We start from the raw sequence: 140,417 nt of genomic DNA, 5'->3' as shown, positions 1-140,417 counted from the left end.
AGCTGTGAAAATAGATAGCTCGCCAGCACAAGCCTATCTCGGACATTTTCGTACCAGATGTCCTCTTTTTGCGTGGGTAGCATGGCCGAGCGGTCTAAGGCGCTGGATTAAGGCTCCAGTCTCTTCGGAGGCGTGGGTTCAAATCCCACTGCTGCCATTGTCTTGTGATTTTAAAAACCTCCTGAGATGTATTTCGCTGACTTTGCTTTTCCATTAGAGAGCATGCCCTTAAAACCTTTCCTACCCATCACATGAATATATTTGTGTAGTCTACTATCCAAGCGGAGCTTTGCTGAAGCAAAGACAGTCCTCACAGTCACTACTTTGTCCCGTTGCTTCCTGATAGGAGCGTTTTCCCGTAGGAGGCGTTGTCGGTGTGGTCACATGTGTATCCCGTTCTCCAAGGAAGCAGGCACAAAGAGCTATCAAGCGGTAGCATGGCCGAGCGGTCTAAGGCGCTGGATTTAGGCTCCAGTTTCTTTGGAGGCGTGGGTTCGAATCCCACTGCTGCCAGATTTTAGAGCCTCGAAATGTTCTTTCCCGATATCATTTGTAGCGTCAGCAGAACTTTCTTGCGACGATTCTCTCCAACAGTCAGACGCAAAAGCGCTTCAGAAAGGGAAAAATTCTGCCTCTTCACACATTCCGCTTTGAAAATAGATAGCTTGCCAGCACAAGCCTATCTCGGACATTTTCGTACCAGATGTCCTCTTTTTGCGTGGGTAGCATGGCCGAGCGGTCTAAGGTGCTGGATTAAGGCTCCAGTCTCTTCGGAGGCGTGGGTTCGATTCTCCTTGCTGCCATTGTCTTGTGATTTTGAAAACCTCCTGAGATGTATTTCGCTGACTTTGCTTTTCCATTAGAGAGCATGCCCTTAAAACCTTTCCTACCCATCACATGAATATATTTGTGTAGTCTACTATCCAAGCGGAGCTTTGCTGAAGCAAAGACAGTCCTCACAGTCACTACTTTGTCCCGTTGCTTCCTGATAGGAGTGTTTTCCCGTAGGAGGCGTTGTCGGTGTGGTCACATGTGTATCCCGTTCCCCAAGAAAGCAGGCACAAAGAGCTATGGAGCGGTCTAAGGCGCTGGATTTAGGCTCCAGTCTCTTTGGAGGCGTGGGTTCGAATCCCACTGCTGCCAGATTTTAGAGTCTCGAAATGTTCTTTCCCGATATCATTTGTAGCGTCAGCAGAACTTTCTTGCGACGATTCTCTCCAACAGTCAGACGCAAAGGCGCTTCAGAAAGGGAAAAATTCTGCTTCTTCACAAATTCAGCTGTGAAAATAGATAGCTCGCCAGCACAAGCCTATCTCGGACATTTTCGTACCAGATGTCCTCTTTTTGCGTGGGTAGCATGGCCGAGCGGTCTAAGGCGCTGGATTAAGGCTCCAGTCTTTTCGGAGGCGTGGGTTCAAATCCCACTGCTGCCATTGTCTTGTGATTTTAAAAACCTCCTGAGATGTATTTCGCTGACTTTGCTTTTCCATTAGAGAGCATGCCCTTAAAACCTTTCCTACCCATCACATGAATATATTTGTGTAGTCTACTATCCAAGCGGAGCTTTGCTGAAGCAAAGACAGTTCTCACAGTCACTACTTTGTCCCGTTGCTTCCTGATAGGAGCGTTTTCCCATAGGAGGCGTTGTCGGTGTGGTCACATGTGTATCCCGTTCTCCAAGGAAGCAGGCACAAAGAGCTATCAAGCGGTAGCATGGCCGAGCGGTCTAAGGCGCTGGATTTAGGCTCCAGTCTCTTTGGAGGCGTGGGTTCGAATCCCACTGCTGCCAGATCTTAGAGTCTCGAAATGTTCTTTCCCGATATCATTTGTAGCGTCAGCAGAACTTTCTTGCGACGATTCTCTCCAACAGTCAGACGCAAAGGCGATTCAGAAAGTGAAAAATTCTGCCTCTTCACACATTCCGCTTTGAAAATAGATAGCTTGCCAGCACAAGCCTATCTCAGACATTTTCGTACCAGATGTCCTCTTTTTGCGTGGGTAGCATGGCCGAGCGGTCTAAGGTGCTGGATTAAGGCTCCAGTCTTTTCGGAGGCGTGGGTTCGATTCTCCCTGCTGCCATTGTCTTGTGATTTTGAAAACCTCCTGAGATGTATTTCGCTGACTTTGCTTTTCCATTAGAGAGCATGCCCTTAAAACCTTTCCTACCCATCACATGAATATATTTGTGTAGTCTACTATCCAAGCGGAGCTTTGCTGAAGCAAAGACAGTCCTCACAGTCACTACTTTGTCCCGTTGCTTCCTGATAGGAGTGTTTTCCCGTAGGAGGCGTTGTCGGTGTGGTCACATGTGTATCCCGTTCTCCAAGAAAGCAGGCACAAAGAGCTATCGAGCGGTCTAAGGCGCTGGATTTAGGCTCCAGTCTCTTTGGAGGCGTGGGTTCGAATCCCACTGCTGCCAGATTTTAGAGTCTCGAAATGTTCTTTCCCGATATCATTTGTAGCGTCAGCAGAACTTTCTTGCGACGATTCTCTCCAACAGTCAGACGCAAAGGCGCTTCAGAAAGGGAAAAATTCTGCTTCTTCACAAATTCAGCTGTGAAAATAGATAGCTCGCCAGCACAAGCCTATCTCGGACATTTTCGTACCAGATGTCCTCTTTTTGCGTGGGTAGCATGGCCGAGCGGCCTAAGGCGCTGGATTAAGGCTCCAGTCTCTTCGGAGGCGTGGGTTCAAATCCCACTGCTGCCATTGTCTTGTGATTTTAAAAACCTCCTGAGATGTATTTCGCTGACTTTGCTTTTCCATTAGAGAGCATGCCCTTAAAACCTTTCCTACCCATCACATGAATATATTTGTGTAGTCTACTATCCAAGCGGAGCTTTGCTGAAGCAAAGACAGTTCTCACAGTCACTACTTTGTCCCGTTGCTTCCTGATAGGAGCGTTTTCCCGTAGGAGGCGTTGTCGGTGTGGTCACATGTGTATCCCGTTCTCCAAGGAAGCAGGCACAAAGAGCTATCAAGCGGTAGCATGGCCGAGCGGTCTAAGGCGCTGGATTTAGGCTCCAGTTTCTTTGGAGGCGTGGGTTCGAATCCCACTGCTGCCAGATTTTAGAGCCTCGAAATGTTCTTTCCCGATATCATTTGTAGCGTCAGCAGAACTTTCTTGCGACGATTCTCTCCAACAGTCAGACGCAAAAGCGCTTCAGAAAGGGAAAAATTCTGCCTCTTCACACATTCCGCTTTGAAAATAGATAGCTTGCCAGCACAAGCCTATCTCGGACATTTTCGTACCAGATGTCCTCTTTTTGCGTGGGTAGCATGGCCGAGCGGTCTAAGGTGCTGGATTAAGGCTCCAGTCTCTTCGGAGGCGTGGGTTCGATTCTCCTTGCTGCCATTGTCTTGTGATTTTGAAAACCTCCTGAGATGTATTTCGCTGACTTTGCTTTTCCATTAGAGAGCATGCCCTTAAAACCTTTCCTACCCATCACATGAATATATTTGTGTAGTCTACTATCCAAGCGGAGCTTTGCTGAAGCAAAGACAGTCCTCACAGTCACTACTTTGTCCCGTTGCTTCCTGATAGGAGTGTTTTCCCGTAGGAGGCGTTGTCGGTGTGGTCACATGTGTATCCCGTTCCCCAAGAAAGCAGGCACAAAGAGCTATGGAGCGGTCTAAGGCGCTGGATTTAGGCTCCAGTCTCTTTGGAGGCGTGGGTTCGAATCCCACTGCTGCCAGATTTTAGAGTCTCGAAATGTTCTTTCCCGATATCATTTGTAGCGTCAGCAGAACTTTCTTGCGACGATTCTCTCCAACAGTCAGACGCAAAGGCGCTTCAGAAAGGGAAAAATTCTGCTTCTTCACAAATTCAGCTGTGAAAATAGATAGCTCGCCAGCACAAGCCTATCTCGGACATTTTCGTACCAGATGTCCTCTTTTTGCGTGGGTAGCATGGCCGAGCGGTCTAAGGCGCTGGATTAAGGCTCCAGTCTTTTCGGAGGCGTGGGTTCAAATCCCACTGCTGCCATTGTCTTGTGATTTTAAAAACCTCCTGAGATGTATTTCGCTGACTTTGCTTTTCCATTAGAGAGCATGCCCTTAAAACCTTTCCTACCCATCACATGAATATATTTGTGTAGTCTACTATCCAAGCGGAGCTTTGCTGAAGCAAAGACAGTTCTCACAGTCACTACTTTGTCCCGTTGCTTCCTGATAGGAGCGTTTTCCCATAGGAGGCGTTGTCGGTGTGGTCACATGTGTATCCCGTTCTCCAAGGAAGCAGGCACAAAGAGCTATCAAGCGGTAGCATGGCCGAGCGGTCTAAGGCGCTGGATTTAGGCTCCAGTCTCTTTGGAGGCGTGGGTTCGAATCCCACTGCTGCCAGATCTTAGAGTCTCGAAATGTTCTTTCCCGATATCATTTGTAGCGTCAGCAGAACTTTCTTGCGACGATTCTCTCCAACAGTCAGACGCAAAGGCGATTCAGAAAGTGAAAAATTCTGCCTCTTCACACATTCCGCTTTGAAAATAGATAGCTTGCCAGCACAAGCCTATCTCAGACATTTTCGTACCAGATGTCCTCTTTTTGCGTGGGTAGCATGGCCGAGCGGTCTAAGGTGCTGGATTAAGGCTCCAGTCTTTTCGGAGGCGTGGGTTCGATTCTCCCTGCTGCCATTGTCTTGTGATTTTGAAAACCTCCTGAGATGTATTTCGCTGACTTTGCTTTTCCATTAGAGAGCATGCCCTTAAAACCTTTCCTACCCATCACATGAATATATTTGTGTAGTCTACTATCCAAGCGGAGCTTTGCTGAAGCAAAGACAGTCCTCACAGTCACTACTTTGTCCCGTTGCTTCCTGATAGGAGTGTTTTCCCGTAGGAGGCGTTGTCGGTGTGGTCACATGTGTATCCCGTTCTCCAAGAAAGCAGGCACAAAGAGCTATCGAGCGGTCTAAGGCGCTGGATTTAGGCTCCAGTCTCTTTGGAGGCGTGGGTTCGAATCCCACTGCTGCCAGATTTTAGAGTCTCGAAATGTTCTTTCCCGATATCATTTGTAGCGTCAGCAGAACTTTCTTGCGACGATTCTCTCCAACAGTCAGACGCAAAGGCGCTTCAGAAAGGGAAAAATTCTGCTTCTTCACAAATTCAGCTGTGAAAATAGATAGCTCGCCAGCACAAGCCTATCTCGGACATTTTCGTACCAGATGTCCTCTTTTTGCGTGGGTAGCATGGCCGAGCGGCCTAAGGCGCTGGATTAAGGCTCCAGTCTCTTCGGAGGCGTGGGTTCAAATCCCACTGCTGCCATTGTCTTGTGATTTTAAAAACCTCCTGAGATGTATTTCGCTGACTTTGCTTTTCCATTAGAGAGCATGCCCTTAAAACCTTTCCTACCCATCACATGAATATATTTGTGTAGTCTACTATCCAAGCGGAGCTTTGCTGAAGCAAAGACAGTTCTCACAGTCACTACTTTGTCCCGTTGCTTCCTGATAGGAGCGTTTTCCCGTAGGAGGCGTTGTCGGTGTGGTCACATGTGTATCCCGTTCTCCAAGGAAGCAGGCACAAAGAGCTATCAAGCGGTAGCATGGTCGAGCGGTCTAAGGCGCTGGATTTAGGCTCCAGTCTCTTTGGAGGCGTGGGTTAGAATCCCACTGCTGCCAGATTTTAGAGTCTCGAAATGTTCTTTCCCGATATCATTTGTAGCGTCAGCAGAACTTTCTTGCGACGATTCTCTCCAACAGTCAGACGCAAAGGCGCTTCAGAAAGGGAAAAATTCTGCTTCTTCACAAATTCAGCTGTGAAAATAGATAGCTCGCCAGCACAAGCCTATCTCGGACATTTTCGTACCAGATGTCCTCTTTTTGCGTGGGTAGCATGGCCGAGCGGTCTAAGGCGCTGGATTAAGGCTCCAGTCTCTTCGGAGGCGTGGGTTCGAATCCCACTGCTGCCATTGTCTTGTGATTTTGAAAACCTCCTGAGATGTATTTCGCTGACTTTGCTTTTCCATTAGAGAGCATGCCCTTAAAACCTTTCCTACCCATCACATGAATATATTTGTGTAGTCTACTATCCAAGCGGAGCTTTGCTGAAGCAAAGACAGTCCTCACAGTCACTACTTTGTCCCGTTGCTTCCTGATAGGAGTGTTTTCCCGTAGGAGGCGTTGTCGGTGTGGTCACATGTGTATCCCGTTCCCCAAGAAAGCAGGCACAAAGAGCTATGGAGCGGTCTAAGGCGCTGGATTTAGGCTCCAGTCTCTTTGGAGGCGTGGGTTCGAATCCCACTGCTGCCAGATTTTAGAGTCTCGAAATGTTCTTTCCCGATATCATTTGTAGCGTCAGCAGAACTTTCTTGCGACGATTCTCTCCAACAGTCAGACGCAAAGGCGCTTCAGAAAGGGAAAAATTCTGCTTCTTCACAAATTCAGCTGTGAAAATAGATAGCTCGCCAGCACAAGCCTATCTCGGACATTTTCGTACCAGATGTCCTCTTTTTGCGTGGGTAGCATGGCCGAGCGGTCTAAGGCGCTGGATTAAGGCTCCAGTCTCTTCGGAGGCGTGGGTTCAAATCCCACTGCTGCCATTGTCTTGTGATTTTAAAAACCTCCTGAGATGTATTTCGCTGACTTTGCTTTTCCATTAGAGAGCATGCCCTTAAAACCTTTCCTACCCATCACATGAATATATTTGTGTAGTCTACTATCCAAGCGGAGCTTTGCTGAAGCAAAGACAGTTCTCACAGTCACTACTTTGTCCCGTTGCTTCCTGATAGGAGCGTTTTCCCATAGGAGGCGTTGTCGGTGTGGTCACATGTGTATCCCGTTCTCCAAGGAAGCAGGCACAAAGAGCTATCAAGCGGTAGCATGGCCGAGCGGTCTAAGGCGCTGGATTTAGGCTCCAGTCTCTTTGGAGGCGTGGGTTCGAATCCCACTGCTGCCAGATCTTAGAGTCTCGAAATGTTCTTTCCCGATATCATTTGTAGCGTCAGCAGAACTTTCTTGCAACGATTCTCTCCAACAGTCAGACGCAAAGGCGATTCAGAAAGTGAAAAATTCTGCCTCTTCACACATTCCGCTTTGAAAATAGATAGCTTGCCAGCACAAGCCTATCTCAGACATTTTCGTACCAGATGTCCTCTTTTTGCGTGGGTAGCATGGCCGAGCGGTCTAAGGTGCTGGATTAAGGCTCCAGTCTTTTCGGAGGCGTGGGTTCGATTCTCCCTGCTGCCATTGTCTTGTGATTTTGAAAACCTCCTGAGATGTATTTCGCTGACTTTGCTTTTCCATTAGAGAGCATGCCCTTAAAACCTTTCCTACCCATCACATGAATATATTTGTGTAGTCTACTATCCAAGCGGAGCTTTGCTGAAGCAAAGACAGTCCTCACAGTCACTACTTTGTCCCGTTGCTTCCTGATAGGAGTGTTTTCCCGTAGGAGGCGTTGTCGGTGTGGTCACATGTGTATCCCGTTCTCCAAGAAAGCAGGCACAAAGAGCTATCGAGCGGTCTAAGGCGCTGGATTTAGGCTCCAGTCTCTTTGGAGGCGTGGGTTCGAATCCCACTGCTGCCAGATTTTAGAGTCTCGAAATGTTCTTTCCCGATATCATTTGTAGCGTCAGCAGAACTTTCTTGCGACGATTCTCTCCAACAGTCAGACGCAAAGGCGCTTCAGAAAGGGAAAAATTCTGCTTCTTCACAAATTCAGCTGTGAAAATAGATAGCTCGCCAGCACAAGCCTATCTCGGACATTTTCGTACCAGATGTCCTCTTTTTGCGTGGGTAGCATGGCCGAGCGGCCTAAGGCGCTGGATTAAGGCTCCAGTCTCTTCGGAGGCGTGGGTTCAAATCCCACTGCTGCCATTGTCTTGTGATTTTAAAAACCTCCTGAGATGTATTTCGCTGACTTTGCTTTTCCATTAGAGAGCATGCCCTTAAAACCTTTCCTACCCATCACATGAATATATTTGTGTAGTCTACTATCCAAGCGGAGCTTTGCTGAAGCAAAGACAGTTCTCACAGTCACTACTTTGTCCCGTTGCTTCCTGATAGGAGCGTTTTCCCGTAGGAGGCGTTGTCGGTGTGGTCACATGTGTATCCCGTTCTCCAAGGAAGCAGGCACAAAGAGCTATCAAGCGGTAGCATGGTCGAGCGGTCTAAGGCGCTGGATTTAGGCTCCAGTCTCTTTGGAGGCGTGGGTTAGAATCCCACTGCTGCCAGATTTTAGAGTCTCGAAATGTTCTTTCCCGATATCATTTGTAGCGTCAGCAGAACTTTCTTGCGACGATTCTCTCCAACAGTCAGACGCAAAGGCGCTTCAGAAAGGGAAAAATTCTGCTTCTTCACAAATTCAGCTGTGAAAATAGATAGCTCGCCAGCACAAGCCTATCTCGGACATTTTCGTACCAGATGTCCTCTTTTTGCGTGGGTAGCATGGCCGAGCGGTCTAAGGCGCTGGATTAAGGCTCCAGTCTCTTCGGAGGCGTGGGTTCGAATCCCACTGCTGCCATTGTCTTGTGATTTTGAAAACCTCCTGAGATGTATTTCGCTGACTTTGCTTTTCCATTAGAGAGCATGCCCTTAAAACCTTTCCTACCCATCACATGAATATATTTGTGTAGTCTACTATCCAAGCGGAGCTTTGCTGAAGCAAAGACAGTCCTCACAGTCACTACTTTGTCCCGTTGCTTCATGATAGGAGCGTTTTCCGTAGGAGGCATTGTAGCGTCACATGTGTATCCCGTTCTCCAAGGAAGCAGGCACAAAGAGCTGTCAAGCGGTAGCATGGCCGAGTGGTCTAAGGCGCTGGATTTAGGCTACAGTCTCCTTGGAGGTGTGGGCTCGAATCCCACCGCCGCCAGATCCCAGAGCCCCAAAATGCCCTTTCCAGATATCATTTGTAGCGTCAGCAGAACTTTCTTGCGACGATTCTCTCCAACAGTCAGACGCAAAGGCGCTTCAGAAAGGGAAAAATTCTGCCTCTTCACACATTCCGCTTTGAAAATAGATAGCTCGCCAGCACAAGCCTATCTCGGACATTTTCGTACCAGATGTCCTTTTTTTGCGTGGGTAGCATGGCCGAGCGGTCTAAGGCGCTGGATTAAGGCTCCAGTCTCTTCGGAGGCTTGGGTTCGAATCCCACTGCTGCCATTGTCTTGTGATTTTGAAAACCTCCTGAGATGTATTTCGCTGACTTTGCTTTTCCATTAGAGAGCATGCCCTTAAAACCTTTCCTACCCATCACATGAATATATTTGTGTAGTCTACTATCCAAGCGGAGCTTTGCTGAAGCAAAGACAGTCCTCACAGTCACTACTTTGTCCCGTTGCTTCCTGATAGGAGCGTTTTCCCGTAGGAGGCGTTGTCGGTGTGGTCACATGTGTATCCCGTTCTCCAAGGAAGCAGGCACAAAGAGCTATCAAGCGGTAGCATGGCCGAGCGGTCTAAGGCGCTGGATTTAGGCTCCAGTCTCCTTGGAGGCGTGGGTTCGAATCCCACTGCTGCCAGACTTTAGAGTCTCGAAATGTTCTTTCCCGATATCATTTGTAGCGTCAGCAGAACTTTCTTGCGACAATTCTCTCCAACAGTCAGACGCAAAGGCGCTTCAGAAAGGGAAAAATTCTGCCTCTTCACACATTCCGCTTTGAATATAGATAGCTTGCCAGCACAAGCCTATCTCGGACATTTTCGTACCAGATGTCCTCTTTTTGCGTGGGTAGCATGGCCGAGCGGTCTAAGGCGCTGGATTAAGGCTCCAGTCTCTTCGGAGGCGTGGGTTCGAATCCCACTGCTGCCATTGTCTTGTGATTTTGAAAACCTCCTGAGATGTATTTCGCTGACTTTGCTTTTCCATTAGAGAGCATGCCCTTAAAACCTTTCCTACCCATCACATGAATATATTTGTGTAGTCTACTATCCAAGCGGAGCTTTGCTGAAGCAAAGACAGTCCTCACAGCCACTACTTTGTCCCGTTGCTTCCTGATAGGAGCGTTTTCCCGTAGGAGGCGTTGTCGGTGTGGTCACATGTGTATCCCGTTCTCCAAGGAAGCAGGCACAAAGAGCTATCGAGCGGTCTAAGGCGCTGGATTTAGGCTCCAGTCTCTTTGGAGGCGTGGGTTCGAATCCCACTGCTGCCAGATTGTAGAGTCTCGAAATGTTCTTTCCCGATATCATTTGTAGCGTCAGCAGAACTTTCTTGCGACGATTCTCTCCAACAGTCAGACGCAAAGGCGCTTCAGAAAGGGAAAAATTCTGCCTCTTCACACATTCCGCTTTGAAAATAGATAGCTTGCCAGCACAAGCCTATCTCGGACATTTTCGTACCAGATGTCCTCTTTTTGCGTGGGTAGCATGGCCGAGCGGTCTAAGGTGCTGGATTAAGGCTCCAGTCTCTTCGGAGGCGTGGGTTCGAATCCCACTGCTGCCATTGTCGTGTGATTTTGAAAACCTCCTGAGATGTATTTCGCTGACTTTGCTTTTCCATTAGAGAGCATGCCCTTAAAACCTTTCCTACCCATCACATGAATATATTTGTGTAGTCTACTATCCAAGCGGAGCTTTGCTGAAGCAAAGACAGTCCTCACAGTCACTACTTTGTCCCGTTGCTTCCTGATAGGAGCGTTTTCCCGTAGGAGGCGTTGTCGGTGTATCATCCCCCTCCCCCTCCCCCTCTTCCCCCTCCTCCCCCTCCCTCCCATCTCCCCCCCTCCTCCCCCTCCCCCCCTCCCCCCCTCCCCCCCCTCCTCCCCCTCCCCCTTCAAAATGGGGTCACTTCACTCCTTTGGCGAATCCCCTTTTCTGGTACCTTACAAACATGACATGGCATCCAGATACCAAACATTTGAATCTGTATTCCAAAAGCCGCATAGCGCTCCTTCCCTTCTGCACTCTGCTGTGTGCCCAAACTGCAGTTTATGGCACATGTATGACACTGGTGTACCCAGGATAACGGACGTAATGTCATATGTGAGTATTAACTGATATTAGGGCACAGCCGGACACAGAAGGGAAGAAAGGCTATTGGGTTTTTGGAGCACAGATGGTTTGGTTTTTGGATGCCATGACACTTTTGCAGAGCTGAAATGCCAGTAAAGTGGAATCCCCTAATATGAGAAGTTATTTTGGAAAGTACACCCCTAAAGGATTTATCCAGGGGTACAGAGAGCATTTTTAACCCCCAAGTGTGGCTATAACTTATTGTCCATAAATGAATACGAAGCTGATTGTGAGAGGTCAAAATGACCATTTTTCCAGGAATACGTAATTTCAGTGCTTAAAATGTTGTGCCAGCCTTGTATGAGATGAACGCTCTAAAAGCTGTTGTGCCCGGGATACCTGCTTAACAGTTTTTGGAGTGTCTCTGCGGGTACAACATATCGGGCACTCCATTTGTTTCCATTGTTTGGGTACTCTAAGGGCACTGCAAATGAGACTTCCCCCTACGCCCAACAGCAGCACAACTGGGTAATCCTGCCCCTATGAGCTGTTAGGACAGGTGGAATATTTAATTACCTAACAGCAATCAACCCCTATAAGAGGTCAGAGGACCAACTCCCCTTTGTGTTTTTTTCTGTCCTGTGGGACAGGACAGGTGGATGGGGGAGAGGTGCTCTGGCCTCTTACAGGGGCCCCCTCTCCCCCCCCCCTAAGTTTTTTACCTTGCTGCGTGGTCCGGATGAGTCTCTCCCCCTGCTCCGGTCCGGGTCCCCGCTGGAGCGTGTGCGGCGGCATCTCGGACGTCGGATACTGCAGGTGCCGGCAGGTAGGAACTTTCGTCTGCCGGCAGGGCCTGGGAACTAGTTTTTTGGTTCCCGGGTTCCGCCCGAGCCAGGGACCATTTCCGGGGAAACCACGCATGCGCAGACCGTGCGGCCAGAGTTACATGCCGAGGCTGTCGGATGACAGTGAAGATCAGCAGGTAAGCCACTGCTGGTGAGGTAGCCCCCCCCCCCCCTAGTGCTCAGGGAGGGGGGGTGAATAACTTTAAGGCTAATAGGAGGAAGTAGCTCGGATCCAGGTGGCGGGGGCGTGGCTCCGCCCCCTGTCCCTCCCCCAGCCGGCCTATTTAAACCCCCCTCCACCACAAGCTAGTACCTGTCGCTCCGGTTACAGGTACTTCTGAAGCATTGCTGCCTCAGGATTCAAAAGCTCAAGAGCTGGAACTGCTAGTTCGTGCTATCAAGGTTGGTGGAGGGGAGAGTGGGCTGGGGCTGTAACTGTGGTCCGAATTTTTTATATAGTGCTCCTTGGGTTCTTGTCTCTTTCCTTCCTCCCTTTAGTATGTCCTCCTCATCATCCTCTACCCTCCCTCGGAGGAAGACCACGGCGAAGAGGAGACATTTGTCTTGTGCCCAATGTAAAATTCCCCTCCCTGATGCCTGTGAATACAGGTACTGCCAGGGATGCAGAGCGCCTCCCTCTGAGGCTACCCCGATCAGAGAGATGGTCTCCTGGGTTAAGGACTTCGTGTCCCAGTCCATGAGAAAGGTGGACGAGACCATTTCCCACCTCGCCAAGAGGCCCCGGCTGGAGGCTTCGGAGCCCTCCCTCCCGCCTCTTGAGAGGCTTTACATCGGGGAGGTTGAGTCCTCTGAGGAGGACCCTGTGGAGGTGGAGAAGGAGGTGTTTCCCCTCGACAAGATGGGCAGACTTTTCAGAGTCCTCAGATCATGTGATCGGGAGGCAGGGGAAGGGCCAAGCAGGAGGGCTAAGTCCTTTAAGGCTAATACTGACCTGGTCCAGGTAATGGAGGGCGAGTGGAAGCGACCCGAGAAAGCATTTACACCTTCCGCTAGATTCAGGGCACTCTTCCCTATGTCAGAGTCCCAGCAGGGTGTCTGGGGACCACCGCCTAAAGTTGACGTGGCAGTGGCCAAACTATCCCGCCGGACAGTCCTGCCAGCCGAGGACAGCTCAAGCCTGCAGGACCCATTGGACCGCCGCGTAGAGGGGTCCCTGAGGCGGGCATACTCTGTCGCCTCGTCACAGGCCTCCGTGGCCATATCGGCTAATGAGGTGGTCTCTGCCCTACAGGCCGAACTATCTTCCCTTGCTAGGGACATAGACACGGGGGTCCACCGGGACGACCTCCTATCGGCTATGACCGATATTAATTTACTGGTGGACCACTTGGCTGAATCCTCCAGGTCCCAACTAAAACTCGCCTCCAAATCTATGGCCCTCACCACTGTGGCCAGGCGACCGTTGTGGGTTAAACCATGGAGGGTGGACAACGCCTCCAGACTAGGGCTTTGTACCCTGCCCTTTGAGCCAGGTAGGCTTTTTGGTAAAGCCCTGGACAAAATCATGGAGGATCTGGCGGACACTAAAACCAAAAATTTGCCGCAGCCGCCTGAAAGGAGAAGAACTGCCTTTCGGGGCCGAGGATCCTCCACCAGAGGCTTCAGGGGGCGTGGACGCTCTGCTCCCCAGGGCAGGGGTAGAGGACGCGGCACTTTCCGCGATCGTAAGAAGGATCCCTGACCCATCAGTGGTCTGCCATCCTGGGAGAAATCGGGCCCGTCCATCTAGAGCCCCGACGCAAAGGTCCCAGGGTCATTTGCTACATCAAGGCTCCACCGGCCGAGAGAACATCTTGCCCTTTTTAGGGCCCCAAACAACTTCATCTTTGAATACCCGTCCAGAAGGATCTCTCTCTAGGCTTCTTGGTTTCCAGAATCCTGGGCGACGGACTCAGGTTCATCTTCGACCTAGACCGCTTCCGCCACGGGATGCGGTTTCCTTAAAGGACCTTCAGGCCAGGTATACTCGCAGGTTCTCTCATAGCTCGGCCCAGGACCTTAGATCAAAGGGACGAACACCCAGATGGAAAACCTTGTCCTCAAATTTCCACCCTCCCAGACGGCAGAACTTCAGCCCCCCCTATTTCCAGGGGAGTAGTATCCACGGGTCTTCCCCCAGCCCCCTAGTAAGGCTGGGGAGCCCTTTAATGGGACAGAGGGCTTCTCTAAGCCAGGATCAAGGAAGACCCGTTAGGATTTTTTACGATTCCATCAAATCTAATCCAGTTCCGGGGATTCACCAGGGACTCTCCTACCTGGAGGCACCTTCTTTATGTCAAGAAGCTGCGAGTCCGGAATCGCTGTCCCTAGGGACTAAAAAAGCCTATCCAGTGAACCATCAGTGCCTGGCCATGATTGGCCCGGCAGACCCATCTTCGCGATGGCAGGTCCTCGGTCAGGTTTACCTAGACCCTGTTGACCACAGATGCCTCCCTGTCCAGGGGAGCTCATCTGGGGGAGACCCTGGTACAGAGCACCTGGCGTTACCTGAAGAGAACGCGCTTACCCAGCTGGCCAGAGATTACCAGAGCTCAAGTGAATCTTCTGACGTGGACTCTACAGTTTCAGGAGTAAAGGACCAGGACGGACAGCCTGATCATAGCCAATTACTGTCATTCCAGACGGAGGATGAGAGCCCTCTCCACGTTACCAGACGCCAGGATCCTCATCTATTCGGATCTATGAATCTCCCAGCGGCCAGCGGTTCAGATTCCAGGTTACAGTCTGCGGGACTGACTCACCAGAATGTGGATGACCTTAGTCAGGTCATCCCCCGACCAGGGTGCTCTCCACTTTCCTACCAAAAGATGAGGTCTCCCCGAGGTGGATCTGATGGCCACCTCAAACGGCGCCGCAGTAGAGGAACGTTGCTCCCCAGTTCGGGAAGACAATCCTCCGGCGCTGTATGCCCTGTCAATACCCGGGAGGTTCAGACGGAAGTGCGTCTACCCTCATCAACTGAGGATTCGGAAGGTATTGACAAAACGCAGGCAGAACCAGAGCTTGGCAAGGAGCTCGCCATTCTGGTTAGAAAGGGCATGGTTCACCGTCTTCACTCTCATGAGACGGAGGAACACCTGGAGGCTTCCACCAGTGTAAACTCTGGTAATCCGGAACAGTTGGCCCTATCAAGGCCTGAACAGATGCAACCTCACTGCCTGGAGGGTAGCCAGCCTTTAGCTGGTGAAAGAGGATTATCCCAGGGAGTGCTAAGAACTTTGGCGCACTCAAGAGCGGAGTCAACTAACCAGAGCTACCGGAGGGTCGCCTGAATCTTTCAGAACTGGTGTTCGAGTAACCAACGCGACCCTGATAGGAATGCAGTCTTGGAGTTCCTACAAGACGGCCTGGAGAAGGGGCTAGCACCTGCTACCTTGAAAGTCCAAGTCTCAGCTCTGTCCGCTCTCCTCGAGACCCGGCTAGCACTAGATCCTCTGATTAAACAATTTCTAAGAGGGGCTAGTAGACTTCGTCCTCAGGTGCAGTCTCCGGTCCCGAGCTGGGACCTGGCCGCAGTTCTGCAGGGGCTCTGTGCGCCCCCCTTCGAGCCCCTATCTGAAGTGGATTTGAAGTACCTAGCATACAAGATAACTTTCCTGTTGGCAATAACCTCCGCCAAGAGGGTCGGTGAGCTACAAGCCCTAGCGGCTTCTGAGCCATATATAACGAGTGATTATGAAGATAATCTTGTTTCCCTTAGTCCTAACAGCGGCACAATGTGGGGTATTTCTGCCCCTGTGTGCTGGTAGGACAGGCGGATATTTAATTAGCCAATCAAATGCGTGGCAGGCCCTATAAGAGGGCACAAGAACCTCCCCTCTGCGTGTAAATACAAAAGTACCTCCATTACATTTATATACAGTTTTATACATAAGATATGATTCCCAGGGTGGGAAATCTTGTGCCGCTGTTAGGACTAAGGGAAACAAGATTATCTTCATAATCACTCGTTCCCTGTCGTCCTCAACAGCGGCACAATGTGGGGATATAGCAAGCAGGTCCCCAAGATGGGTGGGACAAACCCATGACCGAACTTAAACTGGTCTGGGCAAAGGCAGTGGAATCTGCCACTTAGTCCTTCAGGCGGTAATGCCGAATGAAGGTGGATTCAGATGCCCAAGAGGCAGCTGCATATATTTGGTCCACAGACAAAGCACTTCTTCCTGCCTGTGAAGTGGACATTGCCCTGGTTGAATGGGCATGAAGGAAAGATGGAGCCGACAGCCCCTGGGCGGTATAGGCGACTCTAATAGTCTCGGTAACCCACCGGGATATTGTAGCTTTGGCGGTTTTGGCGCCCCTGTTTTTCCCCGTGTAGCTGACCAACAAGTTTTCAGTCCACCTAAAGGGGCGAGTGCGCTGCAAGTAGATCTGCAGGCATCTGACCACATCCAGCTTGTGCCATCTTTCTTCTTCAGCAGAAGAAGGGAACGGAAAAAATACTGGAAGGGAAATCAGTTGGTTCCTGTTTACAGCAGATGGCACCTTGGGACGAAACCCAGGGAGGAACCTAAGCTGTACATGGTCAGAGAAAAAGGTGGTATATGGCTCCTCAGCGGACAAAGCTTGTAGTTCACTAACGCGTTTGGCAGGTGTGACTGCCAATAGCAGCGCCACTTTGCCGGTTAGCGACTTGAGGGAGACCTCTTCCAGAGGTTCAAATGGCTGGCCACATAGGGCGTTCAGGACCGGAATAAGGTCCCATTGGTGGACAGGGGTGTTTACCACCGGTCTCAGCCTAGTTGCCCCTTTAATAAAGGTGCTCACTAAAGGATCCTGAGACAAACGCCTCCCCAGATAGGCGGACAGGGCCGCTACGTGTACCTTGAGTGTGGCCGCAGCAAGACCTCTGTCTAGTCCGTCTTGAAGGAAGTCCCGGATCGCCTCCGTAGGGGGATCGGTGGAGTCCACTTGATGCTGCAGACACCAGGCATTAAAGCTGTTACCTATTCGACGGTAGTTCCTGTTAGTCGAATCTGCTCTGGCGCTGGATAGGGTCTTCAAGACGGCTTGTGACAGTCCTCTATTTCTCAATAGGGACTGGTCAACCTCCAGGCTGTCAGGTTGAGTCTCCTCAGATCCTGGCATCTCAGCTCTCCTTGGGTTACCAGGTCTGGGAGTGGGGGAAGCCTCCAATATATGCCCTGACTCATTTGTATGAGCTGAGCAAACCAAGCCCTTTTGGCCAGAACGGGATTATGGCTATTCCCGAGGCTTGGTCCTGTCTTATTTTTATCAATACCTTCGGTATGATTGGAACTGGAGGGAATATGTAAAACAGCCTGAACCTCCATGGGATGGACAGGGCATCCACCGCCAAGGGATTGTCCTCCTGGTACAGAGAGCAGAAGGTCCCCACCTTGGCGTTGAGTCGGGTAGCCATAAGATCGACCTCCGGGAGACCCCATCTCTGGACGATCTGTTGAAATACGTCTGGATTGAGAGACCATTCTCCTGATACGGTAATACCCTGACTCAGCTGATCCGCTACTATGTTCAGGGAGCCCTTTATGTGAACAGCGGATAACTGGACCAGATTCTTCTCCGCCTAGGCAAATATGAGATTCGTCTCTCTCAGCAAGGTTGGTGACCTGGTGCCCCCTTGTTTGTTTATATAGACTACCACCGTCATATTGTCTGACCGGTTTTTGACAGACTTGCCTTTCAATTCTGGGGCAAAGTGTACTAGGGCCAGGTACACTGCTCTGAGTTCCTTGAGATTGGATGACCCCAGCTCCGGACATCTCCATCGTCCTTGTACAGTTTTGTCTTGACAATGGGCTCCCCATCCCAATGGGATGCATCTGTTGTCAACAGGGTCCACACTGTCGGGACCGTGGACCTTCCGTCTTTCAGGTGTATCCACCATCTGAGGGCAAGACGGGTAGCGGGAGAAAGGCAGATCTTCTTGTGCAATCCCCGTGGAGACCTGTTCCAGGTTCTCAACACTTCCATCTGCAGGGGACGCAAATGCCATAAAGCCCAAGGCACCGCCCTGGCCGAGGATGACATCAGGCCCAGGACTCTCATGGCGGTCCGGATGGTACCTGCCGAGTGCGCAATAGGAATCGTGCACTGGCTTGGATTCTTTCCTTCCTTGGACCGGAGAGGAAGATCTGCATCGCTTCTGAATCCACTATAAATCCGAGGAATTTTCTTCGGGTGGATGGAACGATTTCGGACTTCTCCCAATTGATAATCCTAACTCCTGTAGGAAGTTGATGGCAAGGTTGAGCTGCTGGAGGAGGGCAGCAGGAGACTGAGCTTTCAGTAGCCAGTCGTCTAGATAAGGGACGATGAAAAGACCCTGAATTCTGAGGGCCGCAGCGACCGGAGAAATCACCTTGGTGAATACCAGTGGGGCGGATGTGATGCCGAATGGCAGAGCTGTGAATTGATAGTGCTCCCTGTGGCCGGCCATAGCGACGGCAATCCTGAGGAACTTCCTGTGGAAATGAGCAATGGGGACATGTAGATAGGCGTCCTTCAAATCGAGGGTAACCATCACCTCTCCTGGCTGAAGAAACACAGCCACGGAATCCACGGTTTCCATTCGAAATGACCTCTTCCTGATAAACCGATTGAGGTACCTCAGGTCTATTATCATCCTCCAGCCCCCGGTGAACTTGGGGACCAGAAAGACGGGGGAGTAGACTCCCAGACCGAGGTCTGAGGCTGGTACCTTCTCCAGGGCGCCCTTGGTAACCTATTCGGCAACCAAGGCTTCTAGACTGGCCTGCTGAGAAGGTGGAAGAGTTTGGGTGGAAACGAACCGATCTGGAGGTGGAAGATGAAAGTCGATGTGATACCCGTGTTGTATGATCTTCAACACCCATGGGTCTTGGATATGGGTGAACCATGCTCTGGAAAAGGAGGAAAGACGTCCTCCCACAGGAAGGGGGGCCACAGGGAGCTGCCCCACGTCAAAACTCAGGCTTCCTCTTGGTGTCCTCCTTGGAAGCGCCATGACCAGCTCCCCTAGGGCGATATCTAAAACGCCGTTGTTGGGAAGGGCGTCTATAATTAGAGGAAGAACCTCTGCCTCTAGAGGGAGCACGTCTGCCCCTGGATGCATGAGGTAGGGACCTTCCCCTACCTTCAGCTAATCCCTCCATAATGGCGACTAAGCTTTGGCCAGACACCCTTCCCGGCTCAAAGGGGAGAGCACAGAGAGCTGCTTTAGACGCAAAATCTGCCCGCCAAGGCTTTAGCCAAAGGGGTCTACGGGCCGCAGTAGACAACGCCATAGATTTGGCGGAGATTTTTAATTGATGGCAGGAGGATTCCGCCAAATAATCTGCAGCCCTATGAACTCTTTTCATAGAGGCCAGAATCTCATCTCTGTCTACGCCCAAGTCTATATCCCGCTCCAAGGCGGCTAAGCGGTTGCGCAAAAAGTCACCAACCATAGAGGAGGCTATGGCCACAGAGGCTTGCGCGGAGGAAGCTGAGTAGACCTTCTTCAGAACGGAGTCTGCCCTACGATCCAGAGGGTCCTGAAGATTTGAACCATCTTCCAAGGGCACCAGGGTTCTGCGGGACAGCTTTGCTACGGCCAAATCCACCTTCGGGGGAGGCCCCCAGGAATCCCACTGCTTTTTTTTTTTTTAAAGAGGCTCAGCAAAGCAAGTTTCCAAGTGGGAAACGTCAGACAGAATCGACGAGGATGGGATTCGAACTCATGCATGCAGAGCACAATGGATTAGCAGTCCATCGCCTTAACCACTCGCCCACCTCGTCCTGGCTGTTAACAGGAAACAAACTCTTGAAGATCCTGGAAGCGAATGTCCTTTCTCTGGCTGTTTCCACTGCTGCGCCATAAGGTCGGTCAGCGTGGCGTCCGCATGGAAGGCAATATGTCCCCCAGAGGCAGACGTGGAGGCTTCCCCGTCAACATCTCGGCCCACTGTAGACCGGATGGACTTCAGCAGCCTGCCCGTTTGTTCATAATGGAACGCAGTTCTGCTGGAATGACTGAGTCGTCCTCGGAGGAATCATCCTCTGCCCCCCGCAGGTGTTACAAGGGGGGGGGGGGAGAGACGAGGAACGGAGCTCAGAGCATGGTCTCCTGGTGAGCTGAGACAAGGTGCAATGGATCCCTTTGAGGGAATCATCCTGCAAAACAAAAAGGAGAGTACAAGCAAGGAAAAAACTATTTACCCAAGCGATGCCCAAACTCACCATCTCCTTGACCCATGCTTTCATATCTCTGGGAGAGGGCTCCACAGGTGGAGGACCTCTGCACCCGCGACAACGGGCCCACTCATAGCCTGAAAATAGGCAAGTTATAGGACCAGTAGTACCCGGCAGGGCACAACCTTTCAAGCCGCTGCCTACCATCAGGGAGCGGTGTGTCGCAATCGAAGCAGGAAAGATGTTTCCTCTTGGAGGAGGTTTTCCTCCTACCATCCCCAGGAGGGGTAGTAGAGGATGACATATCCTACAGAGAGAGATAATAGACCATGCAGCACTGTCACCCGGATTTAACCTGGGAGAACATACAAACTCCTTGCAGATGGTCCTTTGCCCTTGGCAGGATTTGAACACCAGGACTCCAGTGCTGCAGGGCTGCAGTGCTAACCACTGAGCCACCGTGTGGCCCCTTTCCCAATAAAGTTTGTAAACTGGAAAAGAGTTCAAGATCAATGAACACCACAATCGCACGCCTTCAGCAGATACTGCAGGAAGGTCTCTGACACCAGGCCAGCCAGCCTCTTAATTCTGGCCGGCTGGAAGTGGGCGGAGCCACAATCAAAGCAGGTGAGGCAACCTGCCCAGACAACTAACCCTGTAATCAGGGGTCTGCAAAGATATACATTCCCCCCCACCAAGAGGCCCTTAACCCGGGCACTTACCCCCACATCTCCCCGTCTTTTCCGGCCTTTAATAAGGCCTGAATCTTCCCTGAGTGAGCGGCCGCCAGCGCCAGGCCGTTGCCAAGGCGCTATGATACTTCCGGCGAAACCGGAAGTGCGCGCTTACAGCGGCCGGCGGGGAACAGGATACACAACAGTGTGGTTCCACCCGACGGCAGTCCGCACGGCCACCAGAGGCGGCATGCGGAGTCCCCGGACTCTTACCAAAATGTCAGGTAGGTCACAAGGAGCAGGGGAAGCGGAGGAGAGGGGGGGAGGGGGGATAGAGGGGGGTAGCATGGCTAACAAGCACCTTCTCCCCGCAGGGCACAGAAGGTGACAAGAAGAAAACAACCGCTCAGGAGGTGAGTGATCCTGCTGAGCTTCTCTAAGAGGACACAAGTCCTCCCACCTGTCCTCTGTCCACACAGGACAGAAAAAAACACGCAGAGGGGAGGTTCTTGTGCCCTCTTATAGGGCCTGCCACGCATTTGATTGGCTAATTAAATATCCGCCTGTCCTACCAGCACACAGGGGCAGAAATACCCCACATTGTGCCGCTGTTGAGGACGACAGGGAACCTTCTTTCCAGACAGAGTGCAACTAAGGTTCGTCCCAGGATTCTTGCCAAAGGTACCCACACCTCAGAACATTAACCAGGCAATCGTCTTACCAGCGTTTTTCCCCTCTCCCACCTCTGAGTGGGAAGAAAGGATGCACAAGTTGGACTTGGTGAGAGCGTTGCAGATTTATCTTGAGCGGACTGCGTCCTTTCGGAAGTCAGAGAATTTGCTGATCAATGTGTTTGGCCACACCAAGGGGACCAAAGCATCCAAACCAACTCTATCAAGATGGATTAGAGAAGCCATTATCTGCTCCCTACGTGCTCAGGACCTCCCGGTACCAGACCTTATCCGTGCCCATGCCACCCGAGCAGTGGCGACATCATGGGCCGAGAGACGTTTTCTTTCCTTGGAACAGATATGTGCAGCGGCTTCTTGGAGTTCTCAGCTAACTTTCGCCAAACATTATAGACTTGAGTGGCGAACAAGGGAGTCCACAGCATTTGGACATTCAGTATTGGCATCAGCTTGCCAGGATCACCCGCCCTAGGGTAAAGCGATACTTGCTAAATCCCCAGTTGTGCTGCTGTTGGGCGTAGGGGGAACGAAAGATTGTGAATGACAATCTGTTTTCCCTTAGCCCAAACAGCAGCACAAGGCTCCCTCCCTATGCTGTATTTGTACTATTTTTTGTACTATGTCATATTACTCCTGTTAAATAGATGTCTAAAACCTTTTACTTGCTACTAACACAAAGGGGAGTTGGTCCTCTGACCTCTTATAGGGGTTGATTGCTGTTAGGTAATTAAATATTCCACCTGTCCTAACAGCTCATAGGGGCATGATTACCCAGTTGTGCTGCTGTTTGGGCTAAGGGAAAACAGATTGTCATTCACAATCTTTCGATGTTGCCTGAAAATTATTCCAGCAAAATCTGCTCTTTAAATGCCAAGTGTTGCTCCTTCTCTTCCATGCGCTCCTGAGTGCCCAAAATCAGTTTACACCCACATGTGGGGTATTTCTGTGCACGGAAGAAATTGAATAACAAAATGTGAGATGCATTTTCTCGTTTAACCCTTTGTGAATGTGTTTATTTTAGGTCTAAATGAATGTATTAGTGAAAAAAAATGAAATGTCTAAATTTCACCTCCATATTATTTTTATTCTTATAAAATTCTTAAAGGGTTAACAAACATCCCAAATGCTGTTTTGAATTATTTGAAGGGTGTAGTTTTGAAAATGGGGTGATTTATGGGAGTTTCTATTATATAGGCCTGTATAATTCCTTACAGAAATGAAGGGGTCCCTAAAAAATTGGTTTGGGGAATTCTTTTTTGTAAGGGTCCATTCACACGGAGTAACACGAGGCGTTTTTTGTGCTTATTTTTACGGCCATAAAAAGACGTTTCCATTGAGTTCTATAGTAAGATACGCCCGTAATTTTACGTCCGTTATTTTACGGACGTAAAAATACAGGCGTATTTTACTATAGCACTCAATGGAAAAGTCTTTTTACAGCCGTAAAAATAAGCACAGAATAAGCACAAAAAAATGCCTCGTGTTACTCCGTGTGAATGGACCCTAAATCTAGAAAATCGCTGTTACACTTGTAAGCCTTGTAACGTCCAAAATAAATTAAAAGACAATCAAAAGATGATGCCGATATAAAGCAGAGATATGGAGATAATATTTATTCATGTATTTGGGTGGTATGACTATCTGCCTGAAAAGCAGAGAATTTCACATTTTGAAAATTGCTACTTTTTCCAAATTTCCTAGTTTTCTTTTATAAATAAATACAAAAATATTGATTAGTGTTTACCACTAACATGAAGTATTATGTGTTACGAAAAAGTTATTGCCATTTAAAGTGACACGTCAGTTTTGAAAAAAAAACATACTTTTGGGCCCGGTCCTTAAGGGGTTAAAGGACACATCCCATGAGAATGCCTTTATGATTAAGTTTTTGCTCAACTTCCTGTGTTTTTACCGCCTAATGACCAATGAGGTACATGTATATCATTGGCCATGAGGCTGATCCTTCTCCATACAAGAGAGATGCCCGTTGTCACCCAGGAGCTATAGGCAGTGTGTAGCAGAAATCAATGGTTTTTACAACACACTTCATTTGTATTGCAGTGTATTGTATGGGTGATCAGTTTTCCAACCCTCTCTAATAATGGGATGTGAGCATATCAGCAGTTGGGATCACCTTCAGGTTTTTATAGTAGGAACAGAAATGGTGTGTTAGAATCATATCTTCTATCTCGTATTTGTCATCCATTTTTCTCTAGCAAAGATATGTAGTCTTGTCTCAAAAGGAAGTAGTTAGACTAATTAACATGGAGATGCTATGGGGATCAAAGAAGGAAAACCCTTTTCTTCTCTAGGTAATAAGGAAATGGAATGCTAATGAATCCTCATGAATCTGATCAGTTTTAGGGCTGCACCTCTGTCTTGTCAATATAGAGTGTGTAACACAGGATGCCTATAGAAACACTGGAAGTTAGATCCAAGAAGTGACACAAAAGTCTTTGATGTGTAATTATCTTCTGAGCCTTGAGATACACATACTGTATACAGTGACTGTAGGGGGTTAGCTTCCTGGTGGAATGTAATGCTTTAGCCAATGGATAGAGGCTACCATTCCACATCCAATCCTGGTATGTTATGTCATAAGTCCAACCTGCTTTTGTTTGTATAAATATTGACTCTCTGTAACAATAAATCAGAACTCACTTGTTACACTATCAGCTGCGTGTGTGTGTGTGTGGTTCTCCAGGCCCAATGGGTGGTAGCCCATCTAGGCCTGTTAATTAATTATTTAATTTGGAACCCTGCAACATACTCTTACGAGGACAATTTAATGTCCCCAACAGGTGCTACAGATGAGATTCCTGCAAGGATTAACCACTACTCTCCTTCCAAAAACTGGAAACCATGAGAGCACAGTTCTACTTTTTTTGTTGTCTTTTTTTGTTTGCCAGGTCATCAATAAGATCAATGGGGGTCTGACACTTAGGTCCCTTACTGATCAGCCATTCTATGACCTAATCACAGCCTCGTCCCATAGAAGTGGATGGGACGAGAATGTAAGTACATTGCACAGCCGCAAGTAGGATATGAAGAGGGTATGATGATTGTAAGAGTGCCATGGTCCCTGCATACAGCTGATCAACAGGCGTCTTGGGTGGCAGCCCACCACTAATCTCTTACAGACGATCTCTAACAATATACAGGTGTAATCCAAAGGAATCTTGTACACTGCAGCTAACACGTCTCCATGTAGACATGCCTTATGTCACGGGATGGTTAGAGTCTATACTATAGGCCATGTGTAATATATATTTGGTGTGGAATGTATTCTCTAACCTGTTGTATACATCAATGTGTAGTTGGCTGATTAGGGTCTAGTGTGTTAGCACATTGTATGCAAATACCTCTAACTAGTGAGGACCATGGGTGGAGATAATCTGATTGGTGTCTCCAAGAAGATGTTGGACGGTGCATTGTCCAAAGGAGACAGGGAGTCTGCTCTCCTTGGTATAGGTGAGGGGGGAAGGATCTGTGACTCAGCCCTCCCCACCCACAGATATAGGATGCAACAGTCTTAGTATATAGTATGTAGCTAGCAGTTAGTATGGGTCAGCCGGCCTGTGCACAGCTCTGCAGAGAGCCAGGATTAAGTTACAGGACCAAGGAACCAAAGCTATCATTGGATTGTGACTTCCGTGGACTTGTTATTACGGTTGATGTGACCGCCGCCGGCTACTAACTTTGTGGATTACAATAAATTGCTGTTGTTTCCCGACCTCTTGCGTCCCTGTTGATTCAAGATATCCTCCGGAGGAAGGACGTATACCTTTGCTCCGTGACACCTTACATCAAGGGTCATAAACCTCCGCATCTGTGCTGAGGTCAGCACTTCAAGCATAATTACTCAACACAGGGCTCTCTCTAATGTTTAAGACGCTGCTGATCCAGGTAATCCATCTCTTTCCTGTACCATGTAAAGACAGTCAGAGGGAAGGAATCACTAAGTGGGTAAGCATGAGGTATGGCATCCTAGTAGTCGGGCTGTGAGCTAGCCTCGTCAGAGGGCAGCAACTGCTTGTGCAATTTCTCTTTGTATCTTGAAGTGCAAAAGTAAAGTATGATAAGGCTCCTCAATATGCTAAAGTAGGCAATTGTTCATTACAAAGCTGGAGAAATTTATATGGGTTTGTACATAAAAAAAAAAACAAACCCAGTTATGTGAGGAACATACTCTACTTCCTCGCAGGTGGTTTACTGCAGATCACTCTAGGGTCAGCCAAAAGTCTTATCCACCGGAAAATTATCTTCTGACTTTTTTTTTTTTTTTTTAAATATCGGTGCACAATACAAAAAAGGTTGCTGACCCTTGCCTCAGATACTAGAGGCAGCTGAGCCATTCCTCCTCCCTGCATAGTGATTATCATAGTTCACATCTGCGTTCGGGCTATTCCGTTCCCTTATCCGCATGAAATATGCAGAAAGAAAAGTCCTAGAAGCAGCACTTTTCTCTCTGCATTTTTCATGCAGAAACCAAGCGGAAACCACACGGACCCCATTATAGTCTATGGTGTTCGTGGGTTTCCTTAGGTAACCGTTTTTTTTATGCAGCTAGGTTTCCGTTTGGGGTTCCCCAAGCGGACTCCCCGAACAGAAACCCGAAAGCAGATGTGAACCGGGCCTCAGACAGAACATGCACATAGCAATCCTTAATAGGTGACACTTCTCAGGCTCATGTATTCAGGTGTTTGCTGTAGATTATGCAATAATCAGAAAATAAAACAGACAGAACAAACAGTTTATTGGTGAGAAAATTTTAAATGAAAAGAGAAAAAAAAAAAAAGGTCACGATGCTGTGTAGATAATTTTTTTAAATTTGTGTTTGATGGATATATTAATTCTGCCAGCATCGCAACTTGTTCCATCTGAAAAATGCCAACAGTAAAAATAAGAATATTGGGTATCCAATTCACCCTAAAGAAATAAACTATACAATAATGAGTTAAACGTTCGAGCTGTCATGCGGATGTAAAGATTCCAAACCAAACAAAGGTCAACCGATTCAAACAAAGGAGATCTGAAACCGCCCTTGGTGCCTACTGGCTAGCGCCCATCCAGTGCTTTATCTCGGGCAATGACAGATTCATCAAATTTAATCATGAGAGTGGTTCCTTTGTGCCAATGGGCAGTCACTTTTGCTGGAAATCCACTGCAGGTTAACAGGGACTCGACAATGCCAGCTGTGAAGGATGCGCAGTTCAGGGTGCTGTTCTCCTTTGGAACAGAAATGTACGAGTTGATAAGGGGATCCTTTTCGATAATGTAGTAAGTTTTGTCATCATCGTTGGCTTGCTCTAGCTTGTCTGCTTCTTTACCGAATAGCGCTTTCCAAGCAACGACTTTTATGAAAAGGAGTGCACTGATAACTTTGGTCTCACGTTTTCCGTTCTTCTCTCTCATTACTAGTGGATCGAGGATGCGACATCCAACTTGTTGTCCGAGCTCAGATAGTTTAGCTTGGAGCTCGGAGACAGAATAAACGCGATTTTGGCAGTACTGGACTATTTCAGAAAAAAGAAGTGCAAATGCACTAAGGCTCACCTCTGTTTTTGGTCTAGCAAGTGAACGTTCTAAAATAGTAGACTTTCCACGGCTAAAGCGGGAGTCCATGACCTGAGGAAAGAAATAAGAGAGTGAAGGAGACCCAGCAGAAGCTTAGTTAAAAGAAATAAATAGTAACATACTCTTAATAGAGATGAGCGATTACTATTCGACACGGCAGTTTCGAATAGCACGCTCCCATAGGAACGAATGGTCGCAGCCGGCGCCCGACCGCTTAACCCCCTGCTCGCCGGCAGTTCCCATTCAGTCCTATGGGAGCGTGCTATTCGAAACTGCCGTGTCGAATAGTATTCGCTCATCTCTAACTCTTAACTAATGAAAAATGTGTTTAAACCCCCCCACTCCTGTCACCCCCAAAATACCAGCGATATACTGTGTAAAACTCAACTCAATCACAGTAGAATGGTAGTAGCTCATATAAAGCAGTTATCTGTTTTGGCTCCATTGGGAAAGAAAGGGGTGCATACAGACGGAGGAGTTACTTACCCAGCATAGCCATTTTGATCATTTTTATTCAATTGTCTTTGGGAGGAAAAAACGAAAAGAAAAAAAAAGTGGTATGACCATTTGTTCAACTATGGCGTTCGCCATGTTGGAAAATGATTGTTATTATATGTTTGTAGCTCGGGCAGTTTTGGGCATGTGGATGCCTAACGTGTTTATGTTTATTTTAATTTGTGATCTAGTGAAAGGGGGGTAATTTGAATTTTTAAAATATTTTTAAATACTTTTATTTAGGCCTGGTTCACACCTGCGTTCGGGTTTCCTACAAGCAGTACTTTCAATCTGAATGTTTTGTGCGGAAACCGGGCAGAAACACACAGATCCCATTATAGTCCCTAGGTAGCCACTATTTAGAGTGTATAGGTTTCCATTCAGGCAGGGACAAGCGGACTCCCCGAACAGAAACCCGAACTCAATTGTGGATTATTTTTTTTACATTTCTTTTTAGCGATCTTTAGATTGCTTACCCCAAAGAGATGGAGTAATCCCCATCTCTCTGTTGAAGCCTGCCAAAGGGTTCTGATTGCAGGCATTACAGCGAGTGTCCACTATACAGAACAGCAGATAGTGGAGTCATAATTGAAAGACCTAACATCTGTCGTGTTATTACAGTGGATGTCGGGAAGAGGCTGTCTGCTTTTTTTTTTTTTTTAGAATGTTCAAAATGGGTGCCAAGGGAGCCATGAACATAAAAAAAATAGTTTATTCACCTAGTCTTTCACTTCTAGAAGTGGCAGGTCCGGTCTTCAGTTTACAGGTTTCACTGGTGATATCAGTAGTGACGTCCTGTTTATGCTAGGTGACTGTAGCAATCAAAAACAGCACATGGCTGCTGTGACGTGCCATTTCTTTAACAGTTACCATTAAGGTCTGTGGATTGTGCAAGTTGACTGCGGCAGCCAAACAGTCCGGGGACCTGAAGACTGAGTCGGACAACCCCTTTAAGCACCTTAGTAACTAGGAATTCTAAATTCCACAAAAGAAATTAAAATTAATCTCTACTCCACTAGACTAATTGAGAACATCACCAAAACTCCCACAGACATCAGCACAATGCACTAAGATTGAGTCCCTATTTTATTTTGGTAAAGTGATGGACAATAAGATGGAACACGACAGACCGCATTATAAATCAGTGGGTCCATCAGGTCGTGTTGGTGTCCATTATGTGACAGATCTGACAACTTGAATTACTTTTTTTTTTCTCTGCTCCTATGATAGAAAAGAAAAATGTAATCTCTAAAGCAAAAGTAAACCCAGCTTTCCATTATACTCAATGAGCAAAATAAAGCTACAAGCTAGGGCTTAAAAGGTAACGGTCATTCGACAGTACTTTTCGGATAAGTCGTCAGACTATGCAACTATTTTATATTTGACTGTATAAAATGAATAAAAAAAAACAGGTCTTAAAGAGGACCTTTCATGTTCTCGTGTAAGTGTGGTTTTATATACTGCTAGAAAGCAGTGCGCTGAATTCAGCACGCTGTCGGATTTTCTAGCAAGTGTTCCGGTGATGGAGATATTGGTGTCGTTAATTTCGGTTCCGATATCTTCCCACTGTCAGAAGGTCTTTCTTCATAGCTCAGCATCAACTCTGAGCTATAAGGAACATCCTTCCCCGACAGTCCACAGACAAATACTGTCAGGCCCAGGTTCACATCTGCGTTCGGTAATCCGTTCGGGGAGTCCACATGGGGACTCCCCGAACGGATTACCAAATGCAGATGTACACCGTGCGTCAGGAGTACGGTTGAGCAGATCTTGACTTTTCAGGATCGATTTTGAAATCCGATTTCTGATCATTTTTCATTCAAACCCGATGTCGATCCCAATGCAAGTCAATGGGATTTTTTTTACTAATTGGAGATCGGATTTTAAAAACAATCTTATTCACTATACAGCATGGAATCTAACATTTGAACGCTTTAATTGTTAGAATCCACGCTTTGTAGTGTTTTTTTTTTTTAATCACTAAGTAGCCAAAGGATTTTTTTTTTTTTTTTTTTTAATGTAGATTGTGAGTCCCACATAGAGCTCACAATGTACATTTTTCCCTATCAGTATGTCTTTTTTGGAATATGGGATGGAAATCCATGCAAACACGGGGAGAACATACAAACTCCTTGCAGATGGGTTTTTTTTTTTTTTTTCCTTGGCGGGATTTGAACACCAGGACTCCAGCGCTGCAAGGCTGCAGTGCTAACCACTGAGCCACCGTGTGGCCCCTTGGATTTTTTATTAATCCTCTGGCTACTTAGTCCCCCCTGGTGTCCACTTACCTGCAGAGATGGCTGCTCCGGTGCCCTGTGTTCTCATTCTTCTTCGCCTCGCTGCCCCCTGCCTCACGGGTTAGGAGAGTGTGGGCAGGTACTGGGAGGGGAGACGTCACATCTCCCCACCCTGTACCCGCCCACACTCTCCTAATCCACAAGCCCCGCCTTCTTCCTAGCTCTTTTAACACTAACCTGGGAGGCGGGGGCAGCGAGGCGAAAAAAGAACAAGGACACCGGACCAGCCATCTCTGCAGGTATGTAGCTACTAGAGATGTTAGCTAGTCTCCCATTAGAATGAATGGACGCAGCCGGCGCACAGGGGGTTAAGGCTGTGTGCTGGCTGCTTCCATTCATTCCTATGGAACCGCAGCGGAGCCTTCACACCGAGTATACTGTACAATACTCAGTGTGAAGGCTAACATTGTAAGCTTTTCCCACAATGCTTGGCCAGTAGCAAAGCATTGTGGGAAATAATCACCGATCTCGATCCCTCCTAAAAAGATCGTGTTCGGTTCCGGAACACGATCGCTCAACCCTAGTCAGGAGGTGTTCCTTACCGCCCAGCAATAATGCTGAGGAAAGCCCCTCAGACAGTGGGGAGAGATCGGAGCTGAAACTAACAGGACTGTCCGCATAACTTATATGGAGACTGCGGAGAAGATACAGGGGAAGCCGACAATGCGCTGAATTGTATACGATAAATGTGCCGCACCTGTAAACAGTCACAGGGCGCAACGTGACCATATTGATAAAGAAACCACTGGTTGGGGTCTGACATCTGGGACCCTGGTAGATCAGCTGTTTCAAGAGACCACAGCATTTAGCTGAGCGTTGTGATCCCTCCACTGCGTGTTCAGTATTACGGCCCAGCCCCATTCACATGAATGGGACTGAATTGTGAACAGACCACGTGACTGACGAACGCGACGTCATATGGCTCCCCCGCTGATCTTCAAGTCACGACCGGTCATAAGGATTGGTTATGAAGAAGGTGAGATGAGGCCTCACGTAGCAAAATAACACTAAAAAGACTGCAAAAAAACCCAAAAATGCAGCAAACACACTTGAATTTTTCACTGATTTTGTTGCATTTTTCATGTATGTTTCCCCATATAGGTGAAGGCCCCATGTCACAGCTATGGACAGGTATGTTTTATATAATGTAAAGGTGGGTCATTTGTTTCCACCCAAATCTATTCTGCTCCTTATATTCAAGGACCGCTCCATATTTTCTGTCACAAACCACTTCCACAGCTTTCTGAGCCACCATAGAGATCGGTTCCTAATCTTCCTGAGGTAAAATTCCTGTTACTTATGCCCGCCAACCCTCCTGCTCTCATGACGTCGCCATTACTTACTATCCTGGTGACATCTTACCTCAGTATAGCTTATGTGTCGGCTTTATAAGAGCTGTCAGCGCCGATCCAGTCACCGAGTAAAACCGGAAGTGCCTCGTCCTACAGCCAAAGAAGCGACGCCTCAGCTGCTAGAGACGGAGCCCCGCCTACGGAGATGTCGCGACCAATAGCTGCTCAGATTAAAAGTGGCTCCGGGTCCTTTATCTGACGTCAGACCACCACATAAGACAAAAGCTGTGATTGGCTCAGGCGACAGATAAGGCTTGTGAGGGAAGGTTAGCGGCGCTGAGGGGAAAAAAGGGCGGGAACGTGGTGTGGCGCAGATGTGAGAGGGTTAATCAGTCTGCTCCTCCATTGAAGGCTGCCTATAGGTACAGAGTTGGAGTGAGACGCTTCCTAGGAGTGGATATGGTTGTTATCAATCACATGCCATTGAAAACCTTACAATACGTATACCCCTTTGCTCCCAGGTCTGGAAAACCAGAAGCATAAGGTTAAAGGGATTCTACCATTAAAGCCTCTTTTTTTGTGGATAAGACGTCGGAATAGCCTTTAGAAAGGCTATTTGTCTCTTACCTTTAGTGTGATCTCCGCCGCACCGTTCCTTAGAAATACCGGTTTTTACCGGTATGCAAATTAGTTCTCTGGCAGCGATGGGGGCGGGCCCTAGCGCTGAAAATGCAATGGGGATGTCTGCACTGCTGCTCGAGAACACGATCCTGCGACGCCTCTATCTTCGGCTGGATCCTCCCCTTCTCTGTCGTCTTCCTCTGACACCTGCACAGTTGGCTCTGCCAGTGAGACACCAGCAGAGCCGAGTGCGAATGCCAGCCGGCGGCCATTTTTGGGAGGCCGCTCCTGCATTGAACTACAAGAGCGGCCTCCCAAAAATGGCCGCCGGCCAGCATTCGCACTCGGCTCTGCTGGTGTCTCACTGGCAGAGCCAACTTCGCAGGTGTCGGAGGTGACGCAAGAGGAAGACGACAGAGAAGGGGAGGATCCAGACGAAGATAGAGGCGTTGCAGGATCGTGTTCTCGAGCAGCAGTGGGGACGCCGCCATCACATTTCCAGCTCTGGGGCCCGCCCCCATCGCTGCCAGAGAACTAATTTACATACCGGTAAAGAACGGTATTTCTAAGGAACGGTGCGGCGGAGATCACACTAAAGGTAAGAGACAAATAGCCTTTCTAAAGGCTATTCCGGCGTCTTATCCACAAAAAAAAGAGGTTTTAATGGTAGAATCCCTTTAAGTTCACACAGTGTTTTTTGTATCGGAACCTGAGGCTTCTTCCGTTTCAGGTTCCGATCCAAAAGCCAGGTAGCTGCGACTGAAAGCCGACGCACTGCATCAGCATCCATCCGCGCACTCCGCTCCGGATTAGGCCTAGTCAGGAGGAGGGAGTGTCTTCAAGCCGTATCGTGAGGTGACTCGGCCTGAAGAATGAGCATCTCGCTTCTTTTTTCCGGGAGCTGGAAGAAACGGCTCCCGGAAAAAAAAGACCTGAGCGGCTCCCATTGATTTCAATGGGAGCCGTCTTTTTGGTCAGGATTTTGAGGTGGATATGGTCTCAAAATCCTGACCAAAAATCTCTGTGTGAACTTACCTTAAGGCTGTGTTTGGAGTTCACCTCAAAATCCGCCTGCCAAAACGGCTCTCATGGACTTCAATGGGAGCTGCTCGCTAATAGCGGAAAAAAGAAGCATGATGACTTATCTTGCCGCTGAGTCAGCTACGGCGTCTGTGGCGCGAGACTCCCTCCCAATTAGGCTCATTCATTCAGGCCTAATCCGGAGCGGGATGCCAGTGCACTGCATCGACATTCCGTCGCGGCTAGCCGTGCAGTATGTTCACACGGGAAATCTATTTTCCACCGTGCGAACATACCCTTACACAAAGCTTCTGGACCCCACTGGCCACCACGGCGACCCTGTATACCTCCCAACTTTCAAAGGACTGAATGATGAACAAAATGTTTGGCGTGTGTAGCATATCAGTGAATTTATGTGTAGGAAGCCCCTTGCCCATCCATGTCTATTCTCTGACACTATACTTTGGCTATTATTTCCATGCAGTATAATACTCCCTATGGTATAAAGCCCTCCCTCATTGTTGCCACCACAATAATACACCCCTAGAGCAACACGGTGGCTCAGTGGTTAGCACTGCAGCCTTGCTGTACTGGAGTCCTGGGTTCGGATCCCGTCAAGAACAACACCTGCAAGGAGTTTGTATGTTCTCCCTGTGTTTGTGTGGATTTCCTCCCCTTCTACAAAAGACATACTGATAGGAAATAAAAAAAAAAGTACATTGTGATCCCTGTATGGGGCTCACAATCTACATATAAAAAATAATATACCCCTGAATATGCCACACATTATAACCTTCCCCTGAATATTCTACGACTAGTGATGAGAAGTTTGGTTCTTTTCAGTGAGCTGGAACCTTCGGCCCCCAAACGGCTGGCTATTAAATGTGCTTGTCTGTGCTGACAGCCATGAGAAGGTTAAAGGGGGTTCGGGCTGACTGGCCAGGAACCTACATTTGTTCTTCTGTTCAAAGATCTGGCACATATAGTCAGATCGTTCATGACTGGTGTTTCATACGCCAGTCTTAATAAAGGCCCTGTCTGGTGCAGGGCACAAATGATTTACGTAGAGGCTCTGGCCTTTTCATAAATTAGTTGCACATCTGTGCCTGAGCGGAGATCTACACCAGTTAGACATATAAAAGTGGTGTGAGTTGTAATAAATATGTCGGGCCAAGGCTTCCCCACCCTACTCCGCTATGTGGCAGACGCACAGAACGAGGGTCGTGGCACACATTTAGTGCAAGAAAGAGTCTTAAGTCAAATGTGCGCCACAATATCATACTACTACACCAGTTACCTGGGTTGATAAATTCCTCCTTCGAAGTATGACATTTTCATCATATTAAACTTCCTCTTGCTATCCAGGAGGCTTCACTTCTCCTTTTGTTCATTGTCCGTGCCTCATTATCCCATATTTTTACAGTGTTGGCCCACAGCAGCAGACATGACAATAGGGGGTTAACATCCAATATAGACCTAAGAGGAAGGACTGTTAATAGTCAACTTGAGCTGCTTTCTAAAAAAAAGTAAAATTAAACTTCAGAAGTTTAACATAACTTACCTCTTCTTTCAGATACAATATCGTTAAAGAGGCCCTCCACCAACTCCAATGCTTTGCATGATCCAATTCAGATCACCGATTCTGGCACATTTGAATTTTTTTCTCTAGCCCCCACTGTTCCTGAGTAATCAGGAAGTGACTTGCTAATTAGACTCTCTACTGTCAGGTGGGTAGTCTCAGACTACCCGATACAGCCAAGGACCGCCCACCTGACAGTAGAGAGCCTGATTAGCATATTTGTTGCAGCAACTAAAAAAAAATATATTGTTCAGGAACTGTAGGTTATATAAAGAATTCATGGATCAGCATATTTTGAAGGCTGCAAAGAGTTGGAGAATTCTTCGAATAAAATCAAATTAAAAATAACGTAATTCAAACGGTTGGCCACTTTAACTTTAGATTGTTGGCTGTAAATTAAAGGGGCTCTGTCAGCAAAATCATGCTGCTACAGCCCCACATTTGCGTGCCTTTAAAAAGGCTATTTAGGCACCGCTAAAGTTATATTAAACTACCCCCCCCCCGTTTTAAAATAAAACTCTAAAAAATATGTTAAACTTATCTACCGTGCACGGTAGGCGGGCGGTCAGGGTCCGATGTCATCTTCAGCCACGCCTCCTCTTCCAGCGATGTCCTCGAGTCCTGTCTTCCTCCGGCACTTGCGAACTGCCATTGATAAAAAATGGCACGGGTGCATGCGCACTAGCATGCTTCTTCTACTGCTACTGCGCATGCACCAGCGCCATTTTTTATCAATGGCAGTTCGCAAGCGCCAGCTAGAGGAAGATGGGACCCAAAGACATTGCTGGAAGAGGAGGCGTGACTGAAGATGACGTCGGACCCTGAATGCCCGCCCACCGTGCACGATAGATAAGTTTAACATATTCTTTTTTAGGGTTTTATTTTAAAACGGGGGGACTTTAATATAACTTTAGCGGTGCCTGAATAGCCTTTTTAAAGGCACACATATGTGGGGCTCTATCAGCATCACTTTGCTGATAGAGCCCCTTTAATTGCATCTGCCACTTACCATTTAGTGCTGAGTCTTTACCCCTTCACCCTTGTTATTCTGGCCCCCAGGCTTTAGTGAGAGACACTCCCTTCCATAACAAGCTCAGTGGAGGAGGCTGCTGACAATATGTTGATCTTAACCACTTCAGTACCAGGCCAATTTCTGGTCCAGGACCAGACACATTTTAGTTTTTTTGAATGTGCGGTTTTGAGGGCTGTAAAATTTTTATCGTATGTGTTATTGAAATAATTTCTGCGTCTTTTTTTCTGGGACACATAGGGCTTATTTTTATGTTGTTTTTATTTTTGCATGTGTTTAATTTTTTTTTTTATATCCGGGAAAATATAAACAAAATAGAAGGCAAATCGTGGTCTGGTTTTCATTTTTTTTTTTAAATTTAATAACACAAAGTGCAACTAAAAAACTTTATAAAATATTTTTTTCTCTCCCTTATGGGAATTTTATATTTTGTATGGTGTTGTATGATGGCGCTTTATTATTATTTTTTATTTGAGTTACTTTTTTTTTTTTTTTTTTTTATAACTTTTCTATAAATTTTTGTTTTTTTTCACAATGTCATAAGGTCATAATAAACCTTTGGGGACATCTGTTCACAGGTTTTTATTTTGTTTGTGTTTTTTTCCCCTGTAACTGTGGCTGGTACATTTAGCCCCAGTTGCAGGAGGAATACAGCCTCCTGCCATTCTATAGAGCTCATCTGGGTCCTGTAGGACGCTGATCCCGGTGGATCATGTGGCCGCTGGGTCAGAGGGGAGACATAACATGGCGACGCCCATAGCGCTGTATACAGTGCTCATTCAGCGCTGTATACACAGCGATCAGGAAGGCAGGCAAGGTAATAAATGAGTTCATGCAGCTGGACTAGACAACCACCTTCTGGAGGTAAAAACCCAACGGGTGGCCCGGAAATGGTTAAAGGCATATTCTCATCTTAGAAATTTACTGCTTATCCACAGGAAATGTCCTAAATGTCTTAAATATGCGGGACTTCCCCTCTATTTTAAGAACTCCTATAGAAGTGAATGGAGAGAATTGCACATATGCAGATATGACACCAGTAAGGATGGAGGGATTAGAGGAACCCCATTCTGAAGATGGATGCGGCTAAAAAATAGCAGGTCCTACAAATGTAGCTCTTTGCATCCTTCAATAGGTCCCACACCACTGATTCCGATGCAGTTGGCATTTTATCTCTAGCCCCCACCATTCCTGAGCAATCGGTGCTGTTAATTTCAGTACCCAATAGCTAACAGTCAGGTGGGCTGTCCTGGGATGACATAGTCAGCTCATGTGAAGCAAATGGACCAGCCTCCTCAAGAGATTCGGCTAAGGAACAGCGATCATCTGGAGATAGTAATAACACTTTATTGGACAGTCAGCTCACGACACTCACCTGCTAGTAGAAAGCCTCATTAGTAGAGATGAGCGAACAGTGTTCTATCGAACACATGTTCGATCGGATATCAGGGTGTTCGCCATGTTTGAATCGAACACCGCGTGGTAAAGTGCGCCAAAATTCGATTCCCCTCCCACCTTCCCTGGCGCCTTTTTTGCACCAATAACAGCGCAGGGGAGGTGGGACAGGAACTACGACACCGGGGGCATTGAAAAAAATTGGAAAAAGTCATTGGCTGCCGAAATCAGGTGACCTCCATTTTAGACGAATAGTGGATTTCAAATCCGGGTCATATGAGAATGTGAACTTTGTGACTATGAGACAGGGATAGCTGTACAGGCAGGGATAGCTAGGGATAACCTTTATTTAGGGGGGAATGTTATTAAAAATAACTTTTTGGGGCTCTATCGGGTGTGTAATTGTGATTTTTGTGAGATAAACTTTTTCCCATAGGGATGCATTGGCCAGCGCTGATTGGCCAGAGTACGGAACTCGACCAATCAGCGCTGGCTCTGCTGGAGGAGGCGGAGTCTAAGATCGCTCCACACCAGTCTCCATTCAGGTCCGACCTTAGACTCCGCCTCCTCCAGCAGAGCCAGCGCTGATTGGCCGAATTCCGTACTCTGGCCAATCAGCACTGGCTAATGCATTGTATTGGCGTGATGAAGCAGTGCTGAATGAGTGTGCTTAGCACACACATTCAGCTCTACTTCATCGGGCTAATAGAATGCATTGGCCAATCAGCGCTGGCCAATGCATTCTATTAGCGTGAACTGAGTTTGCACAGGGGTTCTAGTGCACCCTCGGCTCTGCTACATCAGATTGCTACATCTGATGTAGCAGTGCCGAGTGTGCATCAGATGTGTAGTTGAGCAAAACTGACTCAGCACTGCTAAGTCTCTGCATTCGCATAGGAATGCATTGGCCAGCCTTCGGCCAATCAGCGCTGGCTCTGCCGGAGGAGGCGGAGTCTAAGGTCGGACCTGAATGGAGACTGGTGTGGAGCGATCTTAGACTCCGCCTCCTCCAGCAGAGCCAGCGCTGATTGGTCGAGTTCCGTACTCTGGCCAATCAGCACTGGCCAATGCATTTCTATGGGGAAAAGTTAGCTTGCGAAAATCGCAAACTGACAGGGATTTCCATGAAATAAAGTGACTTTTATGCCCCCAGACATGCTTCCCCTGCTGTCCCAGTGTCATTCCAGGGTGTTGGTATCATTTCCTGGGGTGTCATAGTGGACTTGGTGACCCTCCAGACACGAATTTGGGTTTCCCCCTTAACGAGTATATGTTCCCCATAGACTATAATGGGGTTCGAAACCCATTCGAACACTCGAACAGTGAGCGGCTGTTCGAATCGAATTTCGAACCTCGAACATTTTAGTGTTCGCTCATCTCTACTCATTAGCTTTTTGAGTGCTATTCTTTAGGATAGGCCATCAATTGAATATGAGTGGAGGTCCAACACCCAGGTCCTCCCTACCCATCAGCTGTTTGAAGTGGCAGCTGCATTCCGCTTCTCGGGACATGTGACATTGTGTTCATTGGTCATATGGCCTGTTCCCAGATTACGCTAGGTTCACACTAGCATTGGGGTGTCCATTGTTCTGGTCTGTTGGACTGCTAAAACAGCAAACACAAATAGAACCTGTCGGTTGACTAAAATGGGGCCTGTTGGGTGTCCTTTTTTTTTTTTTTTTAACTGAAACTGTTGGACAAAAAACTTGGACTTGCAGGACATTGTAATGAAGACTCTGACACAGATGTGAACGCAACCTTAGTCCCATTCAAGTGTAGGAGGCTGAGCTGCAATACCAAGCACAACCACTGTAAAATGTATGGTGATGTGCTTGGTTTTGTGTGATGGGGCTGCAGCGCTCTTCCGAACACTGCAAAACAGAGGATCATGAGGGGCCAGGTGTCAGATCCCCGTTGATCCTCAATAAGGGAGCGTTCACACTACCGTCTGTGTCCGACAGGTAGTGTCTGCTGCTAATGTCCGTTCAAAATCTTGTGCTCGCTTTGTGTCTCAGTAGATGTGAGCTTCAGGTGTGTGTAATTGTCATCAACCTATCAGCTCTTTCCAGGGTCTATATAAGGCTGACTGCTGGCTTCAGTCCTCGACGGTTTTCGTGGTTACCAGCTAGGATTCTTGGCCCAGTCTTGAAGGAGAGTTTAGTAGGGGTTGTACTGTTTCTGGAACTAAATTGGAAGTGGTGTGAGTTTTGTTCTGTGTGAGAGTCTGCTTTTCCCTCATACATTACTACTCAACCCCTGTCCTGCATTTCTTGCTGTCTGTCACTGTTTTGGTATGCTGTCCTCTAGAGGGCAGCATACAGAGGCACTGTTCTCCTAATTACATCCTGGATAATAGATTTGCATATTTTTTTTTACCCAGAATCCCTAGCGGAGCAGGAATGACTTGTAAGTCTCCGTACTGCCTATGTAGGCACACACTCTCCCTAATGTGTATGATTATCCCCTGACCCTGGTCTATAGTCTCTCACTCTGCCAAATCAGTATCCCTGCGCTATGCTGAGGAGGTCCAAAAGACCAAAACAGCGCTGTCCATAGCTGGGAATCTGTTCCTTTTGGAATAGAAATACTAATTTGCAATAAACTCTGCATCATGTTAGTAGGCTTATTAACCGAGTCATGCATGATGTTAAGGGGGCTGCCCTCTAGAGGGCGACATACAGAGGCACTGTTCTCCTAATTACATCCTGGAGAATAGATTTGCATGTTTTGATATTAGTGAGTTTCTGTTTTGGGTTTCAGGTTTGTTTTGCCCCTGTCCTGTGATACCCTTTCCTCACTCCTCCTCTCCTCAATTCCTGTTGAGTGTTTTGTGGTTGTGCTGCACCTGTTAGTTCTCCAGCACGTCCACTCCTAGTTAGAACTGTTTACTGCTGCACATATCCTTTCGCTAGGGGTGAACGTCTCTAGTTTCCCAGTCCCTAGCCTCTTTCAGCTCTCATCCTACCTGTCTAATAGGTCTTCGTGTTTAGAGAGCCAGAAGTTGTCGGGGTCGAGCTTAGCTCGGGTACAGCTGACCAACACCCTCAGGCAGGGCCTAGTCAGCTGTCGTAGCGCCAGGGACAGCTTACCTTCCCCGCTTCCCTAGTAGTGCTAGCAGCATTCGGCACCACGTTTGTCGAGCATTGACACAACTGTGACAGTATATTTGGGAAATGAAAAGTGGAATCAGAAGCAAGAAACCAATTCAGAAATATATTTACAGATTTATTTTTGTGTAAAAAAAAAAACAAAACAAAAAAATCAAAGTTAGTGAATTACACAAAAGTTACAATTATATTTCACATTCATGCTCAGAACAAAATGTCCAAACTTTTATTTCACTTATTTCTATACATTAGAATCCCTCTTAATAATCACACACAGAAAATAGCAGTTTTCAACATAGATAAATTTATATTTCAAATACATACAATACCAAGGTAAAAAGGATATTTATCTTGTTTTTTTTTTTTTTTTTTTTATCATCTGCTGTATACTTTAAAAAGCACTTTTTTTTTATTTAATTTTTTTTTGTATATTTTCTTTGCTGTAACAATAAACTGCTGGTTCATTTTAAGTATGAAATTAAATAAAAACAAGTCGACTTAAATCACAGTATTTAAAAATAATTAAAGGGGGAGGGGGGTCGTCCAGGGGAATTTAGCACCATGTATATAAATATAGATAGATGTGTTTATGTATATAGGAAATCGGTATTTATATTACAAATCAGAAAAGGCAAAGAAAGGAAATAAGTAAAACCTATACAGTTTATATATTTAGATAGAATTCTTTCCTCTAGGTTATGCCCGCCCTGGTTTACGTTCCATGCCAGATTCAAAGGACTGGATGGTCTGATCTAGAACAACGCCATTCTCAATCGCTATATATACAAAGAAACATAAAGCTTAAAGGGGCTCTATCAGCAAAATTTTGCTGTAGGAGCCCCACATATGCGTGAATAGCCTTTAAAAAGGCTCTTCAGGCACCGCTAATCTTATTCTAAACCCCCCCACCATTTTAAAATAAAACTATAACTATATACCTTAGCGTGCACCCTGGGCGGTGATGCACGATCCGACGGCATCTTCTGGCACGCCTTCCTCTTCTTTCGGCTTCATCGTCATCTTCTTCTGACGGTTCAAATCCGGCACGTGCGCACTGCCATTGAGAAAAATGGCGCCGGAGAGCACGCAGTAGCTCCGGAGGGAGCGCTACTGCGCATGCGCCGGATTTCAACCAATCGGATTTGAACCCCCGGAAGAAGACGACGATAAAGTCGGGGGAAGAGCCAGGACCGGAGGGTGTTGCCGAAAGAACAAGAAAGGAGAAGAAGGCGTGCCAGAAGATGATGTCGGATCGTGAATCACCGCCCAGTGTGCACGCTAAGGTATGATCTACATCTATGTTTTTATAGTTTTATTTTAAAATGGTGGGGGGGGGTTTAGAATAAGATCAGCGGTGCCTGAAGAGCCTTTTTAAAGGCTCGTCACGCATATGTGGGGCTCATACAGCAAAATTTTGCTGATAGAGCCCCTTTAACATCACATCTGCTAAAAGCGAGAGGTGGAAACGGCAAACAGTAAGGTACCTGAAATGGAGTTACAGATGGAGCAACAGTTACCCCGCATCGATTCGACTAATGCAATGATAAACGTTCAGAACAAGGGTTACACGGTTAATTCCATCTGTACATATGTACAAGTGTAAAGCGGGTTATACATCCCTACTGGCTAACAAGTTGTTATAGGTTTTTATTTTCCATAGACCGAGGCTATTCTATAAGAGATCAACAGTAAATCGCAAATCGCTCAATGAAGTAGATTGTAAGCTATGGCTCATCGGAATCTGACGCCTGAGGCAAAAATTTGTAAACAAAATAAAGCATACGCGAGAATACACTACACAATACATCTCCTCTGTGACTGCACAGAGAATTCCATTTGCATATATCACAAGTGTAATTTATTTTTTTTAAGCAGCCGCTGAAAAAAAAAATTATACCGTAGCACACAGTGATACCCAATATCTGTACTGGAAGGAGCTCCGAGTAGCATACTATGCACAAAAGTAATCCCAAGGAATCAAAACAGTCAGTGTTGCCTGGGCATATATAGAAACAACAGTACAAACAACAAAAAGTGACAAAAAGGCACACACAGGATAGACCGAGAACAGAAAATTTACACATACTTGGTACACAGACAACTTCAACATGACCAATGTAAACCATGGCGATACCAGTGTTTAGAAGTTTATGCATCTTACTCTTGGACAAGTCATCGAGATTGACAAATGCAACTACCCCTTAAAGGGAGCGTGTCACCAATACAGCTCTATTGAATTTACAGTCAGATAGCCTGGGGGTCATGTGTCCAGTCCCTCCATCCTTTGCTATGGTGTCGTGTTGTGCCAAAAAGCTCTTTAAGGGCCGGTTCACACGGAGTAAACGCGCGGGTATTTTGGCAAAATACATGTGTAAAAATAAGACTCCCATTGACTTCATTGACATTTTACATTTTGATGTGTTTTTTTTTTTTTTTTTTTACACATGTAGTCAATGGGAGTCTGATTTTTACACGTGTATTTTGCCAAATTCTCTGTGTGAACGGGCCCTAACATATCAAGACAAAAGCTAAGATCTCAGCGACGAAGATGGCGATCAGGAAGCTGTAGAAAGAAAATTTTATTCACATGAATCCTGGCTATCTGACTGTGCCTACAGTTTAAGTTCTGTTCACACACTCCCTTTAAGGTGGCCATACACATTGGAAGGTCATAGACGGAAGGATGAACAAGGATCGCCCATTGAACTTGAAAAGATTGTTTGAGGGCACCATTTTAACATTGAAAAATTGGACTATGGGACAACATTTTCAAGTATGGGCCCTTTTGTGTCCTTGGGCAGCTAACAATTGGATATTGAAATTCACAAACATTTGTTTTGGGTGAAATTATTGGTATTCGTTCGCTTTAGTCCAATGCGTATGGGCACCTTTAAAGAACTCTCCTGATAGGTCTGTTTTAGTAAATACCTTTCTACAAAATAACAATGCCATTCCTAAGACTGTACATTGTACGGTTCCCCCTGGAAACGTATGAATAAATTGACAACTAGGTGTTACTATTTCCCCTGTGGTGGGGGCGTGTCTATAAACCATAGTTGGCAATATTCAAGGCCTTTTTTTTTTTTTTTTTTTAAAGGGAGAATCCACGCACCCTTTGCTGTAGCTTTACCCCCATTGGGGGTCCCTTTTTCTGCAAGACAATGTGCTGGCCATGTTCCTTGGCACATAAAGTGCCCACATCATCTGTAACACGACAGGGAACCTAGCTGTGTTGGGAGCATTTCCACCAGGCCCAGCATATTTTCCCACTATTCCTGGACTCCGGGAGCATCATGGAAATGTGCAGGGTGCATTAGTCAACCAAAGGGGAACTGTAGCTCTCAGTTGTAACAATAAAATGTCAAAGTGAGCAAGTAGAATAAAATAAATATTCACTTATTCTATTTTGACCCCTGGTTGAAGGAGCACGTTCTAGGCGACACTATCATGTTATACAAAATCCATTGGTACATGGGCCTTAATGAAAGTCATCCTATTTGTTAACACTTGAAACAGGGGCGGATCTGACAACCGTGAGATACCAACTCATTAGCATTAGTATATATATTAGTAGTACACAAAACAACATCATCTGTAGGCCAGTATAGTCCAAATTAGACTCCTAAACAAGTTGGAAACCAGGTGCATAAGCAACTCAAGGGCGAACTAACGTGTCGGAATTTTGTTTTAGGTGAAATGGTTATAGGTACATCTACTTTCATGGGGTGTTTTGACCTTAGAATACCAAGGTTTTTTCTGTGACTCCAATAGAAGCAAATGGAGAGGACCTGCACCAGGGCTGTGCAGTCAGGGCTAGTTTTGGGTGAAGTCAGAGTCAGAAAAAAACAAGTTACTGACTCCAACTCCAGCTTCATAATAACATGATTACTTATAGGATACAGTTACTGATATTGTCTAATTAATTAGATGTACAGTTTGTTCAGTCACTATCGTTTATATAGTTAATTCAGTCGCTGGATTTTTTTTTTTGTGAATTAGAGGATCTTTACAGCTTCTGTCTGACCATGGCCCTCAGTCATTTACGAAGGAGTCGGAGTCAGGCTATGAACAAATAGAAAATCCAGCGTCAGAGGTTTGGCCTACTGACTCCACAGCCCTGGTAGAAGACAGCGTCCACCTCGCCATTCATTTTCCACCTGGGTTGGGTGGAACGAGGGCTCCACGTTTTGGAGTTAGATATAGTTGCCACCTCTACAACAGCACCTATCAGTCTTGGATACACAACATGCCATGAATGTCCAAGACTTGAACACCCCATTAAAGTTACAGTTTATAGATGTCTCACTTCGTGTTATTTGTCAACCTATTTTTACATGTACCAGTATCACATACAATAAATACTGCACTTCTAACCAATTGCTAAACTGAATGGCTGTCGGGGTAAACGTTGAGAATACCCAAGTTTGAACTCAAGAGTCAATGATCCGCAACGATCTTCCATTCACCCAAAACACTCACTTAACAATACCTTGGCCAGTCGTTGCCACCATAATCTATATACTCAAGTATCTATGGATCTGTATAAGGTTAGGGCCACAAGGCGACTTTGACCATGGTCCCTTCACGTAACCAAAGATCGACATGTCACCCTACGACTCCTTCACTAATGCAAGTCACAGCCACGTTGCGATTCCATTCACTTACATTATTAAAAGAATCACAATCTTTAGCCTGGTCACTCGAATCGTGGCCAAAGTGGCTAAGTGATCCTAACCTAAATGTATACAGGTAAGTAAGATTCCTGGCAAGAGTTACAATGGCCATGGCCACATACCTTACATAGCTGTTGCAATCGACTTTCAATACACGAATGCTCGACTCAACATTTGTTGTCAATGGGCAGATGGGAAAGCGTTGCTGTTGGATATCTCCATCTTAATTAAGAACAATTGGCCATGCTGAAATCCACAATGTACAACCCTTCTTTTCCTGCCGCCATCACCATGAACATTAGATGGTCAGTCAGTCCCACTACAACCGTAGCTGAAATTCATCTAATGTGTTTGGCCATCATTAGTCAAATGTTTGGGAGAATGGAGAATTGCTGCATTAAATAGGAAAGAAACCTCAAATTTAAGGATGTGCCAGTATATTAAAAGTATACACAGACAAAATCTACATAAAAGGTTGAGTAAGTCTGTAATTTCTGCATTACTTATCTCATTCCGATGGAGATTTATAACCATTATTATAATCAGAGCTAGATTCCTTGTTCATCAAGTTAATAATGGAACCAAGTGAATCACTGCATCATATAAAGAGCTAGAGACTGTGCTATACCTACCTGCTGGGGGGAGTGCAATGGCCCATTTCTCTATATTCTCCTTCATTTTAGCTGTGTGACAGTTACTGACTGCTTATGAGTAGTTAGCGATGTTAGTCTCTGCTCCCCCTATGGAGAGACTGTGTGGTACAGTCCATCATACAGGAAGTCGGGGACCTGGTTGAAAGTCACGTGACCTTGCTGAATTATGTAAGATTACTTGGCGAAGCCTGGCACTTCCCAGATTGCACATGATTACTATAAGCTCCTCCTAAACTTGCAGAATTATGAACAGACAATCTAGTGGATAAGTTTTATGCAAGTCGTGCAATAACATAAGAATGACACTTGTGCTCAAAGCTCCTGTTTCCTAGTCTTAGAAGAACTTTTGTGAATAGGGAACATGGTATGTCCGCTCTTCCCAGTGCTTGTGCAGATTATTGCTACAAATAGTCAACATCACAAAATACTATGCCATTCCTGAGAGTAAAGTACACCATTGTGTAAGCAGGGGGGGGGGGGGGGGGTTACTTATACCAAAGAATAGCATGTGCTATTACTAGTGATTGGGACACGTATGAAAAGAATAAACTTTTACAGGTTTTTGCAAATATTGGCAATATTGTACAGATATTTACAATCATCAACTATAAAGGGGATTAGAATATTGTTGTTATTTAGGCTACGCAAATTTACAAAGGAATATATGAGAGAGTAGATCTGATATGGAATGATAGAATTTAAAGGGTAGTTTAAAATAGATTTTTTTTTCCCCCACTTTATTTTTAATCCACTATCACTTGACAGCCACTGGTTTCCAGGACTAATCTCGGATGTCTACACATAAGTAGAGTGACTTTCTGTTTTCTTATACAGTCCTATGAAAAAGTTTGTGCCCCCCTATTAATCTTAATCATTTTTTGTTCTAAATATTTTGGTGTTTGCAACAGCCATTTCAGTTTGATATATCTAATAACTGATGGACACAGTAATATTTCAGGATTGAAATGAGGTTTATTGTACTAACAGAAAATGTGCAATATGCATTAAACCAAAATTTGACCGGTGCAAAAGTATGGGCACCCTTATCATTTTATTGATTTGAATTCCCCTAACTACTTTTTACTGACTTACTGAAGCACAAAATTGGTTTTGTAACCTCAGTGAGCTTTGACCTTCATAGCCAGATGTATCCAATCATAAGAAAAGTTGTTCAGGGGAAGGATACAAAAAGTTGTCTCAGAGATTTAACCTGTCAGTTTCCACTGTGAGGAACATAGTAAGGAAATGGAAGACCACAGGGACAGTTCTTGTTAAGCCCAGAAGTGGCAGGCCAAGAAAAATATCAGAAAGGCAGAGAAGAAGAATGGTGAGAAGAGTCAAGGACAATCCACAGACCACCTCCAAAGAGCTGCAGCATCATCTTGCTGCAGATGGTGTCACTGTGCATCGGTCAACTATACAGCGCACTTTGCACAAATAGAAGCTGTATGGGAGAGTGATGAGAAAGAAGCCGTTTCTGCACGTACGCCACAAATAGAGTTGCCTGAGGTATGAAAAAGCACATTTGGACAAGGCAGCTTCATTTTGGAAACAAAAATGGAGTTGTTTGGTTATAAAAAAAAAGGCGTTATGCATGGCGTCCAAAAAGAAACCGCATTCCAAGAAAAACACATGCTACCCACTGTAAAATTTGGTGGAGGTTCCATCATGCTTTGGGGCTGTGTGGCCAATGCCGGCACCGGGAATCTTGTTAAAGTTGAGGGTCGCATGGATTCCACTCAGTATCAGCAGATTCTTGAGAATAATGTTCAAGAATCAGTGACGAAGTTGAAGTTACGCCGGGGATGGATATTTCAGCAAGACAATGATCCAAAACACCGCTCCAAATCCTCAGGCATTCATGCAGAGGAACAATTACAATGTTCTGGAATGGCCATCCCAGTCCCCAGACCTGAATATCATTGAACATCTGTGGGATGATTTGAAGCGGGCTGTCCATGCTCGGCGACCATCTAACTTAACTGAACTTGAATTGTTTGTCCAAAATACCTTTATCCAGGATCCAGGAACTGATTAAAAGCTACAGGAAGCGACTAGAGGCTGTTATCTTTGCAAAAGGAGGATCTACTAAATATTAATGTCACTTTTCTGTTGAGGTGCCCATACTTTTGCACCGGTCAAATTTTGGTTTAATGCATATTGCACATTTTCTGTTAGTACAATAAACCTCATTTCAATCCTGAAATATTACTGTGTCCATCAGTTATTAGATATATCAAACTGAAATGGCTGTTATAAACACCAAAATATTTAGAACTAAAAATGATTAAGATTAATAGGGGTGCCCAAACTTTTTCATACGACTGTATATTGGGGATTTTGTATTATATATATATATATCCTAAATATAAACCAATTTTTTGAGGAGCTTTTAAAAACTGGTTTTGTGTGCTTTAGCAATGTTGTTAAAGGGAACCTTTCACCAGCTCTTTGTACATCCTTCAATATCTGCCGCTCCACTGTTTCTGGCGCAGTTGGATTTTTTTTCTATAGACCTCACTGTGCCCGAGCAATCATTGCTTTAAAGGGATTCAATGATTAAAATGCATTTTTTTTCTCCCCATCATGTAGGAATAGCCTTAAGAAAGGTTATTCTTCTCCTACCTTTAGATGTTCTCTCCACGACGCCGTTCGGTAGAAGTCCCGGTTTTGTCTAAATGCAAATGAGTTCTCTGTCGGTCCTCAGTTCTCAAATGGCACTGGGGGCTTCCCCAATGCTGCGAGAGAAAGCCCCCAGTGCTGTTTGAGCACAGAGGACCGCCCCCAGTGCTGCGAAAGTAATCATCTGCATACAGAAGAAAACCGGGTTTTCTACCGAACTGCAGCGCGGAGAAGACATCTAAAGGTATGAGAGGAATAGCCTTTCTTAAGTCTATTCCTACATGTTAGTCAGAAAAAAAAAGGTATCCAATGATAGGATCCCTTTAATAGTCCCAAACTATCTGCTTCAGTCCAAGGACCACTCACCTGATAAGAGTGCTTAGTCAGCATATCAGGGATTGAAATTAATACCAATTGCTAAGCAATGGTGGCGTGTGATGGTAGGGTTTAGAGACAAAATCCCAGCTGCACCAGAATCATTGGCGCCTACTGAAAACGCAAAGAACTGTAGTTACTGAATGGTCCTTTTGAAGATGGCCATACACAGTAAAGTATTGTAGACTGACACCAACAATTTGGTAGAAATCAAATGACCACCAGATGTCAGGGGAGAAGGATTGGACTCTTGGATTTCAGTATGCCCAATTCTTTTGTCCTTGGAAGGATACACCACTGCTAGAGGTGTCTGGCTGTAGCTTCTTCTTGGCTGTGCTGAGCGTGCATGTGAATGGGGGTGGAGACTAATAGCGTCTGACACCATAAACTTGCTTATTTATTTAAACAGGGATCCTATTAATATTATAAATGTGAAAGTTTGTGTATTTGGATGTTTGTTCCTCAATCACACCCGAACGGCTGAATGGATTTCATAGAAATTTCGCACACACCTACATATTGCCCAGGAAGGAAAAATAGGCTACTTTGAAAGTGTCTCACTCACCCCAAAACGCCACCGCGACCCTCAAAAGTTGTCTCCTGCTCCGCTGTCGGCCCGGGCATGACGTCAGCACAGGTAGTTACATGCCACTCCTATTGGTGCATGGTGGTGTGTGGGCGGGATAGGGAGGGTTGGGGCCAGAGGGCAGAAGGTAAGTAGGGGGGTCAGATTGCACATGTGGAAAGTGGGGGAGGGTACCCGGGATCACGGGTCGGTGGTGGTGGGGGAAGGGGTAGATGTAGGAGGTGACTGTAATCTCTAAAGGGGGGGAAGGGGGCCGGGGTCGCAGGTGGGGGGTAAGGGGAGGACCGGGAGTCATGGTTGGGGGGAAACGGGAGGGCCGGAGGCGCGGCAGTGGGGCCATGGGGTCCTGGCCCACGATGCTGTGTAAGTGGCCCATGCCGGCTGCAACGAAACGGCCGTGGGGGGGGGGTACGGGCTGCGCTGCAGGAGGTTCGCGCAAGGGTGAGGGGACAGCGGATGAAGTCACGAGTTAATGTTGGCCGTACACAGCACCTAGCTTGTTCAGACGATAACTTTCCCCTCTGACCTCTCCCGTATACATGCCCATTCACCTCAAGACGGGAATAAGCCACCACCATGGACCTCTGACATCAGCTTATTGTCCACAGACAAAACAATTGGCCAGTAAAAAAAAAAAAAAAAAAAGCAAGAATTGGCCTCATGTCTTCCGACATCTACTGTAGATTTCCCATTTTAGATGTTAAGCCAATTTGGTCAACATTTATCAAATGTGTATAGCCATGTTAAAGAAGACCTTTCACCACCTCAACGCTTTGCATCTGTCAACAATCTGTCAACTTCTCTGGCAGTATCTTCTCTCTCGAAGGATGAGAGTTCCATCTTATCCGTAACATCTACAGGATGGCCTTTCACTGACTTATCTATATGGTCAGCTTTAAAGGGATCCTATCATAGGATACCCTTTTTTTCTGACTAACACGTAGGAATAGCCTTAAGAAAGGCTATACTTCTACCTATAGATGTCTTCTCCGCGCTGTCGATCAGTAGAAATCTGGGTTTTTTTCGGTATGCAGTCCCCAGCGCTCAAACAGCACTGGGGGGGGTCCCCAATGCTGCGAGAGAACTCTCCAGCGCCGCCTCTATCTTCTTCTGGAACACCCTCTCCCAGTGTCTTCTTCCATCCTGGGTTTCAATCTTCTAAGCCTCAGGCAGAGCCGACTATGCATGCTCGGGCCACAAGAAAATGGCCGCTTACACAGCTTATTGTGTAAGCGGCCATTTTCTTGTGGCCCGTGCATGCGCAGATGGCTCTGCCCGAGGCCCGATGGCAGAGCCGACTGCGCATTCCTAGAAGACTGAAACCCATGACGGAAGAAGGCATAGGGAGAGGCCGTTCCAGAAGATGGAGGCATCGCTTGAGATTTCTCTCGCAGCATTGGGACCGCCCCCAGTGCTGCGAGAGAACTTATTTGCATACTGAAGAAAACCCTAATTTCTACCGAACGGCGGCACAGAGAAGACATCTAAAGGTAGGAGAGGAATAGTCTTTCTTAAGGCTATTCCTACGTGGTAGTCAGAAAAAAAGGGAATCCAATGATAGGATCCCTTTAAGGAGGGGAATCCTATCTTTTTGAGACCCATTTCTGTTTTTGGTAACCAAAAAGGGGGGTTGGGGTGGGGGGAAGAAATACAACCAGACTTAAACCAAGTTAAAATACCAAACCCACAACATAATATTAGCTCTAAATCAAGGAATCTCCATATAACCAGAAGACTCTATCCTACATAATATCTATAGAAAACGAATAAAAACAAGTCTATCATAGACGGTGAGACATAGACGTTTAATATAGAATATGAAATAGCTCTGCCATATTAACCACAACATTTTTATTGTTTACAATTATTATATATTTACATTGCATTCAGGTCATAGAATCCAGATAATAGAACGTATTTACCACATTGTTTTTCAATTAGTTATTTTATTTTTTTTAGAAAAATAGAAAAATCAGTAAGTATAGTTTATATCCTACTTTTACATATACATTTCTATTGTCGCAACGTCCTAATCACACATAAATGAGAGAACCAGTGGATTGTCTCTGCTTTGTGTAAAAGAATTCACTGGTCAACGGGATGACGTACGGCTGACAAAACGATGGGAAGATGAGACGGCTGCAGAGATTATAGTTGGGATAAGAAATTTCTCCTACACAACTTGCCAGAAAACTACACGTTCCGGCATACCATGGCGGCAGCGGGTTCCAACATATCTGGGCAGGCACTAAAGATCGTGGTATTAGAAGATGAAATCAGTAGTTTGAGGTCATCACCGAAAATGCAAAAATCTACGCGAAGAAATGCAAATCTAAATCTTGCATTTTCTAGGACTTCCTACGTTAAAATCTTACAAATTTTAGCAACCGTTGCGTGGTATTCCTAAGGTTGGTCATCAATACAAAAACTTGAGAAAGAGACACTTGAGAAGTATCCCAGCCTAAGATTAAGTTCACACATCGATACTGGCTGAAAAATTCAGTTTCAAGAATTTCAAATTCTTGAAGTTGAATTTTACAGATTGACCAAATTCTGCACCGGGAGCAGATTTTGGACAAATTCTGCTGTGTGAACATACCCCATTGCTAAGATCGCTCTTGAACCTGGGTGTTCGTACTTCTGGTCCGTTGGAGGACCAGAACGAAGACACAGACCACAAAAACAGCAGACATTGCAACAAAGTCTCCAAACTGAGACCCCAACAAAGACCAAATAGTGTTCAATTTCCCCTTGTCCAAAATTTTCTTGTAAATTTCTCTCTTGCAACGTTGAGAAAAGGCAAGATTGAGAAAATCTGGGTATTTTGTTGCCGATTTTGATGCATTTTATTTTTTTTGAGACAAAGCCAAGAGTGGCTTCAAATAAATGGGAACTATACAGGAAGCTCTTATACTTTTCCCTTCTGCTAAATCCATTCCTGGTCTTGGGTCAAAAATTTGCAGCAAAAAAAATCTGCAACAAAAAAAAGTAGCATTTTCACAACGTGGAGTCTGAGCCTTAAATGGTTCCACCCCTATACATATCAATGAACTTTATAGAGGTGGAAAGGGTTGCACGATGGCCAACACTCCGGCCATCATCTAAGTGGTTTGGGCCTTGCATCAAATTTTTGCTTTTCCGTCATGTGCCAGAAACTATGCATGTAGTTTCCTTGTAAGTGGAAATGTTTTATATTCAAAGAAAGATACCCAAAAGGAACCTGTCAGCGGACCCTCTACTCTAATATATCAATGCAAGGGGATTATGTCCGACATGCAAAGTTCTACCAGAGTTCCTTACTGCAAACCGCTTTCTCCCAAGTAGGAGAAGGACCTTTTACATCTGCGTCACAATTACTTGGGCATAAAAATCATTGATTGTCGGGCGCTCATCTCGTGTAAACAGCTGACAATATGCAAATTGTATAGGGACAATCGACTGTACTAATGGTCGATTGTCCCCGGTAGGGTCCAGTCACACGTAGTGAAGTGGCGCTGATTCTGGCACAATAACTTGCGTAAGAATCAAAAAAACTTCCATTGACTTCAATGGATTTTTCTGCGCGGAACACGGAACCCTTTGAAGTCAATGGGAGTCTCTTTTACAGCGCTGATTCTTACACGAGTTATCGTGCCAGAATCAGTGCCATTTTACTCCGTGTGAATGGACCCTTAGGATAGGTCATCGATTGAAGATCAGCTGGGGTCCGACAGTTGTTTGAAGCGGTATTGGCGCTCCAAGCACTGCTACCGCTTCACAGGTCATGTGACACTACGTTCATCAGTCACCTGGCTTGTTCAAGTCAATAGGTTGAGCTGCAATGCCAAGCCTTTGTATAATGGTATTTGCTTAGTCTTCACAGCACTCTTCCAAACAGCTGATCGTCAGGGGGTTCTAGGTGTTGTTCCCCACAGACCTTCAATCGATGACCTATGCTAGGAATAGGTCATCGATTGATTTGCCTGGAAAACCCTTTAATGGTTAAATACCCTAAATGAGCACCAGTCGAAATGCTAATATCATCGATTAGTGCTTGTTGCAGGCAGGAAATCTGCCCGTGTAAAAGGCTCTTAGGCTGAGTTCAGACGGAGTATTTTGGATCGGAATTTGACACGGAGGCCGCTTCAGGTTCCGGTCCAATATACAGGGCAGCCGCAACTGGACCGGCATCCACTGCGATCCGGATTAGGCCCAAACGAATGGGCTTAGTCAGGAGAGAGTGTCTTCAGGCGGAATGGCGAGGCGACTCCGTCTGAAGAATGAACATGTCCGTTTGTTTGTTCCGGTTCCTGGAAAAAAGAACTGACTGGCCCCCATTGATTTCAATGGGAGCCGTCTTTTTGGTCAGGATTTTGAGGCGTATACGGCCTCAAAATCCTGACCAAAATACCCCATGTGAACTCAGCCTTACACTTAAAGGGACAAGAAGAGTAGCAAATGGTTTCTGCACAGGAGCAACTCCGCTACTTATCCCTGCAGAGAACACAGCCCTATCTGCCCTGGCACAAGTATTCCCATCATGGCCGGGATGCCAATCTGCGGCTCTGTTGTGCTATACTGTTTCCTCAACCCGTATAGGAGGAAATAGGAGTGATGGAAACAGTGTAGCACCTTGTGGTGCGGAACATATGCGTTTGCCAGAACTCCTGACCGTCTCAGACGGCCGGACATGTGGATATTTTTGTCTCAATCTGATCTCCTTTTTTTCCACTTTGTATATGGGACATAATGAAAATAAAATATTAAGGGAGCGACTGACAGGCACCACAACAAGTAGATACATATAATATTTCAGCTGCCATAGATCTCAGTGCAAATTAGAACTGTAAAGTAAAAAAAAAAAAAATTAACACATTACTGTAAAAAATAAATGCCACATTGATGAATATAAATTGTGCATGCATATTCTGTCTACATTATTGCTTATTTTACCTTAGATCACACCATTACTATGTATAGGGGTTTCGTAGAAGCGGAGGTTTGGAGTATCGTCACTGGGGAATTGCATTTATATCGTGAGTACGCTAAGGATACACAGGAACGTGTGCTAGTCGGGTTTTTACCAGCTTATATACCCTTTGGCCCTGTCTGTGTAATATCACAGGCCCGTGTATAGGGCCATTAGACCAGGGCAAAAGTTAGGACCGCTCCTATTCCTGCAGCCCGGGCTCCAATCAATTTCCATAGAATCGTTACCGCACACGTTCGTATGTATTTAGCCTGATTCTCGATTACATTACAAATTTTTTAAGGAAAAATTTCTCGGTTGCACCATTTGCTACAAGGCTGTTGCTTAGTAGCAAAATATGTCATGGGGGACAGCACTTAAAGGGGTTGTCCCATAACAAGGATCCTATCTATACTGCTATTTTATGTGGATATAAGACTTTTCCTAAATACATTGCTTTATCAAAACTGCTTTGTTTGGCCGCTATCTTAATTTATTCACTTCATTGTTGACACTGGCCCTTGGGATTATCTGCTCATTTGTCAAGTGACTTAGCTGCCTGCTCTTAGGGGAGGAGGGAGGGGCTGACAAGCAACGGAGCTCCTCATATAGGGGAGGGGGAGGTGAGCGCTCCGGGATTACTGTGCTGTCTATCTTCAGCTTTTCCACTTATCAGCCGGTTTAATTGAATTTGGCTGATAAGGGCTGAAATAAGGAGTCCGTTACCTCTGTATGTAATGCAAGCTGACTCAAATCCAGCTCTGCTACATCAGCTTCATACTGTGGTAATGCATAGCAGAGCAAGTGAAACCCCGCCCACCAATGTGCAAGAAATCTAGGAAGTGAAGAGAGCACAGAGCCTTCAGACTGCAGAACAAGAGTTATGGGAATACCCCTTTAAATTCAGCATTGTCACCCACATGGTGATGTGCACTCTTAGGCCTCTCTAGTTTGGGATCGGAATTAGGTGGACCGGACACAAAGACAGATCATAGATAGCCAAGTGTGTGTGTTTACTTCCCCATCTCCAGGGTCATATTTAAAGAAGTAGCTTAAAGGGGTTGTCCGGGATAAACTACAAATTGACCCCTAAACTAAACCCTCCCCCCCCCCTAACATCTAATTTATTTCTATTAGAAAAAAAAAAAAAAATTTTTTATAATTTCCCATATCCCTGGGGCGGTCATTTGACAGCCCAAGGGACACTTTCTGATAATCTGATGACATTCCGATTCACGGAATTTCACCAGTACTCTCACTCCCTCCCCCAACTCCATCAATACTTACATGTCTTCCTGTGTCCGGGAACAACTCCTCCTCTATTGAAGCGCTTGCGCGGTCTGGAGGTGATTGCAAGACATGCGCAGTAGAGATGGCACTCCATCTCTACTGTGCAGGCCTCCCAGGTACTTCCGCGCTTTGCGCAACATCTCCATGCTGCGCACAGTGAAGAGGAAAGGAGCCGCCTCTCAGATCGGAAGCTAGGTAAGTATCATATGATGGGGTGGGATGGGGGTTGGTGGGTGGGTGGTCTTAGTTACTAGAGAAGGTGGGCAGGATAGCTTGGGGATGGAGCAAGGACAGGAAGTTAGTGTGGAAGGGATACAGGAACATACATAGTAGGAAGCTAAGTCCAAGTAAACAAATGCAGAAGATACCAGGAGCTCCCACAGACATCTGGAAATCACTCAAAACACTGCAAAAAGTATATGGGTGTACGTTTAACCCATACACCCTCATGCCTCTTGTCATAAATTAGGTGTGAATTCCGGCAGGGCAACGGGGGGAAACGGTGGTCTTGATAAATCAGCCCAATAGCCTACATTTTAAGGGCTAGTTCACACAGGGCAAGTTGGCAGCGAATTTTGACATGGAATCCGCCTCAAAATCCATTACTTCCATTGACTTCAATGTGAACCACTCGCTTCTTTTTTCAGCTAGCTAGTATTGGAAAAAAGAAGTGAGCTGCCCTATCTAGCTGCGGATTCCGCGGCTCAATCAACCGTGGAGTCCGTGGTGCGAGGCTCTGGCCCATTCATCTAGGCCTAATCCATCGTGGAATGGTGCGACGGAATGGATACACGTGGAACCCCGTGCAAACTAGCCCTAAGTCTACAACATTTACGCCTTACTCAAAAGACAGGGTTTATCGGGCGTCAGTGCTAAGTGAAAAAAATGGCGCATACATGGCCTATGTTTTAGGATAGGCCATCAATATCAAATCGGTAGAGGTCTGACATCCAGCACCCCCACCCATTCTTTAAAGAGGCCGCAGCAATCAGACAGGCTCTATGATCTCTTCACTGCTTACCAAGCACAGTGCCGTTCTTAGTATAGTGGCCGGGTTTGGTATTGCAGCTGCGTGTTTTTCGGTGAACGTACAAGCGAAAGTAAACGCTATCAGCTCATAGGAATAACTAAACCAAGGATGGCATCATGCAGAAAAAGGCTGTCCAGTCAATATATATCACATTATGCATGTCTTACGGTTTTCATATACCGCTACTTCTAATATCCGTAGCGATAAAAACCTTCCAATTCTCCCAGTATTTCACAGTCTTGCACTTCTAAATTCCAAATTTTCTGGGTGGCTCATTTATCTTGACTCAAAAATTCACATCCCTTCCAAAGCGAGTAGTCTGCTACCAAGCTCAGAACTGTATTAAAAAGAACGTGTCACCAGAATTTTTTAATTTTTTTTTTTAAATCGAGATTCATGTTAAAAATAAGTCTAAAGAATTTTTGGTGAATTTTTAATAATTTTTTATGTTATCAATATTTAAAAAAAAAAATCCTAAAAAACTTGCAGTTCTGATTCTGCCCACTAGATCGAATAATGTGCAGAGATTTCTGGTTTCCTTAGATTTCTCTGCAGCAGTCACCTCACTTACAGCACACTGATGATCAGAGCGAATATACGTAGATAAGTCACAGAATCCACCGGTCATAATATTACATCTGCAATATGACCTCTGCACAGGTCACCGAGCATGCCCAGAAAACTCTCCTATAGAAGTCTCCAGACATTGCGTCTAAAGCCCATGGTCCATCTCCTGAACACAGGAAGTCACAAAATATTTTAAGCCTAGTGGCAAGAGTTGGAATTACAAGATTTTTTTCAATATACCGTATTTTTCGGACTATAAGACGCACCTAGGTTTTAGAGGAGGAAAATAGGGAAAAAAAATTTGAAGCAAAAACTGGTAAAATATTTAATATATGGGAGTTGTAGTTTTGCAACAGCTGCAAGGCCACATTGACAGGTGACCCTGCAGCTGTACGGGGATGCATAGAGCGTTTTTTTTTGCGGGGCCAGCTGTAATTTTTAGTTATACCATTTTGGGGGATATCTATTGCTTAGATCACCTTGTATTGAAAAAAAACAGGAGGTGATTTAGAACTTTTATTTATTTTATATTTTTAAAGCTTTTTTTTTTTTTTTTTTTTACTATTTTATTCCCCCCCGGGGGCTTGAGCCTGCGGTCACTTGATCGCAAGTCCCATAGACGGCAATACAACTGTATTGCCGTCTATGGGACATTCTGTCTATTAGTATTACGGCTGGTCAGAGACCAGCCGCAATACTAATACAGCCGTGACAGGCCGGGGAGCCTCATTAGGCTCCCGGCTGTCACCCGAACAGGTCGGCTCCTGCGATATCGCCGCGCAGGAGCCGGCCTGCAACTTCAGAGGTACGGGGCCGGTGGGGACCGGCCCCGGGGGAGAAGGGGCCACGGATATTGACCCGGCATCCGCTGTACTAGAGAGGCGGATGCCGGGGAGGGATAGACGCCGGGGCCTGAGACATCGCTACGATCCTCTGCCCTGCATGAAGCCAGCGGCGGGGGACGGAGGAGCCCCTGCCGCTGCTGGCTTCATGTAGGGCAGAGGAGCGCAGCGATGTCTCAGGCCCCGGCACCTGTAATGGCGTCTATCACTTGCCGGCTTCCGCCTCTCTATTACAGCGGATGCCAGGCGCCACCTTCAGACTATAAGACGCACCCTTCTTTTCCCCCAAAATTTTTGGGGAAAAAAGTGCGTCTTATAGTCCGAAAAATACGGTAGATAACATGGTAAATTAAAAAACATCACCAAAAATTGTTAAACAATATGTTTAATATAAAAATGTGATTGAACAATAGGTGACACTTTCCCTTTAAAAAAGTCCTTTCTGCCCACAAGAATGACCTATGTAGTCGCCTTAGGATACAACCTACAATCTTTCTCTAGGCCAGTACAGATAAGAATATATCCTTGGATCATCAGATAAAAGCTGCCAATGTAAACTGAGCCCTGAAGCGATGACATATTATGACACGTCACTCAAACAATACAATCACATTACCCCTAAAATCTAAGATCCGTCTTCAATTTGTCTTAAAGAGAACCTGGGTCTCAGCCGGTTATAGAGCAGGAGGAGCTGAGCAGAATGATATATAGTTTTATGGGAAAAGATTCAGTAGGACTTGTAATTTATTCATTTTATTGCCTGCCTTTTTTTTTTTTTTTGCTTAGGAGTCCAGGAGGTGGTCCTATTCAGTAGGTAGGACCGCCCACTTGATTCCTAAAGCAAAGAAAGTACAGAGATACATAAAATACAAGTACAACTAAGCTATATATCAATCTACTCGGCTCCTCCTGCTCTATAACATGTTGCCTGCAGATCCAACGCCATGTACAACAGGACTGGTCCCAACTTAAAAAACAGTTTACCAAGAATTAGACCAAACTCAGAGGTTGAGGTTTCCCCCCTTTTCCACTATAATACTGGTACATTGCTCAAGGGTGTCTACACATTACAAGATGCTTTGGTTTTCTTGAATACCAGGTCTCTATACAAGAGCCAGTGACAAATATTTTAGAAAAACAAAAAACTTCCGAAATAACTGTTATTATGGGATATCAGGACTATATGTGAGCTTATAAAAAAATGGAAACCCCAACAAAAGTACAAGGGCCAGAAGAGAAGCTTATACAGAAGCCAAGTTATATTAGGAAAATGTAAGACCTACTATATCATTATATACTTGGCGCCCAAACGTGGGGCCTAGGACCTATGTGGCATCCAATTCCCTGTAGTTTTTGTGTAGGGGTCTTCAAAAATTTTCTGCACTTTTTTTTTCCAACTCCATGAAGAATTTAAAAAACAAATTCCATTACCTATCTTGCAAGGTGAGTTGGCTTGCCAGATGGACCAGGCACATGACATTCTCAGACATGCCCTCAACGTTTCCAGCTAAAATCTTAAAGTGCGGAAACTTTTTGTAGTCCCCTCGTACTATAGACTATAAGGGCCCATTCACACTGAGTTTTTTTGGTGAGGATTTTGGTGGTCAATGGGAGGCTTTTTTCCACGTGGATTTTCAGCGCCAAAATACTCTGTGTGAATAGACCCTAAAGAAGCTCCTACGGCCGTCCTCCTATAGCCTTATTAATAATGCAGTTTCGTAATCCATGACCCCGGACACTTCCATCATCAATACTTTACCACCTTCCCATACGGAACAATTCTGGTATCTGCAGGCTAAGAATAGACTTACACAAAAACAAAAAAATAAATATATCAAAAAACACGCACAGTTTTCACTATTTCACAATGTGGTATTCAGTGACAGACACAGAGTAAGGCACATGGATCTGTACCTAGCACAATGACTTTGTTCATGCTGTTTCACCTCAGACTTTTAGAAGAAAAAAAATATCAATAAAAGTGGTTTTCCACCGCCTGGTGATTTAATTTATTGGTTTTTAGACCCGAACCTCACTTTGCAAAATTGCTCAAAATTTTGATCTTTTTGTGCTTAACTTGTTTTTTTTTTAATGTTGTATTCACTAATTGTCACTTTAAGGCTGAGGCCACATATGGAAGAAAAAGGTTTTTTTGCCATTGTGGAAGCATAAAAAAAAAATATGTAGATTTTTATAGCTCCGGCAAAATAAATTTTTTAGTTATTTTATCTCATCCTTATATTTGCTAAAAAGAAAACACGCGTTGATGCGTTTTTGAAAACACAGCAAGTTAACGTTACCCATAGGTAAAAGCAAACAAATTTTTGCAGAATTTTTTTCCTGCAGTGTTTTTTTTTTAGCTGTGATTTGCTGAATGTGGCCTTAGCCTAAAGTGACTCTTTGACTTTTAACTCCATGTAATGTTACGCTGCAACCACAAGCTGCAAGCGGATGGAACCCTGCCAAGTTGCGATGGCTAGTGGTGGTACGTTGCCATCGTGGAGGGTAGGGTTTGGGCCACAGGGGGCAGCTGCGCCCTCTTTAGATCAAAAATTCTGAACGGGTTGTCGAGGATTAGGATATTGATGGCTGTGGCTTCTTTACCGCTTATCAAGCACAAAATCGTACGTTGTGTAGTGGCCGTGCTTGGTATTACAGCTCAGCCCACTTACTTGAAAGGGACTGAGCTGAAGCAGGACCATGACCAATGGATGTGATGACTCTGGCCTGATAAGAGGAGTTGAGCCACAACTACAACTTATCACCTATCCACAGCCTAGGTGACAAATTTGGATCCTGGGGCAGCCCCTTATCCTATGCAATAATGATAGAAAAATATGGCCGAAAAGCACCAACAGGCCTGAACGATAAAGTGGGAGGAGGGACAAGCCAATAAATTAAAGTCACCGTAAAATTAGCAAAAAGCTCAATTGTCATTTTTAGAATAATTACCATTGGGTAAATATTTTACATAATTAAAATCTTGAGACATTTAACAAACAAGAAAGAAAAAAAATAAAAAAAAAGACAAAAAACAAAAAACAGTAACTAAAATAAATTTCCTGGTCACGGAAAAGAAAGCTACCCAGTGTGTACCAAGTGTAATTTTTTTTTGTTATTTTTTTTTCTGCAAAATATCAACCCTTCCTAAACAAATATATCTAGCCCTGCTAAGTGTACCAAAAAACTAAGAATTTTGTTGCAGTGCCCACAATGCACGATATTTGTAAAATTTCAAAATATTAAATTTTTTTTTTCTCAAAAACTTCAAATACAACACAAAATCGTTAATGTTATTTAATAAATTGTAAAATCTTATTTTTTTTCTTCACCAAAATATTTTCTTTGTCACTTCACAGAGTGTCCCTGCACATGAGTCCTTTTGTGTTTTATTTGCAAATAGTTTTTGTTTAGTTTTTCTTTTTTTTATATGAAAACATTCTTAAATTATTAAGAATCATTCAATTTGCATCAAGGTTCCTGTTTAATGTAATAGCTGCCAGATCCATTACTTTCCTGATCTGAGGCGCCTTGTAGAAATGAATAGTCTTCTCCGTCAAGAAATTCATCCTTTAGATGTGGCGGTGGTACTGCAAAATAGAAAGGGTAAAGGTCAGAAGTGTGTATAGGAGATTCGGGAAACGGGACATAATAAGAACCTGTACATGTGAATTAAAAAACAAAACAAAACAAAAAAACAGAAGAATTGAAACCTTGAAGGGGTTGTCCCATCACAAGGATCCTATCTATACTGCTAGTGTATGTGGATTTATGACTTTTCCTAAATGCATTGCTTTATCAAAACTGCTTTGTTTGGCTGCTATCTTAAATTTATTCACTTCATTGTTTACACTCCGTTTCTATGGCCCTTGGGATTATCTGCTCATTTGTCAAGTGATGTAGCTGCCTGCTCTCAGAGGGGGAGGGAGGGGCTGGGAGCAGCTCTGAGCTGTTTGTGTCTGATAAGTAGTGGAGCTTCTCAGAGAGCTCCGGGATTTCTGAGCTCTTATCAGTCGGTTTAATTGAATTTGGCTGATAAGGGCTGAGATAGGGAGTCCGTTACCTCTGTATGTAATGCAAACTGACTCAAATCCAGCTCTGCTACATCAGCTTCACACTGTGGTAATTCATTTACAACCAATCCCGTGCAAGTGAAACCCCGCCCACCTATGTGCTGAGAAAAGCAGGAAGTGAACAGAGCACAACAGCCTGCAGGTTAGTGAACAAGCATCATGGGAATAACCCTTTAAGGATCCATTAAGAAAATGGAATCCATTGCAGTCAATGGGAGGCTGTGGGAAAAACCGCGGTGGAAACAGTTCACGGTTCTTCCCGCAGTGCTTTAGATAGACAGTTTGGTTTCATATGGGTATGATGGGCATGCTGTGGACATTCTGACTAATATAAACTCCATTCCCCCGGAGCAGCAACGATGAGATTTGCAGAGTGTAGCGGGGTTCCTTAAGTCCTGTTGCGTTACTGAACACGACTCTTTGTCATGTGACTATCTCCACTATACGCTATGTGCAAGTAATAAGAGTAGGGCAGAGTTGATGATTTAACAGAGAATCGGATGAGGCTGAGTATGGAGAGTTTCCTGCCCCACTTCTCTCAGCAAAGTGGGGCACTGGGAGACCCTCAACTATATCCAGTGAAGTCTGGTTGTCAAATACGGTTAATAAAATTTATGGCAAAATCGTTTTTTCAACTTTCCTCCATATCTATATAATAATATATACATATATATATACACATACAAACACACACTACCGTGTTTCTCCAAAAAAAAAAAAAGCCCTACCCCGAAAATAAGGCCTAGCTAGATTTTCCAGGTTTTTTTGGAGTAGGCTTAAAATATGAGGAGGCATTCACATTTAGTAACGCGGCGCTGATTCTAGCAAGATAACTAGCGTAAGTTTATCCCCCTTTCCGACATCTGCCGGGTCCTTAAAGATGGCGGCAGCTCCGCTTCCAGTCCGTTACCAGCCTCAATAGTTATGTAGATAAATTCCCATAGAAATTAAAATAAACTCCCATAAAAATGTAAATAAAAAGTGATCAAACGTGTGACTGTTGTTCATTTAAAAAATTAAGACCTATCCCAAAAATAGGGAGCAGCTCTAAGCGGTTTGTGTCTTTTAAGTAGCGGAGCTTCTCAGATAGGGGAGGTGAGAACTCCGGGATTACTGAGCTCTTATCGGTCAGTTTAATTGAATTTGGCTGATAAGGGCTGAGATAGGGAGTCCGGTACCTCTGTATGTAATGCAAACTGACTCAAATCCAGCTCTGCTACATCAGCTTCACACTGTGGTAATTCATTTACAACCAATCCCATGCAAGTGAAACCCTGCCCACCAATGTGCCGAGAAAAGCAGGAAGTGAAGAGAGCACAACAGCCTGCAGGTTAGTGAACAAGCGTCATGGGAATACCCCTTTAAGATCTCTCGGATCACCAGGGTGTAAAAGGACCTATGAAAGGATGCTTGTAACATCACTTCTTCCATAGGTTTGTAGATGTGGTCCATAACTGCTGGTTGGAAGGGATAGAAGTCTCCTTCCTCTAGGTTGGCCTGAGGAGGAGGGGATTGGTTTATTCCCCCTTAGGTGACCCAATCTAGATAGTTTTGTGTACATTTTCTACCCATTTCCCTGGAAGCAAAAGCGTTTCCAACATGGAACCACCATGGCTGGTTTTGCATCTGCAGTGTTTTAGCCTGTTCTTCTGTTGCATCGGAGAAGTCACATTGTTTATTTTTGTGGCAGGCTGCAGGGGAGACCAGTTCCAGTTCCAGACCAGCTCTTTAGTTCCTGCAGTTGCTCCTAGTCTGCGATGTCACTATCTTCTTACAGACTTGGGCTGCAGCAGCATTCAGATCATGCGACCCAAAGACAGAGTAGCTGCAGGAGAGACAGGAACAAGAGTTTCGGGCTCCCCAGCAGCCCTCTTCTTAAGTAATGGCATAAGTACAGGGAATGCACTGGTGAAGCCTTATTACTCTCTGCCCATCTAATGAATGACAAACAAGGGACCACTGACTATTGTCTTCATGATTTTCCCAGATTAAAAAAACAAAAACAAAACAAAACTATGCTTGTAGGATTTTTTTTTTTTTTTTTTGGCTGCGATTTCTGACAGATTCTGTGTCGCGGCCTCTGACGCAAATATGAACAGAACCAAAGTACTGGACATTTCTTTAATATTTTCTCCATATATTTTTTGACTTTGTCTTTGGACATTTTCGGTCCATTAATGCTTTACATTAAGATCTGCATCAATTTTTTTATGGAGTTTTTAAAACTGCAAAACAGAACCTAAGTATCTACCCAGTCCATACGCTGTGGTCTGTCCACTGCTCAAGTGCAGTTGTGCGGTGACCAATTGGAAGCCTGAGTGAGAGGAGAGTGTACATTTTAACCCTTTAGCGATCGAACACATTTTATCCATCTCTGCATTACTACTTTCATAATTTTTTTACATTTGATTGCAATGTATAGTTACAAGACCTTGTATTTTGTGGGTAAAGACTCACAGTGTGGGTTATCTCCATATGTAACACAGATAACACTGAGTCCGTTCTCTAGAAGCATGGTAAGTGTTCTCTCCAACCCTGTGTAATGTAATATACATTTAATGTGCACATTATTTGATCTGCATTTAGTGTATTTTTCGAACTATAAGACGCACCAGACCATAAGATGCACTAAGGGTTTTAGAAGTGGGAAAATAGGGAAAAAAAAAATTTTGAAGCAAAAAAAAATATTTAATAACAATAATGGAATATTTCACCAATGTAAATAGAACCGGGGGTTTTCAGACACAGGGATACCAAATGTGTATGTGTTTCAACAGTAATGTTTTTGTTTTATATGTATTCTAGGGATATGGGGGTGATATGAACTAATTATATATATATATATATATATATATATATATATACATACATACATACATACATACATACATACATACACATATACATACACACACACACATTTTGAACCTGCAATCATTTGATTGCAAGTCCCATAGACTGCAATACAATTGTATTGCAGTCTATGGGAGATGCTCAATATTACGATTGAGGCTTGGCAGGGGAGGCTCCCGCATGGCACAGTAACAGGTCGGCCGCTCTTGCAGAGCAATTGCCATAGCTAATGGGTCTCCTGTACAGCGGAAACTCGGTAGCTATGGCGGCCGCCATCTTGAAACACCCCCCCCCCCCGGTCCACTATCCTTCACATGTCTGCAGAGCACCCTGCGTCCCCCCCTCCCTAGACTAGTATTGTAGAGATGCAGGGAATAGGGGGGGCTTGGTGTGGCTGGAGAGTGTGGGCGGGGAGACATGAGTGCATCAGTCACGTCTCCCCGCCTTCTCTTTATAATACTAGTCTAGGGAGGCGGGGGTGGGGCGCAGGGCGCTCTGAAGCCACATGAAGGACAGAGGACCAGACCAGCAGCAGGTAAGTTGAGCGAAGTTCACGAGTAGATAGATATTACTGTACATAGACAAGTCGATGTACAGTAGTATCTATCTACTCGTGAACTTGCCTCGTCATCCTCACAGCAGCGCAGCACACAGTGATTCACCTGCTGCATCCGGACTATAAGACGCACCCCCATTTTCCTCCCATATTTGTAGGAAAAAAAGTGAGTCTTATAGTCCAAAAAATACGGATTATTAGATTTCTAATAATGATAAAAATAATATTGTGATACTTCATAGTGTCCTGTTCATGAAACACTGAAAGCCGCCTCCCCCCAGCTTGTTGAAGAATACAGAGAGTGAGAAGAGGAGTGAGCAGGCAAAGCTGCTGTGGCAGGGAGATGGCCTAAAATGCATGATAATTTACCCCCAATGTAGGACAGTTTTTATTGTTGTATGAATAAGTTCTAATACATTTAACTTACGACCCTTCTAAAAGGTGTTTGAATAAGATAACACGGCACTTTGTAAACTTTTATTACAGTGATTTACAACTGAAATGACAGGCGGCATCTTGTGCTTTAGGCAACTTTCACGCAGATGGATTTTGCAGATAGGTATTTATTTATAAAAATAAAAAATAATATTCATGGAAAAATTTGCACCCTCTACACATTGCTGTGTGAACATGGCCTAAGAGCCACCTACTGTCTACAGTGCAATTACAGCCATCACAACCTGTAGCCATGTCTATACACATTAAACAAAATTATTTAAACTAATATTTTGTAGAAAAAAAATAATTATAATAATCCAAAAAATACAAAAACACATGTACAAATACACATCAGACGCTAGAAAACAATTCATGATCTATACATATAGACAGAACAGATTCTTGGTTTGAGCTCACTGTTTACAATCTGTTACTAGAAGGTCTGATATCTGGAATTTAATTTAAAAATATCAGTTAGAAAAACATCTATTTACTAATATAGAAAATTTCTTTGATATAATTAGATTTTTTTTTCCATGATAGATGCTGACAGGACCCTGGCAGTGGGTTTGCCTAACTATAGTATTGCACAAAAGTGAGCAGAAATTTTGTGCAGAAATAGATTCCAGAAATAGAAGGGTTAATAGTTTATTTATTTATTTTTTGTTAATGAACAAAATGAAGTAAATGGAGAGAAATGTAAATCCCATCAAAAGTTGGTGCTAAGGCCCCACGAGACGATACGCAGTGCTAAAGCGCTGCGGGGAAAACCTTGGCGGGAACGCATCGCGGTTCTTCCCGCAGCGCTTTGAACAGAAAATTCAGAGTTTTCCCCCCGCGGACTTTCTGTTACCATTATATCTATGGGACAGCCGCCGGCGTTTCCGTAAATATAATTGACATGCTGCCATTTCCAAAACCGCGCCGAAACATAGCAGCATGTCCGCGCTGTGGTTTGTACCGCAAAGTGAGCATGGGATTCGCAAGGATCCCATCCACTTTGCAATTACTGTAAAACGCCACGATTTTTCCCGCAGGCAAATCGTGGCGTTTCCGACCTGTGGGGCCCCGGCCTTGCCCTCTGCAGGAGGAGTCCTAGAAGATGGGATTTACATGTCTCGTCTTCGTTTGCTTCTTTTTGTCAGTCGCCAAAAATTAACTATTAACCCTTCTATTTCTGAAAGCATTCTTACCACGTTGCGTTTATTTTCCACACCTACCGGTGTGCACAATACCTAGAAAGATGGAAGTATGACTGAGAAATCCACATTTAGGCGAAGGTCCCACGTAGTGCGCTGCAGCCAAAAAGCGATGTGGCGGAAACTACGTTTCACACAAAGTCTGCAGTTTTCCTCTGTGGACTTTCTGCTTCTATTATTCTTATAGAAACACTGACATTTTCCATATAGGTATAATGGACATGCTGCGATTTACAAAAACGCGAACGTTTAGCCAGAATCCTAGCCACTTTGCCAAATCACAACATTTACGCTATTGGGGGGGGGGAGGAGCTATCCTTAAAGACAACCTTTTACCACCTCCATCAACTTGCACTCTTACCATCCCTCTAATAGGCTCTGCTCCACCAATTCCAGCACCATTGGAATTTTCTCTCTAGCCCTCACCGTTTCCAAGTTAACAGTGCTGTTAGTTTTGCTCCCGGATATACTAACTAGACTCCCTAATGACAAGTGGGTGGTGTCAGGCAGGAGAAGGCATGAGGGCATGATTTAGAGCACCAATCAGATGCAGACAAGGTCAAAGCTCAAATCAGGCCCTCTTGCCTGTTCCTTTCTGACAACACCCACGGCATTAGGGAGTCTAGTTGGTATTATTAGACACTAAAACTATCTGCATTGATTACTCAAGAACAGCGGGGAAGAGACAAAAAGTTACAACTGCACCAGAATCTGTGGAGCAGCGAAATTAAAGGATGGGAAGAGTTAAATGTTGAAGGTGGTGAAAAAAGTCCTCTGTAGTGGTTAGGGGGGGGCAACCTTGTGCATATAGCATCCAATCAGGAGACTGTCAGAGCCATCATGAAGAACCTAGGAGTATTCAGTGCAGGACCCATGGCGATAGAAGTATTCAGTCCAATCATGGTGGTAGCGGCATTAGAACGTGGAAATCCAAGACCGTTCACTGTTTTATGTTTTACTGCTTTCCTCATTCTCTATATTGCCCCATCAGCAAAGTTACTCATTAACTTTTATGGGAGGTGTTGTGGGCATGCTCTGTGCAAAAGGTCATAGTGTAGGGACTCTAACTCCCTAGTGTAGGGAGATAACAGACAAGCTAGATGAACGGATTGTCCTGCCGACACTGTCACTTGTCCTATCTCAAAGGTCCCTGGTTATAGCAACGCTGTGTACAATGGAAGGAATAAGTTCATATAGCAGGCAAACAAAGCAGCATTTCTAAAGCAATATATTTAGGAAAAGTCTTTAATTTACATAAGCTACCAGTATAGATAGGATACGCGAGATGGACAACCCCTTTAAAGAGGACCTTACACATCCTCTGGCACATGGGGTGTAATGCACCGCTAGAAAGCTGACAGTGCGCTGAATTCAGCACACTATCGACTTTCCCATTCTGTGGCCCCGGTGAAGAGCCATCAGTGCCGGTACCGTAGCTCTTCAGTGTCAGAAGGGTGTTTCTGACAGTCTGTCAGGAATGTCCCTCCTCACAGTAGCGTCTATTGCGTTATACTGTGAGAGGGGGCGTTCCTTACTGCCCAGCCACGACGCCGAGCAGTGAGGAACGCCCCTCCCTACTCCTGACCAGTACTTGTTCATAGACAAGTACTTGGGAGGTTTGGGCGTTCCTCACTGCTCAGCGTCATAGCTGGGCGGTAAGGAACTCCTCCTCTCTCAGTACAGCACTATAGACGCCACTGTGCGGAAAGACGTTCTTGACTGACTGGAAAGGTCCACTTTAAGAATGAAAGCCCCGATGTTGCGAAAACACAGTGTTTGGCTGCAGAACCTTTAAAGTGGAACGTACAAGGCAATTTGGGACACTAAACCACTTACAGGTGTTTATGGATGGGGATTAGTGTCCCAAATCGCCCTATCGAAAAGCGTACACCTCCTACATACACTATCTGCGCCAGCGCAGCTCTTCATTTAAGTAGTTCAGTGCGTGTGCGCCAGGTCTCAGGTGCATGAGAATAACACTCATCTCTAGGCTCCAAAGCAGATGAATCATGGGCGAAGGCTTCAGTGTGCACAACAGTATTGGAATTGGACCACCACCAATTGGCAAAGGGTTGTCGTAACGTTTTCGGCTTCATTGAGCAGACGGACATTGACACATGAGGCGAGAAACATCAAGAGAACAAACACCCGGCAACCACTGCTGGAAGAACATGAGTGTTATGGTCTGGGGGATCCTTCATGACATTCTCAGGGCCCACTCATCCGTGTGGAAAGCACTCTGAACCGATCTGTGCATGAATCCATCCTTGCAGATCACATACAAGAGGTTTGTCTTCTAATATCTTCCAGCTAAACAATGAGACAAAGTCACACAGCTCGGAGAGTCTGACGTTGCTTGAGGAGCACGACCAAGACTTCCAAGTACTTTATTGGCCCCCTAATTCCCCAGACTTGGGACCACCTCAATCCTTGTGTTCGCTCTATGGATCTTCCCCCCACATCCCTCTGAGACAAATTATCAGCACCTACTGGAAGTGACTCCCCAACATAACAGAGCTACTCACCTCTCCTGGGATCCGGAGCAAGAGTACATTAAAGACAAAACATTTGTGGACACCTGACCATAAAACCTATATAGTGTGCCAGACATCTCAATCAGACACTATGACTGGTAAAGATCAGCCTCTTTCTGACTCCACGCTTTTGCAGTGCGTCTTTAAAATGACGTGCCCATTCAGCCTAAAGAGCATTTGTGAGGTCAGACACTGATGCTGGGTGAAAAGATCTGACTTGTCATCATTCCAATTCATCCCAAGTGCCCTGCGCTGCCTCAGAGTTCCTCCGCATTAGACTCCTCTTACCGTGTCTTTATGGGCCGCGCCATGGGCACTAGGGTGCAATCATGCTTGTACCGAAAAGGGCCAGGATTATACACATTCGCTCTGGTTCCCATCATCCAATAGACCTCCTCACTTCTTCTCCCCATCCTCACACCCTCTCCATGCTCCATTAATAATTGGGTCACATCCAGAGTATTTACCGTATATACTCGAGTATAAGCCGACCCGAATATAAGCCGAGGCCCCTAATTCTACCACAAAAAAACTGGGAAAACTTATTGACTCGAGTATAAGCCGAGGGGGGGAAATGCAGCAGCTACTGGAAAATTTCAAAAATTAAAATGGTCAGAGTTTTTGGGTGCAGTAGGTGCTGGGGAAGGGGAGGGGGTGTTTTGGTTGTCTGTCTGCCCCTTCCCTGAGCTTGAGGACTGGAGAAAATAGGCTTATACTCGAGTATATACGTCCTGCAGGTCCAGTCAACATTTTGTATTAGTATTACGGTCATGATTTGTGAGTCAATTTGGTGGGAGACCAAGAATTGGATTTTCTGCAATAACTATACGATTTATATTCACCATTACTAAATGTTATGGAGGACCTTCCACCATCTCCAACAAGTCCAGCTCTCTATATAAATGTAATAGTCGCCGCTTTACTGAATTTATTCTCTAGCCCATCCGACGCACTCCTGGGCGGACTTCCGGAAACAGCAAAGCAGCGCTACTCCATAAGAGCTACAGAAGCAGCAGTGAAGTGAAGGAACATTGTAGAAAATGTGCTACACCATTTCCATTTCTCCCATTCACTTCTACAGGAGTTACGCAGTGCCAGTCATCTGCTTCCATAAATCCCATCCAGGTGGTCCCATGGATGGAGCGGCATGGCGGGCGGGATACACAGATCCAATCATTTCAATGGGATTGCCAGAGATGGCTGAAACACAGCACTGGGCTGTTACTGGTGGTTCCACTGAAATGAATGGAGGTTGTGCCGTTATGGACATTTATCTACAGGACATGGAGTGTCCGATCGCTGGTTGCATGAACGCCAGGTTCTCCAGTGATCAGGGGGATTTGGAACCGAAAATCCCTTGAGTGGAGCGCCAGAGCACTTCAGTGACCGGGGTTCCATTAGCTTCTGTGGGGCTGCCGGGACTGTAATCTCCAGAAGTTCCCGCAGCCCCATAGAAGTAAATGGAGCACCCGTCACGCAAAAGAACTGGTGCTCCATTCACAAGGAGGCTTCGGAGGGACTTTTAGTCCCCAGCCCTCTTGATCGCCAGGACCCTAGTGATTAGGCCATATACACAGGACAGAGGAAACGTGTCCATACTGGCACAACCCCTTTAAGTCAGAGTCATCCATTTATACAGCCATGGGTTATAGGAGCTTTCCAGGCTTATTAATAGATTACCCATCCTTACCCATCAATTGAAGATCAGCGGAATCCAAAACCCGGGCCAACCACAGATCAGCCATTCGAAGCAGCTTTATGGATCAAGTGATGCAACGTTCATCACTCATGCCCTGTTGGTATAGCTTATTCACTTGAATGGTACAGAGCTACGATGTACAGAATGTATGTATCTCTAGCCATAGGAAACTCCATAAATGGCTGAAAGATACAGGCCCCAACCATAATGAGAAATGGCCCAGTTTGCATCTACAAACCATTGAACAAGCCACATCCGTGCAAGACTCTCCATGCACTTCTATATCTGCTAAAAGATGACCAAGCGGCCTCCACTATTTTCAGAACTCCCATACAAGTGACAGGAGAGACTTCCACACACATGGCCCAAAGACTCATGGGCCCTGTTGAACATAGATTTGGGTCCCACATCAGTCATGCATTTATGGCATATCCTATAGCACGGGCACCAGAGGCGGCACTCAGAGCCCTGTCTGTGGGCACCCATCTATAGAACAGATTATACAGTATGGGGCCACTGTGGAGCAAATTGTACTGTGTGGGGGCCACTGTGCAGCAGATTATACTGTGTGGGGGCCACTGTGAACAAGATAGGATTGTGTGGAGCAAAATGTAATGGTAAGGTTAAATTGCCGTGTTGGCACGTTCTGATAAATTAGTGGGTTTTGGGTTGCAGTTTGGGCACTCTGTCTCTGTCCTATAGAAATAGCCATAAATACCAGACCGGGATTACCCCTTTAATTGGTGCAAAGCCTGGAGGTCCTGCCTCAGCACCAACACACAGGGATAGAGAGGTCTACCTGTATCTAACTAATACAAGAGCAAAGCCATCATGATCCTTAGCTCTGCATTTTTCTGGACAGACCTGCTTTAAAGTGTGGCTAAACTTTTTGACAACTTGCGATTTTCTGGCAGCATTAGTGACATTAATAAATTTTGCAACATCCTTTATTAACACATTGTGTCTCCTTTCTGTGAAATCCTGCATTTTTCATTCTTCCCCTTGCTTATTACGGTGTATTGTGTTAGGGTATCACTGCATGCAGTGATATCTTGGACATTATACGACATATAAACTTGCTTCTTGTGTTGTATGAAAGAGATTCTTATCTTTTATATGGCACAAGGTTGCAGTTTTAGCATTGCTTGTAAACAGTCGGGATTGGGAGCAGCTGCATATAGATACTCTAATCCAGAGTGGATTTTCAACTAATATTTCTGGTATTGCAGGTCTTGTGTCGTATGAAAGATGAGAATTTCCTCTTTCATATGGCACCAGAAGTAGGTTTCTAGATATGCCTGAGGTATAACTGTATGAATGACCTTCTTGTACATCACACGACCCATACACCGTGAAAAGATGAAACCGCTCTCAATAGCCAAACAAGGGAAAGAAAGACATGCAGGATTTCACAGAAAGGAGGCAAAATCTGTTAAGTAAATTACAAAATGTATCCGTGAAACAAATACTCCCAAGAAGTTGTCCAGCCGCTTTAAGTAATCGAATGCAAAATGATTTTGAACAGAAATCCTGACTTACTCTTCTTGTGTCCTTTGTACTGCTGAGACTTGGACTTCTTCTTCTGTTTGGATACAGTGGTCTGGTTGTCCTTTGTTGCTATAAGGCACAGTGAGACAAGAGCGTTAGTAACCAGGCTATACAATTGTGAAGGTTAGAATCATGTAATGTATGAAAAACATTGTTATCCTTAAAAGCTGAATGCTAGATATACTTGCTTATGCTTGAAACTGGTATAATGTTATATGATAAGATGGCGCCTGCATCCAGGATGGGTGCAAGAAAAACAAATGCCAGAAGACAGCTCCCCAAGGTTACCACACAGGACCGGGAGTAGCTGGCTATATACGGAACTGCTTAAACTTTTTCTGTTTGATTGAGATGTCCCATACCAATCAGGATTGAAAACTTATGTTGTTGTTCTCTTTCTTCCTTTCTCTGCTACTGTTTAACCCCATGTTGTTTTAATAAAAGTGCATCAGTATTTCCTCCTTGGTTGAGAGAGGAACTAATACCAAGACTGTGTGCCTGGTGTCATTTCCTTACTGCTGGCACTCAGCCTAATTAGGACGACGACAGTTACCCAGGATTATTGTGGGAAGAATATGCAAATCTGTCTTCCAAGATGTAATCATTCCATGATGGAAGACAGATTTGCATATTCTTCCCATGGTTCCTTGCGAAGTGGAGTGCTAAAGGCTTAATAAATCTCCACACACCTATATGGTGGTCTCTCCCTAAGGAGTGACAATATCCCCTTAACCCAGGATTATTGGACAATTAGTCATAAACATGGCTTTGACCTTATGACAATTACCAGTTACATGTTTTGTATGTCTGCACCTGTGGCAGTATCCTAGGTCCAGTGGGAGAAAACACATTAGTTTAGACCATTAAATTATTTCCGTCTTCAGCAGCCACTAGAGGAAGCTGTTTAAAACACAGATACACGTTGTGGAAACGCTGCGTTTTGTTGAGCCAAAGCTAGAAGTGGACTTCGCTGAAAGAGGCAAACTAAAAATATAAATATTAAATATGTGAATTTTGGAAGGCAGGGAGTTAAAAACCAAAAACAAATAGTCCCGGTTCTTAACAAGTTAAAGAATCCCATGTATCAGGAGGGGCAGAGCATAGAGACTCTAGTTAGAGAGGAAAGCATATATAGGAGGAGGATACACACAAGAGATTGTTTAGATACCTAGTCAGTGCTTACAGGGTTAGAGTATGTTCACATTGAGGAATCTGACAAACTTCTGTCACTAACTACAAATGCATCACCAAATTGATAAATGGGAAAAGTATGCAAATCTGTTTCCCAAGATGTAAATAGGGAAACCGTGCCTGTTTGCTGCCCTCTAGGGAAATGGATTTGCATATTTTTCCCATAATCCCCCCCAGTGGAGCTAAAATGGCTTTTTGTAAGTCTCCATACAAGTGTGAAGGTGGTCTCTCCTTAGGGAGTGACATTATCCCCATAACCTGGTCTAGAAGTCTCTCACCTCTGCCGAGTCAGTTTTCCCTACGCTGTGCTGAAGAGATCCAACCAGACTGAAACAGCGCTGTCCACAGCTGGGATACTGACTTGGAAAAATTCTGCATCATTGCAGTAAAGGCTTGTTGGAAAGTCGGGGATGATGTACTAAGGGGGCTACCTCTAGACGGCAGCTAACAGAGGCACTGTTTCCCTATTTACAGCTTGGGAAACAGAGTTGCATATTTTTCCCATAATCCCCCCCAGTGGAGCCAAAATGGCTTTTTGTAAGGAATCTGTGACTTACATTGTGGTGCTGGAGGTTGTAGTTGGTAGCCTGTTAACTGACACCAGCCAACGGGATAGAGGTCTGGGGATTCACAGTCTACCCACTGATCATACTCGTCTTCCCAACCATCGAAATGGATCCTTAGCAGTCTGTGTATAATGCGTGTGACTGTGGCAACACACACTAACCGGGGCTCCATGAGATCTACAGCCTCAAGCTTCATTCCAACACGGAAGCCATGATTGGGGACTTCCTGGAAAGACAGATAAGATGCTGCTGTAGTAAAACTGTACCATTAGGAAGCAAGATGTGCCAGGTACCAGGTAAGGAACATGCGCACTGTATTAGTTGTAATATACAAGGCCTAGGCAGTGTATGGGTAATGTATCCGGCAGTATGCATGTACAGTGAGATACGTCACAGCTTCCCATCACTGGTATATACTCAGAACGTATCCGGCTGTATATAGCCAATGGAGGATGAAAACATAATGTAATCCTAGCCAAGTATGTGACACCGAATACCCGTAACGTGCAGATTACCTTGTTAAAGAGCTTTACAGGAGCCGCTATAGATCCGGTTTCCCTGAGGTAGTCAAACCATTTGAAAGGTAGTTTTGCGTATCCTGGAAAACGAATAACAATGAGTTGCTTTGTCTGGATTTGCCATCACATCATCATCAGATCAGTAATACTTTATAGAATTGAAAGCAAAAAATATTGCAGACATCCTAAGGATAAGTCACCAATATCAGATCGTTGTGGGTCCGGAATCAGGCACCCTCTTAAGATAGGGGGTCCAATAGTGGGCACTTGAATGAATCAGCTGATTGGAGAGTCTACACCCGACAGACCTCCCTTAGGCTACAAAATACAGATAAAAGTGGATTTTCTGCAACATAATCCGCGAGTGCTATGTGCAGGTTTTGTAGGATGACCTATACAAGGCATAAGTCGTTGCTTAAGAATGGCTGAGGGTCCGACGTCCAGTCCCACCAGCTGTTTGAAGAGACTGCAGCATTTCAGCCATCGCTGCGGCTTCTTCACAGAAAGCCCAAGTACAGTGCTGTAGATTGTATAGTGGCTGTGCTCCGTGTTACACCTTCAACCCATTCGCATCAATGGGACAGAGCTGCAAAAAACAATCTGTGTGACTGATGAATGTGAAGTTATATGGCCTGTGAAGCAAACAACTGGTCCACAGATATCCAATGTGTCAGACCCTCCGCTGATGTTTATGAGCTATTTTAAGGAAAACATACCATCCATGGTATACATTGAGGATATATAATAGCAACTAGCCTCTGCCTGCGACTTCGTCTGCAGGTTGTTGGCGTTGATGATCCGCCTATATTCAGCAAATTGCTGCCGTCGATGGTTTGCCTGCTCCGGCATTTCAGCAGCTCTTAAGCTGTCCTGCTGCTGAACTCGTTCTTCGTGCTGGGCCCATGAGTGTTACGGTATCTCAGCAGCTTGCTGAGACGCCATATAATGAGTGTGTTGTTGGTGTTGATGATCCGCCTGGTCCAGCGTTTCAACAGCCGTCAAGCTGGGCTGCCGCTGAACTTGTTTCTAGCACTGTGCCCGTGATTGTAATGGCATCTCAGCAGCTCGCTGGGACGTCATATAAAGAGTGTGGCGTTGATGATCCCCCCTCAGCTCCGCCTGAGGAGAACTCTGTGACTTCTGGCTACCTACATAGCTCTCGTCGTTTGCGACAAATTCGATTTTCTGTTTCCCGGCATGTTTAAAATTAGCAAACTGCCAATTTGGATTAAAGGTTGTTTTCCCATCCAGTGTGTCAGCACTGCCTGGAGCATATCAGATAATATGCAAATAGATGTGCACAATCCACTGAGGGTTAGTGTGTGTTTACAAAGAGAGATAACAGCCCTGGCTTTATCAGAAGCTGAGATAAGAGCAGTGTAATATAGTATGTGAACATAAATTCATAACAGTTGTGAAGCCATGTCATTTACCGGGATAAAAAGTAGCTTATGTTTTAATCGAGTTTACAAACTATCTATTTATATAATTTATTTATTAGAATTTATAATAATAATAAAAAATAAAATAAAAATATAATATAAAATAACAATAAATATATAATAATAATAATAATAATAATAATAATAATAATAATAATAATAATAATAATAATAAACACACACACACACATAATAATATAAATATAATATAAATAAAATATATAAAATATAAATAAGATAAATATAATAATAATAATATATAATATACAAAATAAAATAATAATAATAATAATAATAAAAAATAATAATATATTAGTAGGATAGGATGAAGGCCGTACCACGTGGCGGAGTTAGTTCAATCTTGTTAATTTCACAGAAACCAACAGGGAATATTGAGGGGGATAAAGCATGGTAGCAAAACCAGTCTGAGCCATCTGCCGCTTCAGAGCCATCGATTCCAATCATTAGGTATCCTTCTGCCAAAACCTAAAGAAAAAATAAAAATGATAATAAAATAATAATAATTACAGAATCACCAAGTAGTTATGAATGGAGCACTAGAGACCATATCAGTTCATTACATGCTGATATCCAACGGGATTATTGCAGCATATCCCATAAACTTTTTTTTTTTTTTTTTTTTCTTACAGATCCAAGTCCCTTCAACTAATCTAGCAATAGAGGTAACACACCAGCACAAGTACGGCATACAGTGCGGTCAATCTTCATTACGATTCCAAAGAAGTATGGCCGAACACCGACCGGACTCATGACACGTGCGTGTGAAGATCTTCTGATGACATCACTATTTCATTTATAACATAGTATTAGGCTTTACAATGTATAACCAAGCTCCTCCCAATGGGAATGATGCTTTTAAGTGTTGTCTCCAATCAAAATTGTGATACCATACGAGGCTTACGCTAACTATATCGTGCTGACATGCGGAAGACCCAGACCCAGGCACAAGGGCTACGCTTCACATTACACGGTGACCAGAACATGGATGACGACATAGACAGAGGAAAGGGGAGCGGTGTAAAGTCAGATGCTCAGCCCATAAAGTGAAATTGTGTTTTAACCTTTGGCAATAGCACAGTATTCACCTTTCTTATGGTTGCTACACATATGGCAGAGAGGTTTAGCGGATCGATGGCTTCCAGTTTCATGCCTTCCTTGAACCATTCAGAGCTCTGGTCAACATCTTTGACCTAATAATAAAAAAAAAAAAAATTGAAGTCACTTATGTTATGAACCTTATACATTATATGGAGCTCTTCTGCTGTTATATTGAGGCAGTATCAAATGTTCCACCAGGAGTCCTTGTATGAGCACCACAGTGCCACCCCAGTCACAGGAGTCCATGTGGACATGTCCGATACAACAACTCAAATGCCAATCATAGTCTGGGCTATGGGCAGCAATAAACTGGAACAAACGTATTGAGATTTATGGGAGAATATTCTACATAGGGAGGGGGGCAAAAATAAGTTGTGACATCTATTGTTAGTAGCGATAGAGAACACCACTGACCTATCTTGTCTTAAGTCAAAGAAGTGACTACTGCAATGAAAATCTCCAAAGAATTAGCAAGTGTAAGGCTTCTATTAGGCTTAGTGGAAAGTGTGAAAATTACAAGAAATTGTAATTATTTATTTTATTTTTTAAAAGAGATCCTACCTTTTGAACTCAATTTTTTCTCCCTAACATGTCGCAATAGCCTTAAGAAAGACTATTAGTCTCTTACCTTTCCTTTTCTTCTCCGCGTTGCCGTTCGCCAATCCCGGTTTTTATCTTGGTATGCAAATAAGCTCTCTAGCAGCACTGGGGGCATGCCCCAGTGCTCAAACAGCACTAGGGGTGTCCCCAATGTTGCCAGAGAGCTCTCCAGCACCGCCTCCATCTTCTTCTACAACGAAGTCTTCACCGCGTCTTCTTCCGGCGGAGTCTTCTTACTTCTAGGCCTCGGGCAAGCTGACTGCGCATGCCTGCCGGCCACGAGAAAATGGCCGCTTACAATAATGTGGAAGTGGCCATTTTTCTTGTGGCCCTGGGCATGCGCAGTCGGCTTGCCCTAGGCCCGAGGCCTAGAAATAAGAAGACGCCGCCAGAAGACGCGGTGAAGACCTCGTTGCAGAAGATGATGGAGGCGTTGCTGGAGAGCTCTCTGGCAGCATTGGGGACGCCCCCAGTGCTGCCAGAGAGCTCATTTGCATACCGAGAAAAACCAGGATTGCAGGTGAACGGCGGCACAGAGTAGAAAAGGAAACGTAGGAGACAAAAAAAAAAAACCCTTTCTTAAGGCTATTCCGACATGTTAGGGAGAAAAAAAAAAATGTGTTTAAAAGATAGGATCCCTTTAAATATAGATTGTAACATGCAAAATTGAAAATAAAAGCAGGAAAAAAAAATAAAAAATGTAAATAAGTTTCTCATGCAAACTCATGGAATCACACACCCAGCCAACTGTGGCAGTGCCAGGGCTGTGTATCACAACCACCAACCTGCCACGATAGGCACTACCAACTAGATAAGATCACAGTGAAGGAGAGAACATGACTAGAGATGTACGTACGGTCGCAAATAAATGGGCCGGGGCGTCGTAATGAGATTCCTGTTTCTTTAATATATCTATAAAATAAAACAGTAAGTTGTAATTGTGAAACACGAGAGAACAGATCACCATAGGAATAATCACAGAATTAAAGGGGTTCTCCTGGGTTTTATATCCTCAGTATTGATCAGTGGTTTCTCCGCACCCATCAGTTCTTGGGACTGGTACTATACAGTGTGCAGAGTCTGAAGCAGAACAGTCTGTACATCATACAGCAGCTCAGTTGTGGCACCATTTAAGGAACCTAAAATGCCACTATACAAAGTATAGGGTCGATCTGCAACTGGCTCTGTACACTGTATAGTAACAGGCCCGGGAGGAACCCCGAACAAATTAACGCTGGATATCAGGCTTTCAATAACGGACCAGTGGGGGCTGATACCCAAACACCACATCCAGCAGCTGTTCGGGACTGCTGCCATACAGTGTACAGAGCCAGAAGCAAATGGCCGAGTGTCTGCCCCCGCACAGATCAGATACTGAGGACCTTTCCCAAGGAGAGGCCATAACAATAAGAACCATGGGTAAGCCCTTAAAGCTTAAGCCTGCATACCTGATCTCTTAAAGCGATGACCTATACTCCGAGACCACCCAATGTGATGAATGAGGGGGCTGTACATGTGACACCAGAAATCATCGGTCTTGTCTTCGCTTTCTTCATACACCAGCCGTAGTCTGCCTCCAATGACTGTGTCTACGATGGCAACCCGCGTCCGGCAAAGGTGGGTTTTGTCCACGACTTCTACCTTCATTAAAGGCTTGAATGGATACTGCATACTGTCCGATACCTTAGAAAAATAAATAAAGATGTGCGGCGTTCATGCGTCACTTATGTCTGCTTAGTAGGAGAGGTGCGTCTCTGAAGCAGACGTATCCGGAGAGGTCCTCGGTAAAGTACGGGTGTACCTACCTTCTGCGGAAAATCTGGAGGGAGAGTCTTGGCACCGGTCAGTCTTTTGACTAAAAAAGCTTTCCAATTAGAGTATTTGTGTTGTATGGCTGCAACAAAAGCAACACAACAAAGAGTTAAACTGGCGTTCCAGTACTGAACTGGAGAAGGTGGAAGCTCATCAACCCAAAGACATCCAGCCCATCCTCATCTCTCCCCACATCTACCAGTAGGAGAGGGGCCACGATCCTCCATACACATTAGGTGATCTTCCAGGTTTCCCAGGATTGGTGGAGGGGAGGGGGGGGGGCATTTCCCTGTTTTAATGGAACTCCTTCTGACCAGAAAATGACCGATTTTTAATTAACATTTGTATTAAATCAATTTTTTTTTTTTTTGTGAGGTTTTACAAAAATTCCCCATATCATCTAGATTAATAATAATAGTAATAAAATAACAATAATAAAAACAAATAGTAATAAAAAATGAAATAATAATAATAATAGTAATAAAATAATAATACTAATAAATAAATAAAAAATAAAATTATAATAATATTTTATTAAAAATAATGCAGTTCCGATTCTGGCCACTAAACCAAATAATGCACTAAGACTTCATTGTTATCCGTATGCGTTTCCTTTGCAGCAGTCACCTCAGTTAAAGCACATTGATGATGATATGTAAATAAGACACAGAATCCACCAATCACAATAGGTGATGTCACATCTTATCTATTCCCCCTCAGCACAGGTCACACAGCATGCCTTGAAAAATCCCCCCCAAGAAAGTCAATAGGGTCTGCTCCAGAACATTGTGTTGTGTCCATGGCCCATAAGAAGTCACAGACTATTTTAGGTTTGTGGCAAGAGTTGGAATTGCAACGTTTTTTTTTTTGTTTTGTTTTTTAAAGATATAGATAATGAGATGTAAAATAAAATAATACCGTATATACTCGAGTATAAGCCGAGGTCCCTAATTTTACAAAAAAAAAAACCAAACAAAAAAAAACTGGGAAAACTTATTGACTCGAGTATAAGCCTAGGGGGAAAATGCAGCAGCTACTGGAAAATTTCAAAAATTAAAATGGTCGGAGTTTTTGGGTGCAGTAGTTGCTGGGGAAGGGGAGGGGGTGTTTTGGTTGTCTGTCGGCCCCTTCCCTGAGCTTGAGGACTGGGTTTTTTTTTTCCCCCACTTGGAATTCAGTCTGGCTGACTATAGGGGATCTGCAGTGCTCCTATTAACCCCTTCCTGACGGAACAGGAGCACTGCAGATCTATATTCAGTAGACACAGGGAGACCTAATGTGTTTGTGTCTCACAGTCATTTTCTACTTTTATATGTATCCTAGGGAAAGGAGGGATTTAGAACTTTTATTTTTTTATTACATTTTTTTAAAGCTTTTTTTCCACTATTTTATGGGAGATTCTATACATTACTATTGCGACTGGTCATAGACCCACCTCTCCCCACCATAAAAAAAATATTTTTTTATTTTTTCTTGACTCGAGTACAAGCCGAGGGGGGCTTTTTTAGCACAAAAACTGTGCTGAAAAACACGGCTTATACTCGAGTATATACGGTAAATAAATAAATCACCAAATTCTTTAAAAAAATGGGTTTAATATAAAAATGTGATTTAAACATTAAGTCATTTCTTGGCGACACCTTCCTTTTAAAATACTTTATGCAATAAGATGTTGTCCAAGACTCTCAGGTAATCCTTCCCATAGGATAGGTTGTCACTATGTGATTGGTGGGAGTCTGACACCTAGATCCTGATTCTGATCAGCTGATTCGCCTGCCAGAAGCCGTATACAAGGTATATTGCGGCAAGCTGCCCTGCTCCTATACAAGTAAATGAGAGCAGAGCTGCGGATCCCTGACGTCACCACTACAGTATACAGAGCCAGAAGCTGTATACAGTAGTGATGGTGCTGGGGAACTACATCTCTACTTCTGAGTGTACACCATGAATCAGCTGATCGGTGCAGGATCCCAGTGTCAGACGGATTTGTCTAAGTGCCAAAATATCTACTGGCCGGCAGCATCACGACAGCTAATAACATATGTACGGTACAATCCAAGAGTTGGATCCACAGCAGTGAGTTATTGGTCATGGATCAATATGAAGATGAAATATCCTGCAGGTCTGAATACGTACTTTGTGGCGGGACAAGGGGCTTCCCACTGCTGGCGCACCAGCCCACTGGATGGACATCACTACTGCAGATGTTACACCAGAAGTCCAGGCTGGCGTCATTCTCAAAGCCTTCGTACCGCAGCAAGGCGTTGTAGCCTGAAAACAAGAAGGAACACTTACAATACTGTATACAGAGAAGCCGGCCCTGATACATGAGAATTTTTAACCCCTTAAGGACCAGGCCATTTATTGGTTTCGCATCTTCGCTTATCCCTCCTCACATTTCAAGAGCCGTAACTTTTTAATTTTTCAGTTCACAGAGTCACACGATGGCTTATTGTTTGCGGGACAAATTGTACTTTGTACTAGCGCCATTCAATAGGCTGTGCAATGTACTGGGAAGCTGGAAAAAAAATTCTGAATGAGGTGCAATTGGAGAAAAAAATGCATTTGCGCCATTTTCATATGGGTTTAATTTTAACAGCGTTCACTGTTTGGTACAAATGACATGTTACCTGTGTTCTACGTGTCAGTATGAACACGGTGATACCAAATTTATATAGTATTTGTAATGTTTTGATACTTTTTAAAAAATGAAAAAAACTTAGCAAAATAGAAAAAAAAATTTCAATCATGTTCTGACACCTGTAACTGTCATATTTACATGTATGGAGCTGGGAGCGGTGTCTTTTTATGCGGGACAAGAAGACGTTTCTATTGATACCATTTGGGGAAAGATCTGATGGTTTGATCACTTTTTATTCAATTTAAAAAAAAAAAACCCGCTATTTGGCTATTTTTTTTATTTTTTTTTTGCTGCTACGATGTTCATAGTACGGGATAAGTGTTTTAATATTTAAGTAGTTCGGACATTTTGGAGCGCGGGGATACCTAACATGTTTATGTTTCATGTTCTTTATTTACTTTTATATCTGATCTAGGGAAAGGGGGGTGATTGGAACTTTTATAATTTTTTAATACTCTTAAAAACTTTTTTTTTTTCTTCTTTCACATTTATGATCAGACCCCTTAGGTACCTTGAAACCTCAGGGGTCTGATCGCTCATACAATACTACAGTATTGCAGTGAATAGCAAAATGACAGCAGTTCTATTAGATGCTGCCTCTGGCATCCTGCAATAGAACCAATGCTATGACAAGCCTAGAAGCCTTCAATAGACTTCCTGCTGTCACAGCAACCGATCACCGCCCTCTGGTGACATTCAGGAGACAGAAAATGGCGGCGCCCGTGCCGCCTCCACAGTTTACACGCTGCTGTCGCGTTTGACCGCAGTTTGTAAAGGGTTAACAGCAGCGATCGCTGCTGTTAGCGGCAGGTCTTGGCTGTATTATACAGCCGCCACCTGCCGTGTATGGAGAGAGCTCAGCTCCTGAGCTCACTCCATACATCCCTATGCGACCCATGACGTAATACTACATCAAAGGTCGCTACCTATGTACCTTGTTTTATAATATTATAAATGGTACAATGCTAAACTGAAAAGAAAAGGTGCCGCAAAAGTTGCACATAGCCTTTACGTCGAGAGGGTGGATCGGTCACGGACCTGCTAACTTCACAATCACAGCGATCCAGAAGACTTTTGGAGAGAGACTGTTATCTGTGTTGAGAACTTCTACTCTTACACCTTCGGAGATGTCACCCCAGCAGGTGCCCATGGGTGCCTGTAAAAGAAGTTACTGCAGTCAGATAAAGCCGACCAAGAAAGCCAAATATAATGATCAGTGAACACTTAGAGGACCTTTCACCACCTCCTGTTAATAGGGGCCGCTCCACTGATTCCAACATAATCAGAATTTTCTCTCTACCCCCCTACCCTTCCCAACCTATTGCATCTCTGTAATGTCAGGTGGGCGGTGTCAGGCAGGGGGCGTGATTCAGATCTCCAATCAAAGGCAGCCAGTGTCAGAGCTCAGAATCACAACCCTCGTCTGCACCTGCCTGACGCCGACCACCTGACAGTACCCTTGACTATTGGAGAGGGTTGGGGCTAGAGAAAACAATGCCAACTGCAACTGTGCCAAAACCAGTGGGGCAACCCCTAATAAATAATGTGTAAGTGGCCATTTTCTTTCAGCCCGGGCATGGGCAGTCAGCTCTGCCCAAGGCTTAGAAGATTTAAACCCAGGACGGAAGAAGGAGGTCCAGAAGAAGAAGAGGCGTCGCTGGAGAGTTCTCTGGCAGCATTGGGACGCCCCCGTTGCTGTTTGAGCGGTAGGGACCGCCCCCAGTGCTGCAAGAGAACTCTCCAGTGATGCCTCCATCTTCTTCTGGAACACCCTCTCCCTGCATCTTCATCCGTCCTGGGTCTCAATCTTCTAGGCCTCAGGCAGAGCCAACTGCGCATGCCCGGGTCACAAGGAAATGGCCACTTACACAGCCAACTGCAACTGTGCCAAAACCAGTGGGGCAACCCCTAATAAATAATGTATAGAGTTGGACAGTAGCCTTACTGTCAGAGGGGCATTCCTCATAGCCCACTAGGCTGTAAGGGCTGTCCTTCTGACAGTGGATGGATATCGGTGCCGAATGCATATACCGAAAAAGCTGACTGTGTCAAATGGAGCTTTCTAAAAGTATACAATACGCCCATCGCCAAGGACAGTAAATGAGGAAGAAGGCATGGTCAAGAGCTTTTATTCCTCATACGGAATATCCTAGAGCCTGTACGAGTGACATCTGGATCTCGAAAGACTGAAGCAGAAAAACATGTCGCCAAAGTCTGTAATATACTGTAGGTCTTTAATGGTCCCGGTTTTATACGCAGAGATAGAAGCAGCAAGAACAAGACAAAGGGGGGACGGGCAAAGGAGGGACCGGGTTCCCCTTTAAAACCACCATAAGACATACACTTGACTAAAAAGATACAGGGCAATACTTACATGTTTGAAGCAGGTCACTGGGGCAGCCACTAAGTTATTGCTAGTGATGTAGTTGCCCCAGTTAAAACCCTCTGCGGTTATGGCTAAGAGGGAAATAAAGAAAAAACGTATTAAACGCCGACGTTTGGCTAAAATAAGCGAAGGGTTAACAGAACGGTTCTTACCAGTTTTACTTAATGATTGATTCTTCAAGGTAGCCTGATACTGTGCATACGCTGCCAACTTAGCAACTAATGGCTGTTTTTGGAGAACTTTTGCTTTTTTAGCGGGAGGTTTACCCTAAAAGAAACAGCAATATAAAATATCAACTTCAACACGTAGCAAACGGACAAGGGGCTATCCGGGGACTACATTTTACCCATTTTCTGTCTGGGTTCTTTTAGTGTTGCCCGCTGGGTTTTCGGGCTGGCTCTGAATCCTGGGGACCAGTTACCGGGCACCTGAGTCAACCTACCTCCTTCCCCTTCACCTCTGAGACGGGTAATTGGTAACAATTGAACCCCAGATGGCTCCTTTAAAGAGGACCTCTCACCACTTCCACCAACTACAACTCTCTACCTCCTCCTATAGTCACCTCTCCACTGATTCTGGCACAGTTGGAATCTTTTCTCTAGTCCCCACCATTCCTGAGCAATCATTTCTGTCTCCTTCAGCACAATTATGCTACCTGCTGTCGGGTGGGCGGTCCCTGTCGTTCTGCTTCAGCCCGACACCGCCCACCTAACAGCAGAGAGCATAACTGTACCGAATCTAACAAAATTATTGCTCAGGATGGGTGGGGGCTAGAGAAAAAAAAAAAATTAAACTGCACCGAAATCAGTGGACCAGAGACTATTGAAAGATCTAAAGATTTCAAGTTCGTGGCGGTGGCGAAAGCTCCCGCTGCCAATTTAACCACTTCTGTACCAGGCCAGCTGATCAGCATGGGTCCTGGTTTGTCAGACCCCACAACCATTTACATGACAATCACTTAAGTCCAAGAAAAACCCTTTAATTACCCCTACGCCATTCTGAGGAGGGTGAACTAGTGAGACATTTTGGGAGATTTCAGCCCTGAGGCTTGCAGAGTTGTAAACGCAACTCTGCCGCGTCATCCAGGCTGTGATTACGGATTACCGTAATATTGGATAAGTAATGTCACATATGGACAAAGCGACTCAACTTTATTTAGACCAATACTATACGCAACAGTGAAAAAAACCTGCACAACCCCCTTTATAAAATCAAAGTGTTCCAATCCACTACCTGTAGTCTTGCCAGGATGCTCGCCTTCTTAGAATTGGAGGAATAACTTCGCGAACAGGAGACGCTGCAGAACCTCTTTGTTTTAGAGTAAAAAGCGTCTCGGACCCCGACCATTCCACACATCTCACATGTGGCTAAAAATACAGAACAAAGCAAAAAAAAAAAAAGTTTAGATCTGTATAGAGCGTTATCTGGTGTAAGTGTGTACGGCCTCGATCACGGGACCGCATATTTTGGTCCTGATTCTGATGCGGGGAGCCGCGTCGGAATAGGACCAAAATGCGCCTGCAGCGACTGTTGTGGCTTCCGACAGTCGCGGCACAAATGAATGGGCCTAGCTCGGAAGGTGGTGTCGCGACGACGACGCTGGGGCTGACTCAGCTTGAAGAAAGGACAGCCCGTTTCTTTTTTTCCGTGAGCCGGAACATACCGGTCACGGAATAAAGAAAGCTAGCGGTCTACATAGACCTCCATTGTGAGGGGGCGGATTCTGAGATGGATTCGGCGTCAGAATCCGCCCCCTCTTGCCCTAATACTAGTCACATGGCGCTCGCTCAGATTTACCTGAATGCTAGTATTCTGGAGATCATCCCTGTCCTGTTCTGTCAACCGGGCATGTCAGATCAGTGCAGGGTCCGTGTGCCCCGTCAATTATCTACTGATGCCCTATGCAATAGATAGAACGTGCGTATCCAATACACACAGGGTTTGAGACAACCCCTTTAAGAGCTTTGGTAATTCCCATATAGAAATCTGACAGATCCATTATAAAGCAATGGCGTACATCAGGTTCTCCTAAAAACCAGGTCTGTCAAATCGTCAGTAGAAACAGAAGCCATGATGTAGGTGTAAACGGAGCCCATTTTTATATGTGTGTATAGATTAAGGGAGTCTATCATTAAAATGCTATTTTTTTGTCCCTAACACGTAGGAATAGCCTTAAGAAAGGCTATTCTTCTCCTACCTTTAGATGTCTTCTCCACGCCACCGTTCGGTAGAAATCCGGGTTTTCGACGGTATGCAAATGAGTTCTCTTGCAGCACTGGGGGTGGTCCTCAGCACTCAAACAGCACTGGGGGCGTCCCTAATGCTGCGAGAGAACTCTCCATGGCCTCCTCCATTTTCTTCAGGAATGCCCTCTTCAGGAGCTGGGTTCAAACTTCTAGGCCTTGGGCAGAGCCGACTGCGCATGCCTGCGGCCATTTTCTGGTGGCCGCTTACCCCTAATTGGCCGCTTACACTAGTTTACTGTGTAAGCGGCCACAGGAAAATTGCCACGGGCATTCGCAGTCGGCTCTGCCCGAGGCCTGACGGCAGAGGCAACTGCGCATTCCTAGAAGTTTGAAGCCCAGCGCCGGAAGAAGACGCATGTAGAGGCCGTTCCAGACGAAGATGGAGGCGGCGCTGGAGATTTCTCTCATAGCACTGGGGTCGCCCCTAGTGCTGTTTGAGCGCCGGGGCCCGCCCCCAGGGCTGCGAGCGAACTCATCTGCATACCGAAGAAAACCGGGATTTCTACCGAATGTCGGCACGGAGAAGACATCTAAAGGTAGGAGAAGAATAGCCTTTCTTAAGGCTATTCCTACGTAAAATTGGATTTTAATGATAGAATCCCTTTAAGGATCTTTGACTCACCCATGCCAGATTTGCCATCTGGGTACGTGTAGACCTGGCCATTGTTCTTGATAATGGGGAGACTGGACTGTAATGGGGCCACCTCCTCTTCACTCTCGTCGGAGCTGGAGCTGCTGCTGGTGTCCTCACTACAGCTATCATACCCGTCAAACATTCCGAATGAGTCCCGTCTTTTCCGCACGCAGTGTGAAGAAAGGTCAGCCTGGAAAGAGAAGCGTCAAATACGTGTAAGTCGCCTCTGATCAAACGGAAGAAACTGACAATACAAGCCCCTTGCACACGGCCTAGGACTCTCGTCCAGCAGATTGAAACTCCAAAGTGGCACAACATACGGGGCTGAAGTGTGCAGATTTAGTGCCCTACACCCCAGCACCATAAGGACGTGATACCTGGCAACAGATTCCTTTTAAAAAGAGCCGGGCGCCTCTCCTGACTTGACATCAATGTTAGATTGGCAGGGGTCCGATTTGCTACAGGAAGTAAAGCAAGTTAGCACTGGAGCCTTCACCAGCAAGGGGAGTCCTATGATCTCAGCTGAATCTCAGGGAATCTCAGCTGATCTAAAAGGGATGTCCGATCTTCGATTTTAAAAATCTGGACAATCCCTTTAAAAGAGGACTTTTCATGTCCTCTGACACCAGCGGATCTGATCATATACCGCTAGGAGGGAAAAGGAGGTTGGAAGTGTTCCTCACAGACCAGCGGTGATGCTAAGGTCTCAGCCCCGCCCTTCTGACAGTGGATCGATATCGGTACCAAAATTAGCGAAAACGATAACTCACGGCACATACAACGCTGTACTCAGTACACCGGTCAGCCATCTAGTGGTATATAATACCGCCAATGTCAGAGAACATGAAAGGTCCTCTTTTAGGCCAGGACCCCACGGTTCGGTAGAAATCAGGGTTTTATTCGGTGTGCAAATGAGTTCTCTCGCAGCACTGGGGGCGTCCCCAATGCTGCAGGAGAACTCTCCAGCGCCGCCTCCATCTGGAATGGCCTCTCTGCGCGTCTTCTTTTGGAGATGGCTTCAAACTTCTAGGCCTCGGGCAGAGCTGACTGCACATTGCCCACAGACCATAAGAAAATGGCTGCCTACACCAGCTTACTGAGTAAGCGGCCATTTTCTTGTGGCCCGGGTATGCACAGTCGGCTCTGCCCAAGGACTAGAAGTTTGAAACCCAGGACAGAAGACGACACAGGGAGAGGGCGTTTCAGAATAAGATGGAGGCGGTGCTGGAAAGTGCTCTCACAGCATTGGGGACGCCCCAGTACTGTTTGAACGCTGGGGACCGCCCCCAGTGCTGCGAGAGAACTCATTTGCATACCGAAGAAAACTGGGATTTCTACCGACTGGTGGCGCGGAGAGGACATCTAAAGGTAGGAGAAGTACGGTATAGCCTTACTTAATGCTATTCCTACATGTTGGGGAGAAAAAAAAAAGGTATCCAATGATAGGATCCCTTTAAGACAACTGTATCCATTTCTATTACTGTCTACTTTAATTAAAGGGAGTGTCACCAGAACAGAGTCAAAGTCGGAGTTCAGCTGAATAAAACACTTCTGCTTCCAATAGCTGCCTCCATTTCGGAGATATTAGCTTTTATTACCCCGACACCCTTATGAGCTTTTTGGTGCAACAAGGATGTCACCATTGCACTCATCGCACCCCCGTATTATGGTAGACAAGGCCAGGCAATGTACATGTCAGTCACAGCAGGGAAAAAACATGGAGCCATATGGGTGCTGGAGAGTGCAATGGTGACATTCTCGTTGCACCACAAAGCTCATTAGCATATCAGGAAAATGCTAATACCTCAGTAATGGAGGCATTCGCTCCTCAGCCTTCTCCCCCAATACAGATGGAGAGGTCACTCCCTTACTCCCTACCTGCTCGCACGGTGATAACACAAGTAACCTACCTGCCATCATCTCAGCTTTACAGAAGCTTCACACACAAGGGAGCGGCAGCGAGTATAAGACTGGGTGCCAAGTGAGTACAAGCTGCAATTACAAGAGCGTGGCTTATTAGAGGAGACCATAATTAAAGGGACGGGTCTATTGTTCTTCTCCTTCCTTACCCAACACCCCGCCTGAGGCAGAACAAGTTGACTGGTGACATTACCATGTATACAAAGACTACATCCCGGGACACGCATGCACCGCCTCAGTCACTTTTTGATCCTGCACAACTCCCTCCCTTATATCCCCAAAGCCTTTGGAAGCCATTTCTGACCTTTCCGAAAAACTGTACTGAAAACTGCGGCGTTTCTCTTAAGTTTCTCTTAAAGGAGCTTTGATAATTAAAGGGGTTGTCCCATCTGAAGGATCCTATCTATACTGGTAACATATTAATGGAAGACTTTTCCTGAATATATTGCTTTAGAAATGATGCTTTGTTCGCCTGCTATGTGAACTTATTCCTACTATTGCTTACACAGCGTTGCTATAGTCACGGACCTATAAGATAGGACAAGTGACATCACTTACTCAGTGCCAGCAGGACAATCCTTCAGCTAATAGCAGTTTGCTGATAAAGCCGAGTCTGTTACCTCTCTATGTAAACACACAGATAACACCGAGTCTGTTCTCTACAAGCATGTGCATATTATATGATCTGCATAAGTATTCTGATATATCATAGTATCCTGTTCAGTGTGTGTGTGTGTGTGTGTGTGTGTGTGGGGGGGGGGGGGGGGTACAGGAAGTAGGAAGAAAAAACTGCAGGCAAACTGCTGAAACAAGGAGATGTGAAAACCCCTTTAAAGGGGCTCTATCACTGGGAAAAGTCATTTTTATCTAAACACATGCTTGCATAGGCTTCAGAAAGGCTATTCCACACCTACCTTTAGTATGTAGATTGCCTCAGTGGTCTCTGAATAAGTCCGTTTTTATTGATATGCTAATGAGCCTCCAGCCAGCTCAGGAAGTTCCCAGAAGCCTCCTCTCTCCCATTATCTTCTATGTGTGTGAAGCAAACAGGAAGCGAGTCATCAGCAGCAGCAGGAGCCGTCTCCCATAGAAAACAATAGGAGAGGTGTGCACCTTCTATCGTGCACCAGTCTAATTAGCATATGAATAAAAACGGACTTATTCAGAAACCACTGAGGCAATCTATATACTAAAGGTAAGTGTGGAATAGACTTTCTAAAGGTTATGCAAAGGTGTGATTAGTTAAAAATGACTTTTCCTGGTGATAGAGCCCCTTTAAATTTTTAGACAAGTAAAAGAAAGTTATAGGAGTTGTCCAGGCTACTTATTTTTAATTAGACCACTTTCTTCACTTTCCCCAGCCTAATTTAAAAAAAAAAAAAAAAATAGTCTGGACAGCCCCTTTAAACTGGAGGGACACTACATGTATGAGAAGATACCCTGACCACAATAAGGACATCATGGCTGGTTATCAAGAGGACACTACATGTATGAGAAGATAGCCTGACCACAATAAGGACATCATGGCGGGTTATCAGGGGGACACTACATGTATGAGAAGATAACCTGACCACAATAAGGACATCATGGCTGGTTATCAGGAGGACACTACATGTATGAGAAGATACCCTGACCACAATAAGGACATCATGGCTGGTTATCAGGAGGACACTACATGTATGAGAAGATAACCTGACCACAATAGGGACATCATGGCTGGTTATCAGGAGGACACTACATGTATGAGAAGATACCCTGACCACAATAAGAACATCATGGCTGGTTATCAGGAGGACACTACATGTATGAGAAGATAACCTGACCACAATAAGGACATCATGGCTGGTTATCAGGAGGACACTACATGTATGAGAAGATACCCTGACCACAATAAGGACATCATGGCTGGTTATCAGGAGGGGACACTACATGTATGAGAAGATAACCTGACCACAATAAGGACATCATGGCTGGTTATCAGGAGGACACTACATGTATGAGAAGATACCCTGACCACAATAAGGACATCATGGCTGGTTATCAGAAGGACACTACATGTATGAGAAGATACCCTGACCACAATAAGAACATCATGGCGGGTTATCAGGAGGACACTACATGTATGAGAAGATAACCTGACCACAATAAGGACATCATGGCGGGTTATCAGGAGGACACTACATGTATGAGTAGATAACCTGACCACAATAATGACATCATGACTGGTTATCAGGAGGACACTACATGTATGAGAAGATAAAAGGGTGTGCATAAGGGGCCATTACAATATAATGGGTCAGTGTGCTAACCGTAAAAACACACCATCGCAGGGGATGGAAGCCAAGCTTTTCTTCTCGTATCTTCTATACACTCCTCCTCCCTCTCCATAGACTTCTGACAGAAATGAGTCTCTCCTGATAGATATAGATATAGATATATATATATAGCAATGATTTTCACAGTGAAAGTCATTCTAGTAGAGGAAAGGGGGATTAGACAAACAGGTCTGCATTGGAGCTCTAGGCACATAATGGTACGTTTCTTAAACTTTACATTAACTGGAGCAATAAATGTATTTTCTGATGAAAAAAAAAAAGCTTTGTCCAGTTTTATAAGACAGTCATTCAATTCATTCAAGACTTATCAACTGGGGCCATATCCACAAACCAGATTAAAATCTGAACTGTATTCCTGTAATAGAAAACGGAGGCTGATATGGATTTGGGACAGGTGGGCAGCAGTGCTGAACTGACAACACCAATGCCCGGCATTTACGGCGAAATAATCATCATGTACGTCACACAGAAGCGTTCAGATTTATGTGACACCTCGCTCACGTACATAGGGTGCAGATGTTATATCCTCGTAGACATAGAATCCGCACCCTAAGGCACATAAAACCCAAACAAACCCTCCAATTCTCAAATGGGATCCTAATAATCAGCTGCACATTACCTGGACCTCTGCCAAAATAACTGCATCACCATGTTACCTGGCTGGGGATAAGTGAGGAGATATGGTCCATCTATGAACCACATGGTCTGTGCTATACTCCCCTGTACAAGAGAACCTGTCACATACACAATACAATGTACACTGGCATGTTATAGAGCAGGAGGAGCTGAGCAGATTATACCAGGCAGATAGGACACTATATACAATCTGCTCCCCCTGTATAACCTGCAGATAGGACACTATATACAATCTGCTCCCCCTGTATATCCTGCAGATAGGACACTATATACAATCTGCTCCCCCTGTATACCCTGCAGATAGGACACTATATACAATCGGCTCCTCCTGTATACCCTGCAGATAGGACACTATATACAATCTGCTCCTCCTGTATACCCTGCAGATAGGACACTATATACAGTCTGCTCCTCCTGTATATCCTGCAGATAGGACACTATATACAATCTGCTCCTCCTGTATACCCTGCAGATAGGACACTATATACAATCTGCTCCTTCTGTATATCCTGCAGATAGGACACTATATACAATCTGCTCCTCCTGTATATCCTGCAGATAGGACACTATATACAATCTGCTCCTCCTGTATACCCTGCAGATAGGACACTATATAGAATCTGCTCCTCCTGTATATCCTGCAGATAGGACACTATATACAATCTGCTCCTCCTGTATACCCTGCAGATAGGACACTATATACAATCTGCTCCTCCTGTATACCCTGCAGATAGGACACTATATACAGTCTGCTCCTCCTGTATATCCTGCAGATAGGACACTATATACAATCTGTTCCTCCTGTATACCCTGCAGATAGGACACTATACACAATCTGCTCCTCCTGTATATCCTGCAGATAGGACACTATATACAATCTGCTCCTCCTGTATATCCTGCAGATAGGACACTATATACAATCTGCTCCCCCTGTATACCCTGCAGATAGGACACTATATACAATCTGCTCCTCCTGTATACCCTGCAGATAGGACACTATATACAATCTGCTCCTCCTGTATACCCTGCAGATAGGACACTATATACAGTCTGCTCCTCCTGTATATCCTGCAGATAGGACACTATATACAATCTGCTCCTCCTGTATACCCTGCAGATAGGACACTATATACAATCTGCTCCTTCTGTATATCCTGCAGATAGGACACTATATACAATCTGCTCCTCCTGTATATCCTGCAGATAGGACACTATATACAATCTGCTCCTCCTGTATACCCTGCAGATAGGACACTATATAGAATCTGCTCCTCCTGTATATCCTGCAGATAGGACACTATATACAATCTGCTCCTCCTGTATACCCTGCAGATAGGACACTATATACAATCTGCTCCTCCTGTATACCCTGCAGATAGGACACTATATACAGTCTGCTCCTCCTGTATATCCTGCAGATAGGACACTATATACAATCTGTTCCTCCTGTATACCCTGCAGATAGGACACTATACACAATCTGCTCCTCCTGTATATCCTGCAGATAGGACACTATATACAATCTGCTCCTCCTGTATATCCTGCAGATAGGACACTATATACAATCTGCTCCCCCTGTATACCCTGCAGATAGGACACTATATACAATCTGCTCCCCCTGTATATCCTGCAGATAGGACACTATATACAATCTGCTCCTCCTGTATATCCTGCAGATAGGACACTATATACAATCTGCTCCTCCTGTATATCCTGCAGATAGGACACTATATACAATCTGCTCCCCCTGTATACCCTGCAGATAGGACACTATATACAATCTGCTCCCCCTGTATATCCTGCAGATAGGACACTATATACAATCTGCTCCTCCTGTATATCCTGCAGATAGGACACTATATACAATCTGCTCCCCCTGTATATCCTGCAGATAGGACACTATATACAATCTGCTCCTCCTGTATATCCTGCAGATAGGACACTATATACAATCTGCTCCTCCTGTATATCCTGCAGATAGGACACTATATACAATCTGCTCCTCCTGTATACCCTGCAGATAGGACACTATATACAATCTGCTCCCCCTGTATATCCTGCAGATAGGACACTATATACAATCTGCTCCTCCTGTATATCCTGCAGATAGGACACTATATACAATCTGCTCCCCCTGTATATCCTGCAGATAGGACACTATATACAATCTGCTCCTCCTGTATAACCTGCAGATAGGACACTATATACAATCTGCTCCTCCTGTATATCCTGCAGATAGGACACTATATACAATCTGCTCCTCCTGTATAACCTGCAGATAGGACACTATATACAATCTGCTCCTCCTGTATATCCTGCAGATAGGACACTATATACAATCTGCTCCTCCTGTATACCCTGCAGATAGGACACTATATACAATCTGCTCCTCCTGTATAACCTGCAGATAGGACACTATATACAATCTGCTCCCCCTGTATACCCTGCAGATAGGACACTATATACAATCTGCTCCTCCTGTATATCCTGCAGATAGGACACTATATACAATCTGCTCCTCCTGTATATCCTGCAGATAGGACACTATATACAATCTGCTCCCCCTGTATAATCTGCAGATAGGACACTATATACAATCTGCTCCTCCTGTATATCCTGCAGATAGGACACTATATACAATCTGCTCCTTCTGTATATCCCGCAGATAGGACACTATATACAATCTGCTCCCCCTGTATAACCTGCAGATAGGACACTATATACAATCTGCTCCCCCTGTATAACCTGCAGATAGGACACTATATACAATCTGCTCCTCCTGTATACCCTGCAGATAGGACACTATATACAATCTGCTCCTCCTGTATACCCTGCAGATAGGACACTATATACAATCTGCTCCTCCTGTATATCCTGCAGATAGGACACTATATACAATCTGCTCCTTCTGTATATCCTGCAGATAGGACACTATATACAATCTGCTCCTCCTGTATATCCTGCAGATAGGACACTATATACAATCTGCTCCTCCTGTATAACCTGCAGATAGGACACTATATACAATCTGCTCCTCCTGTATATCCTGCAGATAGGACACTATATACAATCTGCTCCCCCTGTATACCCTGCAGATAGGACACTATATACAATCTGCTCCTCCTGTATATCCTGCAGATAGGACACTATATACAATCTGCTCCACCTGTATAACCTGCAGATAGGACACTATATACAATCTGCTCCTCCTGTATACACTGCAGATAGGACACTATATACAATCTGCTCTATAACCTGCAGATAGGACACTATATACAATCTGCTCCTCCTGTATATCCTGCAGATAGGACACTATATACAATCTGCTCCTCCTGTATATCCTGCAGATAGGACACTATATACAATCTGCTCCTCCTGTATACCCTGCAGATAGGACACTATATCCAATCTGCTCCTCCTGTATATCCTGCAGATAGGACACTATATACAATCTGCTCCTTCTGTATATCCTGCAGATAGGACACTATATACAATCTGCTCCCCCTGTATAACCTGCAGATAGGACACTATATACAATCTGCTCCTCCTGTATACCCTGCAGATAGGACACTATATACAATCTGCTCCTCCTGTATACCCTGCAGATAGGACACTATATACAATCTGCTCCTCCTGTATATCCTGCAGATAGGACACTATATACAATCTGCTCCTTCTGTATATCCTGCAGATAGGACACTATATACAATCTGCTCCTCCTGTATAACCTGCAGATAGGACACTATATACAATCTGCTCCTCCTGTATATCCTGCAGATAGGACACTATATACAATCTGCTCCTCCTGTATATCCTGCAGATAGGACACTATATACAATCTGCTCTATAACCTGCAGATAGGACACTATATACAATCTGCTCCTCCTGTATAACCTGCAGATAGGACACTATATACAATCTGCTCCTCCTGTATACCCTGCAGATAGGACACTATATAGAATCTGCTCCTCCTGTATATCCTGCAGATAGGACACTATATACAATCTGCTCCTCCTGTATATCCTGCAGATAGGACACTATATACAATCTGCTCCTCCTGTATATCCTGCAGATAGGACACTATATACAATCTGCTCCTCCTGTATACCCTGCAGATAGGACACTATATACAATCTGCTCCTTCTGTATATCCTGCAGATAGGACACTATATACAATCTGCTCCCCCTGTATATCCTGCAGATAGGACACTATATACAATCTGCTCCTCCTGTATACCCTGCAGATAGGACACTATATACAATCTGCTCCTCCTGTATATCCTGCAGATAGGACACTATATACAATCTGCTCCTCCTGTATATCCTGCAGATAGGACACTATATACAATCTGCTCTATAACCTGCAGATAGGACACTATATACAATCTGCTCTATAACCTGCAGATAGGACACTATATACAATCTGCTCCTCCTGTATACCCTGCAGATAGGACACTATATAGAATCTGCTCCTCCTGTATACCCTGCAGATAGGACACTATATACAATCTGCTCCTCCTGTATATCCTGCAGATAGGACACTATATACAATCTGCTCCTCCTGTATATCCTGCAGATAGGACACTATATACAATCTGCTCCACCTGTATAACCTGCAGATAGGACACTATATACAATCTGCTCCTCCTGTATAACCTGCAGATAGGACACTATATACAATCTGCTCCCCCTGTATATCCTGCAGATAGGACACTATATACAATCTGCTCCTCCTGTATATCCTGCAGATAGGACACTATATACAATCTGCTCCTCCTGTATATCCTGCAGATAGGACACTATATACAATCTGCTCCTCCTGTATACCCTGCAGATAGGACACTATATACAATCTGTTCCTCCTGTATACCCTGCAGATAGGACACTATATACAATCTGCTCCTCCTGTATATCCTGCAGATAGGACACTATATACAATCTGTTCCTCCTGTATACCCTGCAGATAGGACACTATATACAATCTGCTCCTCCTGTATATCCTGCAGATAGGACACTATATACAATCTGCTCCTCCTGTATATCCTGCAGATAGGACACTATATACAATCTGCTCCTCCTGTGTAACCTGCAGATAGGACACTATATACAATCTGCTCCTCCTGTATATCCTGCAGATAGGACACTATATACAATCTGTTCCTCCTGTATACCCTGCAGATAGGACACTATATACAATCTGCTCCTCCTGTATATCCTGCAGATAGGACACTATATACAATCTGCTCCTCCTGTATATCCTGCAGATAGGACACTATATACAATCTGCTCCTCCTGTGTAACCTGCAGATAGGACACTATATACAATCTGCTCCCCCTGTATACCCTGCAGATAGGACACTATATACAATCTGCTCCCCCTGTATATCCTGCAGATAGGACACTATATACAATCTGCTCCTCCTGCTCTATAACCTGCAGATAGGACACTATATACAATCTGTTCCTCCTGTATATCCTGCAGATAGGACACTATATACAATCTGCTCCTCCTGTATATCCTGCAGATAGGACACTATATACAATCTGCTCCCCCTGTATATCCTGCAGATAGGACACTATATACAATCTGCTCCTCCTGTATAACCTGCAGATAGGACACTATATACAATCTGCTCCTCCTGTATATCCTGCAGATAGGACACTATATACAATCTGCTCCTCCTGTATAACCTGCAGATAGGACACTATATACAATCTGCTCCTCCTGTATATCCTGCAAATAGGACACTATATACAATCTGCTCCTCCTGTATACCCTGCAGATAGGACACTATATACAATCTGCTCCTCCTGTATATCCTGCAGATAGGACACTATATACAATCTGCTCCTCCTGTATATCCTGCAGATAGGACACTATATACAATCTGCTCCACCTGTATAACCTGCAGATAGGAAACTATATACAATCTGCTCCTTCTCCTGTATATCCTGCAGATAGGACACTATATACAATCTGCTCCTTCTCCTGTATATCCTGCAGATAGGACACTATATACAATCTGCTCCCCCTGTATATCCTGCAGATAGGACAGTATATACAATCTGCTCCTCCTGTATATCCTGCAGATAGGACACTATATACAATCTGCTCCTCCTGTATATCCTGCAGATAGGACACTATATACAATCTGCTCCTCCTGTATAACCTGCAGATAGGAAACTATATACAATCTGCTCCTCCTGTATATCCTGCAGATAGGACACTATATACAATCTGCTCCTCCTGTATATCCTGCAGATAGGACACAATATACAATCTGCTCCTCCTGTATATCCTGCAGATAGGACACTATATACAATCTGCTCCTTCTCCTGTATATCCTGCAGATAGGACACTATATACAATCTGCTCCTCCTGTATACCCTGCAGATAGGACACTATATACAATCTGCTCCTCCTGTATATCCTGCAGATAGGACACTATATACAATCTGCTCCTCCTGTATAACCTGCAGATAGGACACTATATACAATCTGCTCCTCCTGTATAACCTGCAGATAGGACACTATATACAATCTGCTCCTCCTGTATAACCTGCAGATAGGACACTATATACAATCTGCTCCTCCTGTATACCCTGCAGATAGGACACTATATACAATCTGCTCCCCCTGTATATCCTGCAGATAGGACACTATATACAATCTGCTCCTCCTGTATATCCTGCAGATAGGACACTATATACAATCTGCTCCTCCTGTATACCCTGCAGATAGGACACTATATACAATCTGCTCCTCCTGTATATCCTGCAGATAGGACACTATATACAATCTGCTCCTCCTGTATATCCTGCAGATAGGACACTATATACAATCTGCTCCTCCTGTATACCCAGCAGATAGGACACTATATACAATCTGCTCCTCCTGTATACCCTGCAGATAGGACACTATATACAATCTGCAGATAGGACACTATATACAATCTGCTCCTCCTGTATACCCTGCAGATAGGACACTATATACAATCTGCTCCTCCTGTATACCCTGCAGATAGGACACTATATACAATCTACTCCTCCTGTATATCCTGCAGATAGGACACTATATACAATCTGCTCCTCCTGTATATCCTGCAGATAGGACACAATATACAATCTGCTCCTCCTGTATACCCTGCAGATAGGACACTATATACAATCTGCTCCACCTGTATAACCTGCAGATAGGACACTATATACAATCTGCTCCTCCTGTATATCCTGCAGATAGGACACTATATACAATCTGCTCCTCCTGTATACCCTGCAGATAGGACACTATATACAATCTGCTCCTCCTGTATATCCTGCAGATAGGACACTATATACAATCTGCTCCTCCTGTATATCCTGCAGATAGGACACTATATACAATCTGCTCCTCCTGTATATCCTGCAGATAGGACACTATATACAATCTGCTCCTCCTGTATAACCTGCAGATAGGACACTATATACAATCTGCTCCTCCTGTATAACCTGCAGATAGGACACTATATACAATCTGCTCCTCCTGTATACCCTGCAGATAGGACACTATATACAATCTGCTCCTCCTGTATATCCTGCAGATAGGACACTATATACAATCTGCTTCTCCTGTATACCCTGCAGATAGGACACTATATACAATCTGCTCCTCCTGTATACCCTGCAGATAGGACACTATATACAATCTGCTCCTCCTGTATATCCTGCAGATAGGACACTATATACAATCTGCTCCTCCTGTATAACCTGCAGATAGGACACTATATACAATCAGCCCCTCCTGTATAACCTGCAGATAGGACACTATATACAATCTGCTCCTCCTGTATAACCTGCAGATAGGACACTATATACAATCTGCTCCTCCTGTATACCCTGCAGATAGGACACTATATACAATCTGCTCCTCCTGTATACCCTGCAGATAGGACACTATATACAATCTGCTCCTCCTGTATACCCTGCAGATAGGACACTATATACAATCTGCTCCTCCTGTATAGCCTGCAGATAGGACACTATATACAATCTGCTCCTCCTGTATACCCTGCAGATAGGACACTATATACAATCTGCTCCTCCTGTATACCCTGCAGATAGGACACTATATACAATCTGCTCCTCCTGTATATCCTGCAGATAAGACACTATATACAATCTGCTCCTCCTGTATATCCTGCAGATAGGACACTATATACAATCTGCTCCTCCTGTATACCCTGCAGATAGGACACTATATACAATCTGCTCCTCCTGTATACCCAGCAGATAGGACACTATATACAATCTGCTCCTCCTGTATACCCTGCAGATAGGACACTATATACAATCTGCAGATAGGACACTATATACAATCTGCTCCTCCTGTATACCCTGCAGATAGGACACTATATACAATCTGCTCCTCCTGTATACCCTGCAGATAGGATACTATATACAATCTACTCCTCCTGTATATCCTGCAGATAGGACACTATATACAATCTACTCCTCCTGTATACCCTGCAGATAGGACACTATATACAATCTGCTCCTCCTGTATAACCTGCAGATAGGACACTATATACAATCTGCTCCTCCTGTATACCCTGCAGATAGGACACTATATACAATCTGCTCCTCCTGTATATCCTGCAGATAGGACACTATATACAATCTGCTCCTCCTGTATATCCTGCAGATAGGACACTATATACAATCTGCTCCTCCTGTATATCCTGCAGATAGGACACTATATACAATCTGCTCCTCCTGTATAACCTGCAGATAGGACACTATATACAATCTGCTCCTCCTGTATACCCTGCAGATAGGACACTATATACAATCTGCTCCTCCTGTATATCCTGCAGATAGGACACTATATACAATCTGCTTCTCCTGTATACCCTGCAGATAGGACACTATATACAATCTGCTCCTCCTGTATACCCTGCAGATAGGACACTATATACAATCTGCTCCTCCTGTATATCCTGCAGATAGGACACTATATACAATCTGCTCCTCCTGTATACCCTGCAGATAGGACACTATATACAATCAGCCCCTCCTGTATAACCTGCAGATAGTACACTATATACAATCTGCTCCTCCTGTATACCCTGCAGATAGGACACTATATACAATCTGCTCCTCCTGTATATCCTGCAGATAGGACACTATATACAATCTGCTCCCCCTGTATACAATGCAGATAGGACACTATATACAATCTGCTCCTCCTGTATACCCTGCAAAAAGGACACTATATACAATCTGCTCCCCCTGTATAATCTGCAGATAGGACACTATATACAATCTGCTCCTCCTGTATACCCTGCAGATAGGACACTATATACAATCTGCTCCTCCTGTATAACCTGCAGATAGGACACTATATACAATCTGCTCCTCCTGTATAACCTGCAGATAGGACACTATATACAATCTGCTCCTCCTGTATAACCTGCAGATAGGACACTATATACAATCTGCTCCTCCTGTATAACCTGCAGATAGGACACTATATACAATCTGCTCCTCCTGTATACCCTGCAGATAGGACACTATATACAATCTGCTCCTCCTGTATACCCTGCAGATAGGACACTATATACAATCTGCTCCTCCTGTATACCCTGCAGATAGGACACTATATACAATCTGCTCCTCCTGTATAGCCTGCAGATAGGACACTATATACAATCTGCTCCTCCTGTATACCCTGCAGATAGGACACTATATACAATCTGCTCCTCCTGTATACCCTGCAGATAGGACACTATATACAATCTGCTCCTCCTGTATATCCTGCAGATAAGACACTATATACAATCTGCTCCTCCTGTATATCCTGCAGATAGGACACTATATACAATCTGCTCCTCCTGTATACCCTGCAGATAGGACACTATATACAATCTGCTCCTCCTGTATACCCAGCAGATAGGACACTATATACAATCTGCTCCTCCTGTATACCCTGCAGATAGGACACTATATACAATCTGCAGATAGGACACTATATACAATCTGCTCCTCCTGTATACCCTGCAGATAGGACACTATATACAATCTGCTCCTCCTGTATACCCTGCAGATAGGATACTATATACAATCTACTCCTCCTGTATATCCTGCAGATAGGACACTATATACAATCTACTCCTCCTGTATACCCTGCAGATAGGACACTATATACAATCTGCTCCTCCTGTATAACCTGCAGATAGGACACTATATACAATCTGCTCCTCCTGTATACCCTGCAGATAGGACACTATATACAATCTGCTCCTCCTGTATATCCTGCAGATAGGACACTATATACAATCTGCTCCTCCTGTATATCCTGCAGATAGGACACTATATACAATCTGCTCCTCCTGTATAGCCTGCAGATAGGACACTATATACAATCTGCTCCTCCTGTATACCCTGCAGATAGGACACTATATACAATCTGCTCCTCCTGTATACCCTGCAGATAGGACACTATATACAATCTGCTCCTCCTGTATACCCTGCAGATAGGACACTATATACAATCTGCTCCTCCTGTATATCCTGCAGATAGGACACTATATACAATCTGCTCCTCCTGTATATCCTGCAGATAGGACACTATATACAATCTGCTCCTCCTGTATACCCTGCAGATAGGACACTATATACAATCTGCTCCTCCTGTATACCCAGCAGATAGGACACTATATACAATCTGCTCCTCCTGTATACCCTGCAGATAGGACACTATATACAATCTACTCCTCCTGTATATCCTGCAGATAGGACACTATATACAATCTGCTCCCCCTGTATACCCTGCAGATAGGACACTATATACAATCTGCTCCTCCTGTATATCCTGCAGATAGGACACTATATACAATCTGCTCCTCCTGTATACCCTGCAGATAGGACACTATATACAATCTGCTCCTCCTGTATACCCTGCAGATAGGACACTATATACAATCTGCTCCTCCTGTATATCCTGCAGATAGGACACTATATACAATCTGCTCCTCCTGTATACTCTGCAGATAGGAAACTATATACAATCTGCTCCCCCTGTATACACTGCAGATAGAACACTATATACAATCTGCCCCTCCTGTATATCCTGCAGATAGGACACTATATACAATCTTCTCCTCCTGTATACCCTGCAGATAGGACATTATATACAATCTGCTCCCCCTGTATACAATGCAGATAGGACACTATATACAATCTGCTCCTCCTGTATAAGCTGCAGATAGGACACTATATACAATCTGCTCCTCCTGTATACCCTGCAAAAGGGACACTATATACAATCTGCTCCCCCTGTATACAATGCAGATAGGACACTATATACAATCTGCTCCCCCTGTATATCCTGCAGATAGGACACTATATACAATCTGCTCCCCCTGTATAATCTGCAGATAGGACACTATATACAATCTGCTCCTCCTGTATAACCTGCAGATAGGACACTATATACAATCTGCTCCCCCTGTATATCCTGCAGATAGGACACTATATACAATCTGCTCCCCCTGTATAATCTGCAGATAGGACACTATATACAATCTGCTCCTCCTGTATATCCTGCAGATAGGACACTATATACAATCTGCTCCTCCTGTATAACCTGCAGATAGGACACTATATACAATCTGCTCCTCCTGTATAACCTGCAGATAGGACACTATATACAATCTGCTCCTCCTGTATAACCTGCAGATAGGACACTATATACAATCTGCTCCTCCTGTATACCCTGCAGATAGGACACTATATACAATCTGCTCCTCCTGTATACCCTGCAGATAGGACACTATATACAATCTGCTCCTCCTGTATACCCTGCAGATAGGACACTATATACAATCTGCTCCCCCTGTATATCCTGCAGATAGGACACTATATACAATCTGCTCCCCCTGTATAATCTGCAGATAGGACACTATATACAATCTGCTCCTCCTGTATACCCTGCAGATAGGACACTATATACAATCTGCTCCTCCTGTATAACCTGCAGATAGGACAGTATATACAATCTGCTCCTCCTGTATAACCTGCAGATAGGACACTATATACAATCTGCTCCTCCTGTATACCCTGCAGATAGGACACTATATACAATCTGCTCCTCCTGTATATCCTTCAGATAGGACACTATATACAATCTGCTCCTCCTGTATATCCTGCAGATAGGACACTATATACAATCTGCTCCTCCTGTATACCCTGCAGATAGGACACTATATACAATCTGCTCCTCCTGTATATCCTGCAGATAGGACACTATATACAATCTGCTCCTCCTGTATATCCTGCAGATAGGACACTATATACAATCTGCTCCTCCTGTATATCCTGCAGATAGGACACTATATACAATCTGCTCCTCCTCTATAACCTGCAGATAGGACACTATATACAATCTGCTCCTCCTGTATATCCTGCAGATAGGACACTATATACAATCTGCTCCTCCTGTATAACCTGCAGATAGGACACTATATACAATCTGCTCCTCCTGTATATCCTGCAGATAGGACACTATATACAATCTGCTCCTCCTGTATAACCTGCAGATAGGACACTATATACAATCTGCTCCTCCTGTATATCCTGCAGATAGGACACTATATACAATCTGCTCCTCCTGTATACCCTGCAGATAGGACACTATATACAATCTGCTCCTCCTGTATATCCTGCAGATAGGACACTATATACAATCTGCTCCTCCTGTATAACCTGCAGATAGGACACTATATACAATCTGCAGGTTATAGAGCAGGAGGAGGGGAGCAGATTGATAGATTTATGGGTACAGGATAACTTGTATCTTATTGATCTATAGCTGTGGTCTGTGTACAGTTAGGAGTCCAGTGGGCGGTCCTATCAGTGCTATAGAATAAACTTGCCTACAGAATTAGCTGAGCCCAGTGCAAGCAGAGAGCCATATGGATAAATGACCAGTTATACTGAATCTCCTCCAAAAATCAGTATCACAATCTATCCAGCTCGCTACAATGCACGACCACGAAAACAGAAAGAGCGCCGGCTGCATTCACGTGAACACTGCACAGATCTCCATCTTGGTAAAGTTTAACGTCACATGTCAGGTGTAACCAGTATACAAAGTCCAGCCCTAGAAGACCAAAAGCAGAAATCATCCTCCAAACAATTGCTGGGACCACAGCTGTGAGACCACACCGATGACATCACTAAATCCGCTGTGAGACCGCACCGATGACATCACTAAACCCAAACTGACCTAATCGAGTATAATATACAACATACACAGACCTATAGCAGCATCTTATAGGTAAAGAGCGGCGGAGCAGGATTACATGGCTTTATTCCTACAAGAGCACAACTCCTGTCCACAGGATAGATGTGGTATTACAGCTCAGCTCTAGTCACTTCATCGGAGCAGGGCTGCAATACCACAAATAACCTCTGCACAGATGTGGCGCCGTTTTAGGAAACAATCAACTAGGTCTTCCTAATATTGCACAAGCTTTGTAAAGAATATAAAAACACAAGGAAGTTTTTGTCACGTCTAGTACATCAAGTAAGCAAGTGATCTCAGCAGAATAGTGAGCGCAGCTCTGGAGTATAATACAGGATAAGTAATGTAATGTATGTACACAGTGACTGTACCAGCAGAATAGTGAGTGCAGCTCTGGAGTATAATACAGGATAAGTAATGTAATGTATGTACACAGTGACTGTACCAGCAGAATAGTGAGTGCAGCTCTGGAGTATAATACAGGATAAGTAATGTAATGTATGTACACAGTGACTGCACCAGCAGAATAGTGAGCGCAGCTCTGGAGTATAATACAGGATAAGTAATGTAATGTATGTACACAGTGACTGTACCAGCAGAATAGTGAGCGCAGCTCTGGAGTATAATACAGGATAAGTAATGTAATGTATGTACACAGTGACTGCACCAGCAGAATAGTGAGTGCAGCTCTGGAGTATAATACAGGATAAGTAATGTAATGTATGTACACAGTGACTGTACCAGCAGAATAGTGAGTGCAGCTCTGGAGTATAATACAGGATAAGTAATGTAATGTATGTACACAGTGACTGTACCAGCAGAATAGTGAGGGCAGCTCTGGAGTATAATACAGGATAAGTAATGTAATGTATGTACACAGTGACTGCACCAGCAGAATAGTGAGTGCAGCTCTGGAGTATAATACAGGATAAGTAATGTAATGTATGTACACAGTGACTGTACCGGCAGAATAGTGAGTGCAGCTCTGGAGTATAATACAGGATAAGTAATGTAATGTATGTACACAGTGACTGTACCGGCAGAATAGTGAGTGCACCTCTGGAGTACAATACAGGATAAGTAATGTAATGTATGTACACAGTGACTGCACCAGCAGAATAGTGAGCGCAGCTCTGGAGTATAATACAGGATATGTAATGTATGTACACAGTGAGCGCAGCTCTGGAGTATAATACAGGATATGTAATGTATGTACACAGTGAGCGCTGCTCTGGGTTATAATACAGGATATGTAATGTATGTACACAGTGAGCGCAGCTCTGGAGTATAATACAGGATAAGTAATGTGATGTATGTACACAGTGACTGTACCAGCAGAATAGTGAGCGCAGCTCTGGAGTACAATACAGGATAAGTAATGTAATGTATGTACACAGTGACTGCACCAGCAGAATAGTGAGCGCAGCTCTGGAGTATAATACAGGATATGTAATGTATGTACACAGTGAGCGCAGCTCTGGAGTATAATACAGGATATGTAATGTATGTACACAGTGAGCGCAGCTCTGGAGTATAATACAGGATATGTAATGTATGTACACAGTGAGCGCAGCTCTGGAGTATAATACAGGATATGTAATGTATGTACACAGTGAGCGCAGCTCTGGAGTATAATACAGGATATGTAATGTATGTACACAGTGAGCGCAGCTCTGGAGTATAATACAGGATATGTAATGTATGTACACAGTGAGCGCAGCTCTGGAGTATAATACAGGATAAGTAATGTAATGTATGTACACAGTGACTGCACCAGCAGAATAGTGAGCGCTGCTCTGGAGTATAATACAGGATATGTAATGTATGTACACAGTGAGCGCAGCTCTGGAGTATAATACAGGATAAGTAATGTAATGTATGTACACAGTGACTGCACCAGCAGAATAGTGAGCGCAGCTCTGGAGTATAATACAGGATATGTAATGTATGTACACAGTGAGCGCTGCTCTGGAGTATAATACAGGATATGTAATGTATGTACACAGTGAGCGCAGCTCTGGAGTATAATACAGGATATAACTCAGGGTCCATTTGTAGATCTCAGTACTGTGACACATAGAAGGTATAACAAGCAGCCCTGCACCATGTATAAGGCATACAGTTATATGAAGCCAGGAGCTGCAGCACATCGCACACAGCCGCAGCAGCCTTCCATACTCCAGCCTAGCGGGGACTGCAGACTAGTGACATCCCCCCCAGGCCCCTCACACTGGGGTTCAGCTCCAGTCAGGCCTCACTGCAGCACAGGAATGACAACAAAGGGGGCAAAGCCTGAGTAGTGTCCAGCCGCAGCCCCGCGCCACTCACCAGCTCCTTAGCCTTTTCCATCAGCCCCTCATGGAGGTCCCGTGTGTCAGTTCCCAGCGCAGAGGAAACCGGACGGATAAACGTGATCCCCCCTCAGCTCAAAAACAATGAACTCCAGCACAACATCAACAAAACCAGCAGCACGCCTCCACTGCGCCTGCGCGCCCCGCAGCTTCTCATTGGCTCTTACTTCTACGGCTACGCCTACATCCGGGGGAAGTCGGGCCGTGCATTCCGTCACAGCAGCGGAAGTGGGCGGGGCCTAGCGGAGACTGACGCCCAGAGGCTCCTGTGTCGCACATTGCCCCAGTACTGAAAGCTCCAGAGCGGGGACCAGAGCCAGGAGTGGGGCTGGAGAGCGGTGCTGCAGGGGAGGGCGGGGTCACAGCTACCTAGTCGCTAGGGGGCGGGGTTCCGGTGTGGAGTTCAAGGGTCACAGGAAGCTCCACGTGCTTTTTAAGGAGGTGAGTGCTTGCAGATGTAATGTGTGCTTTATTCTATGTACGTATATAGCTATACGTATTATATACACATAGTGTATCCATGACTGCTGCCGGGGCAGGTGCTGGTTGCTACTTAAAGGGATGTTCCAGTCTATGGGATACCATTGAGACTATTGCCTGTCTCTGCTATGGAGTTGTATGTGGTGTCAGTGCACTTGGCCATATCCCTGATAGTGCCCTGTTCTAATTAAAGGGGTGATCCCCTGAATTAAAGGGATCCCCATCCATGTAGCTGATTGGTGGCCGGTCCAATTTTTGGGCTTCCCAGCAATCACAAGCATTCGGTTCCCATAAGCCGTGTATGAATAGAGCAGCAGGTTACACATGTGTCTGTCTGCCGCAGTCCTATGGAGATGAATGGGGCCCAAATCCACATGCTTGACCTGCTGCTGTGTTGATATGGGGCTCGTGCCTCTCCTTTTCTCATGATTATTGGGGATCCTAGTGCTTAGACCCCTCCACCAATGAGTTAATCTTTATCTTAGCTTGGATTTATGGTGCAAACCGTGTAGTTGCATGCATGCATGCATGCATTATATTTACATTGGGTGGTTGCCTCAGCAAAGTGAGCGATGTCAGATCAGGAGGGAGAGTATACCCGGGCAACCCTTTTAATGGTGCATCGATGTGAGAGGAGTCCGGAATATGCAGATTGGGTATTGTCCATATTTCCCAGACTGAAACTGGTCCCGGATACCTGATCTCTATAATGCTAGGAGACCCTGCACGTCTGTCCTTTGTTATATACCAGGGGTAGGCAACCTTCTCCACTCCAGCTGTTGTAAAACTACAACTCCCAGCATGCATACTTGCTCTGTTGTTCTTGGAAGTGAATGGAGCATGTTGGGAGTTGTAGTTTCACAACAGCTGGAGTGCCGTAGGTTGCTGACCAACAAGGGGGCAAGAATTCTTAGCATATAAATCGCTCCAGATCAGATTCGGCCTGAAACCCCACATTGCAAAAACGAAGCGTTTTAAAGTATTTGCAAAATGGATGGGATTCTGGCTAATCCCATCCACCCATGGCCGAAAAGCTGCGTTTTTGCAACTCACAGAATGTCAATTATACCTACAGAAAAGCCGGCGTTTCCATTTTCCATATAGGTGCAATAGGACTACTAATAATCTGGCTGTATTTGTTTATTTCCAGGAAGCCTATAGGATTTTCTAGTTATAAAAAAAAATATATATATATATCACCTCCCCACACCAAGACTGGTGATGGTGGACTGATTGGCAACATCTATGTGCTGCAACCTCTGATGGTCCCCTATTGTAAAGGTGACCATATACCATAGCCCATATGGCCACCATAGGCCTTACAGCGAATGTGGATGACTGTAATGAGGCTGAAATTCCTTGTTTGCCCAGTTCTCATGACTCGAACTTGCAATATTATATTTGCCTATAATTCTGCAAGGTGGTTTCTAGGCTGAGAATTATGGCTATAAGGCTGGTTTCACATGAGTCCAAATAACTGACCTAAAAACTATGCAGGGAGATGGGCTCCATGTATGTATATATAATGACATTATAGTTATCTATGATGCTCGCAGTCCCTGTCTCTCCATGAAATACTGTCTGGTAGTGATTACAGTACGGCACAGTATGTTGCATAGGGCAAGAACTCCTAGCATCATAGAGAAATATAATGTTAGGAGTCCATTTCCCCGCGTAGTGTTTAGCCTGGAAAATACGGTTCACATGTGGACAGGTTTCACAGCCGAATCATACGACCCATGCACACAACTGCAGATAATAGTGCGGACCCAAATACACGTATGTGGAAGCATGTCCTATATTTGTCTGCATTTGCAGCACAAACCATTATAGGGAATCTTACAGGGTTCGTGATTGCAGATGACATACTGATGCGATGTGGACGTGTATAGGTGCAGATTGCTGATCAGTATTTGCAGTCGTGTGCATGTAGCCTAATACAGATGCTAAAATGTGGCCATTCGGTGCAGAAAGTAAATGGTGGAATATTTTTGTCCTGATCCTAGGGCAGACCTGTCAGTCAGTGGTATTCACCGGTCACAGCTCTGAACCTTCGGTCTCTTCTTGCAGCTATCAGAAGTGAAATGTCAGCAAAACGTAAGACCCCCGGGGGTCACGGCCCTCCTCCGAGAAAGAAGAAGGAGATCAATTCAGAGCCGCAACATAGCCAAGAAATGGAAGAGGCGTTGAAGGCGAAGAACCTAAAAGCGCTCGCCGAGAAACCCGACATGGAGAGGTGTCTGGAGAATTTGGTCTTTGGTGGTGAGGACGAATTTGTGGAAAAACTTCTCGGGGATTCCAAGGTATTTTTTAAGTTCATAAAATCCAAAATGTTTTCCAGTAAAAATTTTTCTTTCTTGGAGGCAACACGGTGGTTAGCACTGCAGCCTTGCAGCGCTGGAGTCCTGGGTTCGAATCCCGCCAGGGACATCTGCAAGGAGTTTGTATGTTCTCACATTACAGTTCAAGCCCTAAAGGAAGTTTTAACCATGAAAAACCCCTTTATAATAGTTATTGCCGATCGTGGACTTTGTAGTTGCTGATTGCCGCCGCGGTCATCTGTGCCTAATAGCATGGTCGTTCACCATGATCCCCTTCCCGTGATGTATTGTTATGGTGCAGGGTGAGAAGGGGTGCACCAGGTGTTTGCTAAGCACATGGTCAGGTCTTGTGTGTCGCTGTGTTTGTTTAGCAGTACTGTGTGTTTTATGTCTTCTAGATCAGAGTCGATGGCAGCGCAGATCTTCTGGAGGGCGATTCTGATAGTGAAGAAGAACGGGACAGCACCGCCCCAATCAAAAAACCAGCTTGGGTTGATGAAGACGACGAGGTTGATGAAAGGTATGTCGGTAGATGGAAATATAACCGTTTATTAACCAGTTCTGGACCGCCCATAGGCTATATACATCCGGGCAGTCCCTTGTTCTGGTTCTGCAAGGACATACCCGTACGCAGCTGCCTTCCCGAATGCTGCATACACAACTATGGGAGCCGCCATGATGTGGCATGAACAATGTGAAACATGAAAAACGGTGGCTCAGTGGTTAGCACTCCAGCCTTGCAGCGCCGGAGTCCTGGGTTCGAATCCCGCCAAGAACATCTGCAAGGCGTTTGTATGTTCTCCCTGTGTTTGCTTGGATTTCCTCCCATTCTACAAAGACAAAAAACAAAACAAATGTACATTGTGATCCCTATATGGGACTCATAATCTACATTAAAAAAAACATGAAAAACAGACAGGTTTTCTCGCCTCTTATGTTTAGATTTTCACAGATATAAAAACAACTTCTAGATAAAGCCCTATGTGTCACCGTTAAAGGTTAAAAATGTTATAGTCCTCAAATCTGAATATATACCAAAAAAAAAAACAAACACCCCAAAAATGTGCCTGATCCTGAACCGTCGAAATTGGCCCCGTACTGAAGTGGTTAAAGGGATCCTCTGAGAGCCCAAAGCAGAAAGAGCTGAACACAATGTGCTGGCTGTACTGTACTGTATGCTACAACCAGAACGCAGTGTACGGTCTGCTCCATACATAAAAACATGGTGGGGGTGTTGGGCGTCAGGCCCACACAAATCCAATATTGAGGCTTCCAAGAGGAGCAGGTACATTTTGAAGAATTTTTTGAGTATTTCTTTTTTGTATTCATGACTTATCCTTCAGTTTTTATGCCCCTGACATTACCAGGCGAACAAGTCAGGACTTTTTTTGAGCAAGGTTTTGGACAGACCCTGCCCTGGACTGACACCCAGCGTAGGTGTGAATGTATAGACTTAATACATACGTGTATTTCCTGATTTTAGGAAAAGGAGGATCAGCCATGTCTGATTTTGTACATGCCTGATCCTTTTGTTCTCAAGGAGGGTGAGCTGCCATTAGAGGTGTGTGGCGCACTCTCCTCTCTCTCTTAGAGTAAGTTCACATGGGTTTTTTTGGACCGGAAGGAGGCCGCCTCAGGTTCTGGTCCAAAATATGGGTAGCTGTACAGTGCAAGGGTATCCAGTCGCACACTCTGCTCCGGATTAGGCCCAAATGAATGGGTCTAGTCGGGAGGGAGTGTCTTCACGCATGTCGCTTGTTTTTCCGGCAGCCAGGACAAACAGCTCCCGGAAAAAAGAACTGACCGGCACCCATTGATTTCAGTCGTCTTTTTGGTCAGGATTTTGAGGCGGCTATGGCCTCAAAATCCTGACCAAAAAACCCAGTGTGAACTTATCCTAATAGAGATTGTGTTAAAGGGGTTGTCAAGGAATTGTAAAAGCACACTCCCTCGTCCCAGGTGCTCCGGGGTCTGCCGTTGCTGTCAGCTTGGGTGCGCACCTTGCCTTTGCTGCCAGAGGTCCTGCACCGCACGTGATTGCTGCAGCTATTCGGTGTCTGCAGAGGTAGACCCAGTAATCTATGGGACTGATGTCACCGAGTCCTTTCCACCGACGTGCGGTGCCGAAGTCAAATCACACACTGTAATGGACAGAGGCGGCGGACATATATATATATTTTTTAATGTTTCCCAAGCCTCCTCTGTGATTTCTGCAGTTCCTGTACAACCCCTTTAGGAACACTTCTCCATTATCCACAGGATAGGGGAAAAGTGTCCGATCGCTGGGGGACTGACTGAAAGTCGCCCGTGTCTCCTCCCTGAGAATGGAGCTCCAGTGTCCCTGCATGGCCAGTGCTCCATTCACTTCTGTGGAGACTGCTGGAGATTACAGGCCCAGCAACCCCATAGCAGTCACTACGCAACAGTCAAGCAAGTACGCTGTGGCTCCATTCACCAGGAGGCTTTAGGGGGATTTTCGGTCCCCCCCTTCTCCTGATCGCTGGGGGACCTTGTTCCTATATGTATGTGCCATGTTTAAGTGAGTTTGGACGTGACCTTCAGTCTTTGTATTTGCAGCATTAATATGACCCATCGCTATAGGAAAGACGTGATGAAAGGTAAAGCCGAGGCGACGCTCAGCAAGGAGAAGCTCCAAGTCCGACTACAGCAAGAGTAAGGGGTTAATATATGGTACATCTCTGGGCCTGTGTGCGGGTCATGGGTAGGGGGCTATGTATAAGAAGGAGTAAAGGGTTAATATATAGAGATGAGCGAACACTAAAATGTTCGAGGTTCGAAATTCGATTCGAACAGCCGCTCAATGTTCGTGTGTTCGAACGGGTTTCGAACCCCATTATAGTCTATGGGGAACAGATACTCGTTAAGGGGGAAACCCAAATCCGTGTCTGGAGGGTCACCAAGTCCACTATGACACCCCAGGAAATGATGCCAACACCTCTGGAATGACACTGGGACAGCAGGGGAAGCATGTCTGGGGGCATCTAACACACCAAAGACCCTCTATTACCCCAACATCACAGCCTAACAACTACACACTTTACACACTCAATACCACCTCTCTGACAGTAGGAAAACACCTTGAAACATGTGTATTTGGCACTTGCAGTGAGGAGAGCTTGTCACCAGCAGTGAATTTGGCCCTTGTAGTAAGTTGAGGTTGGCACCAACATTTGTTTTGAAAATCAGGGTGGATTGAGCCTCTAACCAGCAGAGTTTGGGCAAATTCATGGTGGAGGGAGCCTCTAAAAACCCCAGTTTGGACCAATTCATGGTGGAGGGAGACTCTAAAAACCCCAGTTTGGACCAATTCATGGTGGAGGGAGCCTCTAAAAACCCCAGTTTGGACCAATTCATGGTGGAGGGAGCCTCTAACCAGCCCAGTTTGGACCAATTAATGGTGGAGGGAGCCTCTAAACAGCCAAGTTTTGGGAAATTCATGGTGGAGGGAGCCTCTAACCAGCCCAGTTTGGACCAATTCATGGTGGAGGGAGCCTCTAAACAGCCCAGTTTGGGCAAATTCATGGTGGAGGGAGCCTCTAACCAGCCCAGTTTGGACCAATTAATGGTGGAGGGAGCCTCTAAACAGCCCAGTTTGGACCAATTAATGGTGGAGGGAGCCTCTAACCAGCCCAGTTTGGACCAATTAATGGTGGAGGGAGCCTCTAACCAGCCCAGTTTGGACCAATTAATGGTGGAGGGAGCCTCTAACCAGCCCAGTTTGGACCAATTAATGGTGGAGGGAGCCTCTAAACAGCCAAGTTTTGGGAAATTCATGGTGGAGGGAGCCTCTAACCAGCCCAGTTTGGACCAATTCATGGTGGAGGGAGCCTCTAAACAGCCCAGTTTGGGCAAATTCATGGTGGAGGGAGCCTCTAAAAAACCCAGTTTGGACCAATTCATGGTGGAGGGAGCCTCTAATTAGCCCAGTTTGGACCAATTAATTGTGGAGGGAGCCTCTAACCAGCCCAGTTTGGACCAATTAATGGTGGAGGGAGCCTCTAACCACCCCAGTTTGGGCAAATTCATGGTGGAGGGAGCCTCTAACCAGCCCAGTTTGGACCAATTAATGGTGGAGGGAGCCTCTAACCAGCCCAGTTTGGACCAATTAATGGTGGAGGGAGCCTCTAACCACCCCAGTTTGGACCAATTCATGGTGGAGGGAGCCTCTAACCAGCCCAGTTTGGACCAATTCATGGTGGAGGGAGCCTCTAAACAGCCAAGTTTTGGGAAATTCATGGTGGAGGGAGCCTCTAACCAGCCCAGTTTGGACCAATTCATGGTGGAGGGAGCCTCTAAACAGCCCAGTTTGGGCAAATTCATGGTGGAGGGAGCCTCTAACCAGCCCAGTTTGGACCAATTAATGGTGGAGGGAGCCTCTAAACAGCCAAGTTTTGGGAAATTCATGGTGGAGGGAGCCTCTAACCAGCCCAGTTTGGACCAATTCATGGTGGAGGGAGCCTCTAAACAGCCAAGTTTTGGGAAATTCATGGTGGAGGGAGCCTCTAAAAAACCCAGTTTGGACCAATTCATGGTGGAGGGAGCCTCTAATTAGCCCAGTTTGGACCAATTAATTGTGGAGGGAGCCTCTAACCAGCCCAGTTTGGACCAATTAATGGTGGAGGGAGCCTCTAACCACCCCAGTTTGGGCAAATTCATGGTGGAGGGAGCCTCTAACCAGCCCAGTTTGGACCAATTAATGGTGGAGGGAGCCTCTAAACAGCCAAGTTTTGGGAAATTCATGGTGGAGGGAGCCTCTAACCAGCCCAGTTTGGACCAATTCATGGTGGAGGGAGCCTCTAAACAGCCCAGTTTGGGCAAATTCATGGTGGAGGGAGCCTCTAAACAGCCCAGTTTGGGCAAATTCATGGTGGAGGGAGCCTCTAACCAGCCCAGTTTGGACCAATTAATGGTGGAGGGAGCCTCTAAACAGCCAAGTTTTGGGAAATTCATGGTGGAGGGAGCCTCTAACCAGCCCAGTTTGGACCAATTAATGGTGGAGGGAGCCTCTAACCAGCCCAGTTTGGACCAATTAATGGTGGAGGGAGCCTCTAACCAGCCCAGTTTGGACCAATTAATGGTGGAGGGAGCCTCTAACCACCCCAGTTTGGACCAATTCATGGTGGAGGGAGCCTCTAACCAGCCCAGTTTGGACCAATTAATGGTGGAGGGAGCCTCTAAACAGCCAAGTTTTGGGAAATTCATGGTGGAGGGAGCCTCTAACCAGCCCAGTTTGGACCAATTCATGGTGGAGGGAGCCTCTAAACAGCCCAGTTTGGGCAAATTCATGGTGGAGGGAGCCTCTAACCAGCCCAGTTTGGACCAATTAATGGTGGAGGGAGCCTCTAAACAGCCAAGTTTTGGGAAATTCATGGTGGAGGGAGCCTCTAACCAGCCCAGTTTGGACCAATTCATGGTGGAGGGAGCCTCTAAACAGCCAAGTTTTGGGAAATTCATGGTGGAGGGAGCCTCTAAAAAACCCAGTTTGGACCAATTCATGGTGGAGGGAGCCTCTAATTAGCCCAGTTTGGACCAATTAATTGTGGAGGGAGCCTCTAACCAGCCCAGTTTGGACCAATTAATGGTGGAGGGAGCCTCTAACCACCCCAGTTTGGGCAAATTCATGGTGGAGGGAGCCTCTAACCAGCCCAGTTTGGACCAATTAATGGTGGAGGGAGCCTCTAAACAGCCAAGTTTTGGGAAATTCATGGTGGAGGGAGCCTCTAACCAGCCCAGTTTGGACCAATTCATGGTGGAGGGAGCCTCTAAACAGCCCAGTTTGGGCAAATTCATGGTGGAGGGAGCCTCTAAACAGCCCAGTTTGGGCAAATTCATGGTGGAGGGAGCCTCTAACCAGCCCAGTTTGGACCAATTAATGGTGGAGGGAGCCTCTAAACAGCCAAGTTTTGGGAAATTCATGGTGGAGGGAGCCTCTAACCAGCCCAGTTTGGACCAATTAATGGTGGAGGGAGCCTCTAACCAGCCCAGTTTGGACCAATTAATGGTGGAGGGAGCCTCTAACCAGCCCAGTTTGGACCAATTAATGGTGGAGGGAGCCTCTAAACAGCCAAGTTTTGGGAAATTCATGGTGGAGGGAGCCTCTAACCAGCCCAGTTTGGACCAATTCATGGTGGAGGGAGCCTCTAAACAGCCCAGTTTGGGCAAATTCATGGTGGAGGGAGCCTCTAAAAAACCCAGTTTGGACCAATTCATGGTGGAGGGAGCCTCTAATTAGCCCAGTTTGGACCAATTAATTGTGGAGGGAGCCTCTAACCAGCCCAGTTTGGACCAATTAATGGTGGAGGGAGCCTCTAAAAAACCCAGTTTGGACCAATTCATGGTGGAGGGAGCCTCTAATTAGCCCAGTTTGGACCAATTAATTGTGGAGGGAGCCTCTAACCAGCCCAGTTTGGACCAATTAATGGTGGAGGGAGCCTCTAACCACCCCAGTTTGGACCAATTCATGGTGGAGGGAGCCTCTAACCACCCCAGTTTGGACCAATTCATGGTGGAGGGAGCCTCTAAACAGCCCAGTTTGGGCAAATTCATGGTGGAGGGAGCCTCTAACCAGCCCAGTTTGGACCAATTAATGGTGGAGGGAGCCTCTAAACAGCCCAGTTTGGGCAAATTCATGGTGGAGGGAGCCTCTAACCAGCCCAGTTTGGACCAATTAATGGTGGAGGGAGCCTCTAAACAGCCAAGTTTTGGGAAATTCATGGTGGAGGGAGCCTCTAACCAGCCCAGTTTGGACCAATTAATGGTGGAGGGAGCCTCTAACCACCCCAGTTTGGGCAAATTCATGGTGGAGGGAGCCTCTAACCAGCCCAGTTTGGACCAATTAATGGTGGAGGGAGCCTCTAAACAGCCCAGTTTGGGCAAATTCATGGTGGAGGGAGCCTCTAAACAGCCAAGTTTTGGGAAATTCATGGTGGAGGGAGCCTCTAACCAGCCCAGTTTGGACCAATTCATGGTGGAGGGAGCCTCTAAACAGCCCAGTTTGGGCAAATTCATGGTGGAGGGAGCCTCTAAAAAACCCAGTTTGGACCAATTCATGGTGGAGGGAGCCTCTAATTAGCCCAGTTTGGACCAATTAATTGTGGAGGGAGCCTCTAACCAGCCCAGTTTGGACCAATTAATGGTGGAGGGAGCCTCTAAAAAACCCAGTTTGGACCAATTCATGGTGGAGGGAGCCTCTAATTAGCCCAGTTTGGACCAATTAATTGTGGAGGGAGCCTCTAACCAGCCCAGTTTGGACCAATTAATGGTGGAGGGAGCCTCTAACCAGCCCAGTTTGGACCAATTAATGGTGGAGGGAGCCTCTAACCACCCCAGTTTGGACCAATTCATGGTGGAGGGAGCCTCTAACCAGCCCAGTTTGGACCAATTCATGGTGGAGGGAGCCTCTAAACAGCCAAGTTTTGGGAAATTCATGGTGGAGGGAGCCTCTAACCAGCCCAGTTTGGACCAATTCATGGTGGAGGGAGCCTCTAAACAGCCCAGTTTGGGCAAATTCATGGTGGAGGGAGCCTCTAACCAGCCCAGTTTGGACCAATTAATGGTGGAGGGAGCCTCTAAACAGCCAAGTTTTGGGAAATTCATGGTGGAGGGAGCCTCTAACCAGCCCAGTTTGGACCAATTCATGGTGGAGGGAGCCTCTAAACAGCCCAGTTTGGGCAAATTCATGGTGGAGGGAGCCTCTAACCAGCCCAGTTTGGACCAATTAATGGTGGAGGGAGCCTCTAAACAGCCAAGTTTTGGGAAATTCATGGTGGAGGGAGCCTCTAACCAGCCCAGTTTGGACCAATTAATGGTGGAGGGAGCCTCTAACCAGCCCAGTTTGGACCAATTAATGGTGGAGGGAGCCTCTAACCAGCCCAGTTTGGACCAATTAATGGTGGAGGGAGCCTCTAAACAGCCAAGTTTTGGGAAATTCATGGTGGAGGGAGCCTCTAACCAGCCCAGTTTGGACCAATTCATGGTGGAGGGAGCCTCTAAACAGCCCAGTTTGGGCAAATTCATGGTGGAGGGAGCCTCTAAAAAACCCAGTTTGGACCAATTCATGGTGGAGGGAGCCTCTAATTAGCCCAGTTTGGACCAATTAATTGTGGAGGGAGCCTCTAACCAGCCCAGTTTGGACCAATTAATGGTGGAGGGAGCCTCTAACCAGCCCAGTTTGGACCAATTAATGGTGGAGGGAGCCTCTAACCACCCCAGTTTGGACCAATTCATGGTGGAGGGAGCCTCTAACCAGCCCAGTTTGGACCAATTCATGGTGGAGGGAGCCTCTAAACAGCCAAGTTTTGGGAAATTCATGGTGGAGGGAGCCTCTAACCAGCCCAGTTTGGACCAATTCATGGTGGAGGGAGCCTCTAAACAGCCCAGTTTGGGCAAATTCATGGTGGAGGGAGCCTCTAACCAGCCCAGTTTGGACCAATTAATGGTGGAGGGAGCCTCTAAACAGCCAAGTTTTGGGAAATTCATGGTGGAGGGAGCCTCTAACCAGCCCAGTTTGGACCAATTCATGGTGGAGGGAGCCTCTAAACAGCCCAGTTTGGGCAAATTCATGGTGGAGGGAGCCTCTAACCAGCCCAGTTTGGACCAATTAATGGTGGAGGGAGCCTCTAAACAGCCAAGTTTTGGGAAATTCATGGTGGAGGGAGCCTCTAACCAGCCCAGTTTGGACCAATTAATGGTGGAGGGAGCCTCTAACCAGCCCAGTTTGGACCAATTAATGGTGGAGGGAGCCTCTAACCAGCCCAGTTTGGACCAATTAATGGTGGAGGGAGCCTCTAAACAGCCAAGTTTTGGGAAATTCATGGTGGAGGGAGCCTCTAACCAGCCCAGTTTGGACCAATTCATGGTGGAGGGAGCCTCTAAACAGCCCAGTTTGGGCAAATTCATGGTGGAGGGAGCCTCTAAAAAACCCAGTTTGGACCAATTCATGGTGGAGGGAGCCTCTAATTAGCCCAGTTTGGACCAATTAATTGTGGAGGGAGCCTCTAACCAGCCCAGTTTGGACCAATTAATGGTGGAGGGAGCCTCTAAAAAACCCAGTTTGGACCAATTCATGGTGGAGGGAGCCTCTAATTAGCCCAGTTTGGACCAATTAATTGTGGAGGGAGCCTCTAACCAGCCCAGTTTGGACCAATTAATGGTGGAGGGAGCCTCTAACCACCCCAGTTTGGACCAATTCATGGTGGAGGGAGCCTCTAACCACCCCAGTTTGGACCAATTCATGGTGGAGGGAGCCTCTAAACAGCCCAGTTTGGGCAAATTCATGGTGGAGGGAGCCTCTAACCAGCAGAGTTGGGGGAAATCAGGGTGGAGGGAGCCTAGTATTAGCAGAATTGTGCAACGCTTATGGTGGATGAGTATGAGGATGCGGAGGAATTGGAGAGGTTGAGTACAGACATGGAGTTTCATGTTGGGGTGCTTTACACAGGTGGGCACAAAAATGACGGCTCTACCCAGTGGTGGTTCATTTTTATCAAAGTGAGCCGGTCGGCACTCTCAGCTGACAGACGGGTGCGCTTGTCAGTGATGATGCCACCGGCTGCACTGAACACCCTCTCAGATAGGACGCTGGCGGCAGGACAGGACAGCACCTCCAAGGCATATAGGGCAAGTTCAAGCCACAGGTCCAACTTCGACACCCAATACGTGTAGGGCGCAGAGGGGTCGGAGAGGACAGGGCTGTGGTCGGAAAGGTATTCCCGCAACATGCGCCTATACTTCTCACGCCTGGTGACACTAGGACCCTCCGTGGCGGCACTTTGGCGAGGGGGTGCCATCAAGGTGTCCCAGACCTTAGACAGTGTGCCCCTCGTTTGTGTGGACCGGTGAGAACTTGGTTGCCTACTGGAGGAACTGCCCTCCCTGCCGCCAACGTCACATGCTGGAAACATCTCCATCATATTCTGCACCAATTGCCTGTGGCAAGCATTGATGCGATTGGCCCTCCCCTCTACCGGAATAAAAGACGAGATGTTGTTTTTATACCGGGGGTCAAGGATAGCAAAGATCCAGTACTGGTTGTCCTCCATGATTTTGACAATACGCTTGTCGGTTGTAAAGCACCCCAACATGAACTCAGCCATGTCTGCCACAGTGTTAGTTGGCATGACTCCTCTGGCCCCACCGGAAAGTTCAATCTCCATTTCCTCCTCATCCTCCATGTCTACCCATCCGCGCTGCAACAATGGGACGATTCGAAGTTGCCCGGAAGCCTCCTGTATCACCATCACATCATCGGACAACTCTTCTTCCTCCTCCTCCTCCTCCTCCATTAAACGCAGTGAAGCGGACAGATGTGTGGACCTACTCTCCAGCTGTGACGGATCGGATGCTATCCCTAACTCCTCTGTGTGATCTGAGTTATCCCTGATGTCAATCAGGGATTCTCTCAGAACACACAAGAGCGGGATTGTAAGGCTCACCATCGCATCCTCAGAGCTCACCCTCCTTGTGGACTCCTCAAAGACCCGTAGGATGTCACAAAGGTCTCTCATCCATGGCCACTCATGGATGTGAAACTGAGGCAGCTGACTTTGTGGCACCCTAGGGTTTTGTAGCTGGTATTCCATCAAAGGTCTCTGCTGCTCAACCACTCTATTCAACATCTGAAACGTTGAGTTCCAGCGTGTGGGGACGTCGCACAAAAGCCGGTGTTGTGGCACATGCAGGCGTTGCTGGAGAGATTTTAAGCTAGCAGCGGCTACTGTCGACTTGCGAAAGTGGGCGCACATGCGCCGCACTTTCACCAGTAGCTCTGGAACATTGGGGTAGCTCTTTAGGAAACGTTGCACCACTAGGTTGAAGACGTGGGCCAGGCATGGAACATGTTGGAGTCCGGCAAGCTCCAGAGCTGCTACCAGGTTCCGGCCGTTATCACAAACGACCATGCCTGGGCCCAGGTGCAGCGGCTCAAACCATATTGCCGTCTCATCGAGGAGGGCATCCCTCACCTCGGAGGCAGTGTGCTGTCTGTCCCCCAAGCTGATCAGCTTCAGCACAGCCTGCTGACGTCTACCAACGCCAGTGCTGCAACGTTTCCAACTCGTAGCTGGGGTCAATCTAACAGCGGAGGAGGAGGCGGTGGCGGAGGAGGAGGCGGAGGAGGAGGCGGTAGAAGAGGAGGAGGAGGGGGGTGTTCTTCTCGTGTCCCTGCCAGGAATGTTAGGCGGGGAGACGAGGTACACCGGGCCAGTTTGGGAAGCAGTCCCAGCCTCAACTACATTCACCCAGTGTGCCGTCAGTGAAATGTAGCGTCCCTGTCCGCATGCACTTGTCCACGCGTCGGTGGTCAAGTGGACCTTTGTGCAAAGCGCGGAACTAAGGGCCCGCCTGATGTTGAGTGACACGTGCTGGTGCAAGGCGGGGACGGCACACCGGGAGAAGTAGTGACGGCTAGGGACGGCATAGCGAGGTGCCGCAGTTGCCATCAGGTCCAGGAAGGCGGGAGTTTCAACAAGCCGGAACGCCAACATCTCCTGGGCCAGCAGTTTAGCGATGTTGGCGTTCAAGGCTTGCGCGTGTGGGTGGTTAGCAGTGTATTTCTGCCGCCGCTCCAATGTCTGAGAGATGGTGGGTTGTTGTAAAGAAACGCCTGATGGTGCCTTTGATGGTGCAGGAGAAGGAGATAAGACAGGACCAGGGGAGGATGAGGTAGAAGTCAACAAAGTGGCGGAGGCAGATGAAGTGGTGTCCTGGCTCGTCCTCTGGAGTGCATCGCCAGCACAGTCAGCAGTGGCAGAGGCAGAGGCAGTGGCAGTGGCGTGAACGGCAGTCGGCCTTTGTCCTGCCGTTGCTGCCTGCCACTGATTCCAGTGCTTGGATTCCAAATGACGGCGCATTGAAGTGGTGGACAGGTTGCTCTTCTCAGAGCCCCTAATCAATTTCGAGAGGCAAATTGTGCAGACAACACTATATCTGTCCTCGGCGCATTCCTTGAAAAAACTCCACACCTTCGAGAAACGTGCCCTCGAGGTGGGAGTTTTTCGGGGCTGGGTACGAACTGGAACATCTTGGGAGATTCCGGGTGTGGCCTGGCTTCGCCTAAGCTGCTGACCTCTGCCTCTGCCTCTAGCTACCCTTTTTGGTGCTGCACCTGCCTCAACATCCACACTACTTTCCCCGCTTGACATCCCCCCTGTCCAGGTCGGGTCAGTGTCCTCATCATCCACCACTTCCTCTTCCAACTCCTGTCTCATCTCTTCCTCCCGCACAATGCGCCGGTCAACTGGATGCCCTGACGGCAACTGCGTCACATCATCGTCGATGAGGGTGGGTTGCTGGTCATCCACCACCAAATCGAACGGAGATGGAGGAGACTCTAGTGTTTGAGCATCTGGATACAGATGCTCCTCTGTTAGGTTCGTGGAATCGTGACGTGGAGAGGCAGGTTGAGGGACAATGAAAGGAGCGGAGAACAGCTCTGGGGAGCAGGGACAGTTTGGGTTATTGTTCTGTAAAGCTTCGGAATTTTGGGAGGAAGGAAGACAAGACTGTTGGGTAATAGGAGGAGAGGAGGCAGAGTCTGACTGGCTGCTGGACAATGTGCTGTAAGCGTTCTCTGACAGCCATTGCAAGACCTGTTCCTGGTTCTCGGGCCTACTAAGGTTTGTACCCTGCAGTTTAGTTAATGTGGCAAGCAACCCTGGCACTGTGGAGTGGCGCAATGCTTGCTGCCCCACAGGAGTAGGCACGGGACGCCCTGTGGCTTCACTGCTACCTTGCTCCCCAGAACCATTCCCCCGACCTCGCCCACGGCCTCGTCCACGTCCCTTTCCGGGAGCCTTGCGCATTTTGAATTCCTAGTTAGAAATTGGCACTGTATACCAGTAGTAAAAATTGTGGGTGCACGTAACCCCAATATATTCTTTGAATTCCCAGTCAGAAACTGGCACTATATGGCAGTAGCAAGAAATGAGGGTATTTGTATTCCCAATATACTCTTTGAATTCCCAGTCAGACAATGGCACTGTATACCAGTAGTAAAAATTGTGGGTGCACGTAACCCCAATATATTCTTTGAATTACCAGTCAGAAACTGGCACTATATGGCAGTAGCAAGAAATGAGGGTATTTATAACCCCAATATATTCTTTGAATTCCCAGTCAGACAATGGCACTGTATACCAGTAGTAAAAATTGTGGGTGCACGTAACCCCAATATATTCTTTGAATTCCCAGTCAGAAACTGGCACTATATGGCAGTAGCAAGAAATGAGGGTATTTGTATTCCCAATATACTCTTTGAATTCCCAGTCAGACAATGGCACTGTATACCAGTAGTAAAAATTGTGGGTGCACGTAACCCCAATATATTCTTTGAATTCCCAGTCAGAAACTGGCACTATATGGCAGTAGCAAGAAATGAGGGTATTTGTATTCCCAATATACTCTTTGAATTCCCAGTCAGACAATGGCACTGTATACCAGTAGTAAAAATTGTGGGTGCACGTAACCCCAATATATTCTTTGAATTCCCAGTCAGAAACTGGCACTATATGGCAGTAGCAAGAAATGAGGGTATTTGTATTCCCAATATACTCTTTGAATTCCCAGTCAGACAATGGCACTGTATACCAGTAGTAAAAATTGTGGGTGCACGTAACCCCAATATATTCTTTGAATTCCCAGTCAGACACTGGCACTATATGGCAGTAGCAAGAAATGAGGGTATTTGTATTCCCAATATACTCTTTGAATTCCCAGTCAGACAATGGCACTGTATACCAGTAGTAAAAATTGTGGGTGCACGTAACCCCAATATATTCTTTGAATTACCAGTCAGAAACTGGCACTATATGGCAGTAGCAAGAAATGAGGGTATTTATAACCCCAATATATTCTTTGAATTCCCAGTCAGACAATGGCACTGTATACCAGTAGTAAAAATTGTGGGTGCACGTAACCCCAATATATTCTTTGAATTCCCAGTCAGAAACTGGCACTATATGGCAGTAGCAAGAAATGAGGGTATTTGTATTCCCAATATACTCTTTGAATTCCCAGTCAGACAATGGCACTGTATACCAGTAGTAAAAATTGTGGGTGCACGTAACCCCAATATATTCTTTGAATTCCCAGTCAGACACTGGCACTATATGGCAGTAGCAAGAAATGAGGGTATTTGTATTCCCAATATATTCTTTGAATTCCCAGTCAGACAATGGCACTGTATACCAGTAGTAAAAATTGTGGGTGCACGTAACCCCAATATATTCTTTGAATTACCAGTCAGAAACTGGCACTATATGGCAGTAGCAAGAAATGAGGGTATTTATAACCCCAATATATTCTTTGAATTCCCAGTCAGACAATGGCACTGTATACCAGTAGTAAAAATTGTGGGTGCACGTAACCCCAATATATTCTTTGAATTCCCAGTCAGAAACTGGCACTATATGGCAGTAGCAAGAAATGAGGGTATTTATAACCCCAATATATTCTTTGAATTCCCAGTCAGACAATGGCACTGTATACCAGTAGTAAAAATTGTGGGTGCACGTAACCCCAATATATTCTTTGAATTCCCAGTCAGAAACTGGCACTATATGGCAGTAGCAAGAAATGAGGGTATTTGTATTCCCAATATACTCTTTGAATTCCCAGTCAGACAATGGCACTGTATACCAGTAGTAAAAATTGTGGGTGCACGTAACCCCAATATATTCTTTGAATTCCCAGTCAGAAACTGGCACTATATGGCAGTAGCAAGAAATGAGGGTATTTGTATTCCCAATATACTCTTTGAATTCCCAGTCAGACAATGGCACTGTATACCAGTAGTAAAAATTGTGGGTGCACGTAACCCCAATATATTCTTTGAATTCCCAGTCAGACACTGGCACTATATGGCAGTAGCAAGAAATGAGGGTATTTGTATTCCCAATATACTCTTTGAATTCCCAGTCAGACAATGGCACTGTATACCAGTAGTAAAAATTGTGGGTGCACGTAACCCCAATATATTCTTTGAATTACCAGTCAGAAACTGGCACTATATGGCAGTAGCAAGAAATGAGGGTATTTATAACCCCAATATATTCTTTGAATTCCCAGTCAGACAATGGCACTGTATACCAGTAGTAAAAATTGTGGGTGCACGTAACCCCAATATATTCTTTGAATTCCCAGTCAGAAACTGGCACTATATGGCAGTAGCAAGAAATGAGGGTATTTGTATTCCCAATATACTCTTTGAATTCCCAGTCAGACAATGGCACTGTATACCAGTAGTAAAAATTGTGGGTGCACGTAACCCCAATATATTCTTTGAATTCCCAGTCAGACACTGGCACTATATGGCAGTAGCAAGAAATGAGGGTATTTGTATTCCCAATATATTCTTTGAATTCCCAGTCAGACAATGGCACTGTATACCAGTAGTAAAAATTGTGGGTGCACGTAACCCCAATATATTCTTTGAATTACCAGTCAGAAACTGGCACTATATGGCAGTAGCAAGAAATGAGGGTATTTGTATTCCCAATATATTCTTTGAATTCCCAGTCAGACAATGGCACTGTGTACCAGTAGTAAAAATTGTGGGTGTATATAGCCCCAATTCTATTGCTAGGGGACTTGCAGGGTATTTCTGGGGTGAAGGTGGGGGGGCACACCGTTGGAACGGGTATCGGGGTATATATCGGGTATACGGGAATACACTGACAGTGTATTCCATTCAGGATCCTGGGAAAGCTGGGTTGCGGCGATTGAGCCCGTCAGTGCCACGTTACACTGACAAGCTTCTCCCTGGAATTTAGCTCTTACAAGAGCTGTTGGTTGTCTTCTCCTTCCTATCCTAGCCTGTCCCTGCCTACCCAGAATCTAAGCCCTAGCTAGCTGGACGGAAACCTCCGTCCTCGGTGAATTGCAAGCTCAGAATGACGCGAAGCTGGGCGTCGCTGTTCTTTTAAATTAGAGGTCACATGTTTTCGGCAGCCAATGGGTTTTGCCTACTTTTTTCAACGTCACCGGTGTCGTAGTTCCTGTCCCACCTACCCAGCGCTGTTATTGGAGCAAAAAAGGCGCCAGGGAAGGTGGGAGGGGAATCGAGTAATGGCGCACTTTACCACGCGGTGTTCGATTCGATTCGAACATGCCGAACAGCCTAATATCCGATCGAACATGAGTTCGATAGAACACTGTTCGCTCATCTCTATTAATATATGGTACACCTCTGGGTCTGTGTGTGCAGGTCGTGGGTAGGGGGCTATGTATGAGAAGGAAGAGTAAAGGGTTAATATAAGGCATGATCCTGGTAAAGTCTTCCTTCCCGTTATTCTACTTTAATCTACAGATTGTTAGGCTTCCTTGAATCGTCAGATATTCTGGTTTTAATGGATTTCTTTTCCTTCCAGATTCCAGAAGGTGATGGGCGGGGTTCCATCTTGGGCATCCAGAGATCACAAGAAAAGAGTTTCCAAAGAAGGTAGGTCATATATAAGTTTATTCCGTTCCTTAGGGCGTTCCTACATCTTCAGTAGCCAGTGGGTTATTATTGTTTTGCTGGCAGCTATTCCTCTTGGCCCTCACCCATACACATGCATGCTTGGCTTGGCCTAGTGTGCATGTGCTGTCAGTGGGGAGAGGAGGATAAGCTGCCGCTGCTGCCAGTGAATAATCTGCCTGGAGAGCAAAAGGGTCCAGTATTGAAATTCATCTGTCCAATCCCTCCTCCCGACAAGACCCTCATGTAAGATAACATAATGGTCCGGTCCTGTAATTTCGGACATGTGAGGAGGCCTAAGAATATGGGGCAACCGCCATTATTAAAAGTGCAGCAGGTTAAGGGGGCTGCCAGGGTCTCGGTCGTTGGCCACTGCCGATCTAAAACTGATGCTGGGGATAGGACATCAATTTCCAAAAGCTGGCTAACCCTATAAAATATTGAGGACCTATACTTGGGATATATTATCAGTATATCATGTTGATCAAGACCCCCACAGATCAGCTGCCTTACAAGCCAGTGACATCACGTCCCTTGGTCACATGACCTGTTTGCAGCTGTGGCCCATTCAAGTGAATAGGGCACAGCCACTAGGATGTACAGCACTGTCCTTGAAGAAGCCATAGTGCAGTCTCTTCACACAGCTGATCGGTGAGGGACCTGGGTGTCGCACATATTGACGACCTATTCTAAGGATAGGATATTGGTATTAGAATCCATGGAAACCCTTCTAGGTTCCATGCATACATCCAAGGGGGGTGTCTGGCGGTCCATTCCAATCGAGCAGGTCGAATTCTACTTTGTGTCATTGGAACAGAATGGATCAGAATCCCCTATAGATGTAAGTGCATCATGGAATGCGGCAATCCGCACGCATTACACTGCAAAATTGACCCGACCTCAGATGCACACCTGGTTGTGTTCATGGGGTCTTAACCCCTTCCCGCCGATGGCATTTTTTGATTTTCGTTTTTTGTTTTTGACTCCCCTCCTTCTAAACCCCATAACTTTTTTATTTCTCCGCTCCCAGAGTCATATGAGGTCTTAATTTTTGTGGGACAAATTTTTCTTCATGATGCCACCATTATTTATTCTGTATAATGTACTGGGAAGCAGGGAAAAAATTCAGAATGGGGGGGATTTGAAGAAAAAATGCATTTCTGCGACTTTCTTACGGGCTTTGGTTTTACGGCGTTCACCGTGCAGCCAAAATGACATGTCCCCTATATTCTGTGTTTCGGTACAGTTCCAGGGATACCAAATTTATAGGGTTTTATTTACATTTTGACCCCTAAAATTTTTTTCCAAAACTGTTAAAAAAATTTTTTTCTAAAAGTCGCCATATTCCGACGGCCATAACTTTTTTATACGTAAGTATAAAGGCTCTGTTCTGGGCCCAGTACTTTTTAACATCTTTATAAATGATCTGGACGATGGAATTATTGGGGAACTCATAAAATTTGCAGATGATACGAAGATAGGAGGAATAGCCAACACTAGAGAGGAGAGAGAGTGTATTCAAAAGGACTTAGACACACTGGAACAATGGGCTGAGGCCAACAAAATGGTATTTAACAGGGACAAATGCAAAGTTCTACATCTGGGTAACAGAAATGTAAAAAACATATATAGTATGGGAGGAATAGAACTAAGTGATAGCATAGGGGAAAAGGACTTGGGCATAATAGTAGATCACAAATTCAACATGAGCCAACAGTGCGGTGCTGCTGCAAAAAAGGCTAATAAAATTCTGGGATGTATTAAGACAAGCATTGAATCTAGATCAAGAGAGGTCATTATTCCGCTGTACTCTTCCCTGGTCAGACCACACCTGGAATACTGTGTACAGTTCTGGGCGCCTCAATTCAAGAAAGACATCGATATATTGGAGCAAGTCCAGAGAAGAGCAACCAAAATGGTGGAAGGTCTGCAAACCATGTCCTATGAGGAGCGGCTAAAAGAATTGGGATTGTTTAGTTTGCAGAAGAAAAGGCTGAGGGGAGATTTAATAGAAGTCTACAAATATCTGAAAGGTAGTCACAGTGCAGAGGGATCTACCCTATTCTCATTAGCACAAGGAAGTACAAGAAGCAATGGGATGAAACTAAAGGGAAAGAGATACAGATTAGACATTAGGAAAAACTTTCTGACAGTGAGGGTAGTGAGAGAGTGGAATAGGCTGCCACGGGAGGTGGTGGGCGCTCCATCAATGGAAATCTTCAAGCGGAATCTGGATAAACATATAGCTGGAATGATTTAGGAAAACCTGCACTCGCAGGGGGTTGGACCCGATGGCCCTTGAGGTCCCTTCCAACTCTACCATAAGAATAAATGTACGGGGATGCATAGGGCGTCTTTTTTTGCGGGGCCGGGTGTACTTTTTAGTTCTACCATTTTCGGGAAATGTTATTGCTTTGATCACTTTTTATTCAAATTTTTATCAGAATCAAAACAGTGAAAAAACGGCGGTTTGGCACTTTCGACTATTTTTCCCGCTACGGCGTTTACCGAACAGGAAAAATATTTTTATAGATTTGTAGAGCGGGCGATTCCGGACGCGGGGATACCTAACATGTATATGTTTCACAGTTTTTAACTACTTTTATGTGTGTTCTAGGGAAGGGGGGGTGATTTGAACTTTTAATTCTTTTTATATTTTTTTATATTTTTTTACCTTTTTTTTTTTATTTTATTTTTTTTTGCATTTATTAGACCTCCTAGGGGTGTTGAACCCCAGGGGGTCTGATCACTAATGCAATGCATTACAATGCTAATGCATTGCAATGCATTGCAAAAAAGCATCCTTTCTTTTGCAGGCTGCATAGACCAGCCTGCAAAAGAGAGGATTTGCAGACAAGCCTGGGAGCCTTTACAAGGCTCCCGGCTGTCATGGCAATGGGACGTCAGCCCTGGAGCATGCTCCATGCGCCGGCGATCCCGGCCAAAATGGCGGCGCCCATGCGCCGCCGGGGAAATGGCGCCTTTGACCGCGGCGCCGGAGGGGTTAATGCCTCCGATCGGTCCCCGGACCGATCGGAGGCATTAGAGCCGGTTGTCTACTGCTTAAAGCAGTAGTCACCCGGCGGCTATGGCGGCCGCCCGGCTCCCGGGCGGTCGCCATAGTTACAGACCCGACATGCGCCGTACTATTACGGCGCATGTCGGGAAGGGGTTAAAAGGATTCTACCATTAAAATCACATTTTTTTTGTCGATCACACATAGGAATAGCCTTATGAAAGGCTATTCTTCTCCTACCTTTAGATATCTTCTCCCCGACACCGTTCGGTATAAATCTCGGTTTTCGTCTGTATGCAAATGAGTTCTCTCACAGCAATGGGGACGGGCCACGGTGCTCAAACAGCGCCGCCTCCATCTTCTTCAGGAATGGGGTCTTCACGCGTCTTCTTCCAGGGCTGGGTTCAAACTTCTAGGCCTCGGGCAGAGCAGACTGCGCATGTCCTTAGGCCACAAGAAAATGGCCGCTTACTTACTGTGTAAGCGGCCATTTTTCTTGTGGCCATGGGCATGCACAGCCGGCTTTGCCCGAGGCCTAGAAGTGTTATCCAGAAAAGATGTGTTTTTAATGGTAGAATCCCTTTAATATCTCTTACACTACACATAACCGCCTTGTGGGTTTTCGGGTGTCCATGAGGGTCTTGCGAGTCTCTTTGCATTTCCTCTCCTCCTTTGTTAGTTCTGTGTATATGTCCGTCAGTGCTAACCCTATTAGAATAAAATTTTAGGCAGTTGTGTAACCCACAAGATAGAACCTAGAAATCAGCCATGTAATTTCATAGTGGGTAACTGTTAAAGGGATTTTCCAACTAGCCATAGACTAGATTAAAGGGGCACTCTCCTATGCTGCGCTTTATTGTGGTGAGTTTTCAGCAGGGGGAACAGGTGATCCCAAATGAATTTCTTATTATATTTATACATTTAGCAACCATAAATTTCTTTTACAGATGACGATGATGATGATGATGAAGAGGATAACGAAGATAACCTGTTAAGTAGAACTGGCAATTTGCTAGCAAAATCCACTTCCTTACGAAAGGGCACTCTACAGGTGAGTGGCGGCATTACTATGTCCCTTGGCTTGTCTTGTGTCTTAGCTTTTTCTCCTAAGCAGTGGGACAGGAGCGCTCGGCTTACGCCTCATTGCTGTGGTCGGTGATGTCTGACTTCTGGGGTCCCTGGGACAGAACTTATTTGGGCTCATTTCCTTCAACTATTACACCCGGCCATCCATTTTGTGCAGCCCTAGACCACTGAGGGGCCTGAAACGGGGCAATTGGCATGAGCCTCATGGGGTTTTTGCCTTCCCCTGGATCAACACTGTAGGGGGTTGTAGGGTTATAGTTTGGACTTGATGGCTGATGTCTTCATCCAACCTCATCTACTATATAAAAAAAAGTGCAGGTGTGCAATGAAATTCTGAGCCTTGGCGATGGCTGCAGCTGTAGATCACAATAATTGGTATATCTTAGTGACACCATTACTGTAATGGGAACCTGCCGATCATGTGAGCATAGCATGGGAGCGGGGCGAGGCAGAAATAAACCGCTACAGGCCTGCTCTAATAGCAGAGATCCCTTAGATGCTGTGGTCAATATTGGCTGCAGCATCTAAGGGGCTTGATAAAGGGAGAAGAATCCCCATTCCTGAAGCCTAAAGAAACAAGGCAGCATGCCCCACTCTAGGTGTGTCTTTGTATCGCAAAGTATCCAGCCTTGGTGTTGCTTACCATAGCAAACCTAGCGAAGCCCAAAGTATCCAGCCTTGGTGTCTAGCGATTCTCCATGACCGCTTGTGTCACGCTCACCTGCCCCGCAGAGCATCCCTGTCCACACGGAGAACCCCACCCCACTCCTGGTTTCAGACATTTTATGTTCTACTCGCTGCACATTAGTTATTTATTATTAGGAATTGCAGAAATTGTCGTGAATCGTTCTGGAAAACCTTCCTTTGTCTTTTACAGATAAAAAGTTGCTTGAACGCCAATGCCGAGAGACAATCCGAAGCGCCGCTACGTACCGTTCAGTTCCACCCCATGGCTCAGATTCTTATGACGGCCGGTCACGATCGCTCAATTTCATTGTTTCAGGTTTGTAGTTGACACTTATCCCCTGTCCCGTAGATGTAAGATCAGCGTATTGTATATAATGGGCAGTGCCTGGGTCCATGGCGGGGAACGATTGGGAACACTTGCTCAGCAATTTGCTGAGGCACAAACACCTTCAGGATGGCGGTAGAATTTTATTTGCCTTCGCTAAATAGCTGAAGGAAGAGATGGGAACAACAAACTTTTCTTTGACAACAACATTTAGCAAGAAAATAGGACAGGTAGAAGGAAAACACGACTGTAAAATCAGACTACACATAGATTTTGTTGTGGTCTGTAACCATGGGAACACACAGGCCTGCAATGGTGTTGCAAGCTGAATACACAAAACGGTAGGATATTTGAAAGGCTATTTGCATTCGGGTCCCTTTTTTTTTTTTTTTTTTTTTTTTTACTAATTTTTAAATTAAATTTTCACTATTTTTTTACTAAATTTTTTTTCAGGTCGACGGCAGAACAAATCCAAAGATCCAGAGCATCCATTTAGAAAGATTTCCAGTTTATAAGGCTCAGTTCAGTGCTGACGGAGAACAGGTGATCGCCACAGGGGCCTGGCACCGAATGTTTTACATATACGACATGATGAGCGGAAGTATTACTCCCGTTACCCAAATACGAGGTGGGTGTGACTCTCTTACCTGTTATTTATGATTACTCCAATGTATCTGAAGTAAGACGAACCAACTTTGTTATATTTTCGACTAAGAATCTCCTACCATTTTGTGACTACCACTCCTATACAGAACGATGTGTCTCCATGGCAACAGACTACACACAAACCCTGTGTAGTCAGTCATTTTTGTCTCCTTCTGTCCTCTGCTTCTTGCTGGTATATAGTCAGTGGTATAGCAAGAGGTAGATGGAACAATCGCATCAAAATACACAGGGTTGACTCTATCGTATGTAAACATGGAAGCACATACACTCACCGGCCACTTTATTAGGTACACCTGTCCAACTGCTCGTTAACACTTAATTTCTAATCAGCCAATCACATGGCGGCAACTCAGTGCATTTAGGCATGTAGACATGGTCAAGACAATCTCCTGCAGTTCAAACCGAGCATCAGTATGGGGAAGAAAGGTGATTTGAGTGCCTTTGAACGTGGCATGGTTGTTGGTGCCAGAAGGGCTGGTCTGAGTATTTCAGAAACTGCTGATCTACTGGGATTTTCACGCACAACCATCTCTAGGGTTTACAGAGAATGGTCCGAAAAAGAAAAAACATCCAGTGAGCGGCAGTTCTGTGGGCGGAAATGCGTTGTTGATGCATTGTAGGTCAGAGGAGAATGGCCAGACTGGTTCGAGCTGATAGAAAGGCAACAGTGACTCAAATAGCCACCCGTTACAACCAAGGTAGCCAGAAGAGCATCTCTGAACGCACAGTACGTCCAACTTTGAGGCAGATGGGCTACAGCAGCAGAAGACCACACCGGGTGCCACTCCTTTCAGCTAAGAACAGGAAACTGAGGCTACAATTTGCACAAGCTCATCGAAATTGGACAATTGAAGATTGGAAAAACGTTGCCTGGTCTGATGAGTCTCGATTTCTGCTGCGACATTCGGATGGTAGGGTCAGAATTTGGCGTCAACAACATGAAAGCATGGATCCATCCTGCCTTGTATCAACGGTTCGGGCTGGTGGTGGTGGTGTCATGGTGTGGGGAATATTTTCTTGGCACTCTTTGGGCCCCTTGGTACCAATTGAGCATCGTTGCAACGCCAAAGCCTACCTGAGTATTGTTGCTGACCATGTCCATCCCTTTATGACCACAATGTACCCAACATCTGATGGCTACTTTCAGCAGGATAATGCAATGCCATGTCATAAAGCTGGAATCATCTCAGACTGGTTTCTTGAACATGACAATGAGTTCACTGTACTCCAATGGCCTCCACAGTCACCAGATCTCAATCCAATAGAGGAGCATCTTTGGGATGTGGTGGAACGGGAGATTCGCATCATGGATGTGCAGCCGACAAATCTGCGACTGCAACTGTGTGATGCCATCATGTCAATATGGACCAAAATCTCTGCGGAACGCTTCCAGCACCTTGTTGTATCTATGCCACGAAGAATTGAGGCAGTTCTGAAGGCAAAAGGGGGTCCAACCCGTTACTAGCATGGTGTACCTAATAAAGTGGCCGGTGAGTGTAGGTCTGCATTGGAGCTGTTATTGCGAAACGGTAGGAAATATTAAGTGAAGATTATTGGAGGAAGACATTTTGGATGGAATTTTCCATGGTCTCACCTTTTGTCTATGTTACTATTCCAGGCTTAAAGGAAAAGAGCATCAAAAAATTTGACATGTCTCCGGATGGGTCGCTCCTTTTGCTCAATGGATCTTGCGGATACATACATTTGCTTTCCATGAAGGTATTCCTTTATTTCTAAGCGGGTAACGGGCACCCCATTTACTTACCACTCTGGGCAGGCTTCGGGCCTACTAGCGTGACAGCCCTGCGTCCATATGCGTTGTGACGCAGGCCCTGGTCATGTGACGTCCCGTACATCATTGAAACATGAAAAATTCACATATATATATATATATATATATATATATATATATTTTTTTTTTTTTTTTTTTCTTAGACCAAGGAGCTGATCGGCAGCATGAAGATGAACGGGCAGCCCATACAAGCCGTGTTCTCTCCAGACAGCAGCAAAATCTACTCCTGTACCGGTAATGGACTTGTACATCACTATTGGACAGTGTCATTGGCGAATTCTCATTGTAGTCCCTTATTCCATAGTCTCAGGATATCCTGTACTTGTCTGGTAAATCCTCCAGGTGGATAGAGCCATTGGTTCTCTGCCTGAGTCTTAGGGTGGGATGTGGATTGGGAGACCACTGTTCTGGGGTAGATGCAGGGCTCATGTCTAGGATATCCATAAATGTACAAGATGGGAATTCTGTTCATATATTAATATTGAAGTAAGTTTTCTCCATCTGTTGGGGTGCCTCTACTTTCACTATCTGGTAGGGTGCCTCCACAATCTTCAATATGTCAGGGTGCCACCTCGCTCTAGAATGTCAGAGTGCCTTCTGGTTCTTGTATCTGTTGGGGTGCCTCAACGCTCTTTTCCTTTGATCTGTCAGGGTCCCTCCTCATTCTAGTATCTGTTAGGGTTCCTCCACAATCTTCAATATGTCAGGGTGCCACCTCGCTCTAGAATGTCTGAGTGCCTCTCTCGCTCTTTTCCTTCGATCTGTCAGGGTCCCTCCTCGTTCTAGTATCTGTCAGGGTGCCTCCTCGCTCTTCTATCCATCTGTTGGGGTGCCTCCCTGCTCTAGAATCTGTCAGGGTTTTGTCTCAGTCTTGGATCTGTTGGGGTGCCTCTTGCTCTTCTTTCCATCTATTGAGGTGCCTCCTTGCTTTAGAAACAGTTGTGGTGCTTCCTTGTTCTAGTATCTTTTGGGCCGCCTCCTAGCTCTTCTATCCATCTGTCACGGTGCTCCCTCGTTCTAATATCTGTCGGGGTGCCTCCTCGCTCTTCTATCCATCTGTCAGGGTACCTCCTTGCTCTTCTAGCCATCTGTGGGGGTGCCTCCCCGCTCTTATATCTGTGGGGGTGCCTCCCCACTCTTATATCTGTCTGTCGGGGTGCTTCCTCGCTTTTCTATCTGTCTGTCGGGGTGCTTCCTCACTTTTCTAGCCATCTGTGGGGGTGCCTCCCCGCTCTTATATCTGTCGGGGTGCCTCCTCTGCCTCTTCACTCTTGTATCTGCTTTCCTCCCTCTAGATACAAGTGACGTCTACGTCTGGGATGTAAATAGCAGGAGGTGTCTGAACCGATTTGAGGACGATGGATGTTTACGCGGGACTACTCTTGCTGTATCCAGAGACGGCCGATACGTGTCTTGTGGGTGAGTTTATTGTTTGCGGCTCTTACTATTTTTTTGTACCGCTCAGATTATGTTCAGATGGCATCATTTATGTACAGATTTAGGCACGCAGTAGTGGTATTTCATTGTTAAAATCGTGATGTACCTCCTGTGTGACCTCTGTCCTCCTGCTCTACAGCTATCTATCTATCTATCTATCTATCTATCTATCTATCTATCTATCTATCTCCTATCTATCTATCTCCTATCTATCTATCTATCTATCTATCTATCTATCTATCTATCTATCTCATATCTATCATCTATCTATCATCTATCTATCTCATATCTATCATCTATCTATCTCATATCTATCATCTATCTATCTCATATCTATCTATCTATCTATCTATCTATCTATCTATCTCCTATCTATCTATCTCATATCTATCTATCTATCTATCTATCTATCTATCTATCTATCTCCTATCTATCTATCTATCTATCTATCTATCTATCTATCTATCTATCTCCTATCTATCTATCTATCTATCTATCTATCTATCTATCTATCTCCTATCTATCTATCTATCTATCTATCTATCTATCTATCTATCTATCTATCATCTATCTATCTCATATCTATCTATCTATCTATCTATCTATAGATAACTGTAGTAATTGGCATCTTTATGTTTCAGGTCAAACTCTGGCGTTGTGAATGTTTATAACCACGAGGACTGTCTGCAGAGCAAGGCCCCAAAACCCCTAAAAACCATCATGAACCTGGTGACGACGGTGACCTCACAAGTGTTCAATCCGTCTACGGAAATTTTAGCAGTCGCCTCCAATTGCATAGACGATGCCGTTAAACTGGTAAGGGTCGGCCTGTAGAAACACTGTATCCGATATTGGGCACATTATAGACAGAGCATTAAAGAGTTTGTCCGATCACCTGACATATATACTGTCCGGAGATCTATAACATTGGCACTCCTTCATTGGTTATGCTAGGATAGTGTATTACATACCGCTCTACTCTAGTTGGGCTGAGCTGCAATACCAGGTACATCCACCTTCCTGTGGATGGCGCTGTTCCTTCACACCAGGATCCATAGCCACAGCTATTTGTATGCTAATCCCAGGCATGGCACCTCCACTCATATATGGGCCCATTCTAAGACCCCTTCTTTACATGTTAATGGCGCCATGCCAAGCTTTTTCACGTAACCTTTTTTCCAATGCTCTCACTCAGGTCCATATTCCTTCCTTCACCGTCTTCTCAAACTTTCCGACCCAAGGCAAAAGGAAAAGAATTCACCTGACCCAAGCAATGGATTTCTCTCCTAACAGCGGCTTCTTCTCAATAGCAAATAACAGAGGTGAAGCTTTACTGTACAGGTAAGTGGCCCCAGGGGCCCAGGTCAGAGGTCACCAGATGTCATATTGGGTGCTAAAGATATGATTGCAGCGTCTGGGATATTAACATATCTACTTGTGGTCTCTCGCAGGTTAAAGCATTACTCTGACTTCTAGTGAAGGAGAATGAATGGTAAGAGCCCTGCACTACTGTATGCACTACGTTACCTTAAAGGGGTTGTCCAACAATTAGGAAAATTGGAAACTGTCCAGAGGATTGGTCAGGGTCTGACCATGGGACCACACACTGATCCGCTATACAGCCACCAAGAGCCGTATACCAGGTATATTAAAGTGAATGGGCAGTTCCAGGCACCACCATTACAGTGTATAAGGTGTCCTGTCCATACACTCTAGTGGCGGCCCCTGGAACTGCAGCCCCGCTCCTATTCCTGCTTCCAGCCGTATAACTTGTATAGGGCTAATGACAAGCGAAGCAGCTGATCAGAATGGGGAGTGGGTGTGAAACTCCAACTGATCTGATCCCGGTGACCTATCCTGTGCCTAGGTCATCCATATTCAATATTGCCTAGGTGGTCTTGGACAACCCCTTTAACAATTGTTGGGATTGAAAGAAAAATGAGGAGAAATTTTTTTTTTTTTTTTTTTTTGTGATTATGTATCATTAGTTATTAATCATTATGAATATTTATGATTTGTCATTATTATTTTCTATATTTCTTTTTATTTTTATGGATTTATTTGATGCAAATAGTAAAAATATATTAACCTAACGGAGCAGAACTAACCATAAATATGAACAGAGTAGTAACAAAATAATTTCCACGATTTTATATACCTGTCTAGAGATAGATAGATAGATAGATAGATAGGAGATAGATAGGAGATAGATAGGAGATAGATATAAGATAGATAGACAGATAGATAGATATGAGATAGATAGATAGACAGATAGATAGATAGGAGATAGATAGATAGATAGATATGAGATAGATAGATATGAGATAGATAGATATGAGATAGATAGATATGAGAGATAGATAGATAGATAGATAGATAGATAGATAGATAGGAGATAGATAGATAGATAGATAGAAGATAGACAGATAGATAGATAGGAGATAGATAGGAGATAGATAGGAGATAGATAGGAGATAGATAGGAGATAGATAGGAGATAGATAGGAGATAGATAGGAGATAGATATGAGATAGATAGACAGATAGATAGATAGGAGATAGATAGATAGGAGATAGATAGATATGAGATAGATAGATAGATAGATATGAGATAGATAGATATGAGAGATAGATAGATAGATAGATAGATAGATAGATAGATAGGAGATAGATAGATAGATATGAGATAGATAGATAGATAGATAGATAGATAGATAGATAGATAGATAGAAGATAGACAGATAGATAGATATGAGATAGATAGGAGATAGATAGGAGATAGATAGGAGATAGATAGGAGATAGATATGAGATAGATAGACAGATAGATATGAGATAGATAGATAGATAGACAGATAGATATGAGATAGATAGATAGATAGATAGATAGATAGATAGATAGATAGATAGATAGATATAAGATAGATAGACAGATAGATAGATATGAGATAGATAGATAGATAGATAGATAGATAGATAGATAGATAGGAGATAGACAGATAGATAGATAGGAGATAGATAGATAGGAGATAGATATAAGATAGATAGATAGATATGAGATAGATAGATATGAGATAGATAGATAGGAGATAGACTCTCTGCACCTATACCAAAGAATCCATAGAATACGTGACCTGAAGGACACCAATCACCTGAGGTCTATCTATATACGGTATACTGTCACTTAGCTATTCAATTTCTGTGCAATGGAGACATCTAGTGGTCATAGCTGAGTAGTGCAGATCAAGCTGAAAAAAAAAAAAAAGACATGAGAATTAGTTGGATTTGTGATTGTTTAAAGGGAATTTGACCTATTTCTTTTACCTATTAAGTCATTTTTATGAGGTTGTAACAAATGTCCCATGTTATTATCTATAGCTTAAAAAAAATCCTGCAATTCTGACTATGGCCACCAAACCAGATAATATGTTTAGACTTCCTGTTTTCTATTGATCTTTGCAGCAGTCATTTACTTACAGCACACTATCGTGTATATGTAGACGAGACACAGTAGCCACCAGTCACAGTATGGGATGTCACATCTTATCTACTCCTCTCTGTACCGGTCACAGAGCATGCCCAGAAAACTCTCCCATAGAAGTCAATGGGGTCTGCTCCAGAACATTGTGTCTATGGCCCATGTTCCATCGCCAGGGGACAGGTCACAATCGATTTTAGGCTTAGAGTTGAGATTATAGGATTTTTATTTAATTTATAATAACATAAAATTATAAAATATAGGTTATTTAACCCATTCCGCCACACTAATAACAGCAGTAAATCCATCCTTAGCCCCCTCCTCTCCATCTACTTCGCTTACAGCTCATGTGTTTTTGCTATTTTCTTCCAGGTTTGGTGTTTCCCGCAGAGCAGACGACTCTTCTATCAGTTGTCAGGCCGTTGTGTAACCTTACATGACTTTATACATTTGACACCTTTCTTAGGTTGGAATATTGTTTGTATAATAATGTTATTTTACTTTTGTCATCCGAGGACTTCACAAAATATATATATTTCTTTCTACTTTTTGCGTTGTTAGTTTTTTGTTCCCACCAACTTGAAGAACTGAGTACAAATCTTCTGTGGATGTTTCTTGCTCCAATCCGTCTGTCTCTTCATGTCGTCCCAGACAGACTGGACGGTGTTGAGATCTTTAGCACAGAAATCGTCCAGTTGTTGACACTGATGGAGGTGGTGGTGGGGGGAGGGCTGGATTATTTCGGCACATCTGAAAATTTTAGTCCGAGCTGTTAGTGCCTGATATGATAACTAGACTCCCTAATGTCACACACTTGGGCGCAGGAGGGTCT

At 45.2% G+C, this 140,417-nt stretch overlaps 3 protein-coding genes and 23 non-coding genes across 26 annotated transcripts; 24 read left to right on the top strand and 2 right to left on the bottom strand.

Annotated features, from left to right (window-relative positions):
• The first annotated feature begins 75 nt into the window (after positions 1-75).
• TRNAL-AAG (transfer RNA leucine (anticodon AAG)) lies at positions 76-157 on the top strand. Its single transcript has one exon. It is a non-coding gene; the product is annotated as a tRNA-Leu (tRNA).
• Positions 158-431: 274 nt separating this feature from the next.
• Positions 432-513, top strand: TRNAL-UAG (transfer RNA leucine (anticodon UAG)). Its single transcript has one exon. It is a non-coding gene; the product is annotated as a tRNA-Leu (tRNA).
• Positions 514-1,351: 838 nt separating this feature from the next.
• Positions 1,352-1,433, top strand: TRNAL-AAG (transfer RNA leucine (anticodon AAG)). Its single transcript has one exon. It is a non-coding gene; the product is annotated as a tRNA-Leu (tRNA).
• Positions 1,434-1,707: 274 nt separating this feature from the next.
• On the top strand, positions 1,708-1,789 carry TRNAL-UAG (transfer RNA leucine (anticodon UAG)). The gene has a single exon. It is a non-coding gene; the product is annotated as a tRNA-Leu (tRNA).
• Positions 1,790-1,997: 208 nt separating this feature from the next.
• Positions 1,998-2,079, top strand: TRNAL-AAG (transfer RNA leucine (anticodon AAG)). Its single transcript has one exon. It is a non-coding gene; the product is annotated as a tRNA-Leu (tRNA).
• A 548-nt stretch (positions 2,080-2,627) lies between these two features.
• On the top strand, positions 2,628-2,709 carry TRNAL-AAG (transfer RNA leucine (anticodon AAG)). Its single transcript has one exon. It is a non-coding gene; the product is annotated as a tRNA-Leu (tRNA).
• A 274-nt stretch (positions 2,710-2,983) lies between these two features.
• On the top strand, positions 2,984-3,065 carry TRNAL-UAG (transfer RNA leucine (anticodon UAG)). The gene has a single exon. It is a non-coding gene; the product is annotated as a tRNA-Leu (tRNA).
• An 838-nt stretch (positions 3,066-3,903) lies between these two features.
• Positions 3,904-3,985, top strand: TRNAL-AAG (transfer RNA leucine (anticodon AAG)). Its single transcript has one exon. It is a non-coding gene; the product is annotated as a tRNA-Leu (tRNA).
• A 274-nt stretch (positions 3,986-4,259) lies between these two features.
• TRNAL-UAG (transfer RNA leucine (anticodon UAG)) lies at positions 4,260-4,341 on the top strand. Its single transcript has one exon. It is a non-coding gene; the product is annotated as a tRNA-Leu (tRNA).
• Positions 4,342-4,549: 208 nt separating this feature from the next.
• On the top strand, positions 4,550-4,631 carry TRNAL-AAG (transfer RNA leucine (anticodon AAG)). The gene has a single exon. It is a non-coding gene; the product is annotated as a tRNA-Leu (tRNA).
• Positions 4,632-5,179: 548 nt separating this feature from the next.
• Positions 5,180-5,261, top strand: TRNAL-AAG (transfer RNA leucine (anticodon AAG)). The gene has a single exon. It is a non-coding gene; the product is annotated as a tRNA-Leu (tRNA).
• A 274-nt stretch (positions 5,262-5,535) lies between these two features.
• Positions 5,536-5,617, top strand: TRNAL-UAG (transfer RNA leucine (anticodon UAG)). Its single transcript has one exon. It is a non-coding gene; the product is annotated as a tRNA-Leu (tRNA).
• A 208-nt stretch (positions 5,618-5,825) lies between these two features.
• Positions 5,826-5,907, top strand: TRNAL-AAG (transfer RNA leucine (anticodon AAG)). Its single transcript has one exon. It is a non-coding gene; the product is annotated as a tRNA-Leu (tRNA).
• A 548-nt stretch (positions 5,908-6,455) lies between these two features.
• Positions 6,456-6,537, top strand: TRNAL-AAG (transfer RNA leucine (anticodon AAG)). Its single transcript has one exon. It is a non-coding gene; the product is annotated as a tRNA-Leu (tRNA).
• A 274-nt stretch (positions 6,538-6,811) lies between these two features.
• Positions 6,812-6,893, top strand: TRNAL-UAG (transfer RNA leucine (anticodon UAG)). The gene has a single exon. It is a non-coding gene; the product is annotated as a tRNA-Leu (tRNA).
• A 208-nt stretch (positions 6,894-7,101) lies between these two features.
• Positions 7,102-7,183, top strand: TRNAL-AAG (transfer RNA leucine (anticodon AAG)). Its single transcript has one exon. It is a non-coding gene; the product is annotated as a tRNA-Leu (tRNA).
• A 548-nt stretch (positions 7,184-7,731) lies between these two features.
• Positions 7,732-7,813, top strand: TRNAL-AAG (transfer RNA leucine (anticodon AAG)). The gene has a single exon. It is a non-coding gene; the product is annotated as a tRNA-Leu (tRNA).
• Positions 7,814-8,087: 274 nt separating this feature from the next.
• Positions 8,088-8,169, top strand: TRNAL-UAG (transfer RNA leucine (anticodon UAG)). Its single transcript has one exon. It is a non-coding gene; the product is annotated as a tRNA-Leu (tRNA).
• A 208-nt stretch (positions 8,170-8,377) lies between these two features.
• Positions 8,378-8,459, top strand: TRNAL-AAG (transfer RNA leucine (anticodon AAG)). Its single transcript has one exon. It is a non-coding gene; the product is annotated as a tRNA-Leu (tRNA).
• Positions 8,460-9,018: 559 nt separating this feature from the next.
• On the top strand, positions 9,019-9,100 carry TRNAL-AAG (transfer RNA leucine (anticodon AAG)). The gene has a single exon. It is a non-coding gene; the product is annotated as a tRNA-Leu (tRNA).
• A 274-nt stretch (positions 9,101-9,374) lies between these two features.
• Positions 9,375-9,456, top strand: TRNAL-UAG (transfer RNA leucine (anticodon UAG)). The gene has a single exon. It is a non-coding gene; the product is annotated as a tRNA-Leu (tRNA).
• A 208-nt stretch (positions 9,457-9,664) lies between these two features.
• TRNAL-AAG (transfer RNA leucine (anticodon AAG)) lies at positions 9,665-9,746 on the top strand. Its single transcript has one exon. It is a non-coding gene; the product is annotated as a tRNA-Leu (tRNA).
• A 548-nt stretch (positions 9,747-10,294) lies between these two features.
• TRNAL-AAG (transfer RNA leucine (anticodon AAG)) lies at positions 10,295-10,376 on the top strand. Its single transcript has one exon. It is a non-coding gene; the product is annotated as a tRNA-Leu (tRNA).
• A 15,636-nt stretch (positions 10,377-26,012) lies between these two features.
• TRAPPC5 (trafficking protein particle complex subunit 5) lies at positions 26,013-31,079 on the bottom strand. Its single transcript, XM_075278203.1, has 2 exons — positions 30,979-31,079; positions 26,013-26,875 (listed from the first exon to the last, which is right to left on the bottom strand). The coding sequence occupies exon 2, from the start codon at positions 26,870-26,872 to the stop codon at positions 26,306-26,308; it is 567 nt and encodes a 188-aa protein (XP_075134304.1). The 5' UTR covers positions 26,873-26,875; positions 30,979-31,079; the 3' UTR covers positions 26,013-26,305.
• A 29,502-nt stretch (positions 31,080-60,581) lies between these two features.
• On the bottom strand, positions 60,582-107,951 carry MBTD1 (mbt domain containing 1). The gene is made up of 16 exons (XM_075279380.1): positions 107,804-107,951; positions 87,290-87,491; positions 85,655-85,788; positions 84,574-84,688; positions 84,410-84,492; positions 83,074-83,191; positions 81,531-81,665; positions 79,388-79,476; positions 79,031-79,265; positions 78,439-78,494; positions 76,970-77,074; positions 76,202-76,349; positions 74,419-74,501; positions 73,895-74,129; positions 72,138-72,215; positions 60,582-60,836 (listed from the first exon to the last, which is right to left on the bottom strand). The coding sequence occupies exons 1-16, from the start codon at positions 107,822-107,824 to the stop codon at positions 60,718-60,720; spliced, it is 1,956 nt and encodes a 651-aa protein (XP_075135481.1). The 5' UTR covers positions 107,825-107,951; the 3' UTR covers positions 60,582-60,717.
• A 247-nt stretch (positions 107,952-108,198) lies between these two features.
• Positions 108,199-140,102, top strand: UTP18 (UTP18 small subunit processome component). The gene is made up of 15 exons (XM_075279382.1): positions 108,199-108,267; positions 110,377-110,609; positions 111,026-111,147; positions 113,205-113,300; positions 127,013-127,083; positions 131,065-131,168; positions 132,081-132,206; positions 132,669-132,843; positions 134,500-134,600; positions 134,817-134,907; positions 135,969-136,092; positions 136,752-136,926; positions 137,306-137,451; positions 137,562-137,602; positions 139,958-140,102. Exons 2-14 carry the CDS (start codon positions 110,391-110,393, stop codon positions 137,584-137,586), a joined length of 1,575 nt encoding a protein of 524 aa, XP_075135483.1. The 5' UTR covers positions 108,199-108,267; positions 110,377-110,390; the 3' UTR covers positions 137,587-137,602; positions 139,958-140,102.
• The last annotated feature ends 315 nt before the right edge of the window (positions 140,103-140,417 follow it).

This window comes from Leptodactylus fuscus, chromosome 6 (assembly GCF_031893055.1).
Source record: "Leptodactylus fuscus isolate aLepFus1 chromosome 6, aLepFus1.hap2, whole genome shotgun sequence".
NCBI lineage: Eukaryota > Metazoa > Chordata > Amphibia > Anura > Leptodactylidae > Leptodactylus > Leptodactylus fuscus.
Note: the sequence above shows the minus strand (reverse complement) of the source record. Positions and strands in the feature narration are given on the sequence as shown.

Excerpts from the sequence above, each read along its gene's own strand:
- UTP18 (XM_075279382.1), top strand. The coding sequence starts at position 110,391 with ATGTCAGCAAAACGTAAGACCCCCGGGGGTCACGGCCCTCCTCCGAGA. Across the intron at positions 131,169-132,080 it reads TACGAAAGGGCACTCTACAG|ATAAAAAGTTGCTTGAACGC; the intron begins GTGAGTGGCGGC and ends TGTCTTTTACAG. Across the intron at positions 132,844-134,499 it reads TCCCGTTACCCAAATACGAG|GCTTAAAGGAAAAGAGCATC; the intron begins GTGGGTGTGACT and ends TTACTATTCCAG.
- MBTD1 (XM_075279380.1), bottom strand. The coding sequence starts at position 107,824 with ATGGAAAAGGCTAAGGAGCTG. Across the intron at positions 74,130-74,418 it reads CTGTAAAGCTCTTTAACAAG|GAAGTCCCCAATCATGGCTT; the intron begins GTAATCTGCACG and ends CTGTCTTTCCAG. Across the intron at positions 72,216-73,894 it reads ACAACCTCCAGCACCACAAT|CAACAAAGGACAACCAGACC; the intron begins GTAAGTCACAGA and ends TGTGCCTTATAG.
- TRAPPC5 (XM_075278203.1), bottom strand. The coding sequence starts at position 26,872 with ATGGACTCCCGCTTTAGCCGTGGAAAGTCTACTATTTTAGAACGTTCA.